At 46.8% G+C, this 144179-nt stretch overlaps 1 protein-coding gene across 1 annotated transcript; it reads right to left on the minus strand.

Annotated features, from left to right (window-relative positions):
* Positions 1-30628: 30628 nt before the first annotated feature.
* LOC122927107 (phospholipase A2 inhibitor and Ly6/PLAUR domain-containing protein-like) lies at positions 30629-120171 on the minus strand. The gene is made up of 6 exons (XM_044278690.1): positions 120022-120171; positions 106607-106763; positions 106140-106253; positions 83385-83531; positions 33872-34012; positions 30629-31049 (listed from the first exon to the last, which is right to left on the minus strand). Exons 2-6 carry the CDS (start codon positions 106656-106658, stop codon positions 30856-30858), a joined length of 648 nt encoding a protein of 215 aa, XP_044134625.1. The 5' UTR covers positions 106659-106763; positions 120022-120171; the 3' UTR covers positions 30629-30855.
* Between the last annotated feature and the right edge of the window lie 24008 nt (positions 120172-144179).

Consider the following 144179-nt stretch of genomic DNA (forward strand, 5'->3'; position numbering starts at 1 on the left):
ATATACTGCTATAGTAATATTTTTTAATAGTGTACATATTTTACAAAACTTAAGTTCAGAAGAGGCAAAAAAAAATTTGAGGAAAAAAAAGGGATTATAGCACTATATTAGCTAAATTACAATCTATATGTGTATTTTACGAAATTTCGTAATATTGCTCTAACTTCGTCTTTTAGAATATTCGTAATATTCTAAGAGACGAAGTTAGAGCAAATCACGAAATTTCGTAAAATACACATATTAGCCTAGCCATAGTCAATTAGCATAGGAACATTGCCTTATACTATCAAGATAAATAATCGCAATACGCGAAAAAAAATCGTATATTATTCGCGATAATTGGAATAATTACGAATATTCGATTTCAACGAATATAACACGAATATTCATTCGAATATTCGCGAAATATCGCGAAATAGAATATGGCACCTCCCGCTCATCACTAGCTAAGACACATCCGGCTGCACCAGAATGGGAGCAGACGCAAAACGCTCCTTAACCCCTTAAGGACTCAGCCCTATTTCACCTTAAGGACTTGGCCATTTTTTGCAAATCTGACCAGTGTCACTTTAAGTGCTGATAACTTTAAAACGCTTTGATTTATCCAGGCCGTTCTGAGATTGTTTTTTCGTCACATATTGTACTTCATGACACTGCAAAAATTGGGTCAAAAAAGTGAATTTTTTTGGATAAAAAAATACCATATTTACCAAAAATTTTTAAAAATTTGCAAATTTCAAAGTTTCAGTTTCTCTACTTCTGTAATACATAGCAATACCCCAAAAAATGTTGATGACTTTACATTCCCCATATGTCTACTTCATGTTTGCAGCATTTTGGGAATGATATTTTATTTTTTGGGGATGTTACAAGGCTTAGAAGTTTAGAAGCAAATCTTGAAATTTTTCAGAAATTTACAAAAACCCAATTTTTAGGGACCACTACAGGTCTGAAGTCACTTTGCGAGGCTTACATAATAGAAACTGCCCAAAAATGACCCCATTCTATAAACTACACCCCTCAAGGTATTCAAAACTGATTTTACAAACTTCGTTAACCCTTTAGGTGTTGCACAAGAGTTATTGGCAAATGGGGATGAAATTTGAGAATTTCATTTTTTTGCCTAATTTTCCATTTTAACCCATTTTTTCTACTAACAAAGCAAGGGTTAACAGCCAAACAAGACTGTATCTTTATTGCCCTGACTCTGCCGTTTACAGAAACACCCCATATGTGGCCGTAAACTACTGTACGGGCACACAGTAGGGCGTAGAAGGAAAGGTGCGCCGTATGGTTTTTGGAAGCCAGATTTTGCTGGACTTGTTTTTTGACACCATGTCCCATTTGAAGCCCCCCTGATGCACCCCTAGAGTAGAAACTCCATAAAAGTGACCCCATCTAAGAAACTACACCCCTCAAGGTATTCAAAACTGATTTTACAAACTTTGTTAACCCTTTAGGTGTTGCACAAGATTTAATGGAAAATAGAGATACAATTTCAAAATTTCACTTTTTTGGCAGATTTTCCATTTTAATATTTTTTTTCCAGTTACAAAGCAAGGGTTAACAGCCAAAAAAACCTCATTATTTATGGCCCTGATTCGGTAGTTTACAGAAACACCCCATATGTGGTCGTAAACCGCTGTACGGGCACATGGCAGGGCGCAGAAGGAAAGGAATGCCATACGGTTTTTGGAAGGCAGATTTTGCTGGACTGGTTTTTTGACACCATGTCCCATTTGAAGCCCCCCTGATGCACCCCTAGAGTAGAAACTCCATAAAAGTGACCCCATCTAAGAAACTACACCCCTCAAGGTATTCAAAACTGATTTTACTAACTTTGTTAACCCTTTAGGTGTTGCACAAGATTTTATGGAAAATAGAGATACAATTTCAAAATTTCGCTTTTTTGGCAGATTTTCCATTTTAATATATTTTTTCCAGTTACAAAGCAAGGGTTAACAGCCAAAAAAAACTCATTATTTATGGCCCTGATTCTGTAGTTTACAGAAACACCCCATATGTGGTCTTAAACCGCTGTACGGGCACACGACAGGGCGCAGAAGGAAAGGAATGCCATACGGTTTTTGGAAGGCAGATTTTGCTGGACTGGTTTTTTGACACCATGTCCCATTTGAAGCCCCCCTGATGCACCCCTAGAGTAGAAACTCCATAAAAGTGACCCCATTTTAGAAACTACGGGATAGGGTGGCAGTTTTGTTGGTACTAGTTTAGGGTACATATGATTTTTGGTTGCTCTATATTACACTTTTTTGTGCGGCAAGGTAACAAGAAATAGATTTTTTGGCACGTTTTTATTTTTTGTTATTTACAAAATTCATCTGACAGGTTAGATCATGTGGTAATTTTATAGAGCAGGTTGTCACGGACGTGGCGATACCTAATATGTATACAATTTTTTTTATTTATGTACGTTTTACACAATGATTTCATTTTTAAAACAAAAAAAATGTTTTAGTGTCTCCATAGTCTAAGAGCCATAGTTTTTTCAGTTTTTGGGCAATTATCTTAAGTAGGGTCTCATTTTTTGCGGGATGAGATGACTATTTTGGGGTGCATATGACTTTTTGATCGCTTGCTATTACACTTTTTGTGATGTAAGATGGCAAAAAATGGCTTTTTTTACACCGTTTTTATTTTTATTTTTTTACGGTGGTCATCTGAGGGGTTAGGTCATGTGATATTTTTATAGAGCTGGTCGATACGGACGCGTCGATACCTAATATGTATACTTTTTTTTATTTATTTAAGTTTTACACAATGATTTCATTTTTGAAACAAAAAAAATCATGTTTTAGTGTTTCCATAGTCTAAGAGCCATAGTTTTTTCAGTTTTTAGGCGATTATCTTGGGTAGGGTATGATTTTTGCGGGATGAGATGACGGTTTGATTGGTACTATTTTGGCGTACATGCAACTTTTTTGATCACTTTTATTACCTTTTTTGGGAAGTAAGGTGGGCAAAATTTCAATTTTCTCATAGTTTTTATTATTATTTTTTTATGGCGTTCACCGTGCGGGGAAAGTAAAATGACCGTTTTATAGATCAGGTCGTTATGGACGCGGCGATACCTAATATGTGTAGTATATTTTTTATTTTTTATTTTTATTCAGTGATAAATGTGTTTTTTTTTAATCTTAACTTTTTTCACTTTTTTTTAACATTTTATTTTACCCAGACCCACTTGGTTCTTGAAGATCCAGTGGGTCTGATGTCTGTATAATACAGTACAGTACAATATATATTGTACTGCACTGTATTTTACTTACCACTTTGTCTGAACAGATCTCTGCTTTCAGCACAGATCTGTTCAGCACCATGGACAGCAGGATGCCTGAGAGGCGTCCTGTTGCCATGGGAACCTTCCCCGTCTGCTCAGTAGTGTTCAGAACTTCGCAGACGGGGAAGGGTAAGGACGGGGCTTGGGGGGCTGCCTGGGAGCTCTCTCCCTCTCCCATCGGGGGGCTGCAAAGGCACAGCAGCCCCCGATGGGAGAGGGAGCTCCCTGAGCTGTTAACCTTTTCCATACAGCGGTCCGTACGGACCGCTGTATGGAAAGGGTTAAACAGCTGACATCGCATCACCAATGTCAGCCGTTTATACCAGGGTGCCAGCAATGTGCTGGCACCCTGGTATACCCACTAGAAGCCAACGATTATTCAAGGGGAGGCGGGCGGGGGATCGTGATCCCGCCTCCCGCACCGCCCGCCTCCCGCACCTCCCGCACCGCCTCCGACACCGCCCCTGCACCACCCGCCCACATAATATCATTCAGGGGTGCAGGGGGGGTTAATAAAACTTAATTTCTGGCATTTTAACGTTTGATCCCCGCGGATCAGAATCGGCTAAAAGCGCAGCAAACCGCAGGTCTGAATTGACCTGCGGTTTGCTGCGATCGCCGATACGGGGGGGTCACATGACCCCCCTCAGCGTTGTGACAGGATGCCGGCTGAATGATTTCAGCCGAAATCCCGTTCGGATTAACCCCCGGGGCGCCGCAATCCTATTTTAAACTCATGATGTACCGGTACGTCATGGGTCCTTAAGTCCTTAAGGGATTAATAGCCGAAAAGGCCTGCAATGCCTCATCCGACCAGACAGAGTCATCGGCGCCCTTCTTAGTCATATCAGTGAGAGGTTTTACTATGGTAGAATAGTTCAAAATAAATTTTCTATAATAATTTGTAAACCCCAAGAACCGCATCAAAGCTTTCTGATTCTCTGGTCGGTCCCATTCCAGAACCGCCCGGACCTTTTCGGGGTCCATACGAAAACCAGACGGTAATACGGTTCAATTTCCGGAAATTCAAACACGGTCTCAGCGATCCATCCTTTTTTTTTTAGGCTACTTTCACACTAGCGTTCGGCTGTCTACTTGTGAGCTCCGTTTGAAGGGGCTCACGAGCGGACCCGAACGCTTCCGTCCAGCCCTAATGCATTCTGAGTGGACGCGGATCCGCTCAGAATGCATCAGTCTGGCGGCGTTCAGCCTCCGCTCCGCTTAGCAGGCGGACACCTGAACGGTGTCCGCCTGGCCGTGCGGAGGCAAGCGGATCCGTCCAGACTTACAATGTAAGTCAATGGGGACGGATCCGTTTGAAGATGACACAATATGGCTCAATCTTCAAACGGATCCGTCCCCCATTGACTTTCAATGTGAAGTCTGGACGGATCCGTTCAGGCTAATTTTACACTTAGACATTTTTTTACAATATAATGCAAACGGATCCGTTCTGAATGGAGCCACCGTCTGCATTATATGAGTGGATCCATTCAGAACGGATCCGCTCTGAACGCTAGTGTGAAAGTAGCCTTACAAAGAACAAACCTACTGCCACCGGAGACTTAGATGGCCTAATATGACCTTTTGCCAAACTCTCTGCGATATATTTTCGCATGACCTCTCTTTCGGGTTGAGAGAGGTTGTAAAGCCGAGACTTTGGCAACTTAGCCCCAGGAATGAGATTAACTGGACAATCATAGTCACGATGAGGGGGCAATTCCTGAGCCCCACCCTCCGAAAAGACATCCAAAAAATCTGAGAGGTACTAAGGTAAAGCCGTAGTGGACACACCAGAGATAGATGTGCCCAGACAATTATCCAAACAAAACTCACTCCAACCAATGATCTGTCTCGCTTGCCAATCAATAATTGGGTTATGTTTAGTTAACCATGGTAACCCCAAAACTATAGGAGCTGGCAAATCCTTCATGACAAAACAAGACATAATCTCAACATGTGAATTACCCATCCTTAAATGAATACCATGAACAATGTGAGTAATACTCCTTTGAGAAAGAGGGGAAGAATCAATTGCAAAAGCCCAAATCTCTTTCTCTAAAGTGCAAGTACTTAGACCAAAATTTTGAAGAAAAAGGAAGTCAATTAGGTTTACCCCAGCACCACAGTCAAGGAATACTTCAACAAAATTTTCTCTTGACTCTAGCGCCACCCTAGCTGGAAGGAGAAAATGAGAATTGCAGGGAGCTTGCATACCTGCCTGCTCTACCACACCATTCACACCACCAAGAGTCAGGAAAGTTGTTTTTTTTCTTTTTCTCTTCCACCTGCGGTTTAACAAAAATTCCTCCATCGACCAGAGGGCCTGAGAACCGGGCGGCAGAGAAAAGGCCCAGGATTGCGCGTCCCCCTTAAGCAGAGAAATGACTATACCTATCCTCTGACTTTCATCACCAGAAGACGATGGACGCAGCTGAAAATATAATTTGCAAGACTCTCTAAAATGGATAAAATCATCCGTACCCCCTGCAAATCGATCAGGAAGAGCAACCTTAGGCTCCACATAAATTTGACCTCCTCCTGATGCCAGAGCATTCTGATACTGTGTGACTGAACCACGTAGCTCCGCAACCTCTAGGGATAGTCCCTGCATGCAGTTAACTAACGTATCAATTGACGCCATCACAAAAACCGCTGAGCAATGACAGTCTACGTATGGCGGGTTATAATGTCACACCGGACGGGATCTCAGACATACAGATAAACCAGCAAACCAGGCTCTAGGCGAGAAGCAGGGGAAGGGTCACCTCCTAGCAAATCCCTGACTTCTCTCCCTGCTCTGCTTAGCCCACATTCAAACCTTGATGGTAGGAATGAAGTGTTCTTGTGCCTTGGCTAAAACACCCTAGATTCCCTGAGATGGTGAAAAGGGGAATAGGAGCAGCCTGCTCGCACAGAACCTGGATGGGAGAGATGACACCAACACAACCAAGATAGCAAACAACAAAAACTGAAACAGCACGTATCTTTTCTGAGCTGGAACAGACAACCTTCCCTCCTTGCTTCCAAGGCCAGAATGATTTATATAACCCGCTCAGAGCACTGGCATAGAGTGCTATTTAAACTAATGAACCCACCCAGTGCAACTGATGGGAGGCGGATCCAGCACGGCTCCAAAATAGAACACTACACACAAGCTGCTATTCTGGCTGACCTCCGTACATAGTCAGAGCAGGACATGACATATAATCGCAGTTGCAAGCCAGTGTGTGTCAGGCCCACAGACTGTACTGTGGTCACTGGCCAGGCCACCACTCATACCGTTACAGGGTGTCACAATACCTTGCAGATAAAAAAAGTCAATTTATTTTTTCTCTGTAATAAATATAATCACAGTTGCAAACCAGTGTGTGTCAGGCCCACACAGACTGTACTGTGCCCACTGCCCACCACTCATATAAGGGTGGCACAGTACATTGCACGCATAGTACCACTTATTTTTGAAAAAAAGACAGGCAGATGCAGGCCACCCGGCAGGGGCCGTCGTGGTGCTGTGATTTCCACTGGCCCTGGAATAATGCCCAGTGTTCAGAGGCCACATACCCTGAACCCCAAACATTCTGAGGACATAGTTGACTGGCTTACACAGGACACCCAATCTTCAACAGCTTCCGCTAAGAACCTTGACGCACCATCCTCCTCCAGCTCAGCTTCAGTCACCTGCTCTCAAGTTACCACTCTCCCGCCCGCCGCCACCACCACCACTACCACCACAGCCTCTTCACTTGATCCGTCAGAGGAGTTATTTACACATCAGTTGGATGAAATTAGTGATGCAGAACCATTATTGCCAGAGGATGTAGATAACAGGGATATGTCTCAGTCAGGCAGCATTACACACATGGACGTACAATGTGATGATAATGATGATGATGTTGTACCCGCTGCTGCTTCCTTTGCTGAGGAGTCAGATACAAGTGAAGTGGTTGATGATGACGATGTGTCCGTGGATGCCACGTGGGTTCCTGCTCGAAGAGAAGAAGAAGAGGGGGAAAATTCAGAAGGGGAGACAGAGAGAAGGAGGAGACGAGTTGGAAGCAGGGGGAGGTCGTCGCAAGGAGCTAGTGGCACAGTCAGACAGCATTTATCGGCACCTGGGGTCAGCCAGACAGTACGCCAATCAACGCATGCTGTTGCCACCACCAGGATGAATTGCAAAGCTCAGCAGTGTGGCATTTTTTTGTGTGTCTGCCTCTGATAACAGCAATGCCATTTGCAACCTGTGCCAAAAGAAACTGAGTCGTGGGAAGTCCAACAACCACCTCGGTACAACTGCTTAGCGAAGGCACATGATCTCACATCACAAACGCCAATGGGATCAACACATGAGTACAAGCAGCACACAAACTCAAAGACACCATCCTCCTCCTGGTCCAGCATCTTCAGCCACGTCAACCACTGCTATCCTCCTTGCCCCCTCCCAACCACCCGCCACTCCGCCTCTCACCTTCAGCAGTTCCAACTCATCTGCCCAAAGTCAGGTGTCTGTCAAGGAAATGTTTGAGTGTAAGAAGCCAATGTCACAGAGTCACCCCCTTGCCCGGCGTCTGAAAGCTGGCTTGACGGAACTCTTAGCCCGCCAGCTTTTACCATACCAGCTGGTAGAGTCTGAGGCCTTCAAAAAATTTGTCACTATTGGGACACCACAGTGGAAGGTACCCGGGCAAATTTTTTTTTTAAGAAAAAAGGCAATCCCAAACCTCTACTCTGTTATTGAAAAGGAAGTCATGGCATCTCTGGCATACAGTGTTGGGGCAAGGGTCCATCTGACCACTGATACGTGGTCTGCAAAGGAACGGTCAGGGCAGGTATATCACATACACTGCGCATTGGGTCAACCTGCTGACGGCTGACAAGCATGGAATGCGTGGCTCTGCAGCGGAGTTGGTGACACCGCCACGACTTGCAGGCAGGCCTACTGTCACCTCCTCTACTCCTCCTACTCCATCCTCTTCGATAACCTCCTCGGCTGAGTCCTCTTCTGCAGCGGCGTCTGGCTGCATATCAACTGAATCCCCCCAGCTCCCCAGGGGCTATTCCACATCCCGGATATGACAGTGTCACGCTGTTTTGGGGTTGACTTGCCTGAAAGCAGAGAGCCACACCGGACCAGCACTCCTGTCCACCCTGAACGCACAGGTGGATCAGTAGCTGACACCACACCAACTGGAGATCGGCAAAGTGGTGTGTGACAATGGAAGCAATTTGTTGGCAGCATTGAATTTGGGCAAGTTGACGCATGTGCCGTGCATGGCACATGTGTTGGATCTCATCGTACAACGCTTTGTGTCTAAGTACCCAGCTTACAGGACGTCCTCAAGCAGGCCAGGAAGGTGTGTGGCCATTTAAGGCGTTCCTACATGGCCATGGCACAATTTTCCGTTTCAGCGGCAAAACAACATGCCAGTGAGGCGCTTGATTTGCAACAGCTCGACACGTTGGAATTCAACACTCCCATGTTCGACCGCCTGCTCCAACAAGAAAAAGCCGTCAACGAGTATTTGTATGACCGGGGTGCTAGGACAGCCTCTGCGGAGCTGGGAATTTTTTGGACACTCATGCGCAATGCCTGTAGGATCATGCGTCCTTTTGAGGAGGTGACAAACCTAGTCAGTCGCACCGATGGCACCATCAGCGACCTCATCCCATTTGTTTTCTTCCTGGAGCGTGCCCTGCGAAGAGTGCTGGATCAGGCTGTAGATGAGTGTGAAGAGGAAGAGTTGTGGTCACCATCACCACCAGAAACAGCCTTGTCATCATCGCTTGCCGGCCCTGCGACAACGCTGCAAGAGGAGTATAAGGAAGAGGAGTCAGAGGAGGAATGTGGCTTTGAGGAGGAGGAAGACCAACCACAGAAGGCATCCCAGGGTGCTCGTTGTTGTCACCTATCTGGGACCCGTGGTGTTGTACGTGGCTGGGGGGAAGAACAGACCGTCAATGAGTGAGGACGAGGAACGGGAAATGAGTAGCTCGGCATCCAACCTTGTGCAAATGGGGTCTTTCATGTTGTCATGTCTGTTGAGGGACCCTCGTATAGAAAGGATGATGGAGAATGACCTGTACTGGGTAGCCACGCTACTAGACCCCTGGTATAAGCAGAAAGTGGCGGAAATGTTACCAAATTACCGAAAGTCGGAAAGAATGCAGCAGTTCAAAACCAAACTAAAAAATATGCTTTACACAGCTTATAAGGGGGATGTCACAGCACAACGGGAATCTAACTGGGGAAGAGGTGAAACTAATCCTCCTCCTACCACGGCGGCAAGGACAGAACGCTTTACAGATGTGTTGTTGATGGAGGACATGCAGAGCTTTTTCAGTCCTACATATCGCCACAGCCCTTTGGGATCCAGTCTTAGAGAACGACTCAACTGACAGGTAGCAGACTACCTCGCCTTAACTGCAGATATCGACACTCTGAGGAGCGATGAACCCCTTGACTACTGGGTGTGCAGGCTTGACCTGTGGCCTGAGCTATCCCAGTTTATGATAGAACTTCTGGCCTGCCCCGCTTCAAGTGTCCTGTCAGAAAGGACCTTTAGTGCAGCAGGAGGCATTGTCAATGACAAGAGAAGTCACCTCGGTCAAAAAAGTGTTGATTACCTCACCTTCATTAAGATGAATGAGGCATGGATCCCGAAGGGACTGACAGTGGGGGATACGTTTGACTAACAATAGGCCTGATGACATGCCTTGGCCTCAAAATGGTCCCCACGCTGCTGTATGTCTGCATACCGGATAAGTATGTCTGCATACCGGATGAGTTTCGTGAATTTTCCGCCACCAACTAGGGTTCAAGCCGCAATGTTTTAGTCACCTTTCTGCCTGGAAAATATAAATTTTTCCGGCTGCTGCCACAACAGCGGCTGCAACAGTACCATTATTTTTCAGGCATGTACACTGTACATGCCTAATTTTTCTGTCCTCTGGTGCTGCACAGTGGATGCAAAAAAAAAATAAAGCACATACAAGTGTTCCCCTTCGTGATCGTTACCTTGTTGTGGTGAAGGGGCTTGCGTAGCACAATGAAGCGATCATCACCTCTATGAGTGTGTTGGCAATGTTTCCACACCCCAGATGATAAGGCCGTTGCTTCATTATGATCAGACCAAAAGCGATTGGCTGGATAATTTTTCATAGAAAAAAACACATTATTTTTTTTTTCTTAAATTGTATGGGTTTTTAATACATAAAATAAAAAAATCATAATAAAGTCTCTTAATAGTTTATTAGAAATAATGCAGACAATTAAAAAAATCACCATCAATTCCAATTCAAAGCAAGTACAGAACTCTGAACAAAATTATTCCAGGATGTCGTAATGGTTCGTTAATTTGACAATGGTTAATCAATTCGACACACGTCCCTGGATTAACAGGGATTAAACTGATAGGAATAGTACTAGTTAAGACACCACTCATATAGGGTCAGGGTGTCACAGCACATTGCTCCGTGCACGCGCAGTGCCCCAACTTGGGAGTAAGAGAACCGACCAAGCTGCTTTTTCCATCTCCCGGTTCCTAAAATCAATTCAGTTTGGTGTATCAGAGCCATTGGGTTATCCAGGAGGTGGGGCAGCTTTAAGGCGCCAAATACAGGTATTTAGATTGCTGATTTACTAACACAAGTGCACCTTACCACACCAGAAGATCTGCTATATAATTATCATAATATTTTTGCCCCAGAATATCAGATGGGCAATTACCCTTAGTGAAACCTGCAACAACTTATTCTTTATTCAACAACTACTAGAATTGAAGTTTGTGAATATCTGATTACTTATCCTTAGTCCCCTGATGAACCAGTTTTTACGAATACTGGGGAAACACGTCGGGACAAGCTGCTAAGAAAGGACAAACATCTTCAAACCTTACAGGCAGGGTAATAGTAGGCGACAGCGAGGGCTTAGCCACCAAGAGGTGGGGTCGCTTCTTTTGGGGCGGGTGCTCTGCCTGTAGGCAGGGGTACATTGAGGGACGCATTAGGGATTTGTTTCCCCCCCTCCTCTATCCCCGGCCCAGACTTCACCTCTCGTTCACCGTCTGGCCAGGTCCACAGTCATCTAACTGTAAGTTGCCGTAATTTTTTATATATCGGATTTTACTATCCTGGATACGTCCAAAGTAAGGCTTTGTCTATCTATTTGACTTAGCCTAAGATTATATCTAGATGGGGTTATATTTTAACCAATGATAGTAAAAGTTATGTTTTAGATGGAAAGTCATTTCTCTCTGTGATACACAGCGATTTTTGCCCATTCCTCCTTGCAAAACTGCTCCAGCTCCTTCCAATTGGATGGTTTGCGCTTGTGGACAGCAATCTTTAAGTCTGACCACAGATTTTCTATTGGCTTGAGATCTGGGTTTGGGGGCATTGTCCGGCTGGAATGAGAACCTCCATCCTAGCCTCAAGTCATGCACAGAGTGGGACAGGTTTTGCTCAAGAATATCCCTGTATTCAGCTCCATCCATCTTTCCCTCAACTCTGACCAGTTTCCCAGTCCCGGCTGCTGAAAAACATCCCCACAGCATGATGCTGACACCACCATGTGTCACTGTGGGGATAGTGTTCTTTGGGTGATGTGATGTGTTGGGTTTGTGCCAGACAAATGACGGACTGAACCATCACTGTGTCTGCAGTAGAAGCCTGAAAGCTTGCTTCCTTCCTACGGGCTATTGACCCAGGACTATGGAGACCCCCACTCTGACCTATTTGGGTTAGAGGGAACTATAAACCATGATTTTTTTGGTTGAGTTTATAGGCCACATCTTTCCTATTCCCCATTAAAGTTGCATGGTGTGAATCCATAAACGCAATAAGGGTTAACTCTGCTCTGAGACTCCCAATGAATGTGTTTGTTTATTTGTCCCTTTGTTCTATTGTGTTAGTGATGGGATTAACCACCTCCGGACCGCCTAACGCAGGATCGCGTTCCGGAGGCGGACGATTCATTCCTCCTGGACGCATCCGTGCGTCATCTCGCGAGACGCTAGAGGACTATTTCGTCACCAGCCTGCCAGCCAATGATCATTGCTGTCAGGCTGGCGATTTTCAAAAAAAACTATCACAAGCCAGTTAACACATTATATTTATAAATATAATGTGTTAAATGGCTTCTGTGCTTCTCTGCTGGTCCTTTTCGTCGGTTGGTCCCAGCAGAGGATCACAGATCACTGTAAGTACACACCAACACTACACTTAGCCCCAGATCACACCCCCCCCATCACCCCAGTTAACTCCTTGATCACCCCTTGATCGCCCCTGTCAATCACTAGTAAAAGGGAAAAAAGTGATCAGTGTAAACTGTCACTTTTTTCCCACTAGTATTGACTGTTAGGTTTCAGGATAGTTTAGGCCCCTTTGTTAGGTAGTTAGAGTCAGTTAGCGCCCAGCCCACCGCACTGCAGTCACTGATTCGCTGATAAGCGTATCGCTAATCAGCATTGGTACTTTTATATTATCTGTAAGTGATCAGAACTGATCACAGTCAGATCTATAATAGTATTAGTGTCACCTTAGCTAGCCCTCCACCCAAAACGAAGTGTTTGCCCGATCAGGCCTGATCGGTCGCCCACACGTGCGTTCACCCATGCCAGTCCCGCCGCAGTGACAAAAAATATATATTTTTTTGATCACTGCACAATCACTTTACAAACGCTGCGGCGATAAAAAAAAAATCAGTTTTGATATTTTTTATCAATCGCAGCGGCTTCTGGTACTTCTCTAACTTCCCATTTGTAAGACAGGCTTGCTTTTTTTCTTGGGTAGTCTCATGGAATGACCCCAAAATGTAGCTGACCAAATGGCAAATAAGGGGTATTCTTCTGAAGAGGCCTACAGGCTTCTGACCCAGTCGGATGAGGAATGGGAACCCTCATCTGATGAATCTAGCGGGTCAGAATATGAACCTGTAGAAAGCTGTGGCAGTCTGACCCAAAGTTCGGACGAGGAGGTTGAGGTCCCTGATACCACCAGGCATTCCCGGCCCCGTGTTGCTAGACCACAGGTTGTGCAGGATCCGCTTCAAGGGCAGCAGAGTGGGGCTGGCGAAGTCGGATTACATGGTGAGGCATACACCAGCAGCGCAGCCCATCCTGGACCTAGTACCAGCACTGCCGTACAACATGGTGAAGTGGCGAGCACCAGAAGGACAGTTGAAGCTGGTACAGTGGCACATGCAGTAGTTCCCCCGTCGCAGCCACCGCACAGACAGGCCCGTAGTCGTGGCAGAAAAAAAACGGTATGCCACACAATTTATAGCCGCCAACCTGAGAAGCTTTTATGCTCAGTCTTTCCAGTGGAAACCCGTCCAAGTTTCCGAAATTAAAACTTTTCTGGGCCTTCTCCTCAACATGGGCCTAACAAAAAAGCATGCATTGCGGTCATATTGGTCCACGAACCCAATTCATCACATGCCCATGTTCTCTGCTGCCATGTCCAGGACACGATTTGAGACCATCCTGCGTTTCTTGCACTTTAGTGACAACAGCACCTCTTGTCCCAGAGGTCACCCAGCTTTTGACCGTTTCCACAAAATTCGGCCCCTCATAGACCACTTTAACACCAAATTTGATATAGTGGTCAAATTTGGTGTTAAATTTGGTGTTAAACTACCCCACAAGTGACCCCATTTTGGAAAGAAGACACCCCAAGGTATTTCGTGATGGGCATAGTTAGTTCATGGAAGTTTTTATTATTTGTCACAAGTTAGTGGAATATGAGACTTTGTAAGAAAAAAAAAATCCTCATTTTCTGCTAACACCAATTTCAGATTTGTATACCCCTGAGCAAAACATCTGCATAGACAAGTCCCTTATACATTTTCCCGGGCGCCTTGGCTTCAATCAATACATCCCAAGCAAGCGCGCCCGGTATGGCGTCAAATTGTATAAGCTCTGTGCAAAAGATTCAGGGTAATCTGAAGAGGATGAGTGAGAGATATAAGCGTGTGGCGGATAAGAGACGTGTGCCTGGTCCGGACCTGAATGTGGGTGATCTGGTGTGGTTGTCTACAAAGAATATCAAACTGGAAGTTGGGTCTTAAGTTTATTGGGCCTTTCAAGATCTTGTCCGTCATTAATCCCGTTGCCTTCCGCCCTGATCTTCCTCAGACTTGGCAGATCCATGAGGTCCCTATTAAAACCTTATGTCCAACCCACTGTACCCTCCTCTTAGCCTTCTCCTCTGATTGTTCTTGATGGTAACCCTGATTTCCAGGTCTCTAGGATTGTGGATTCTCGCATTATCTGCGGTTCTCTCCAGTACCTCGTTCATTGGGAGGGTTATGGTCCTGAGGAGAGGATGTGGGTCCCAGTGGCGGACATTAAGGCCACTCGTCTTATCAGGGCTTTCAATAGGTCTCATCCTGAGAAGGTGGGCTCTGAGTGTCCGGAGTCCACCCGTAGAGGGAGGGGTACTGTCACCGCCACTTCTGTGAGAAGGTCTGTTAGATGTTTTTCTCTACCTGCATGAAGTTCTTTGTTTTGGTTTCACTTTGTCATCTCCTTTCCTTCTTCCAGCTGCCACCTATTTACACTAATTGTCTCCCTTTATATTCCCTCCCATGCTGCCCCACTTTGCGGTTTATACTTCTTCTTGGATTGTGTTCACTGCTGGATGCTGCTTCTGCTGATTCCTCAGATAAGTCTGTTTCCTTTATTTGTGTTTCCTTGCTGGCTTGATTCTAGGTGACCCTGACTACTTTCGTATTAAGTGCAGGAAGCCGGTGGTCATGTCACCTCACTATTTTAGGGTTTTCAGGTGTCACATAGTATGAGGTACGTGGACATGCAATCATCTACCATATAGACCTTTGCATGGGCATAGCTGTCAGGGAGAGCTCTAGGGGTTTTATAGGGCTCACCCATATGCTTCTTAGTTCGGGATCAAGCCAGTCGTATGTTTTTTATAAGTTCCAGCTTTCTGCAACACCATCCGTGACACCGGTAAATACATGTCAAATACATATAGGGTCCATTCATACATCTGTAAAATGGGTCCGCATCGTTCCACAATTTAGCGGGACGTTTACAGACCCATTAATTTTCAATTCCAGTCAGAAAAATTAGGCATTCACAGGAAAAAGAAGAAAGTGTTGGCCAGTACAGGCCCCAAAAATTAGCCAACAGGCATTTACCTGACAGCAAAGAACTTTTGTATTCTGTGGCTGGAGGTATATAAGGCATTCACCGGATACAAAAGTAAGTGTCGGCCATTACGGGCCCCAAAAATTATGCATTCAACGGACATAAAAGGCCTTTTATGCTACTGTATTTACCTAAGACAGGAACCATGAAATGTTATGAGTGGTGGCGGATATTTGTGGGCTGTCATGAGGAATTTGAATCAAACATGGTCTACTGGTCACGTGTTAAATTCCTACAAGATCCATCTCATTCATTTTTAGAAATGTGAGGTAGTCAACACTGTCGTTAGCTAGGCGAGTGCGCTTATCGGTCCCCCCTGCTGCGCTGAATGTCCTTTCAGACAGGACACTTGACGAGGGGCAAACCATCAGTTCTATTGCAAATAGTGCAAGCTCTAGCCAGAGGTCAAGCCTGCCCACCCAGTAGTCCAGGGGTTCATCACTTCTCAGAGCTTCCAAATCTGCCGGTAACCCGATGTAGTCGGACACCTGCCGTTCTAGGCGTTCCCTGAGGCTGGATCATGCAGGACTTTTTAGTCCGGCGGCTTTCGCCGTGCACCGACGTGCTGCGCCGGAGCTCGCCCCAGTCCCCATTATAGTCAATGGGGACGGAGCGGCGGTCCGGCGGCATGGCAAAATAGCGGCAGGACGGATCCGACATGGTGAACAGCCTGTCGGATCCGTCCGGCCGCAAGTGTGAAAGTACCCTTATGCAGTGAAAGTGGATACATTTCTGCAGTACCCAAATACACTATTTGAAATGTATATTCTTATATAACACTCTGCTTTAATGTCGTTTTAGGGGCCACTGGTCCATCCCGCCAGTTATAATACTTTTTTCTAATTGCGTTTGTCACTCTTTGTAGTTGTAGTGTCGCTGCAGAACCGATCACCAGTCACAATGCTGCACTATACAAATCCACTATAATGTGCTTTCTATGTTAGAAAGTATATTATAAGTATATTATACCCCCATATACTGCACACCAATCAATAGCACACCTATACCAGTCTTTATAAGGACTTTTGTGGCCCTATAAGATAGTGATTTGTGTCCCTGCTCCACACAGCAACCTCTCCCTACACTGACAAAAGACTGAATGTAAAATGGCGGCCAGATCAGGTTTATATATAAGGTAGGGGGTCTGTCCATGTGCTGAAACGTCTCAACTGGCTGTCCTGGACCACCTGATGGACGTGTCATGGGTCATCTCTAGTGGCCAGCTCCTCGCGCTCAAATGAGGTAAGTATGATTTTTTTAAAAATTTTACCGCCATTTCAGGGAAAATTGATTCACTACCACGAAGCACAAGGAAATTCGGCTATGCGGCAAATTGAATTTTCCCTGAAATTCGGATCGAAGTCCCCTTTGTGGACTTTGATTCGCTCAACGCTATCTCTGGTTCAACTATTATATTTTTGTACTAAAATGTCTATGAAACAAACGGTCTGATGCAATAATGCGTCCGCCAGCACAGGTATAACAGTGTTTGCGGTAAAATGTGTTTAAACTATAAGGGAGATTTATCATCTGCACCTATTATACGCCTCTTTTCACCAAGGTCTGTAGACAGTCAAAGTGGGACTATCTACAGAGGCAAAGTGAGACAAATTTACCAAAAGTCTCACGTCACTTGATAAAAAAGGCGCATCTATGGAAAAAGCACCGAAATAAAAATGACAAAAAAAATCACGTCACTTCTCTGACTAGACGAGGCAAAAATGGAATAATGGCAAAGACCTTCCTGTTCCCAAGATTTCTCTTCTCAGGAGACCCAGGGGATTGAAGCTGCAATTCTTATTTTGGTCAGCAGGTGGCAGGCCAATATAAGAAATGATCAATTCACCTCTCATAATGGATCTAAAAGACCCAAGAGAGTTCAGAATTTATTTTTTTGTTGGCTCAAATACGAGCTTCAAAACCATAAGAAAGTTAAAAAAACAGGTAAAAAATGTATAATTTTTTTTAAAATATAAAAGTTTAAATCACCCCCCTTTCCGTAGAATAAAACAATAAATACATAAATAACAAAAAATATAAACATAATGGGTATCACCGCACCCAAAAACGCTCGTACTATTAAAATATAAAATTATTTTTCCAATACGGCAAATGGCGTAACAGAAAAAAGGTCAAAATTGCTGATTCACCATTATTCATAGTTTCTCTAACCCAAAAAAAGTAATTACATGTGATCTAAAAGTCACACACTCCATAAAAATTACTGATCGTCCTACAAAAACACATCATCCCACGCAGCTCAGTAGATATTACTATAACAAAGTTATGGGAGTCAGAATATGGTGATGTAAAATATATATATATATATATATATATATATATATATATATATTCTTAACATTTTAATACATTTTTACACTATTTAGACATAAAAAATGTGGTATCAGGGGTGTTGCTAGGCTAAAACATTTGGAGCCAGGGCCCCTTATGTTTTGTCCCAGGCCCCGAATGCACTGCCTGCCAAACAGATACAACTGTATTGCCGTTGTTCTGCCAGATTCCTATAGCTGGCAGAATGCTACACTGCTGCACCAGTGAGTGACGCAGCCGCACCGGAATCAGCTGGAGGAGGGTGTGTGTGGATCTGCACAAGCGCAGATCCACTGGATTCGTAGAAATAATTGCACCGCCGCAGGAGAATAGCCTACTTAATCTGCATGTGCAACACCGTACACTGCGCGTGCGCACTCAGGGGTAGGTAGATTTTTAAGTGCAAAATGTTCCATCAGATCTCCCTACCCCTGAGTGCGCACGCGCGGACACATCATCTGGAACAGTTTAGCCTCACCACATAGCAGAGGTGCTGGCAGGATATTGGGGTGGTGGGGTCACCACATAGCAGAGCTGAGTGCGGCCCCTGAGTGTGAACGCGCGGTGTACGGTTTCGCACATGCAAATTAAGTAGGTGCTTCTCCCATGGTGGTGCAATTATTTTTACGAGTCCAGTGGATCCTCCAGCTGATTCCGGTGCGGCCGCATCACTTCCGGGTATAGCATTCTGCCGAGGTATAGGAATCTGGCAAAACACCCGCCTTAGGACGGCAATACAATTGAATATAATGCACTGCAAGATCTGAAGGACCTGTGACGACATCACAGGTCACGTGATCAGTGCAGCCGGCAGAGGTGGCCATCATGTGACCAGTGCAGGAGATGCCCACAGTGAAGAGGAGTAGTTCTGGGGAAGAAGCTGTGGTGAGGTCTGCTACATGAGGAGAGGTAAGTGAAGGGAGAGGCAGAGCAATGCTGGGGTTTTGGTTATTTAACTGGGACTGTATGTTAGGGCTGAAGGGAGGGATGTTATCATGGGACTAAATGTTCAGGAGTGATGTTATTTACATGGGGCTGTAAATTGATGGTGGCTGGGGGAGGGAGCGATTAACATGGGACTGTATGTTGGATAAGGCTGGGGAGGGGTGATGTTATTTACATGGGACTGGATATTGATGTTGGCTGGGGAGGAAGTGATGTTAATTACATGGGACTGTATATTGATGGCGGCTGTGGGAGGGAGTGATGTTTACATGGGACCGCATATTGATGGTGGCTGTGGGAGGGAATGATGTTATTTACATAGGACTGTATGTTGATGGCGGCTGTGGGAGGGAGTGATGTTATTTACATGGGACTGTATGTCAGAGGAGGCTGGAGAGGAGGTGGTGTTACTTACATGAGACTGAATGCTGAAGGGGGCTGTAGACAGAGAGGGATGGTATTTACATGGGACTGTACATTGGAGGGGGCTGTAGACAGAGAGGGATGTTATTTACATGGGACTGTATATTGGAGGGGGCTGGAGAGATGGTGTGATGTTATTTACATGGGACTGTATGTTGATGGTGGCTGGAGAGGGGGTAGTGTTATTTACATGGGACTCTATGGCGGAGGGAGGGAAAAAGTGTTATTTACATAGGACTGTATGGTGGAGGGGCTGAAGAATTATAATTTGTGAGGAAACTAAGAGGAGGAATATAACTACAGGGGGCACTTCAGGGGAGAGCATTATAACAGGAGGGGGCAATATAAATACTAAGGGCACTGCGGGGGCATTTTAAATCCAGGGGACATTAGGCATTCTTATTACTACTGGGGGCTCTGTAGCAGTGAGTTATAGATCTGCCTTATTTCTACTAAGAGCACTAAGGGGGGCCTTATTACTACTGAGGGGTCTGTAGAGAGCTTTATTACCACTGGGGAACAATAGGGGGGCCTTATTTCTAAGGGAATTATAAATAGTGGAGGGCTCTTCTACTAATGAGTGCACTCCTGGGGAGCATTATCACTGTTGGGGCACTGTAGGGAGCAGTATTACTAATGAGGGCACTCTAGAAGGTTGATACTATTGGTGGGACTATGAGGAGCACTATTACTATGGAGGGGGGCTATCTGTACAGTACTCATTTTTCTTCAGGATTAGGGATGAGCGAAGCCGAACTGTATAGTTCGGGTTTGTACCGAATTTTGGGGTGTCTGTGACACGGACCCAAACATGTTAGTAAAAGTCCGGGATCAGTGTTCGTCGCTTTCTTGGCACTTTTTTGAAAGGCTGCAAAGCAGCCAATCAACAAGCGTCATACTACTTGCCCCAAGAGGCCGTCACAGCCATGCCTACTCTTGGCATGGCTGTGATTGGCCAGAGCACCATGTGACCCAGCCTCTATTTAAGCTGGAGTCACGTAGCGCCGCACGTCACTCTGCTCTGATCAGTGTAGGGAGAGGTTGCAGCTGCGACGTTAGGGCGAGATTAGGCAGTGATTAACTGCTCCAAAAGACTTCATTCAGTGATCGATCTGCAGCTGTGGATCATTGAACTGCTGCTATTGAATTGCTCACTGTTTTTATGCTGCCGATTGCGTTTTTCATTCACTTTTTTCTGGGGTGATCGGCGGCCATTTTGTGTCTTGTGGTGCGCCAGCACAAGCTGCCACCAAGTACATTTAACCATCAATAGTGTGGTTATTTTTGGCCATATACTACATCAGGGTCAAGCTGTCACCAAGTGCATTTAACCCTGAATAGTGTGGTTATTTTTGGCCATATACTACATCAAGGGCAAGCTGTCACCAAGTGCATTTAACCATCAATAGTGTGGTTATTTTTTGGCTATATCCTACATCAGGGTCAAGCTGTCACCAAGTGCATTTAACCCTCAATAGTGTGGTTATTTTTTGGCTATATCCTACATCAGGGGCAAGCTGTCACCAAGTGCATTTAACCATCAATAGTGTGGTTATTTTTTGGCTATATCCTACATCAGGGTCAAGCTGTCACCAAGTGCATTTAACCATCAATAGTGTGGTTATTTTTTGGCTATATCCTACATCAGGGTGAAGCTGTCACCAAGTGCATTTAACCATCAATAGTGTGGTTATTTTTTGGCTATATCCTACATCAGGGGCTTGGCTGTGCTTCCTATTTTATTGAGGGGTGAAATACAATTGCCAAAATAGCAGTACCCTAAATCTGGTGTTTCAGCTGTGGCTAGCCAATTGTAATACTGTCTGCTGTCTGGCAAAGGATATATTTTTGTTCAGGGTTGAAATACAATTCCCAACTTAGCAATTTCCTAAATTAGTGGTTTCTGCTGTATCAGGGCTACTTTAAATCTATTCATTAAAAGGGTATATAAGATTCAAGGTGCAGATAGGGTCATTCTCAATAACTTCACACGCTACCGTGCATTTCCAAGTCTAATTCTGTCTGTAAACGTATACCTGTAACCCAGCGCCTAAATACTAGGCCTCAAATTTACATTCATCTAAATCTGTGGTTATTGCTGTGGCTGGTCAAGTTATTTAGTGTCGGTCAAAGCACAGTTTTTGTTCTGGGTTGAAATACAATTCCCAACTTAGCAATTTCCTAAATTAGTGGTTTCTGCTGTATGAGGCCTACTTTAAATCTATTCATTAAAAGGGTATATTAGATTCAAGGTGCGGATAGGGTCATCCACAATAACTTCACACTCTACCGTGCATTTCCAAGTCTAATTCTGTCCGTAAACGTATACCTGTCATCCAGCGCCTAGATACTAGGCCTCAAATTTATATTCAGCTAAATCTGTGGTTACTGCTGTGCCTGTATTAGTGTAATACGGTACCTAAATAGATAGCCAGATAGTGTTAGGTGTCTGTAAAAAAAGGCCAGAATTTTAATTCAATACATTGGGCCAAATAATATTTCTCTTATTGTGGGGAACGGTAACAATGAGGAAAAAATCTAGTAAGGGACGCGGACGCGGACATGGTCGTGGTGGTGTTAGTGGACCCTCTGGTGCTGGGAGAGGACGTGGCTGTTCTGCCACAGCCACACGTCCTAGTGTACCAACTACCTCAGGTCCCAGTAGCCACCATAATTTACAGCGATATTTGGTGGGGCCCAATGCCGTTCTAAGGATGGTAAGGCCTGAGCAGGTACAGGCATTAGTCAATTGGGTGGCCGACAGTGGATCCAGCACGTTCACATTATCTCCCGCCCAGTCTTCTGCAAAAAGCGCACAGATGGCGCCTGAAAACCAACCCCATCAGTCTGTCACATCACCCCCATGCATACCAGGGAAACTGTCTGAGCCTCAAGTTATGCAGCAGTCTCTTATGCTGTTTGAAGACTCCGCTGGCAGGGTTTCCCAAGGGCATCCACCTAGCTCTTCCCCAGTGGTGGAAGACATAGAATGCACTGACGCACAACCACTTATGTTTCCTGATGATGAGGACATGGGAATACCACCTCAGCACGTCTCTGATGATGACGAAACACAGGTGCCAACTGCTGCGTCTTCCTGCAGTGTGCAGACTGAACAGGAGGTCAGAGATCAAGACTGAGTGGAAGATGATGCAGGGGACGATGAGGTCCTAGATCCCACATGGAATGAAGGTCGTGCCACTGACTTTCACAGTTCGGAGGAAGAGGCAGTGGTGAGCCAACAGCGTAGCAAAAGAGGGAGCAGTGGACAAAAGCAGAACACCCGCCGCCAAGAGACTCTGCCTGCTACTGTCCGCCGCCATCTGGAACCGATCACCCCAAAGGCAGCTTCAAGGAGTTCCCTGGCATGGCACTTCTTCAAACAATGTGCTGACGACAAGACCCGAGTGGTTTGCACGCTGTGCCATCAGAGCCTGAAGCGAGGCATTAACGTTCTGAACCTTAGCACAACCTGCATGACCAGGCACCTGCATGCAAAGCATGAACTGCAGTGGAGTAAACACCTTAAAAACAAGGAAGTCACTCAGGCTCCCCCTGCTACCTCTTCTGCTGCTGCCGCCTCGGCCTCTTCTGCTGCTGCCGCCTCGGCCTCTTCTGCTGCTGCCGCCTCGGCCTCTTCCTCCGCCTCTGGAGGAACATTGGCACCTGCCGCCCAGCAAACAGGGGATGTACCACCAACACCACCACCTCCATCACCAAGCATCTCAACCATGTCACACGGCAGCGTTTAGCTCTCCATCTCACAAACATTTGAGAGAAAGCGTAAATTCCCACCTAGCCACCCTCGATCCCTGGCCCTGAATGCCAGCATTTCTAAACTACTGGCCTATGAAATGCTGTCATTTAGGCTGGTGGACACAGACAGCTTCAAACAGCTCATGTCGCTTGCTGTCCCACAGTATGTTGTTCCCAGCCGGCACTACTTCTCCAAGAGAGACGTGCCTTCCCTGCACAACCAAGTATCCGATAAAATCAAGCGTGCACTGCGCAACGCCATCTGTGGCAAGGTCCACCTAACCACAGATACGTGGATTAGTAAGCACGGCCAGGGATGCTATATCTCCCTAACTGCACACTGGGTAAATGTAGTGGTGGCTGGGCCCCAGGCGGAGAGCTGTTTGGCGCACGTCCTTCCGCCGCCAAGGATCGCAGGGCAACATTCTTTGCCTCCTGTTGCCACCTCCTCCTACTCAGCTCCCTCCTCCTCTTCTTCCACCTGCTCATCCAGTCAGCCACACACCTTCACCACCAACTTCAGCACAGACCGGGGTAAACGTCAGCAGGCCATTCTGAAACTCATATGTTTGGGGGACAGGCCCCACACCCCACAGGAGTTGTGGCAGGGTATAGAACAACAGACCGACGAGTGGTTGCTGCCGGTGAGCCTCAAGCTAGGCCTGGTGGTGTGCGATAATGGGCGAAATCTCATTGCAGCTCTGCGACTAGCCGGTTTGACGCACATCCCTTGCCTGGCGCATGTGCTGAATTTGGTGGTGCAGAAGTTCATTCACAACTACCCTGACATGTCAGAGCTGCTGCATAAAGTGCGGGCCGTCTGTTCGCGCTTCCGGCGTTCACATCCTGCCGCTGCTCGCCTGTCTGCGCTACAGTGTAACTTCGGCCTTCCCGCTCACTGCCTTATATGCGACGTGCCCACCAGGTGGAACTGTACCTTGCACATGCTGGACAGACTGTGCGAGCAGCAGCAGGCCATAGTGGAGTTTCAGCTGCAGCACGCACGGGTCAGTCGCACTGCGGAACAGCACCACTTCACCACCAATGACTGGGCCTCCATGCGAGACCTGTGTGCCCTGTTGCGCTGTTTCGAGTACTCCACCAACATGGCCAGTGGCGATGACGCCGTTATCAGCGTTACAATACCACTTCTATGTCTCCTTGAGAAAACACTTAGGGCAATGATGGAAGAGGAGGTGGCCCAGGAGGAGGAGGATAAGAAGGAAGAGGGGTCATTTTTAGCACTTTCAGGCCAGTCTCTTCGAAGTGACTCAGAGGGAGGTTTTTTGCAACAGCAGAGGACAGGTACAAATGTGGCCAGCCAGGGCCCACTACTGGAGGACGAAGAGGATGAGGATGAGGAGGAGGTGGAGGAGGATGAGGATGAAGCATGGTCACAGCGGGTTGCACCCAACGCAGCTCGGGCCCATCACTGGTGCGTGGCTGGGGGGAAATGCAGGACGATGACGATACGCCTCCCACAGAGGAGAGCTTGTCCTTACCTCTGGGCAGCCTGGCACACATGAGCGACTACATGCTGCAGTGCCTGCGCAACGACAGCAGAGTTGCCTACATTTTAACGTGTGCGTACTACTGGGTTGCCACCCTGCTGGATCCACGCTACAAAGACAATGTGCCCACCTTACTTCCTGCACTGGAGCGTGATAGGAAGATGCGCGAGTACAAGCGCACGTTGGTAGACGCGCTACTGAGAGCATTCCCAAATGTCACAGGGGAACAAGTGGAAGGCCAAGGCAGAGGAGGAGCAAGAGGTCGCCAAGGCAGCTGTGTCACGGCCAGCTCCTCTGAGGGCAGGGTTAGCATGGCAGAGATGTGGAAAAGTTTTGTGAACACGCCACAGCTAACTGCACCACCACCTGATACGCAACGTGTTAGCAGGAGGCAACATTTCACTAACATGGTGGAACAGTACGTGTGCACACCCCTCCACGTACTGACTGATGGTTCGGCCCCATTCAACTTCTGGGTCTCTAAATTGTCCACGTGGCCAGAGCTAGCCTTTTATGCCTTGGAGGTGCTGGCCTGCCCGGCGGCCAGCGTTTTGTCTGAACGTGTATTCAGCACGTCCGGGGGCGTCATTACAGACAAACGCAGCCGCCTGTCTACAGCCAATGTGGACAAGCTGATGTTCATACAAATGAACCAGGCATGGATCCCACAGGACCTGTCCATCCCTTGTGCAGATTAGACATTAACTACCTCCCCTTAACCATATATTATTGTACTCCAGGGCACTTCCTCATTCAATCCTATTTTTATTTTCATTTTACCATTATATTGCGGGGCAACAAAAAGTTGAATGAACCTCTCCTCTGCCTGGGTGCCGGGGCCTAAATATCTGACAATGGACTGTTCCAGTGTTGGGTGACGTGAAGCCTGATTTTCTGCTATGACATGAAGACTGATTCTCTGCTGACATGAAGCCAGATTCTCTGTTACGGGACCTCTCTCCTCTGCCTGGGTGTCTGGGCCTAAATATATGACAATGGACTGTTCCAGTGTTGGGTGACGTAAAGCATGATTCTCTGCTATGACATGCAGACTGATTCTCTGCTGACATGAAGCCAGATTCTCTGTTATGGGACCTCTCTCCTCTGCCTGGGCCTAAATATCTGACAATGGACTGTTCCAGTGTTGGGTAACATGAAGCCTGATTCTCTGCTATGACATGCAGACTGATTCTCTGCTGACATGAAGCCAGATTCTCTGTTACGGGACCTCTCTCCTCTGCCTGGGTGCCTGGGCCTAAATATCTGACAATGGACTGTTCCAGTGTTGGGTGACGTAAAGCATGATTCTCTGCTATGACATGAAGACTGATTCTCTGCTGACATGAAGCCAGATTCTCTGTTACGGGACCTCTCTCCTCTGCCTGGGTGCCGGGGCCTAAATATATGAGAATGGACTGTTACAGTGGTGGATGACGCGAAGCCTGATTCTCTGCTATGACATGCAGACTGATTCTCTGCTGACATGAAACCATATTCTCTGTTACGGGACCTCTCTCCTCTGCCTGGGTGCCTGGGCCTAAATATCTGACAATGGACTGTTCCAGTGTTGGGTGACGTAAAGCATGATTCTCTGCTATGACATGAAGACTGATTCTCTGCTGACATGAAGCCAGATTCTCTGTTACGGGACCTCTCTCCTCTGCCTGGGTGTCGGGGCCTAAATATATGACAATGGACTGTTACAGTGGTGTGTGACGTGAAGCCTGATTCTCTGCTATAACATGCAGACTGATTCTCTGCTGACATGAAGCCAATTTCTCTGTTGCGGGACCTCTCTCCTCTGCCTGGGTGCCTGGGCCTAAATATCTGAAAATGGACTGTTCCAGTGTTGGGTGACGTAAAGCATGATTCTCTGCTATGACATGAAGACTGATTTTCTGCTGACATGAAGCCAGATTCTCTGTTACGGGACCTCTCTCCTCTGCCTGGGTGCCGGGGCCTAAATATATGACAATGGACTGTTACAGTGGTGGGTGATGTGAAGCCTGATTCTCTGCTATGACATGCAGACTGATTCTCTGCTGACATGAAGCCAGATTCTCTGTTATGGGACCTCTCCCCTCTGCCTGGGTGCCTGGGCCTAAATATCTGACAATGGACTGTTCCAGTGTTGGGTGACGTGAAGCCTGATTCTCTGCTATGACATGAAGACTGATTCTCTGCTGACCTGAAGCCAGATTATCTGTTACGGGACCTCTCTCCTCTGCCTGGGTGCCGGGGCCTAAATATCTGACAATGGACTCTTACAGTGGTGGGTGACGTGAAGCCTGATTCTCTGCTATGACATGAAGACTGATTCTCTGCTGACATGAAGCCAGATTCTCTGTTAAGGGACCTCTCTCCTCTGCCTGGGTGCCGGGGCCTAAATATCTGACAATGGACTGTTACAGTGGTGGGTGACGTGAAGCCAGATTCTCTGCTATGGGACCTCTCTCCAATTGATATTGGTTAATTTTTATTTATTTTATTTTTATTTTTATTCATTTCCCTATCCACATTTGTTTGCAGGGGATTTACCTACATGTTGCTGCCTTTTGCAGCCCTCTAACTCTTTCCTGGACTGTTTTACAGCCTTTTTAGTGCCGAAAAGTTCGGGTCCCCATTGACTTCAATGGGGTTTGGGTTCGGGACGAAGTTCGGGTCGGGTTCGGATCCCGAACCCGAACATTTCCGGGAAGTTCGGCCGAACTTCTTGAACCCGAACATCCAGGTGTTCGCTCAACTCTATTCAGGATAGTATTTGGTGGTATTGGGGAGCACAGCGAGCAGCAGGAGCACACTGTGTCGACTACAGGTTTGGGGATGATGATAGAAATGTGAGGAAGCTAAGATGTCTGTGCGTCACACTCTGCAGAGACGAGGCGGCTGAAAGAAGTTGTCTGGACCGAAAAAAATTAACTTTAATTATGGCTTAAAAACTATATTTTTGCAATTTTTTTTTTATTTCTCTTTTCTCTGCTCGATGCAATTTTGATATGGGCTGTATTTTATTTTTTTATTTTGACTTCAGCCTGTGCCGATTGTCACTTCTAATCCTTTTATAAAGGAGCAGGTGCTCCTTTTTATATTTTCTTCTTCATTGGCTGATTTGTTTTGTGGCTTTCCAGTTTCCAGTTATAGAAATATTCTTATCAGGTGGTTCTATAACCACTCATAGGATATGTGACAATTTTTTCAAAAGTCTCAGCAAGGTGTGTAATGCGACAATTTTATGGCATGTCCTGGTTGGCGTTGATTTGTGTATTATTAAGCAACAATTTAGAAAGGCACATAATAAATTTGTAATAAATGTGGCAAAAACTATATGTCTTAACCCCTTAAGGACACAGCCATATTTCACCTTAAAGGGTTTCTACCACTTCAGTTTGACCAAATTAGCTTTCAGACACTAGCGATCTGCTAGTGTCTGATCTCCGTAACCATGCAATTCTTAGACCTTTGTGTGGAGCCATTTCATTTAAAAACTAACTTTTATTCCTATGCAAATGAGCCTCTAGGTGCTATGGGGGCGTCTTTTCAGCACCTAGAGGCTCGGTCTACTCACACTGTATGCCCGCCAATCTCTCTTGAATGCCTGCCTCCATCACAGCCATCGGACGAATTCACGCGCCTGCGCCGTTCACTTCTGTCATCGGCGCAGGCGCAGTGAGTGAATGATACGCCCCTGATGCCGGATTCCTCACTACGCCTGCGCCGACTACATCACAGTGAGGAAGCCGGCATCAGGAGAGCGGCCTTCACTCACTGCGCCTGTGCCGAAGACAGAAGTGAACGGCGCAGGCGCGTAAATTCGTCCGATGGCTGTGATGGAGGCAGGCATTCAAGAGAGATGGGCGGGCATACAGTGTGAGTAGACCGAGCCTCTAGGTGCTGAAAAGACGCCCCCATAGCACCTAGAGGCTCATTTGCATAGGAATAAAAGTTAGTTTTTAAATGAAATGGCTCCACACAAAGGTCTAAGAATTGCATGGTTACGGAGATCAGACACTAGCAGATCGCTAGTGTCTGAAAGCTAATTTGGTCAAACTGAAGTGGTAGAAACCCTTTAAAGAAGACCTTTCACTAGAATAAAACTTCTAAACTAACTATACAGACATGTAGAGCGGCGCCCAGGGATCTCCCTGCACTTACTGTTATCCCTGGGCGCCGCTCCGTTCTCCCAGTATTGCCTCCGGTATCTTCATAGTTAGGCTCCACTTAGTGTAACCTGCCGGCGTCTCATTCTCCCATGCTGTAGCGCTGGTATATAGTTGGTTTTAGAATTTTTAGTCTAGTGAAAGGTCCTCTTTAAGGACCAGGCCATTTTTTGCAAATCTGACCAGTGTCACTTTACAGTATGTGTGAATAACTTTAAAACGCTTTTACTTATCCAAGCCATTCTGCGATTTTTTATTTTTTTTGTCACATATTGTACTTCATGACACTGGTAAAATGGAGTAAAAATAAAACATTTACCAAAAATTTGCAAATTTCCAGGTTAGAATTTCTCGACTTCTATAATACATAGTGATACCTCCAAAAATATGGATTTGGCGGCGAGGGACTGGAACAAGGGGATAATAGTATAAGTTATCCATGTACAGGTGGTAACCCTTATCTAGCAGTGGGTGCATAAGGTCCCACACAAGTTTCCTGCTAACACCTAGAGTGGGGGGACATTCTGGGGGTTGAATACTGGATTCTCACACCTCGTATACACGGAATTTGTAAGTGTACCCTGAGGTACTCTCACAAAGTTTCTACAGCTTCATGCCATACCTCACCCACTTAGAGGGAACATACTGGTGGAAAATAAGTCTCCCCTTTAAATCAATGAGAGAATCATCAACCGCGACCTCCCTTTCAGGTACATAGGCCTCCAAAAATTTGGCCCCAAAGTGATCGATGACTGGCCTGATATTGTACAGGCGGTCATAGGCAGGATCACCTTGGGGGGACATGCTGCATTATCTGAATGATGCAGGCATTTCCAGATGGCCTTAAACTGGGAGCATGTCATGGCCGTTCTGTAAAGTGGGGTCTGGTAGAGGATGTCCCCACTGCAGTACAGCCTGACACAGTTTTTTTTTTTTACTAGAACCATGTGCAGCACGAGGCCCCAAAACATCCTCATATTGGCTGCACTGAACGGAGTCCAGCCACCGGCCCTTGCCAAAAAGGATCCCGGGTGTTAAGCTATGAACTGTTGGGCATACAAGTTTGTTTGCTCCACCATCAGATTCACAAAGTGGTCACTGAAAAAAAATATATAAAATAGTCATATTCAGTGAAGCCCACTGTGGGAATCTGAATTCCTGCTTGGCCAACAAAATCAGGAATCACAGGCTCAAAATCCTCTGGTGTACACCATGCAAGTTCACCGGTAGGGCACGCAGGTGGACTGATCTGGTGGGCCGGGAAACTAGTACGAGCCCCAGAGCTGCTCGTACTAGAGTGGGCCACAGGGTCCCTGGCATGGCGGTCCCCTTGCTCTGCCTGGCAGTGTCTCCGCCGCCTTGGGGGCTCATCATCATCGCTAGATGAAAAAAGAAAAGTGGGGTCATCCTTGTCCTCACTGGGGCTCTTGGAGTCAGAGGCAAGCAGGGCGTATGCCTCCTCGGCCGAGAACCTTCAGCGGGCCATAGGGGAGTGTGTGTGCGTGCGTAGAAAACTTTATTTAGTGTGCGTGTGTGTGAGGCGGCATGGGTGTTTGCAGACTTTGCCCTAAACCTAACAGAAAAATAAATAAATAAATGAAAAAAAGTGAAAAAAATAGGATTCAAACTCGCTGATCAGCCGTCCAAAGCTGATCAGCCATGGGGTGGGTGATGCGCTAACAGTGGCCAGACGCTAACCCAGAAACACAGCAAACCGCAGCTCTGAATTTACCTGTGGTTTGCTGTGATCACAGATGGGGGGGGGGTCACAGGACCCCCTCGGCATTGTCACAGAGTGCCTGCCGAATGATTTCAGTAGGCACTCTGCACTCTGTTCCGATCACCGTCCAGGTTAAAAACCATGCAGTTGGGTTGCTGTGCTGGCAATAAGCCTATGTAGAAACTTGTCTATATACAGAATAGATGCATGTTAAATATCAGGCACAAAAATAATGAATATGAAGAGACACAGCTTCCCTAGTATTGTGTAGATACATTACTCATTACATTTACTTAATTATTGCTGAGGAAATCTTGGTTTGTAACTTATTAGTTTATTCAAAAAGAGTATTGAAATATCAATGGATGCGGTTTGTAAAACAAAAGTAGAATTACAACAAAATGAAGCACAGTAGATGCAGAAGACAATTTTTAAATTACTTGTGCACATTGATATTTTCTAGCCAAGGTTTAAAATATTCTATACTGAACACAAAAATTATTGTCTCAATTGGCTTCATTCATCCAAATATCCTTAACCTCTGTTAGAAGAACAGTTTCAGCAGTAGAAGACACGCAATGGCCGGAGCCAGGACGATGTTATGGACACTAAGGCCACCGCTGGTGCAGATGAACTTAACATCGGTTGTCACTCCTCCAGCGATTGCGGACTGGCTGCCGATGTCGCAGATGGACTTTGATGCGCACCCTCGAATGGCTGCTGAAGCTGACGCTGATCCTGAAAAAGACACAATTTCATTTAAAACAACATTAAAGCTGGGTTCACCTCATGTTTTATGCCTGTGTTTGACGTATACGTTAGGAAAAAAAATTAATCCTGTAAAGTACTGGAAGAAAAAAAAAATATATATAATTTTTTAAACAATGGAACTCTATAGTGAACAGATGCCACTGCATTGCATTAATCTGAATCATCCATTTAACGTATACTTTTTTTGTATACGTAAGGCTACTTTCACACTAGCGGCACAGACCTCCGGCAGGCTGTTCCGTCGGGTGAACAGCCTGTAGGATCCGTCCTGCGGCTACTGACCGTGTGCCCCCGGACTGCCGCTCCGTCCCCTAGAACTCCGCCCTGCCCCCATTTTAGTCAATGGGGACGGAGCAGCAGTTCGGGGGCACATGTTCACTAGCGGCAGGACGGATCCGACAGGCTGTTCACCCGACGGAACAGCCTGCCGGAGGTCTGTGCCGCTAGTGTGAAAGTAGCCTTAAATGGGTGGCCAAAACGTGAAATAAAAGTGAAGCCAGCCTTAGCCACATATATGAAGATTTCTTAGCCTGAGCATTGTTTTTTTTTATTTTGTTTTCTCATTTTTCTATAAAACTATTTTCATAAATGAGGTTTATTTAGGATATTTTTTTATCAGTCTTCAAGCTTTTTTTTACCCACAGCAAAGACCTAGATAATTTGGTAGGAAAATCATTTTTTCCCTACTACCGTTAGCCCTCAATGCCAATAAGTAGCATGAAAGAGGCTCAAACAAATGTCTCCTTCCTTAGCTTTTCCTTAGGCCTCATGCACACGACCGTTTGTTTTTTTTGCGGTCCGCAAAAACGGATTCTGTAGTTCCGTGATCCGTGTCCATTTTTCCTTCCGTGGGTCTTTCTTGATTTTTGGAGGATCCACGGACATGAAGGAAAAAGTCATTTTGGTGTCCACCTGGCCGTGTGGAGCCAAACGGATCCGTCCTGACTTACAATGCAAGTCAATGGGGATGGATCCGTTTGACGTTGACACAATATGGTGCAATTGCAAATGGATCCGTCCCACATTGTGTAAAGTCAGGAGTCCCTATTATACAATCGGATCTGAGTTTTCTCCAATCCGATGGTATATTTTAACTTGAAGCGTCTCCATTACCATGGGAACGCCTCTATGTTAGAATATACCATCGGATTTGAGTTACATCGTGAAAACTCATATCTGACAGTATATTCTAACACAGAGGCGTTCCCGTGGTGATGGGGACACTTCAAGTTAGAATATACTACAAACTGTGTACATGACTGCCCCCTTCCCCCTGCTGCCAGGCAGCACCCGATCTCTTACAGGGGGCTGTGATCCGCTCAATTAACCCCTCAGGTTACGCACTTGAAGGGTTAATTGTGCGTATCATAGCCCCCTGCAAGAGATCAGGGGCTGCAAGGCAGCAGGGGGAAGACCCCCCTCCCTCCCCAGTTTTAATTTCATTGGTGGCCAGTGTGCGGCCTCCCCCTGGCCCCCCTCCCTCCCTCTATTGTATTAATTTAATTGGTGGCCACTGCGGCCCCCCCTCCCTCCCTTTATTGTATTAATTTCATTGGTGGCCAGTGTGCGGCCTCCCCCCCCCCCTTCCCGATCATTGGTGGCAGCGGAGAGTTCAGATCGGAGTCCCAGTTTAATCACTGGGGCTTCAATGGGTAACCATGGCAACCAGGACGCTACTGCAGTCCTGGTTGCCATGGTTACTTAGCAATATTAGAAGCATCATACTTACCTGCTGCGCTGTCTGTGACCGGCCGGGAGCTTATCCTACTGGTAAGTGACAGATCATTAAGCAATGCGCTGCACAGACCTGTCACTTACCAGTAGGAGGAGCTCCCGGCCGGTCACAGACAGCACAGCAGGTAAGTATGATGCTTCTAATATTGCTAAGTAACCATGGCAACCAGGACTGCAGTAGAATCCTGGTTGCCATGGTTACCAATCGGAGCACCAGCGGTTAAACTGGGACCCCGATCGGAACTCTCCGCTGCCACCAATGATCAGGGGGGGGGGGAGGCCACACACTGGCCACCAATGAAATTAATACAGTGGAGGGAGGGGGGCTGGGAGGGCGGCACACTGGCCACCAATTAAATTAATACAATAAAGGGAGGAAGGGGGGGCCGGGCCGCACTGGCCACCAATGAAATTAAAACTGGGGAGGGAGGGAAGTCTGCCCCCTGCTGCCTGGCAGCCCCTGATCTCTTACAGGGGGCTATGATACGCACAATTAACCCATCAGGTGTGGCACCTGAGGGGTTAATTGTGCGGATCACAGCCCCCTGTAAGAGATCGGGTGCTGCCAGGCAGCAGGGGGCAGTCATGTACACAGTTCGTAGTATATTCTAACTTGAAGCGTCCCCATCACTATGGGAACGCCTCTGTGTTAGAATATACTGTCGGATCTGAGTTTTCACGAAGTGAAAACTCAGCTCTGAAAAAGCTTTTATGCAGACGGATCCTCGGATCCGTCTGTATAAAAGTAGCCTACCGACACGGATCACTGACACGGATGACAATCTTGTGTGCATCGGTGTTTTTTCAGTGACCCATTGACTTGAATGGGTCCGTGAACCGTTGTCCGTTAAAAAAATAGGACAGGATACACGGATCACGGAGGCGGATGACAAACGGTGCATTTCCCGAGTTTCCAACGGACCCTTTGAAAGTCAATGGGTCCGCAGAAAATCACAGAAAATGGAACAACGGCCACGGGTGCACACAACGGCTGTGTGCATGAGGCCTAATCCCGAGACGTGTGATGCCAGATGAAAAAGAACCAATTTTTGTACCTGACACATAAGTTGTCATAAGAAGACACCTATTCTGATCCCCAGTGCATTGTACTGTATCATCGGTGTAACACCAGGTAGAGTCTTCGGAGATGCAGGATCGGCAGACCAGACCATTGGGGGTAGAACTTGTTGTTGGAACTAGAAGAAAACAGGTGAAAGAGAGAAAAATAAAGAACATTGGTTTCCTTAACATTTACATGCTAATGTTTTTCCATGTATGAACCACAGGTATTACTAGAAGAACCACATAGGAACCTCCATATTTCCCATCAGGACACAGGGAAAGTGGTCATTCGTCACATATATTAAGAAATTATTAAACAAGAGTGTAAGAGCAAGTTCCTGAACTCTGTGTAAACGCTGCATGTGGTTCAACCCATTATCCTGCAATGATCTCATGGAAGAGAAATACTGTACCTACCATGAACCAAAACAGATGTTCCTTATCATTTAAATTAATTAAAAAATCTTTCCTGACTTCAAACATGGCAATAAGAATAAACCTCTGGACTAACATCCCAACGTTAGTCATTTAGTACAAAATCTTTACAACTAAGGGGTGTACATAGGTATCAAGTGACACGTTCAAGCTCTTACCACCCCCTGCCACCTCCAAATCCTTCCTTAACCTTGAGTCAACCAAAATGCTAGTGCAGGGATCAGCAACCCCCGCACTCTAGGTGTTCTGAAACTACAACTTCCAAAGTGGTCTATTCACTTCTATGGGAGTTAGAACAGCCGAGCATGTTTGCATACTGGAAGTTGTAGTTTTACAGCAGCTGGCACGTGTGTTAATGCATACTCTCATCATCTCCTGCCTGGACATCTGCAACATCCTCCTCTGTGGCCTCCCAGCTAACGTTCTTGCACCCTTCTAATCAATCTCCAATTCTGCTGCCAATCCATCTCTCCCCTTGTTTCTCCTCCAACCTATAAGGCCATCCACAATCTGCCCCATCCTTACATCTCTGACCTACTCTCCCGATATATTTCCACACATAATCTTGGATCCTCAGATGGCCTCTTTCTTTGCTCTCCTCTTCTGTTCCTTGCACAATCATCTACAAGATTTCTTATATATCTCTTATACTCTGGAGCCCACTATCCCAGCAGATCAGACCCTCCCCTACCTTTCAAAAATGCAACTTGAGATCCCAACTTTTCTAAAAATTCTACAACTTACAATAACCACTAAACAGCCACCTGAGCAGCCTCTACCCTCAGACACTGTCTTTTTTCCATATTCCGTTGTAGATTTTAAGTCCTGACAGGCCGGGCTCTCTCCTCCTCTGTACCATTCTGTTGATACTGTAAGTTCACGCTTACTGTGCTTGTTTTGTTTTATATGTATGTATATTTACCTTTTTTTAGATTTAGATTTGTTTTAGATCGGCAGCGTCCTGGAATAAATGATGCTTAAAAATGAAAATGAATAAATAAATGACATCATAGGGCCACATAGCAAAACTGTTTTGGCCCTCCTTTGCCTAAAAGTCAAGCTTTTGTTCACTTCTATCTTAGCAAAAGTGGAACAGGGACTTAATTAATATGGTGCTCATCCTGAACACTGCATTTCTCAAATCTACACCAGACAAGTGGGACAATTATATACTTGCTTATTTCAGTACCTGATAAAACTGAAAGCCTGCAGCCACCACGAAGGGAGCTTGGTGTATAATTTTGTTTTTTTAAATTTTTACAGTTACAATGGAAGCTGTAAAATCTCTTTACACTCATTTACCCCAAGTGGTGACTGCAAGAAAATTATTAAATTCTACTGTGCCAATGGTTCTACAGAACCGTGCTAGCCTTTGTTTTTGCCACAGTTGTATTGCTGGTGTGTTGTCTTGATATGTGACTGTCAAGTTCAGTATAAAGGTTTTTTACAGTAATAACTAATTCACTTCATCCCCCAACATCACCCCTGCTTTACTCCAAAACACCAGTAATTGTCTGGCAGCTGTCTCTAACATCATGTCCTCTCTGTATCTAAAACTGAACCTCTCAAAAGGTTTTGTAGAATATTCGTCGAATATTCGCACATTCGAATATTCGTTATATTCTACGATTTTTTTTACTCGAAAAATCGGCAAGGTAATGATTGTGTAATATGCAAATTTCCGAAATTCAAATTTTTGTTATACTATTTTTTTAATGCGGATTTTTCAACTTACAACTATTAGACAAATAAGATTATAGTACTATATTAGCTAAATTGCTCTATATTCATTTTTTTTCGAATATTCGCTATATTGCTATAACTTTGTTTTTCCGAATATTCGTAATATTCTAAAACAAGAATATATATCAATACAGCGTGCTATAATCTTCTGTGTCTAATGGTTGTAATTTTTTTCTCAACTGAAGTTCAGATTGGAAAAAAATTACAACTATAAAAAAAAAGATTATAGCACTATATTAGCTAAATTGCTCTATATTCGATTTTTTTTCCGAATATTCACTATATTTTTTATTTTTTTTGATTTTCAACAACTTTTTTTGAGCAAATCAAAGTAGTACAAGAAATGAATAGTGGAGGAATGGCAAGTCTCCACAAAACATAGTACAGGTCAATCAGATACATCATATATATCATAGTGTTATCCATGAGGCCAAACGTTGCGAAAACAACAATTTAGAAAAATAAATGGAGGTCTTCACTTTTATTTTCAAAATGTAGCCATAGACCAAATCTGAGACTCAGAAACTCAAATCATATCAAAAGGTCAAATCTGAGGATTATATGCGAGAATCCAATTCGATGGTCGCATCCGGGGGTCCCATCCGAGATGGGTCTTGGGAGGAAGGATTACTCCTACTGTTGGATTGTAAATTAGGAGGTAATGGGAACATAAGAGGTGTATGAGTGTTGCAAATTTATAGAAGGCGATCGAGGACCCTGATAATGTAAACTCTACAGGTTGGATTGTCAGTAGCCTCTAAAGGAGAACCAATGACTCCAGATTTTCAGGAACTTATGATGGGACCTCAATTCCCATGAGGATAACTCCTCTAGGCGGTAAATCTGGTCAACTTTCAAAAACCATTGTTCCATAGTTGGAACCTCGATAGACAACCATAATACTGGGACCAACAATTTGGCCGCGTTTACTAGATGCTTAAAAAGTGTCAAGTTAGGTGGGGGGGGGCTCGAGGAAAGAGATTCAAGAGGGCAACCTCCGGTGTAGGAGTGATATTTGATTTACATATCTTATTACACGTTTGAAAGATGTTAATCCACCATTTTAACAAAATCAGGCAAGTCCACCATATGTGGAGAAAAGTACCTTTTTCTTTTAAGCATTTCCAACATACGTCAGATGCCGAAGCTGAGTATAAACATGTCTTGTCAGGGGTTTTGTACCATTTTGTTAATATTTTATAGTTGTTCTCTTGAATCTTCACACATCTCGAGGCCTTATGTGAGGAATTATATATAATAAGGGTTTCTTCCAGGGAGAAGCATTTATCTAGGTCTTTTTCCCATAATCTAATGAAGGCTGGCGTTAGGGTAGCAGGGGGAGTCCTTAGTTTATTATACCATTGTGAGATCAATTTGTGAGGGGTATGATCTTGAGAAATTGTGTGCTCAAACCATGTTATAGGGCGTAACAGGTTCTGTAATTGGGCATTTTGAGTCATGTATACCTGTAAAAAGTGAAGTCCATTAAAGCTAGAGAAAGGTACTTTCAGTGTTTTAACAGATAGCAATTGGCCATTGTCATAGAGATCTATCACTTTCATCTGAGATTGACAAATCTCTATGGGTAGGCTATTTTGTAAGGCCAGGGGAGCTAAGTGAAGTATGTCCTTGATCTTAAGGGTGGGGGATGGGAGAGGGGAGCATAGGGGCGAGGTTTGTTATGCATTCCAAGCGTGCAGGGTAGCTCTCATAACTGGAGTGATGTTTGGTTGGAGAGGTAATGGAGACATTCGTCCTAATAGTGCAGATCTAAAAGGTAGCCCAAGTAAGGACTCCTCCATCAAGACCCACGATTTCTGTTTAGGGGCGGTCATCCAGTCTACCACTCTCGTGAGTAGTACAGCTCTGCCATATAGTTCAGGATCTGGCAGTGAGATACCTCCTCTCTCCCTTGGATACAACAGGGCTTTATAGGACGTTCTAGCTTTTTTCTTACTCCAAATGAAGGATCTGAACATGGATCTAAGTTTGGTGTAGAACATAGAAGGGACCGGGATTGGTAAGGTCTGTTGGAGATAAGTAAGTTTGGGAATGATGAGAGATAGCAGAATATTTTTCCTCCCGAACCATGAGAGAGTAGGGACATCCAGGGAATTTAAGTCCTCAGCCAGTTTATTTTGGAGAGGAATATAGTTTAGGTGAAAGAGTTGGCTCGGGTCAGTGTTCAACTTAACTCCTAGGAAAGTTAGGAAAGGAGACGACCAATTAAAGGGAGAACTTGATGCAAGCTGAATCCTAAGTGACTTCTTAAGGCCAGTGGAGATTATAAGTGATTTATTATGATTCACTTTAAAATTGGAGAGCGACCCATAAGTTTCAAGATGACCATAAATCTTAGGAAGAGCTGACTTAGGATTGCTCACTATTAAAAGTAAGTCATCCGCAGAAGCGGCAATTTTATGTTGTTGATCACCAAGAGTAATTCACTGGATGTCCCCGTCTAATCTAATGGTCTGTAGAAGAGGTTCCAATGCTAGGACGAATAAGAGGGGGGATAGGGGGCACCCTTGATGAGTGCCGTTGCGTATCTGAAATGGATCAGACAAGGTGTCATTTACCCGGACTGATGCTGAAGCATAATGATACATGGCTTCAATTGCATGTATAAAGGGAGAAGGGAAATTACGGGATGTCAACGCTGAATACATAAAGGACCAGTTGACCCTATCGAAGGCCTTCTCAACATCAGTGCTGAGAAGGACCAGGGGGATATTTTTCCTCTTGACGAAATGGATAATATTGAGAATCCGGGCCGTATTGTCTTTTCCTTCTCTTTGTTTTACGAACCCTACTTGATCCCTGTGGATCAGCAAAGGAAGAAGTTTCGCTAATCTATTCGCGAGCATTTTTGCTAAAAGTTTTAAATCTATATTAAGGAGGGAAATGGGTCTATAATTGGGACATAGGGAATGGTCCTTACCTTCCTTGGGAATTAGAGTTATGTGAGCTCTGGTCATATCAGTTGATAGGGGTATTCCTTATAAAGTGTTATTATATAGCGGAAGAAGGTGTGGGATCAATATTTCATGAAAATACAAATAGTAGGGAATAGGGAGTCCATTCGAGTCCTGGGCATTTCCCTCTAGGGGAATTTTTAATGGCCCCCAGAAGTTCCTCTGAGGAGAAAGGGGAGGCTAAGTGTGTTCTGTCTTGTTCCGAGAGTGTTGGCATGGCTAATTTATCTAAGTACGCTTTAGTAAGCAATGTTAGTTCCGCGTCGCCCAAGAGGGGTTGGGGTGGTTTGAGGTTGTAAAGGGATTCGTAATAATCTCTAAATAGAGAGGCTATTTTATTAGATTCAAAAGTTAATGCTCCTTCTGGGGTCTTTAATTTATGTACGCTAATTGTTACGTTTTCTGCGTTTGAGCCTGGACATCATGTAGCGAGAGGCCTTGTTCCCGTGTGCAAATATTTTGTATTGGGAGTGTAGATAGAATTTGGCAGATGCTATATTTAAAAGGTTTTTGAGGGAAGCCCTACAGGATGAAAGTTCTTGTAGATGTGTTTCCAACAGAGACCTTTTATGAGCCCTTTCTAGGAAAGATATCTTTTCATGGAGGGAATCTATTTGTTTTTGCCTTTCTTTCTTCAGGTGAGCCCCTAGGCCGATACAATGGCCTCTTATGTATGCTTTATGGGCATCCCATATCGTTTGGTATGTAACCTCAGGGGTACAGTTAGTAGCAAAGTAGTCTCTTAACAGGCACGTTAATTTACATTTGGTATCTGGTGAACTAATGAGTTGTTTGTTAAACCTCCAATGGCACGTAGGTTTATGGTTGGGGGGGGATTCATATGAAGGTAGATTGGGGCATGGTCAGAAAGGATTATGGAACCTATATCCGTCTTGGAACATAGTTGCAGATGTTCCTTTTGAAACAAAAAGAGAGTCTAAGCATTGATAAGACCTGTGTAGTGAGGAGTAAAAGGTGTAGTCTCTAGAGTCAGGATACATAGTACGCCAAACATCAATCAGGTGGGCTTTAGCCATAGTGCGCAAAAGCGAGCGTAAGCCCTTCAGGGACTGGGCAGATTTTTGGGAAGAGGAATCAATGAGAGGATTTAGGACTAGATTTAAGTCTCCCCCTACCACCGTAACGCCACCTCTAAAAGATTCAAATTTTAGTATGGTTGATTTCAGCCAAGTAATTTGGTGCTTATTTGGGGCGTAGATATTCACAAAGGTGTAAAGGTGTTGACCTATTTTGCCCTTGATCATTATAAATCGGCCATCAGGGTCACACAATTGATCGTCTAGGATAAAAGGCACTTTTCCTTGAAAGCCTATGCTAACTCCTCTAGAGTTTGATGATGGGGAACCACAATTGTACCAATTGGGGTAGAATGAAAAGGATAGGTTAGGGAAATGCTGATTCTTAAAATGAGTTTCTTGTAGGAAAACTATGCTCGCTTTATCTCTTCTCAAGATCCCAAAAATCTGGCTACGCTTAGATGGTGAATTGCATCCCTTAACATTATAGGAGGCAATATTAATAGCCATCATAGGGACGAGGAGGAGAGACAAGATGCTGAAACATATAGGTGTGAAATTTTGTTACAGTAGTGAGTGGATCAGGGTACTTAACATCTGGTCGAAGTGTTAATGAAGATCTTAGTCTCGGTGAAGATTTGACGCGTCTCGGATGGACACACCAGTGAGTAAGTAATGACCTGGGAAAAAAAACAATAAAACGAACACAAATTGAACAAAGTAAAAACTAAAATTATCAAAACATATAGGTCTTGAAGGACCTGTTGAGAGGGGGAAAACGGAATTTGCCAATTATGGACCTGGCCCTGTCATAGAAGCCGCAGGGTCAAAACTAAATCTGTGTAATATGGATGATACATAGGAATGAGCAATTTGTGTTTCAGACTCCTCAAAGAAATTGACTAATCCTATGTTATTTAAAGAAAGGGAGGGAAGCCTACATATAAGTAGCGGGGGTATCCGGGGTGAAATGAAGATGGTGGGTGGGGTGGGATGAGGGTAGGATATGGGCAATAGGATTGAAAAGCAAACAAAGACATCCTTGTTTTACTAGAGAAATATCACTGACGTGGGAAAAAAGCCAGGGGTTACTGAATATATAAGCTAGATGCCGCTGAATACATAAGTCAAAAGTTTACTGCATATATAAGCCAGAGGCCGCTGAGTACATAAGTCAGAGGCCGCTGAGCACATAGGTCAAAGGTTGTTAATTATACAAGCCTGAGGCCGCTGAGTACATAGGCGTGCCCAGAGGCAGCAGATAGCATAGTGTGGCATAATGGTGTCGGATACACGGTGGATCATCGCAGAAAGGAAAAAGTGCTGAGGCAATGTGTATCTGGGAACCTTTTTAGGGGCTACAGAATATATATCAAAGCATACGATTCTGAAGAAATTTTGTGATAGAAAACCACAGTAATGGCTTGGGTTAAAAAACATATGGGATACCCCTCAAACCTTATTATCCATTAAAGATCCTCACTATTTTAAGTGATAACTATATGGCATCAGAACAACATACAAATCATACTATGCAGCACCCTATCAATTGTGTCAGTGGCAAGATAGACCTTAAAATACATATTTATGCTATGCAACATATATAACATAATAGTGTGTCTACAGGTGTACTATCACATAGTAATAAAAGACAATATCGTCTAATCTGGCGAATTCTTAAGGATATCACAGGGCACCCCAACTCCAGACACAGCAACGTCAGGACTAAGGGAAAAGATCGCGACACCTGCTGTCGCTGGGCACAACATATCAGCATACCACTGGGTGCGTTAAGAGTCCAGGTAAGCTACCCGACATTGTTAATGAAGATGCTTAGTTCATCCTGACTGTAACAGGGTTATCACCTATTATTACAAACATAAAGGGAGTGAGAAGGAGAGTGTAGAAGGGGGAAGGTTGAGATCGTTATACTCATCCAGTTGACACAGAATAAGGAGAAGCTGCCAAAATTTGCTTTAGAAGACGTCTGCAGCTATGCTTCTTGGGGTGAGAGGATGGTTCTTCTTCTTTTCTCTCTGCCTCAGGGCTTTAGAGGTGCTCTTCTGTTCAAAAGGTAAAATTTTTGGGAGTCCCGGCAGTGATGTTAGATCCTGGACCAAGTCCCAATCTTCAATTTCTAGGGGAGGAATGTCCAGAAGATCCATGTCCATGTAAGACTTGATGGTGATCCTCTTGCCTTGATAAGAAAAGGACAGTCCAAACGTAAATTGCCATCGATATAGGATTTTTTGATTTCTAAGCCAATCGGTGAGGGGCTTGAGGGACCTTCTTTTTTTGAAGGGTAATTGGAGCCAGATCCTGATATATACTGATCGGGGCCCCATTGTATTTAATTCCATTTGGTAAGCGCACCTTGCTTATTACATCTTCTTTATCTTGGAAGTGGAGAAAACGGCATATAATATCCCTAGGGGGTTCATTGCCCTTTGGTCTCGGCCGCAAGGCCCAGTGGGCTCTCTCTATTGCTATTGATGCAGAGCGATCAGGGCCTAGTACACTTTCACAGATCTCCTTGACTATATCTGAGGAGTCTTGGGGGGAGTCGGTTTCTGGGACCCCCCTAAACCGTAAGTTGTTTCTTCTCCCCCGGTTCTCCTGGTCCTCCAAGGCATTTAAAGTTTCATTTAGGCGCGATTGACACTTATGCAGGCTAATGGCTGTGGCTTCCTGAAAATCCAGGATCACGGCCTGATTGTTCTCAAGGGTTTCTACCCTGCCGCCCACATGTCTGACGTCTTGTCTTAATGAAGAGAGCTCACTCACGAGCGGCTCCATTGCCCGTTGTAATGCTGAGTCCAGATACTTCCTGGAGATCGGTAGGTGTTTGCTATGTCTGTAGTCTTCTACATCGCTGCCTTCTGCCTGGAGATCCGTCTCACTCTCTTCAGCTTCTTTACAAGGCTCCGGCGTCATCTTGGCTTCCCGCACTGCACAGATTGCGGCTGCCTTTTTGATGAACTTATCCATATCTCCGCAGTTCGTTGCTTGCTTGTGGGAGAGGGATGAATCCCCCACTTTTTGCTGACCGATTTTGCCCATGTTTTATTCCGAGCAGCTAACGTTAGCAGCTAAAAGGCCAGGTCTGAACAGCAGAGCTCAAGCGCACACGTCCATACCGGTCTGGCGCTAACTCCGCCCCCCCCCAATATTCGCTATATTGCTATAACCTTGTTTTTTCGAATATTTGTAATATTCTAAAACAAGAATATATAGCAATATAGCGAATATTCTAAAAAAGCAAATATAGAGCAATTTAGCTAATATAGTGCTATAATCTTTTTTTTATAGTTGGAATTTTTTTTCCAATCGGAACTTCAGATGAGAAAAAAATTACAACTATTAGACAAAGAAGATTATAGCACTATATTAGCTAAATTGCTCTATATTAGTTATTTTTTTTAATATTCGCTATATTACGAATATTATAGCAATATAGTGAATATTCGGAAAAAATAAATCGAATATAGAGCAATTTAGCTAATATAGTGCTATAATCTTCTTTGTCTAATAGTTGTAAGTTGAAAAATTTGCAATAAAAAATTAGTATTATGAAAATTCGCAAACACTACTCCTAAAGTCAAATATACTGCAGCCTTCTCATTGGCCCACAAGCTAGAAGCAGGGAGGGATCATGTGTACTGATTATTTTTTTTTTCGAATATTCAAAATTACGAATATATATCACTATATTCTAAATATTCACAAATTTTTTATAGTACCTATATTCGCGATAAAAATTCAAAATTCGAATATTCGTGATCAACACTAATATTCAATACCTTACACGCTCTTGCCATCTGCACCTCAAGAATATCACCAGAATCCGCCCTTTTATTATGGTGGAAACGGCAAAAACTCTTGTTGCCTTGATTCATTCTTGTCTTGACTACTGAAACGCATTACTAATCGGTCTCCCCCTCACTAAACTCTCCCCCCTTCAGTCTGTCCTAAATGCTGCAGCCAGGCTCATCTATCCATCCACCCACTACACTGATGCTACTAGTCTGTGCCAGTCACTTCACCACAGAACACAGTTCAAACTTCTCACCCTCACCCACAAAGCTCTCCTCAATGCTGCACCTCTATATGTCTCCTCCATCTACCACCCTACTCTTGCTCTCCGTTCTGTTAGCGGCCTAAAGTTAATAATCTCCATAATTCGTACCTCTCACTCCCATCTTCAAGAATTTTCTCAAGCTGCACCTACTCTGGAATACTCTGCCCCTGGAATATTAGGTCAATTCACAACTTCTCCACCTTCAAATGTGCCTTAAAAACACAACTTTTCAGGCAGGCTTATCAAGCTACCTAAAATGAAAATTCCCCGAATAAACCTCTCCCCCACCAACTCCTCTGGCCTGAACTTGATCCTCTAACAGTCCCAAACCCAAAACAGATCAGCCGGCACCACTCCTGTCAATAATGGCTTGAATCCTACTTATCACAATCAACTACCTTATGTGTCACCCCCAATTCATCATTGACTTAATAGGATGGAAGATCACTTCCGTCAGCTGCCAGACCTGCCACCAAGTACCCTCACTCCCCAAATAACACTCTGAAGCCAGTCCGTAACAGCCCGTTTATTAAACAAACAAATTATTTATCAACTTTATTTTAATGATCACAATAATAAGACATAAACAGTAATAAGACATAAACACATAAACAAAGTGGAATAAATTCCAACACATTGAGAATGGATCCTAGAAGGCAACCCAAGCAAGCTGCGTTATTCACTCCCATCGCTACTTGACTTTCCACCTTACCCTTGGCCGCAGTCACAGACCCAAAGGTACCAAATCCTCCAAAATTTCATCTCCATCCACCTCTGTAAGCATTTTAGCCCAAACAGGAGCCCCAGCCATCAGCTTACCAAACCTCATGAGATGCACGCTCCCACGTGTCATGGACCTTTTAAACATTGTATTGCCTTCCAGGACCCTCCATTAACCGGCCACAAACAAACACAGGAGACACCTCACCTGTGGACGTCCTGCCACACTCTCAGAGCTGTCTCAAGACCCTCCTGTAACCCTAAGGCCCACAAATCCATACCCACATCATTGAGATGCACACCATCAGCCTTCAATAATTGAGGCGATGCAGCCTCCAATTCCATATGGTGCACCACAAATTCGCCCTGACGACGGACAAAATGACCAACCTCCTTGATAAGCTTTGCCCGGGCCCTATTAAATTAGCTCCACTGACCTCGCAAACCGCCATGACCTTCTAGCAACCACCTCAGACCAAACGACCAACAAATCAGGAGAATCTCCCAGCAACCGCAACAGATCCAGTTTGATGTCACGGATCACATCCCTAGAACGACAAATCGTTCCCCCCAACATGCAAAACTAAATTGTCGGGGGGGCCTATCCAACAAGGCAAAAGCATGAAATTCCAGACAATACCCGACACCACAAAAGCCCCCTCACACCAAGACTTGCAACTCCTCCGGCCAAAAACCCAATTGCCTTCCATTCCTCTGCATGTCGGCTCTCAGCGCTCCCCAGTGAATGTATGAATGACCCAGAATCCACGCCAAACATGAAGAAGACCCTAAAAAACAAACACAATGAGACTTGGTCCAAACATGCAATCACAAACAAAACCCACCACTACAACATATGAGGGCGAATATATCCCAGGAAGCAATCCGATTCCCAACGACCAATTCCCGTAATAACTACATCACTTAGATTCCATCTTGCCTCCTCAGTCACCGCTCCGATCCTGAAGGAATGAGACGCAAACTCCATGGCCGGATATCCTGCAGCCGCCAGACACTGCCTGAAGATCGCCACAAAGCCGAACCATTCTGGTGCACCAAAAAAGAACCCACCACACCCAGCCGTAAAGCCAAAAATTCTTCCGCACACCGAACAGGGCACAGCATGGATCCAGCCAATGGGTGCAACAAAATACAAACCCCTCTACCGACTTGATCAGTTTTTGACCTACGCAACACACATCACATACCTTCCTCATTAAAACGAATATCATCCCACAACAATCCGCTGCCTCGCGCACTACTACTCGCCACCAGCTCAGAGACCCTAAAGGCCCCAAAGAAAGCCAACAAAATGCGGCCCGAAACAAACACACCTCATACCAAGAATTGCACACCACACCAACCTGCTCCCACAACTGTTGTAACACCGAAAAAGAAACCGGACGAGGAGTGTCCTTCCTAACATCTCTGCTCCGATAGCCCTTTAGAACCTGGCACACCAAAAAACTCTGAGACCCGTCGGCTAAACCACGCAAATGCAACCAAAAAGCCACAGTCGCCACCCTTTTAGAAGCCATGGAGAAAGACACTTCTGAACTATAAGATAGCCCCACAAAATAAACCAACAACACATGAAAGTCCTCCGCCACTTCACAACCCCCCACCTGATCCACTAACCGTTCCCAATGAGACCACACTGAAGAATAAGCTGACCACGTACTCCTACTCACGGACCGCTTAATCAGATCTGATGAGACCCCAAGGCCACACTCCAGAGCCACTGAGGACAGGGCAGACCCTTTGCGTCTGCGCTCGGGACCAAACTGCAAAAACGGTCCCACTGAAAACGAGAAAGGGAATCTGCGATGGAATTAACATCGGGAACATGCACCGCCACAAAACAAGCATTCAATCTTAACCTTCTGAGGACCAGTTACCGAAGCAAACGCACAACAGGAGGTGAATTAGCTGACTGACTATTAACCGCTTGCACCACAAGCGGTTAATTATCACAACAGAAACTTGTTCCGTAACAACTCCACCCATAATTCAGTTGCCAAAACAATCGGGAACAGCTCCAACAGCACTAGATTACCATGCAAGCCGGCCCCTCTCCACTCCTCAGGCCAAGGACCCGCACACCATTGCCCTTGACAAAAAGTGCCATACCCGCAAGAACCCGACGCATCTGTAAACAATTCCATATCTGCACTAGCAACTGGCGCCTCCATCCACCAAAAAACACTCCCAAACTTCTAAATCCGCCTGCACCTCCGCAGACAGCCTCAAAAAATGGAAAGGCACCTTAACACCAGCTGTAGCCATGGCCAATCATCTACAGAACACTCGACCCATGGGCAAAATTCTGCAAGCAAAATTCAATTTACCCAAAACCGACTGCACGCGACGTAACTGCACTTTCTTCGCCCTACGCAGAAAAGCAACCTCAGTGCGCAAATCTACCACCTTATCATCTGGTAACGTGCATTCCTTTGCCACACTATCATGACTATACCCAAAAACTTGACCGACGTGGAAGAAACCTCAGTTTTTTTCAATGCCACCCGTTCCATCGTGCGCAGCAAAACCAAACAAACCCGCTACCCAGCTGGACCAAGAAACAAAAAATCGTCCAGATAGTGTCACACCGAGTTACAATCTGCTTCTTGCTTCACAACCCATTCTAAAAGTGAGCTAAACGTTTCAAACAACGAACAAGAAATAGCACCCATAGGCCAGCCGAGTAAGGAAGAGGACGTCTCTACACACCGCTCTGCTGAGCATTCCACAATCTCAGACCATCCACATCTTTTCTGGGTCTGAACAGCTCCCTATCCACACTCTGGGAACTGTGGCCACCGCTACCTTCATTTTGAGACCTCTCCCGAGCCGCAGATCCGTCCCTGACCGGAGTTACAGTTGCGGCCTAGCGGCGTGCTGCATCCTGCGGACTAGATTTTTTCACTGTCCCGCAGATCGGAGGGCCCCAGCGATAGTTCCGGTGATTACTGCGGCTCAAACACAGAGACCATCGCCGAGACAGCATCCCCGCTGATGATCTGTGAGCGGCTCCGGAACAACACTTCGGCCGGCGTGTTCTAACGCCTAATACTACCGGCACTTAGCGGCGCCATTTTGCGGCCCAGAACAGAGAGAGCCTGGCAGCTGGGATTCGACCACAAGTACCGGACTCAAACCTAAGGTACCCCCTCTGCCCTCACTATTCCGATCCGCTGTTTAGCCTCTGTCACTCACCTCTGAGACCGGAGTGACGCCCGGGTCTTCAGCTGCATCACTAGCGTGGCACACAGCGATCAGGTCTTTGCAGGTCTCCACCTCTGATCCAGCGACGGTCAGTTTTATTCAAGCAGACTTCATTTGCTACCCCTGAGTCCACATTAAGCTCAGAAACCTGCTAAGAAGCTCTACCTGCCGACCAAATAATCTATTTAAAGGGACAGTATCCCCATTTCTGGATAACCACCAGACCTAGTGGATTACACTAAATCTCTCCACATCATGATATAATTCAGTCTGTTCCTGTTCTTTAATCCCTTTACCACCTATGTTCTCATTAAAGTAATGCTATTTTAACCCTGATGAAGTGGTGAGCATATTTTGCATTAAGGGCAAGATCTATCGCACCTATGGTAAAAGTGGGCAGGTACAGAGGGGCGGAACAGGACTCTCAGAAACAAGCAAAAACGCCATCTCTTTCCCAATCCGATTTGGACCGTTTCATGATGAAGAAAAACACTTCAAGACAAGGGATCCCTTCATCTGCCTCTAAAAATAATACACAGAAACAGCTAGCTCCTCTTCCTGATAGAGAAAATGAAGAAGAAGAATCCTTTGAGTCATCCTCTGAGTTACCTATTTCCAGATCCTTCATATCTCAAGCCTTAACTAAAGCTTTGAACCCCGTCTTAGAGGAATTATCCGAAATAAAACGGGAAATGAGACAAGTGGGTCAGAGAGTTGATGCCTTAGAGTCCTCCCAAACAGCGGTTGCAGAATACACAAACAAGAACTCTGCCGCCCTTTCAGCCTATCAGAGTCACATAAATTACCTCTATGATTACATTGAGGACCAAGACAATAGAGGGAGAATAAATAACATCCGCATCAGAGGCATCCCTGAGTCGGTTGCCAATGAGGCCATTCCCAATGCAGTCAAAGAAATCTGCAAAGCCCTATTGGGTGAAGAATATCTGGATCCTATTATAATTGAAAGGGCTCACCGCGCACTCCGCCCCAAACCAAAATCTGGCGACCCTCCTAGGGACATCATCTGCAAGTTACTGAACTTTGCACAAAAAGATCTTATTATGAAAAACGCCAGAGAAAGTGAAAACATCACATATTAAGGTGCCCCAATACTTCTCTTCCAAGACCTTGCCCCTGCCACTCTAAATAAGAGACGAGCCCTGAAGCCACTCACGGATCATCTCAGACACAGACGCATCGCCTTTAGATGGCTCTTCCCATTCGGAATGTTAATCACATGGAAAGAAAATAAATTTATTCTGAGATCACCAAGGGACCTCCCAGACATTCTGGAAGCACTGGAGATACAAGATGTAGACATCCCGGACTGGTCTGCTACTAATGATGTTTCCATCCCACAAGACATCTTGCCTCCTTCCGCATGGGAATTAGTCGGAAATGGCAAGACCACAAAGTCCAAGAAAAGGCATGGGAAATTAACCCCCAGACGCATCATTCCTGAAGAAGACTGAGTGGACAATCCGGGTTTCTCTGGGGTCTTGTCTCAGTTATCTTGGCCTCACTTTTATGGCCAAACGTGGCGACTGGATTGTCAGCCGCACAGACCCCTATTAGTAGTACCTTTACATGGTTGGTATAGTTAACACACCTGTCTTGGTTTCAGGTGCCGAATGGGTCTGGGCGGCTGGCGACCTTGCTTCGCTGCGTCCAGGTTTTCACAGTGATTTCTATATGTTCCTTTTTCGATCTAATGGGTTGATTAGGGTAATTACCATTATTTTAGTAGTTTCATAAGAACACTCACCTCTTCATCTCACCTATGTGTTTACTGTTTATGCCTCATATGCTGGCCCTGTACTGTTCTCAGGGCAGAGTACTTCTATTACGGATTAGAAGTACGGACCTAATTTGGTCCTACACTGGGAGACTGAAATCCCAAGATTCCTCTTACAGCAGAGGTTTGTTCATTTTGAGTCTGTTCTACGTTTTGACGTTTTTTCCTTTATTTCTTAGCTCCTTCCCACCCCCTCACAAAAGCACTTCTTTGGCACTATTATCACCACCAACCTCTCCACCGGGCATCAGAAATGGAGTTGAGCCAGGCATCCGTCGATACGTAAGTTTTCCCCTTGCTCACCTCAAATATCACCATGGCTGACATTCATATAGCATCATACAATGTTAAAGGGCTAAAAAACCCATGTAAGAGAGGTCAGATCCTACACTACTTACACAAAGAAAAATCCAAAGTCATATTACTACAAGAGACACATTTTAAAAACAATCGGATCCCAAATCTTTCTAGGTCATATTACAACCAATGGTTTCATAGTTCCTCCCCACACTCGAACAGACTTGGTACTAGTATAGGTTTTCATAAACAACTTGATTTTAACATGACCGACACGTTAACGGACCCGAATGACCGCTTTATCTTAGTAAAAGGTACCATTAACTCCCAATTATATACCTTTGCCAATTTGTATGCACCCAACGAGGCCCAGAAAATCTGGTTTGAGGAAACTTGGCAAAAATTTGAAGATTTCAGAGAAGACGTTGCTCTCAACCCTCTACTTGACACCTCATCAGGGAAGTCCTCCGTCCCTTTCAAAACCCTCAACTGTATAAAGAAACTTATACACAATAGCAATCTTATAGATGTGTGGAGAGCGAACAACCCCAAAGAAAAAGATTATACTTTTTTCTCGGCTCCTCATAACTCCTACCACAGGATAGATTATATCCTGGTGCCTTTATCAAAAATACACCTGTGTGCGCAAACGCATATTGGCAACATAGTCCACTCTGATCATGCCCCAATCTTCATTACCTGGAAATTAACTAACATTTGTCCCAAAACCTTTATTTGGAGGTTAAATGAGACTTTGTTAGATGACACACGAGTCAACGAAAAGATAAAGGAAAAGTTGTCAGAATACTTCACGGTGAATGCGTCAGATGAGTTATCCCCGCATATAATCTGGGAAGCACATAAAACCGTAATTAGGGGAGATTTTATCTCCACAGCCTCACACATTAACAAGTTAAGACGCGCTAAAACCGCTGAGCTCTATGACAAATTATCTGAGTTAGAAACTGCTCACAAACGGTCCCGCTCTGACCATCACCTAATAGAACTGGCAGCAACTAGAGATGAGCTAAAAGGACTTCTGAACAAACAATCGGCTAAACTATACATGGCTCTAAAACAAAAGTTTTTCACCCATGGTAATAAACCCACCAAATTTATGTTAGCCCTAATAAGACAACGCAAAAGGAAATCCAGGATCTCGACTATCCGAAATGATAAAAAGGAACTAGTGGAAGATGATTTGGAAATTGCAAACGCCTTTCACGAATTCTATTCGGCGCTTTATAACATAGATTTGTGGCCGCGGCCACGGTCAGTGAGGTGACAGGAGGGGGTCCTACCGGTGGCTGGTGTGTGCCTGGAGCCACGGGACGTGGGCCTGCCTAAAAGTGGGCCAACCCTAGGGAGAGTAGAGAAAGGGGTGGGAACAAGGGGGGGAAACACACGGAGGAGCGAACGCGGCAATGAGGGTTGTGAGCAGGGGGTTTAAGAAGGGGACCTGGCCCCTCCCACAATTACAGGCTGCATGCAGCCTTAACTATTTGTGGCCGCGGCCACGGTCAGTGAGGTGACAGGAGGGGGTCCTACCGGTGGCTTGTGTGTGCCTGGAGCCACGGGACGTGGGCCTGCCTAAAAGAGGGCCAAAAGACACAGGGTAGGGAAGGTGCTGTTTAATGCGTGAGAAACAGATTACAAAACCAAGGAACGGAATACCTGGCGGGTTTCAGTCAGCGGATCCGGAATGTACCGGGAAAAACAGGCAGATCTCCACCTACCCATGTGGCGAATGACGTGCGGAGGTGTCCCGTGCTTGGAGGCTGCGGAGGCCGCCCCGATGCGGAAGGAATTACCCGATATGGTTTTGGGGTCCACCCCTAACCAAGCGACCAGGGAACGGATGTATGAGACAAACTGTGGCGTGGATAGGGGTTTCCCTTGGCACGGGAGCAACGGAGCCTCTGGATTCGGAGAAGGCGTGGAATCAAGGAGACCTTGGAGTACCACCACTGGGCACCAGGCGTTTTCGGACTTGAAGAAGCGGATCTGTATGGGAGGACCGGTTTGCGACGTCTTGGTGGATGGAAGACTTAACACCAGATGGTCCTGATTCCAGGAAAGCTGTTTTCTCTTCAGGAAGGTCGACTTCTGGGAAGAGACTGAGAATTCTCCTGGGCGCAGGAATCCGTAGAAGCTCAGGTACATCGCGGCCTTGATGACCAGGCTAATGGAAGGGCCAAAAGGGTTGCCATCTAGGGATGCGGAAAGTTGCCTGAAAAGTTCGCCGGAGACCGGCCGACGGGAAGGACTTGAATCCTTGCTGCTTTTTTCAATACCCCTGAGAGTGGCCTTGACGGCTTGGGAAGCGAAAGCTGTGCGAACTTCGGGATTCTGTATAACCAAGAAATGTTGAGCCCCGGCCAGATACAAACGGATGGTGCTGGGTGCCAGCTTGAGATTGACATGGCAATGGGCCATGAAAGCCATGATGTATGACACGAAGGCTGTATCTTGCTGAGGATGATCTTTGGACAATTTTTGGAACAGGTTCCAACCTGTGTTATAATTCCGGGCCGTGTTGACCGAGAGGGACCGGTGCATGAGGTCCTTGGCGGTAGCCAGCAGGGACCTCAATCCAACATCAGGTCGTAGAAACCGGGAATCCGGGCCCCGGTCTGGTCTGCTTCGGGACACACCTGAAAGAAGGTTTGAAAGTTGAACCTGGACAAGGCATCGGCCGCCGTGTTGCTGGCACCTGGGATATGGGCACAAGTGAAATGGAAATTATTGACCATGGCCAGCCAGACTAGTTTGCGCAACAAGGACATGACCCTGGCAGATTTGGCTCGGCCTTTGGAAATGATATCCACCAGGTCCTGACTGTCGGTGATGAACATTACGCTGGCATTGGCCCAGAGGTGACCCCAGACAGATGCGGCTGCCACGATGGGGTAACATTCCAGAAACGGGGATGACCTGAGGGACTGCGGGTCAGCACTGACCTGAGGAGGCCATGGCCCAGCCAACCACCGGGATCCGCAGATGGCCGCGAAACCCTGGGATGCCGCGGCATCAGAGAACACCCTGGCGGATGACTGGGACCACGGGGACACAAACAGGCTGACCCCGTTCCAGGTGGAGAGAAAGCTGTCCCACATGCGCAAATCTGCCATGGCAGCTCTGTCCAGGTGGATGATGCTGCTGGGTTCAGAGGCCGTCGGAAGGAGTGAGAGCAGGCGGGAGATGAAGGCCCTGCCCTGGGGCATCACCCTCAAGGCAAAGTTCAGCCGGCCCAGGATGGACTGGAGCTCGACCTTGGTTACCTGGGACGAGGTGATGGCCCCTGCCACGACTTCCCGGATCTGGGACAGCTTTGCCTCTGGAAGCCTGGCCTCCATCCGGTCGGAGTCCAGGACAATGCCCAGGAAGGTGATGGATGTAACTGGCCCGAGGTTTTCCCCTGCGAGATGGGGATGCAAAGGCCGGAAAAAAGCTCCAGGAGGGAGCGCAGCCCGGCTGGCTGACATAGCGGAGGTTCTATAAGGAGGAAGTCGTCCAGGTAGTGGATGACCGCTGGGGTGCTGCCGTGGTGGAGCAGGATCCAATGTAAGGCCTGCGCCAACTGGTCAAATAACCACGGGCTGCTTTTGGAGCCAAAGGTCAACCGGTTGGCAAAGTAGAACCTGCCCTCCCACTGGATACCATAAAACTGCCATAGGTGTGGGGCGATGGGCAGCAGTTTAAAAGCGTCCGCTATGTCAGCTTTGGACAGCCAAGCGCCTTTCCCAGCGCCGAGGATGAGGGCGATGGCCTCGTCAATGGAGGCATATGACATGGTAAACTCCTCAGAAGGAATCAGCGAGTTGATGCTGGGGATGACAGAACCATGGGGGGCGGAGAGGTCGTAAATTAGATGTTTTTTATTTGAGTCCTTTTTGGACACAATGCCTATGGGGCTGATCCGCCAGCGAGAGAAGGGAACTTGGCTGAAAGGGCCCAGGAGGAACCCCTTCTCTACCTCAGAGTTCAGGAGTTCCTGAACAGCGGCAGGATCTGCTCTGGCCGACTGCAGATTGTCGCACTCCCAGTTGGAATGGGGGAGCGCCACCAACCCTGTGTCGAAGCCAAAGCAGGGGCCCGTGACCAGGAAATCCGCAAAACCCGGCACCGGATGCTCCCGTAACAGGAGGGCCAGGAGGTCGATGTTGCAGTCGGCCAGTCATAGATGCTTGGATGCCTTCTTGGGACCTGTGGACCTGGGATGAGCCCTGAAGCAGATGGAGCAGATGTGCAGGGCCCTGCACCCGCTGAACAGACATGACCCGAAATTGAAATTGTTGCACACTTGACTGTTGCCAAGGTACACGATGGCTCTGCCCAGTTTATCGGTGGAGGAGGGGCTGCGGGATACCCCGGAGGGGCCTGGGATGACCCTGTCTGGCTGGGCCGTAGCAGTTTGGGGACACCACTAGGTGGCATGGAATATCGACTGACACGTCGAACATGCGGGGGCCCGGAGACCGGCGAAGTGCCGGCAGAACGATTCCATGTCCAGGGTGGCCCAACTGACAGAAAACTGAAACTGGGTCAGCGCGGCGGCGGCCTTGGCTGAAAAGGAGCGATGATAGTCATAAAAAGCCGTGCCGCCGTACTTGTGCCCCAGATCAGTGACCCTGTATAGGTATGTGTCCAGCTCCTCCCGGCGAGCTGGGTAGGCGGAGCAGATCACATCCCTATACAGGCTGAAGGCCAAGACAAACTCAGGCACCGTGAGTTTGCGATTGAGGCGGCCATCTTTGGCCCAAAGGACCACCGAGATCTCCCCGCAGTCAAAGGTCTTATTATCAGCCGCATCGTGGGACGCGATCAGGATGGACGCAAGATTCACGTCCTTGCCCGCCAAGATGTCCTTCCTAATGTTGTCCGGCACGAAGTGTGCCGGAGCCACCACGGGAGCGGCAGGGGTTGTACCTGGAGCTGGTAGCTGATACAGAGGGGGATCGCTGAGAGGGACCACCGCCTGGGATGGAGCCGGTGCCCTGGCCTCCAAGTCCACCACCCTAGACCTGATGTCGGCCACGGACGAGACCAGTGAATCCATTGAGGCCTGCAATTGTACCAAGGACTGCTGGATGGACGGGGTCGGATCTTCTCTCTCAGGAGGACCGGATTCCGTCATCAACAGCCTGTACAGCTCCGCCTTTCTGGCTGAGGCTGGGTGCCTGACGCCCCTTCTGCTCAACTCTGCCACCAGCCTCGGTACGGTCCATCTTCGGAGGGACTCGGGCCCGCCTTGGCCAGAGACCGAAGTACCCGGGAGGGACAACGCGTCGTCCATATCTGAGACCTGAGACATGGTTCCGCCACTGGTCGAGACTTAAGCGAGACCTGGAATTAGAGACAACAATATGGCAGCTGGAACGGACATGGGGACCGTGTACCGTGGCTGCTGCGGACGTGGGTGAATGTATGGATGACGTACCTGAAAGCTGGGATTCGACACCCTTGCCTTACCGTCTAAGGATCAACGAGAACGACCCGGCTGGCCCTGAGGACTGGAAAAGTTAGTAGCGACTTGAGAAAATACCGGGTTGGCCTCGGAAAACAATGCAGATGCGGACGGACCCGCCACTGTGCTAGCTCAAGGATGGACACAGTGGGGTGAGGAAGAACACTGAACGAAGAACAGAGGAATATCGGGCGAGCCCGGAGACGGAGTTGAAGACTGCGGAGAGGAGGAGGCCTGAAGGTACCGGGGTGGGTGGTGAGGAGTGACCTGAAGGTTTCAGGATGGGAACGCAAGCAGGGTTGCCTGGGTGCCGCCAGGTACATGGAACTGGAAGATACCTGACGTGTTGGTTGCGACCGACACGGGGGCTGTGTGCAGTAGGCAGAAGCAACCAAGACGAGACCCTGGTGCTGTTGGCCACGGGGGACGGAGGAGACCCTTGGGCCCCGGGGTACCTGGCCAGAGAAGACCCCTGAACGTTTCAGGGTAGATGGACAGAGAAGACACCTGCACGCTGCAGGAACCTGGACAGAGAAGACACCTGAACGCCTCAGGCTAGGGTGGACAGAGAAGACACCTGAACGCTTCAGGCTAAGGTAGACGGAGAAGACACCTGAACGCTTCAGGGTACCTGGACAGAGAAGACGCCTGAACGCCTCAGGCTAAGATGGACAGAGAAGACGCCTGAACGCTTCAGGCTAAGGTGGACAGAGAAGACACCTGAACGCTTCAGGGTACCTGGACAGAGAAGACGCCTGAACGCCTCAGGCTAATATGGACAAAGAAGACACCTGACGTTTCAGGCTAAGGTGGACAGAGAAGACACCTGAACGCTTCAGGGTACCTGGACGGAGAAGACACCTGAACGTTACAGGCTAGGGTGGACAGAGAAGACACCTGAACGCTTCAGGGTATCTGGACAGAGAGACGCCTGGACGTCTCAGGCTTAGATGGACAGAGAAGACCCCTGAACGCTTCAGGGTACCTGGACAGGGAGGACACCTGAACGTACCAGGTTGAGTAGGAGATGCCGAACGGAGGAACTGCCGCATTAACTTACCAGAAAAACCCTCGAACTAACGAAATCCCGCGAGTGGTTGGTAGCATCCTTCTGCAACCTGTGATAAAGATAAATACCTTTTTTTTTTTTTTTTTTGTGAGACCGTAATACCCCCGCCCAATACCTAAACCTGATGTCAGATTGCTGCAACAAGACACGGCGGGGACCATGCACGCTACTGGCACCTAGAAAAGAAATAAAAATGTGAGGATGGGGGCGGCGATGACCGGGGGTCCCGTGAGGCCCGGCTGGAAGGTCGTGGGATGAAGGAATGGAGCGAGGCCGGCTGGGGCGTGGAAGGCCTGGGGGGCCATGGGCCGGACCCGGGAGGCGTGGCGGTGTGTGGGAGCCGCTTGCCTGGCAGGTACAGGAGGCATGGATGGGTGGACGCCAGCCAGGGACGGGCGGACTGGCGGAGCAGTGGCCCGTGGAGAAGTGCCGGCCTGCATCCCACGGATGGGGGAATGCGACCTCCAGGCACTGGCGATCCATGTTGGGATGTGCCCGCAGCGGCGGCTTTGCTTGCAAGCCGCCCCATGCATGGCACATGACCCTGTGCGCACATGCAACCTGCATAGGGATGCCTGGTGCAGTGCTGCGGCTCTGTACTGCCCAGGACACCATTGCCTGGAGGGCCGGCCGGACAGGGAGGACGGTGGGTGGCCCAGGAGGGACCCTGACCCCGATTGGTAATGTATTGGTCGGAGCGGGGGAGGCGTGGGCGGCTGGCGTGCCGCCCGGCTGTGTGAGGGAGCCATGGCAGCGGTCGGGGCTCCTCCTCCTCCGCTCCCCCCCCCCAGCTGCCAGCAGCCCGCGGGGATCGGGGCGGTGTGCGAGACTGCGGCGCCGACGAGACCCGAGACGGCGAGCCTGAGGAGGAGGGGGAGCGGGATGACCGGGGACACGCGGTGTGAGGCGGGCGGCACAACTTACCTGACGGCGATACCTACCGGAAGTGACGTGAGTCACCGAAACACACGGAGGAGCGAACGCGGCAATGAGGGTTGTGAGCAGGGGGTTTAAGAAGGGGACCTGGCCCCTCCCACAATTACAGGCTGCATGCAGCCTTAACTATAAATCGGATTCGGAAAATACCCGTACAGAGAAGGCAGCTCGAACTGCGGCCTTCTTAGACAACCTCTCACTTCCTTCTTTGTCCCCTACTCAGGCCTCTGAGCTATGCACCCCAATTACACCCTCTGAAATTTCAGCCACCCTAAAACAAATGGCGAAAGGTAAAGCTCCAGGTCCGGATGGCCTCCCCTTGTTATACTACACCTCTTTCAAGGACACGCTAATGCCAGACTTACTTAACTCTTTCAATGCTGCCCTCTCAGGTAAGGCGTTTTTACCGCAAGCTGTGAATGCCCATGTCACCCTAATCCCGAAGCCACAGAAAGACCCCAGTCTTTGCTCTAGCTATAGGCCCATCTCTTTGTTGAATCTGGATATAAAGATTTACGCAAGAGTTCTAGCCAACAGGATTAAACCGTTACTGCAAGATCTGGTGCATCCCGACCAAACTGGGTTTGTGCCTAACCGAGAAAGTAAAGATAGTACTTACAAAGTAATCAATACCATAGCCTTAGCGAAGAGAACAGGGACCCCCTTAGTGGTTTTGGGAACAGATGCAGAGAAAGCATTTGATCGGGTGGCATGGGCATTCATTAAAAACGCCTTGGCCAAATTTGGTTTTCCCGAACGCTTTATTACTGCCATTTTCTCAATGTATGGCTCACCCAGTGCAAATTTAAAAATAAATGACACTCTCTCTCACCCGTTCCAAATTAATAATGGGACCAGACAAGGATGCCCTCTCTCTCCAATCCTTTTTATTCTCACAATAGAACCGCTTTTACAGTTTATCAGACAATCAAAATAAATAAGGGGGTTGGTTTGTGGAGGCTTAGAGATCAAGCAAGCGGCCTATGCAGATGACCTTTTGCTACTAGTATCTAATCCCCTACAAGCATTTCCATCTATCATTAAAGTATTCACAGAATTTGGCTTCATTGCCAATTTTAAAATCAACCTCCCAAAGTCCGAGGCTATGAACATAAATCTCCCACCCAGTGTCTTAAAAAAGCTCAAAAATAGAGTTGAGCGGACACCTGGATGTTCGGGTTCGAGAAGTTCGGCCGAACTTCCCGAAAATGTTCGGGTTCGGGATCCGAACCCGATCCGAACTTTGTCCCGAACCCGAACCCCATTGAAGTCAAAGGGGACCCGAACTTTTCGGCACTAAAAAGGCTGTAAAACAGCCCAGGAAAGGGCTAGAGGGCTATAAAAGGCAGCAACATGTAGGTAAATCCCCTGCAAACAAATGTGGATAGGGAAATGAATTAAAATAAAAATTTACCAAAATCAATTGGAGAGAGGTCCCATAGCAGAGAATCTGGCTTCACGTCACCCACCACTGGAACAGTCCATTTTCATAAATTTAGGCCCAGCACCCAGACAGAGGAGAGAGGTCCCGTAACAGACAATCTGGCTTCATGTCAGCAGAGAATCAGTCTTCATATCATAGCAGAGAATCAGGCTTCACGTCACCCACCACTGCAACAGTCCATTTTCATAAATTTAGGCCCAGCACCCAGGCAGAGGAGAGAGGTCCCGTAACAGACAATCTGGCTTCATGTCAGCAGAGAATCAGTCTTCATATCATAGCAGAGAATCAGGCTTCACGTCAGCCACCACTGGAACAGTCCATTCTCAGATATTTAGGCCCCGGCACCCAGGCAGAGGAGAGAGGTCCCGTAACAGAGAATCTGGCTTCATGTCAGCAGAGAATCAGTCTTCATGTCATAGCAGAGAATCAGGCTTCACGTCACCCACCACTGTAACAGTCCTTTTTCATAAATTTAGGCCCAGCACCCAGGCAGAGGAGAGAGGTCCCGTAACAGATAATCTGGCTTCATGTCAGCAGAGAATCAGTCTTCATGTCATAGCAGAGAATCAGGCTTCATGTCACCCACCACTGTAACAGTCCATTTTCATAAATTTATGCCCAGCACCCAGGCAGAGGAGAGAGGTCCCGTAACAGACAATCTGGCTTCATGTCAGCAGAGAATCAGTCTTCATGTCATAGCAGAGAATCAGGCTTCACGTCACCCACCACTGCAACAGTCCATTTTCATAAATTTAGGCCCAGCACCCAGGCAGAGGAGAGAGGTCCCGTAACAGACAATCTGGCTTCATGTCAGCAGAGAATCAGTCTTCATATCATAGCAGAGAATCAGGCTTCACGTCAGCCACCAATGCAACAGTCCATTGTCAGATATTTAGGCCCAGCACCCAGGCAGAGGAGAGAGGTCCCGTAACAGAGAATCTGGCTTCATGTCAGCAGAGAATCAGTCTTCATGTCATAGCAGAGAATCAGGCTTCACGTCACCCACCACTGTAACAGTCCATTTTCATAAATTTAGGCCCAGCACCCAGGCAGAGGAGAGAGGTCCCGTAACAGACAATCTGGCTTCATGTCAGCAGAGAATCAGTCTTCATATCATAGCAGAGAATCAGGCTTCACGTCAGCCACCAATGCAACAGTCCATTGTCAGATATTTAGGCCCAGCACCCAGGCAGAGGAGAGAGGTCCCGTAACAGACAATCTGGCTTCATGTCAGCAGAGAATCAGACTTCATGTCATAGCAGAGAATCAGGCTTCATGTCACCCACCACTGTAACAGTCAATTTTCATAAATTTAGGCCCAGCACCCAGGCAGAGCAGAGAGGTCCCGTAACAGACAATCTGGCTTCATGTCAGCAGAGAATCAGTCTTCATATCATAGCAGAGAATCAGGCTTCACGTCAGCCACCAATGCAACAGTCCATTGTCAGATATTTAGGCCCAGCACCCAGGCAGAGGAGAGAGGTCCCGTAACAGACAATCTGGCTTCATGTCAACAGAGAATCAGTCTTCATATCATAGCAGAGAATCAGGCTTCACGTCACCCACCACTGCAACAGTCCATTTTCATAAATTTAGGCCCAGCACCCAGGCAGAGGAGAGAGGTCCCGTAACAGACAATCTGGCTTCATGTCAGCAGAGAATCAGTCTTCATATCATAGCAGAGAATCAGGCTTCACGTCAGCCACCAATGCAACAGTCCATTGTCAGATATTTAGGCCCAGCACCCAGGCAGAGGAGAGAGGTCCCGTAACAGAGAATCTGGCTTCATGTCAGCAGAGAATCAGTCTTCATGTCATAGCAGAGAATCAGGCTTCACGTCACCCACCACTGTAACAGTCCATTTTCATAAATTTAGGCCCAGCACCCAGGTAGAGGAGAGAGGTCCCGTAACAGACAATCTGGCTTCATGTCAGCAGAGAATCAGACTTCATGTCATAGCAGAGAATCAGGCTTCATGTCACCCACCACTGTAACAGTCCATTTTCATAAATTTAGGCCCAGCACCCAGGCAGAGCAGAGAGGTCCCGTAACAGACAATCTGGCTTCATGTCAGCAGAGAATCAGTCTTCATATCATAGCAGAGAATCAGGCTTCACGTCACCCACCACTGCAACAGTCTATTTTCATAAATTTAGGCCCAGCACCCAGGCAGAGGAGAGAGGTCCCGTAACAGACAATCTGGCTTCATGTCAGCAGAGAATCAGTCTTCATATCATAGCAGAGAATCAGGCTTCACGTCAGCCACCAAAGCAACAGTCCATTGTCAGATATTTAGGCCCAGCACCCAGGCAGAGGAGAGAGGTCCCGTAACAGACAATCTGGCTTCATGTCAGCAGAGAATCAGTCTTCATATCATAGCAGAGAATCAGGCTTCACGTCAGCCACCAAAGCAACAGTCCATTGTCAGATATTTAGGCCCAGCACCCAGGCAGAGGAGAGAGGTCCCGTGACAGACAATCTGGCTTCATGTCAGCAGAGAATCAGTCTTCATATCATAGCAGAGAATCAGGCTTCACGTCAGCCACCAATGCAACAGTCCATTGTCAGATATTTAGGCCCAGCACCCAGGCAGAGGAGAGAGGTCCCGTAACAGACAATCTGGCTTCATGTCAGCAGAGAATCAGTCTTCATGTCATAGCAGAGAATCAGGCTTCACGTCACCCACCACTGTAACAGTCCATTTTCATAAATTTAGGCCCAGCACCCAGGCAGAGGAGAGAGGTCCCGTAACAGACAATCTGGCTTCATGTCAGCAGAGAATCAGTCTTCATGTCATAGCAAAGAATCAGGCTTCACGTCACCCACCACTGTAACAGTCCATTTTCATAAATTTAGGCCCAGCACCCAGGCAGAGGAGAGAGGTCCCGTAACAGACAATCTGGCTTCATGTCAGCAGAGAATCAGTCTTCATATCATAGCAGAGAATCAGGCTTCACGTCACCCACCACTGCAACAGTCCATTTTCATAAATTTAGGCCCAGCACCCAGGCAGAGGAGAGAGGTCCCGTAACAGACAATCTGGCTTCATGTCAGCAGAGAATCAGTCTTCATGTCATAGCAAAGAATCAGGCTTCACGTCACCCACCACTGTAACAGTCCATTTTCATAAATTTAGGCCCAGCACCCAGGCAGAGGAGAGAGGTCCCGTAACAGACAATCTGGCTTCATGTCAGCAGAGAATCAGTCTTCATGTCATAGCAGAGAATCAGGCTTCACGTCACCCACCACTGTAACAGTCCATTTTCATAAATTTAGGCCCAGCACCCAGGTAGAGGAGAGAGGTCCCGTAACAGACAATCTGGCTTCATGTCAGCAGAGAATCAGACTTCATGTCATAGCAGAGAATCAGGCTTCATGTCACCCACCACTGTAACAGTCCATTTTCATAAATTTAGGCCCAGCACCCAGGCAGAGCAGAGAGGTCCCGTAACAGACAATCTGGCTTCATGTCAGCAGAGAATCAGTCTTCATATCATAGCAGAGAATCAGGCTTCACGTCACCCACCACTGCAACAGTCCATTTTCATAAATTTAGGCCCAGCACCCAGGCAGAGGAGAGAGGTCCCGTAACAGACAATCTGGCTTCATGTCAGCAGAGAATCAGTCTTCATATCATAGCAGAGAATCAGGCTTCACGTCAGCCACCACTGCAACAGTCCATTGTCAGATATTTAGGCCCAGCACCCAGGCAGAGGAGAGAGGTCCCGTGACAGACAATCTGGCTTCATGTCAGCAGAGAATCAGTCTTCATATCATAGCAGAGAATCAGGCTTCACGTCAGCCACCAATGCAACAGTCCATTGTCAAATATTTAGGCCCAGCACCCAGGCAGAGGAGAGAGGTCCCGTAACAGACAATCTGGCTTCATGTCAGCAGAGAATCAGTCTTCATATCATAGCAGAGAATCAGGCTTCACGTCAGCCACCAAAGCAACAGTCCATTGTCAGATATTTAGGCCCAGCACCCAGGCAGAGGAGAGAGGTCCCGTGACAGACAATCTGGCTTCATGTCAGCAGAGAATCAGTCTTCATATCATAGCAGAGAATCAGGCTTCACGTCAGCCACCAATGCAACAGTCCATTGTCAGATATTTAGGCCCTGCACCCAGGCAGAGGAGAGAGGTCCCGTAACAGACAATCTGGCTTCATGTCAGCAGAGAATCAGTCTTCATGTCATAGCAGAGAATCAGGCTTCACGTCACCCACCACTGTAACAGTCCATTTTCATAAATTTAGGCCCAGCACCCAGGCAGAGGAGAGAGGTCCCGTAACAGACAATCTGGCTTCATGTCAGCAGAGAATCAGTCTTCATGTCATAGCAAAGAATCAGGCTTCACGTCACCCACCACTGTAACAGTCCATTTTCATAAATTTAGGCCCAGCACCCAGGCAGAGGAGAGAGGTCCCGTAACAGACAATCTGGCTTCATGTCAGCAGAGAATCAGTCTTCATATCATAGCAGAGAATCAGGCTTCACGTCACCCACCACTGCAACAGTCCATTTTCATAAATTTAGGCCCAGCACCCAGGCAGAGGAGAGAGGTCCCGTAACAGACAATCTGGCTTCATGTCAGCAGAGAATCAGTCTTCATATCATAGCAGAGAATCAGGCTTCACGTCAGCCACCACTGGAACAGTCCATTCTCAGATATTTAGGCCCCGGCACCCAGGCAGAGGAGAGAGGTCCCGTAACAGAGAATCTGGCTTCATGTCAGCAGAGAATCAGTCTTCATGTCATAGCAAAGAATCAGGCTTCACGTCACCCACCACTGTAACAGTCCTTTTTCATAAATTTAGGCCCAGCACCCAGGCAGAGGAAAGAGGTCCCGTAACAGATAATCTGGCTTCATGTCAGCAGAGAATCAGTCTTCATGTCATAGCAGAGAATCAGGCTTCATGTCACCCACCACTGTAACAGTCCATTTTCATAAATTTATGCCCAGCACCCAGGCAGAGGAGAGAGGTCCCGTAACAGACAATCTGGCTTCATGTCAGCAGAGAATCAGTCTTCATGTCATAGCAGAGAATCAGGCTTCACGTCACCCACCACTGCAACAGTCCATTTTCATAAATTTAGGCCCAGCACCCAGGCAGAGGAGAGAGGTCCCGTAACAGACAATCTGGCTTCATGTCAGCAGAGAATCAGTCTTCATATCATAGCAGAGAATCAGGCTTCACGTCAGCCACCAATGCAACAGTCCATTGTCAGATATTTAGGCCCAGCACCCAGGCAGAGGAGAGAGGTCCCGTAACAGAGAATCTGGCTTCATGTCAGCAGAGAATCAGTCTTCATGTCATAGCAGAGAATCAGGCTTCACGTCACCCACCACTGTAACAGTCCATTTTCATAAATTTAGGCCCAGCACCCAGGCAGAGGAGAGAGGTCCCGTAACAGACAATCTGGCTTCATGTCAGCAGAGAATCAGTCTTCATATCATAGCAGAGAATCAGGCTTCACGTCAGCCACCAATGCAACAGTCCATTGTCAGATATTTAGGCCCAGCACCCAGGCAGAGGAGAGAGGTCCCGTAACAGACAATCTGGCTTCATGTCAGCAGAGAATCAGACTTCATGTCATAGCAGAGAATCAGGCTTCATGTCACCCACCACTGTAACAGTCCATTTTCATAAATTTAGGCCCAGCACCCAGGCAGAGCAGAGAGGTCCCGTAACAGACAATCTGGCTTCATGTCAACAGAGAATCAGTCTTCATATCATAGCAGAGAATCAGGCTTCACGTCACCCACCACTGCAACAGTCCATTTTCATAAATTTAGGCCCAGCACCCAGGCAAAGGAGAGAGGTCCCGTAACAGACAATCTGGCTTCATGTCAGCAGAGAATCAGTCTTCATATCATAGCAGAGAATCAGGCTTCACGTCAGCCACCAATGCAACAGTCCATTGTCAGATATTTAGGCCCAGCACCCAGGCAGAGGAGAGAGGTCCCGTAACAGAGAATCTGGCTTCATGTCCGCAGAGAATCAGTCTTCATGTCATAGCAGAGAATCAGGCTTCACGTCACCCACCACTGTAACAGTCCATTTTCATAAATTTAGGCCCAGCACCCAGGTAGAGGAGAGAGGTCCCGTAACAGACAATCTGGCTTCATGTCAGCAGAGAATCAGACTTCATGTCATAGCAGAGAATCAGGCTTCATGTCACCCACCACTGTAACAGTCCATTTTCATAAATTTAGGCCCAGCACCCAGGCAGAGCAGAGAGGTCCCGTAACAGACAATCTGGCTTCATGTCAGCAGAGAATCAGTCTTCATATCATAGCAGAGAATCAGGCTTCACGTCACCCACCACTGCAACAGTCCATTTTCATAAATTTAGGCCCAGCACCCAGGCAGAGGAGAGAGGTCCCGTAACAGACAATCTGGCTTCATGTCAGCAGAGAATCAGTCTTCATGTCATAGCAGAGAATCAGGCTTCACGTCACCCACCACTGCAACAGTCCATTTTCATAAATTTAGGCCCAGCACCCAGGCAGAGGAGAGAGGTCCCGTAACAGACAATCTGGCTTCATGTCAGCAGAGAATCAGTCTTCATATCATAGCAGAGAATCAGGCTTCACGTCACCCACCACTGCAACAGTCCATTTTCATAAATTTAGGCCCAGCACCCAGGCAGAGGAGAGAGGTCCCGTAACAGACAATCTGGCTTCATGTCAGCAGAGAATCAGTCTTCATATCATAGCAGAGAATCAGGCTTCACGTCAGCCACCACTGGAACAGTCCATTCTCAGATATTTAGGCCCCGGCACCCAGGCAGAGGAGAGAGGTCCCGTAACAGAGAATCTGGCTTCATGTCAGCAGAGAATCAGTCTTCATGCCATAGCAGAGAATCAGGCTTCACGTCACCCACCACTGTAACAGTCCTTTTTCATAAATTTAGGCCCAGCACCCAGGCAGAGGAGAGAGGTCCCGTAACAGATAATCTGGCTTCATGTCAGCAGAGAATCAGTCTTCATGTCATAGCAGAGAATCAGGCTTCATGTCACCCACCACTGTAACAGTCCATTTTCATAAATTTAGGCCCAGCACCCAGGCAGAGCAGAGAGGTCCCGTAACAGACAATCTGGCTTCATGTCAGCAGAGAATCAGTCTTCATATCATAGCAGAGAATCAGGCTTCACGTCACCCACCACTGCAACAGTCCATTTTCATAAATTTAGGCCCAGCACCCAGGCAGAGGAGAGAGGTCCCGTAACAGACAATCTGGCTTCATGTCAGCAGAGAATCAGTCTTCATGTCATAGCAGAGAATCAGGCTTCACGTCACCCACCACTGCAACAGTCCATTTTCATAAATTTAGGCCCAGCACCCAGGCAGAGGAGAGAGGTCCCGTAACAGACAATCTGGCTTCATGTCAGCAGAGAATCAGTCTTCATATCATAGCAGAGAATCAGGCTTCACGTCACCCACCACTGCAACAGTCCATTTTCATAAATTTAGGCCCAGCACCCAGGCAGAGGAGAGAGGTCCCGTAACAGACAATCTGGCTTCATGTCAGCAGAGAATCAGTCTTCATATCATAGCAGAGAATCAGGCTTCACGTCAGCCACCACTGGAACAGTCCATTCTCAGATATTTAGGCCCCGGCACCCAGGCAGAGGAGAGAGGTCCCGTAACAGAGAATCTGGCTTCATGTCAGCAGAGAATCAGTCTTCATGTCATAGCAGAGAATCAGGCTTCACGTCACCCACCACTGTAACAGTCCTTTTTCATAAATTTAGGCCCAGCACCCAGGCAGAGGAGAGAGGTCCCGTAACAGATAATCTGGCTTCATGTCAGCAGAGAATCAGTCTTCATGTCATAGCAGAGAATCAGGCTTCATGTCACCCACCACTGTAACAGTCCATTTTCATAAATTTAGGCCCAGCACCCAGGCAGAGCAGAGAGGTCCCGTAACAGACAATCTGGCTTCATGTCAACAGAGAATCAGTCTTCATATCATAGCAGAGAATCAGGCTTCACGTCACCCACCACTGCAACAGTCCATTTTCATAAATTTAGGCCCAGCACCCAGGCAGAGGAGAGAGGTCCCGTAACAGACAATCTGGCTTCATGTCAGCAGAGAATCAGTCTTCATATCATAGCAGAGAATCAGGCTTCACGTCAGCCACCAATGCAACAGTCCATTGTCAGATATTTAGGCCCAGCACCCAGGCAGAGGAGAGAGGTCCCGTAACAGAGAATCTGGCTTCATGTCCGCAGAGAATCAGTCTTCATGTCATAGCAGAGAATCAGGCTTCACGTCACCCACCACTGTAACAGTCCATTTTCATAAATTTAGGCCCAGCACCCAGGTAGAGGAGAGAGGTCCCGTAACAGACAATCTGGCTTCATGTCAGCAGAGAATCAGACTTCATGTCATAGCAGAGAATCAGGCTTCATGTCACCCACCACTGTAACAGTCCATTTTCATAAATTTAGGCCCAGCACCCAGGCAGAGCAGAGAGGTCCCGTAACAGACAATCTGGCTTCATGTCAGCAGAGAATCAGTCTTCATATCATAGCAGAGAATCAGGCTTCACGTCAGCCACCAATGCAACAGTCCATTGTCAAATATTTAGGCCCAGCACCCAGGCAGAGGAGAGAGGTCCCGTAACAGACAATCTGGCTTCATGTCAGCAGAGAATCAGTCTTCATATCATAGCAGAGAATCAGGCTTCACGTCAGCCACCAAAGCAACAGTCCATTGTCAGATATTTAGGCCCAGCACCCAGGCAGAGGAGAGAGGTCCCGTGACAGACAATCTGGCTTCATGTCAGCAGAGAATCAGTCTTCATATCATAGCAGAGAATCAGGCTTCACGTCAGCCACCAATGCAACAGTCCATTGTCAGATATTTAGGCCCAGCACCCAGGCAGAGGAGAGAGGTCCCGTAACAGACAATCTGGCTTCATGTCAGCAGAGAATCAGTCTTCATATCATAGCAGAGAATAAGGCTTCACGTCACCCACCACTGCAACAGTTCATTTTCATAAATTTAGGCCCAGCACCCAGGCAGAGGAGAGAGGTCCCGTAACAGAGGATCTGGCTTCATGTCAGCAGAGAATTAGTCTGCATGTCATAGCAGAGAATCAGGCTTCACGTCACCCAAAATTGGAACAGTCCATTGGCATATATTTAGGCCCCGGCTCCCAGACAGAGGAGAGGTTCATTCAACTTTGGGTAGCCTCGCAATATAATGGTAAAATGAAAATAAAAATAGGATTGAATGAGGAAGTGCCCTGGAGTACAATAATATATGGTTAAGGGAAGGTAGTTAATGTCTAATCTGGACAAGGGACGGACAGGTCCTGTGGGATCCATGCCTGGTTCATTTTTATGAACGTCAGCTTGTCCACATTGGCTGTAGACAGGCGGCTGCCTGTAATGACGCCCCCTGCCGTGCTGAATACACGTTCAGACAAAACGCTGGCCGCCGGGCAGGCCAGCACCTCCAAGGCATAAAAGGCTAGCTCTGGCCACGTGGACAATTTAGAGACCCAGAAGTTGAATGGGGCCGAACCATCAGTCAGTACGTGGAGGGGTGTGCACACATACTGTTCCACCATGTTAGTGAAATGTTGCCTTTTGCTAACACGTTGCGTATCAGGTGGGGGTGCAGTTAGCTGTGGCGTGTTGACAAAACTTTTCCACATCTCTGCCATGCTAACCCTGCCTTTAGAGGAGCTGGCCGTGACACAGCTGCCTTGGCGACCTCTTGCTCCTCCTCTGCCTTGGCCTTGGGCTTCCACTTGTTCCCCTGTGACATTTGGGAATGCTCTAAGTAGTGCGTCTACCAACGTGCGCTTGTACTCGCGCATCTTCCTATCACGCTCCAGTGCAGGAAGTAAGGTGGGCACATTGTCTTTGTAGCGTGGATCCAGCAGGGTGGCAACCCAGTAGTCCGCACACGTTAAAATGTGGGCAACTCTGCTGTCGTTGCGCAGGCACTGCAGCATGTAGTCGCTCATGTGTGCCAGGCCGCCCAGGGGTAAGGACAAGCAGTCCTCTATGGGCGGCGTATCGTCATCGTCCTGCCTTTCCCCCCAGCCACGCACCAGTGATGGGCCCGAGCTGCGTTGGGTGCCACCCCGCTGTGACCATGCTTCATCCTCATCCTCCTCCACCTCCTCCTCATCCTCGTCCTCCTCGTCCTCCAGTAGTGGGCCCTGGCTGGCCACATTTGTACCTGGCCTCTGCTGTTGCAAAAAACCTCCCTCTGAGTCACTTCGAAGAGACTGGCCTGAAAGTGCTAAAAATGACCCCTCTCTGACATGTCGGGGTAGTTGTGAATGAACTTCTGCACCACCAAATTCAGCACATGCGCCAGGCAAGGGATGTGCGTCAAACCGGCTAGTCCCAGAGCCCACCAGGCCGGGCTTGAGGTTCACCGGCAGCAACCACTCGTCGGTCTGTTGTTCTATACCCCGCCACAACTCCTGTGCGGTGTGGGGCCTGTCCCCCAAACATATGAGTTTCAGAATGGCCTGCTGACGTTTACCCCGGGCTGTGCTGAAGTTGGTGGTGAAGGTGTGTGGCTGACTGGATGAGCAGGTGGAAGAAGAGGAGGAGGAAGCCGAGAAGGAGGAGATGGCAACAGGAGGCAAAGAATGTTGCCCTGCGATCCTTGGCGGCAGAAGGACGTGCGCCAAACAGCTCTCCGCCTGGGGCCCAGCTGCCACTACATTTACCCAGTGTGCAGTTAGGGAGATATAGCGTCCCTGGCCGTGCTTACTGGTCCACGTATCAGTGGTTAGGTGGACCTTGCTACAGATGGCGTTGCGCAGTGCACACTTGATTTTATCGGATACTTGGTTGTGCAGGGAAGGCACGGCTCTCTTGGAGAAGTAGTGGCGGCTGGGAACAACATACTGTGGGACAGCAAGCGACATGAGCTGTTTGAAGCAGTCTGTGTCCACCAGCCTAAATGACAGCATTTCATAGGCCAGTAGTTTAGAAATGCTGGCATTCAAGGCCAGGGATCGAGGGTGGCTAGGTGGGACGCTGCCGTGTGACATGGTTGAGACGCTTGGTGACGGAGGTGGTGGTGGTACATCCCCTGTTTGCTGGGCGGCAGGTGCCAACGTTCCTCCAGAGGCGGAGGAAGAGGCCGAGGCGGCAGCAGCAGAAGAGGCCGAGGCGGCAGCAGCAGAAGAGGCCGAGGCGGCAGCAGCAGAAGAGGTAGCAGGGAGAGCCTGAGCGACTTCCTTGTTTTTAAGGTGTTTACTCCACTGCAGTTCATGCTTTGCATGCAGGTGCCTGGTCATGCAGGTTGTGCTAAGGTTCAGAACGTTAATGCCTCGCTTCAGGCTCTGATGGCACAGCGTGCAAACCACTCGGGTCTTTTCGTCAGCACATTGTTTGAAGAAGTGCCATGCCAGGGAAGTCCTTGAAGCTGCCTTTGGGGTGCTCGGTCCAAGATGGCGGCGGTCAGTAGCAGGCGGAGTCTCTTGGCGGCGGGTGTTCTGCTTTTGCCCACTGCTCCCTCTTTTGCTACGCTGTTGGCTCGGTCTCACTACTGCCTCTTCCTCCGAACTGTGAAAGTCAGTGGCACGACCTTCATTCCATGTGGGGTCTAGGACCTCATCGTCCCCTGCATCGTCTTCCACCCAGTCTTGATCCCTGACCTCCTGTTCAGTCTTCACACTGCAGAAAGACGCAGCAGTTGGCACCTGTGTTTCGTCATCATCAGAGACATGCTGAGGTGGTATTCCCATGTCCTCATCATCAGGAAACATAAGTAGTTGTGCGTCAGTGCAGTCTATGTCTTCCACCGCTGGGGAAGGGCTAGGTGGATGCCCTTGGGAAACCCTGCCAGCGGAGTCTTCAAACAGCATAAGAGACTGCTGCATAACTTGAGGCTGAGACAGTTTCCCTGGTATGCATGGGGGTGATGTGACAGACTGATGGGGTTGGTTTTCAGGCGCCATCTGTGCGCTTTCTGCAGAAGACTGGGTGGGAGATAATGTGAACGTGCTGGATCCACTGTCGGCCACCCAAGTGACTAATGCCTGTACCTGCTCAGGCCTTACCATCCTTAGAACGGCATTGGGCCCCACCATATATCGCTGTAAATTCTGGCGGCTACTGGGACCTGAGGTAGTTGGTACACTAGGACGTGTGGATGTGGCAGAATGGCCACGTCCTCTCCCAGCACCAGAGGGTCCACTAATACCACCACGACCACGTCCACGTCCGCGTCCCTTACTAGATGTTTTCCTCATTGCTATCGTTCACCACAACAACAAAAATATTATTTGGTACAATGTATTGTATTCATATTCAGCTGAATATAAATTTGAGGCCTAGTATTTAGGCGCTGGGTGACAGGTATAGATTTACTGACAGAATTAGACTTGGAAATGCACAGTAGCGTGTGTGTGAAGTTATTCTGAATGACCCTATGTGCACCTTGAATATTATATACCCTTTTAGGGATGTATTTAAAGTAGGCCTGATACAGCAGAAACAACTAAATTAGGAAATTGCTAAATTGGGAATTGTATTTCAACCCAGAACAAAAAATGTGCTTTGACGGACACTAAATAACTTGCCCAGCCAGAACAGTACAGCAGTAACGACAGATTTAGCGGGATATAAATTTGAGGCCTAGTATTTAGGCGCCGGGTGACAGGTATAGATTTACTGACGGAATTAGACTTGGAAATGCCAGTAGCGTGTGTGTGAAGTTATTCTGAATGACCCTATGTGCACCTTGAATATTATATACCCTTTTAGGGATAGATTTCAAATAGCTCTGATACAGCAGAAACCACTAAATTAGGAAATTGCTAAATTGGGAATTGTATTTCAACCCAGAACAAAAAATGTGCTTTGACGGACACTAAATAACTTGCCCAGCCAGAACAGTACAGCAGTAACGACAGATTTAGCGGGATATAAATTTGAGGCCTAGTATTTAGGCGCTGGGTGACAGTTATAGATTTACTGACGGAATTAGACTTGGAAATGCACAGTAGCGTGTGTGTGAAGTTATTCTGAATGACCCTATGTGCACCTTGAATATTATATACCCTTTTAGGGATGTATTTAAAGTAGGCCTGATACAGCAGAAACCACTAAATTAGGAAATTGCTAAATTGGGAATTGAATTTCAACCCAGAACAAAAAATGTGCTTTGACGGACACTAAATAACTTGCCCAGCCAGAACAGTACAGCAGTAACGACAGATTTAGCGGGATATAAATTTGAGGCCTAGTATTTAGGCGCTGGGTGACAGGTATAGATTTGCTGACAGAATTACACTTGGAAATGCACAGTAGCGTGTGTGTGAAGTTATTCTGAATGACCCTATGTGCACCTTGAATATTATATACCCTTTTAGGGATAGATTTCAAATAGCTCTGATACAGCAGAAACCACTAAATTAGGAAATTGCTAAATTGGGAATTGTATTTCAACCCAGAACAAAAAATGTGCTTTGACGGACACTAAATAACTTGCCCAGCCAGAACAGTACAGCAGTAACGACAGATTTAGCGGGATATAAATTTGAGGCCTAGTATTTAGGCGCCGGGTGACAGGTATAGATTTACTGACGGAATTAGACTTGGAAATGCACAGTAGCGTGTGTGTGAAGTTATTCTGAATGACCCTATGTGCACCTTGAATATTATATACCCTTTTAGGGATAGATTTCAAATAGCTCTGATACAGCAGAAACCACTAAATTAGGAAATTGCTAAATTGGGAATTGTATTTCAACCCAGAACAAAAAATGTGCTTTGACGGACACTAAATAACTTGCCCAGCCAGAACAGTACAGCAGTAACGACAGATTTAGCGGGATATAAATTTGAGGCCTAGTATTTAGGCGCCGGGTGACAGGTATAGATTTACTGACGGAATTAGACTTGGAAATGCACAGTAGCGTGTGTGTGAAGTTATTCTGAATGACCCTATGTGCACCTTGAATATTATATACCCTTTTAGGGATAGATTTCAAATAGCTCTGATATAGCAGAAACCACTAAATTAGGAAATTGCTAAATTGGGAATTGTATTTTAACCCAGAACAAAAAATGTGCTTTGACGGACACTAAATAACTTGCCCAGCCAGAACAGTACAGCAGTAACGACAGATTTAGCGGGATATAAATTTGAGGCCTAGTATTTAGGCGCCGGGTGACAGGTATAGATTTACTGACGGAATTAGACTTGGAAATGCCAGTAGCGTGTGTGTGAAGTTATTCTGAATGACCCTATGTGCACCTTGAATATTATATACCCTTTTAGGGATAGATTTCAAATAGCTCTGATACAGCAGAAACCACTAAATTAGGAAATTGCTAAATTGGGAATTGTATTTCAACCCAGAACAAAAAATGTGCTTTGACGGACACTAAATAACTTGCCCAGCCAGAACAGTACAGCAGTAACGACAGATTTAGCGGGATATAAATTTGAGGCCTAGTATTTAGGCGCTGGGTGACAGTTATAGATTTACTGACGGAATTAGACTTGGAAATGCACATTAGCGTGTGTGTGAAGTTATTCTGAATGACCCTATGTGCACCTTGAATATTATATACCCTTTTAGGGATAGATTTCAAATAGCTCTGATACAGCAGAAACCACTAAATTAGGAAATTGCTAAATTGGGAATTGTATTTCAACCCAGAACAAAAAATGTGCTTTGACGGACACTAAATAACTTGCCCAGGCAGAACAGTACAGCAGTAACGACAGATTTAGCGGGATATAAATTTGAGGCCTAGTATTTAGGCGCTGGGTGACAGGTATAGATTTACTGACAGAATTAGACTGGGATATGGCCAAAAAATAACCACACTATTGCTGGTTAAATGCACTTGGTGTGACAGCTTCACCCTGATGTAGGCTTTAGCCAAAAAACAACCACACCATTGAGGGTTAAATGCACTTGGTGACAGGCGCAGCTTGCCGCTGATGTAGTATATGGCCAAAAAATAAACTGACTATTGCTGGTTAAATGCACTTGGTGTGACAGCTTCACCCTGATGTAGGCTTTAGCCAAAAAACAACCACACCATTGAGGGTTAAATGCACTTGGTCGCAGCTTGTGCTGGTGCACCACAAGAAACAAAATGGCCGCCGATCACCCCAGAAAAAAGTGACTATCAAACGGTCTGGGCAGCCTAAAAACAGTGAGCAATTTAGTATTAGCAGCTCAATAACCCACAGCTGCAGATCGATCAATAATCAATTCCTTTGGAGGAGTTAATCTGCCTAATCTCACCCTACTGTCGCAGCCGCAACCTCTACCTACGCTAATCAGAGCAGAGTGACGGGCGGCGCTATGTGACTTCAGCTTAAATAGAGGCTGGGTCACATGGTGCTCTGGCCAATCACAGCCATGCCAATAGTAGGCATGGCTGTGATGGCCTCTTGGGGCAAGCAGTATGACGCTTGTTGATTGGCTGCTTTGCAGCCTTTCAAAAAGCGCCAAGAAAGCGTCACAAAAGCGCCCAGAAAGCGACGAACACCGAACCCGAACCCAGACTTTTACGAAAATGTCCGGGTTCGGGTCCGTGTCACGGACACCCCAAAATTCGGTACGAACCCGAACTATACAGTTCGAGTTCGCTCATCCCTACTCAAAACAAATTCCCCATTTGAATGGACACAATCCCACGTAAAATTTCTAGGCATAAACATCACATCTGACCTAGCTAAATTATATGAGGCTAACTTTCCGCCTCTGCTCAGAACAATTCCTGATACTTTAAATTCATGGTCTCCTTCCTTCATTTCCTGGCTAGGCAGGCGCAATATTTTTAATTCCCTTATAGTACCTAAAATCACCTATTTACTGCAAGTTCTACCGATTAAACTACCCAGTAGCTTTTTCAATTCTTTTAGAAAGATCTGTTCTTCCTACATTTGGGGAAACAAGAAACCTAGAATTTCTAACAAGATCTTACTGCTGCCCTTCGTTAAAGGAGGAATCGGTTTCCCTTCCATCACAAGATACCACAGAGCGGTCCACATCAATAGGATCATTGATCTATTGAGACAGCCTAAACACAAGCTCTGGGTCCCGTTAGAGGAGAAACTGATAGGTTCCCCGATCAGGCCTCTATTGATGTCTGAAACTAGTAGAGCCACGTCCCGGAGCACAGATAACCCACTCATTTCAACCACTCTGTCAATATGGAGCATCCCGGAAGTGAGAAGCAATTGTATGCCCTTCCCCTCCCCCCTCATGAGCATTAGGGATTGACTCAGTCTACACACAGAGTGGTTTAAAATCTTGCCTACACAAATACGAGACTCAACACTTCCTATTGAGGAACTCCTAGACAGTGAAGGTACCTTCCTAAGTGTTACAAATATAATAAAGAAGTTCCAATTACCCAATTTAAATCAGGTACAATACTCTTATCTGAAAAATTCTGTGAGCCCCACCATTAAGAAAATAAGAACAGATTCATCATTATCCTGGTTTGAAAAACTCGCTATCCTACAAAAATAATCTCCACTGTCTCTAAGAACTTGATACTACTAGAATCCCCCCCCTCCTTATATTTCCTAAAGGAATAGGAAAGGGATCTAAACGTAAAATTCTCAGCAGAGGATAACAGGGTATTGTTGAATGCACCCAGATTGTCTTCTAGATGTGTCACAATACAAGAGAATGCATACAAAGTACTCACCAGGTGGTACTTAACCCCTGTAAGATTGAGTCTGATGTATAGTAGCTCTTCTGACAGATGCTGGAGATGCTTGGTTGAGAAAGGCTCCTTTCTACACATTTGGTGGTCATGCCCATATATTCAGACGTATTGGGATAAAATCTTTAACTTGATTAGAGTCATACTGGGACTAAACAAAGACTCACTCCCGACTTGCCCCAAGACAGCCCTCCTGTCTCTACTAACACACCCTTTAGCTAACCCTAAAAAGGCACTTTTGAGTATCCTACTGGCAGCAGCCAGACTTCTAATTGCTCACAACTGGAAGTCTACTACTGCACCGTCAATATCCCAGTGGAAAAGTAAAGTAGAAGCTTTAGCCAGGTTGGAGGAGTTGTCGCATTGGGAAACACGCTCACATCATAAATACCTGAAAATCTGGTCCCCCTGGAGAGATAATATCGATTACATCACCACTCAACAGATTATAGAACTTGATACTCCCTCTCTTTAGTTCTCACCCATAGGGGTCCACTACACGTTTTCTCTATGCTTAGTGCATTACTTTATGTGAGATGCTTGACACCAACTTCTTACGCCGTATTGACGAGATGCCTGGTCACTCCAGCCAGCTCACAGATTACCTTTTTTACATTACATCCTGTAGGTTCAGTCTTCCGCCTTCACATTGGTGGTAAATGAATGCCCTCCCGCCATGCCCCCCCCCCCCCTTCCTACCTAACCGTTCAGTTTATTTTTATTTTCATTTTCATTCATAGTTTCCTCTTGCTTATATTCTTTCTTTTTGGTTTTACCTCACTTGATATTATTAACGTCAGAAGCTAGGTACTATCGCTTGGCTTCTTGCTTCAACCGGACAAGGGTTTTCTCTGTAATAAAGGGGGACGTTGGTCTTGCATGTCCCAGCTCAGAGAAGATCGTTTAACACAGCTTTTTGTCTGAAGACGTGATGCTATTAGACAACAGGTTGCAAAGGTTAAGTTTACCGATAATGAATGTTTCTCGCATTTTAGCATGCCTCATCTTCCTTAGTCGGTCAGACTGTATTGTAGTATACTAAATTGTACCTTTGTCCTATAGCTGTACACTTTTTTGTGCGGACTTGCTTGTATACTATTGAAGAATCTGCTTGATAGCACTACTGTTTGTATACCCTTATCTCTGTTATAAAATCAATAAAAAGATTTTAAAAAGAAATAGCACCCATAGGTAAACAGCAATCAACATAAAATTGCCCCTCCCATCTAAAACTGAGTAAATGAAAGCTATGCTGAAGAATGGGCAACAGACGAAAAGCAGCCTCAATGTACGTTTTCGCCAACAACGCCCCATACCCGAAACGTCGCACCCACCGCACAGCCTCGTCAAACGACGTATACGACACTGAACATAACTCGTCAATACCATCGCTAACAGAACTCCCCGCAGGAAATGACAGATTGTGAATAAGCCGAAACTTCTTCAGCTCCTTTTTTGGCACCAACCCCAACGGCGACACCCACAAACCCTGCAACGGACACTCAACAAATGGGCCCGCTATTCTCCCCGCTACCACTTCCTTGGCAATGTTCTCAAACTACCACCGGGTGAGACAACGCAGAAGACAAGTTGCGATCAGTGACCACAACCCCCTCTAAAACTGTCCCTAAAACCTGATAACAACAACTCCACCGCCTCCCGATTTGGATAAACCCTTAGAAAAATCTCCATCTCGACCTCCTTCACTGGAGTCACCCCTCTCCTGCACAGCCTCATATCCCTTGCCTTTTCCGTGCTTAAAATACTGCGACAAGCTGTGAGCCCCGCTGCAACCGGAGCATTCGTGCTTGAACCTGCAATCTGCCAAGTACTTACAGTACCCCTCATTAAACTGCCAACAGCATCCCTTTTTATTCCCACTATTCAATTCTGTCGCCGAGGAACCCCCGGCCACAACCCGAGAGGACTGGTTACCCCCTTTTGGAGCAGAGATTAGCCGCATCCATAGGCTGATGTCCTTATGGTCCCACCTAATACTAGGCCGGACTGCCTTCCTCTGACGAAACTGCTCGTCATACCTGAGCCAAGCCAACCTCCCATACATCCGATATGCCTCCCCCACCGCATTCATATAGCAAAAAAGCACCGAACATTGTTCGGGCACCTTCTCGCCTATCACACTTGCCAATATAGCGAAAGCCTGCAGCCAATTCAGAAAAGTGTGCAGTATAAGCCTATACTGCCGCTTCTCCTCCTCCTCCCTTTTGCTCTCATCCAACCTCACCCTATCCAACTAGAACTTCTCCAACGGAAGTAACGAAAATATTTCAACATACTCGTCCTTCCAAAACTTCTCGTCCTTCCAAAGGGATGAACGACGGGAACTAACCCGTCCTTCTCCCGCAGGCACCCGACGCGGTGCCGGATTTCTACCGCTACGCCGGCCAGCCATAGCCAGATCAGCCCCAGCCGGCCGCAGTGGAGGATACCAAAGTGGGCTCCGCAAACGTCGCCGCACACGGGGGGTCGCCTCGGGGCTCAAACGCACAGACGGCATGGACCGCCGAGCCCTAACCCTCCCCACTAACGCAGCCGGAGGCGCAGCGGGCGCCGCCATAGCTGCCTGCAAGCTCCTCTGAACCCACGCAGAACCATGCTGTTCTGCCGCGGCCCTGACTGCAACCAACAAATCTTTAAGGGAAGCCATAACTAACTGCAGCACTGCCAATAAAACCCTAACTCACCGATATACCCCGTACACTGGTGCAGATCCCACCCCTACCCTAAGAAATATACAGCACGCGAAAATAGCAAACCCGCCCTCTTTCCTAACATACAGACACCTAACCTGAAAACACATACTTAACCCTTTCCTGCCTACATACTTCCCCCTAAGTCAAGTTACACTACGCTAATTTCTGCGCCTTGCTCCGGTGCTCTACAGATTGTAAGCTCTTGTGAGCAGGGCCCTGACTCCTAGTGTTTCAGTTGTATATTAGCCAGTTAGTTTTGTTTTGTACATGAACCCTATCAAATTGTAAAGTGCTGCGGAATATGGCAGCACTATATAAATAAATATTATTTGTGGGAGGGGCGGAGGCTCTTCATATAAGAGCCACAGCCTCACTCACAGGGGCTTGTTCTCAGGTGCAGGCGTTCCGGTCGTGGATTTCGTTTGGACGTTGGACGTGTGCTTGTACTTCGTTTTGCGGCCGCCTCACGCTACAGCCCCGCAGCGAGTGGGTAAGTGTTTTTTCGTATCGAGCAGGAACAGCGGCGGTCCTACCGACAGGCGCACTTCTGGTCATGCGGCGGGTGCGGTCCAGCGTGGAGCGCACGCACTTCCGGTTCCCGGGGCCGGCGGATCAGGCGTCTCCATGGCACGAACAGCGCTGCGGCCGCGTGCGTTCCATCGTGGAGCTCATCAGTAGCGCATTCCTGGGGGAGCATTGGGATGGCACTATGCGGTGTGCGTTCAACATCGGCGCGCACGTGCCTCCCGATGCTGCCAGATTGTTGGGCCATCCCCCTTGCCGGTTGCCATTGCTGCGGCGGCTGCGTGCGTTCCGGTGTGGAGCGCACGCGCATGTTCTCCCAGTCCGGCGTCAAGGGGGGGGAGTGGTCTGGTTGGGCAGCGGTCTCGGGAGCCGCGTGCGTTTCACTGTGGGGCGCAGGCGGCTCCTCCTCCTGCCTGCAAATCCTGCCACCACAAATTCCTGCACCATCATCTTGAATAACACAATTAATTAAGGCATAACGGCCTGGGGAATTGCATTAGCCGGAAACAACTTGCGTTCCAGCTTGGAACGCACCAGCTCTGCAATACAACTTCCGGCCCTGCATACAGGCCGCCGAGTTGCTCCTGTGTGCGGCGCTACACCCAAAGTTGCTGGGCATGCGCACGGAACCGGGATGCGTTCCAGGCTGGCACGCATAGGCACAGGGACACACAGCAGCGCCCATCCTTCTGTTCATGCGCCTGGCATTTTCGCTTCCTGATGTCCTTTAACCTACTGTCAAAACATCCAACATAGCGTTCTTGTAGCAATGCTCAGGTCCAAGTTCGCCTACACTGGCATATGGGTTCAGCATGTTAGAAAATAATTTTTTTCCCATTTTCATGGTCCAAAAAAGAAAAGAAAAAAAACGTAAAAAAAAAACAAGATGGCCATCCTGTGCAGGATTCGCCCTGCTTCGTTCGCACTTTATTGCACCTGGTCACGCCCAGGCTTGTCTCGTCTTCCTGGTACGCCCAGGCCACTGTTGTCGTCGTGTCATAGCCACTTAGTTTTTGTCACCAGGGCACAGTCGGTGGTCTTGTCATGTCATAGTGTCTCCCCTGGTTCGCCCAGGGCACGGTACATCCCTGGTACGCCCAGGTCTTCATATTTTTCCTTCTCTGATACGTGGGTCTTGACGCACCTGTCCGCTGGCTTATCCGGGTTGTTTTTCTAAGGGGCCATTCTCCGGCCGCTCCCCTGGTCATTCTTTGCTGTTTTTCCCTGACTCAAAGGTTCATCATGTCAGTCTGCCGCATTCGCGGGCCGCTGCTACGCGCAGCCTCTATCTCATGGCAACGCGTCATCACTTCTGTCACCCACCTGGTACGCTCAGGGGGCCTTCTCCGGTCAAGAAACCGGTCAGATACGCTAAGATTGTTTACTTGACCTAGGGGTGCGCCCCATCCTGGCCAGTTCGTCTGGTTCTAACAGGTATGTGGTCATCTGTTATTCTGCACTCTCAAATTTCACCTGTTACTTTTATTTTCAGGGTTTTCCCTATTTCCTGTTCCTATCGGTCCTATACAGGTAAGTTCGCACTGACTCCGTCAGTGTACCCGTCGGGTCTATGTTCACGTTTTAATTGGTCTCTTCGTCTGTCTGGCTAGGTCAGGTTCTGCTAGTCTGTGTTACGGGTTCTCATTCCGGTACGTGTTTTCTCCATCTTGCACCTTTTCAATCCTGTTCCTTCATCACCTTCTCGTTTTTTTTCTTTTTTTCTTCCCTTTATCTGTCACACCTTTTTGTTTCAACAGCTCTACTATGTCTCGAGCTTCGGATATAGATGACAGCCTATCTGTCTCCGGGTCGGTCATGTCAGGCCAGGCGGGTCCATCATCCCTTAGGAGTTGGACCATACCGAAGTTGTTAGCAGAGCTGAACCGGACAGGCATCCCGCACTCGGCCACCGCCAGGAAGGCAGAGCTGTACAAACTGCTTATGACCAACTCCAGCGCTTCGGCGGTGCAGCCGGAGACGTCTTCGATCCAGTTATCACTGGTGCAGGTCTTGACGCACCTGTCCGCTGGCTTATCCGGGTTGTTTTTCTAAGGGGCCATTCTCCGGCCGCTCCCCTGGTCATTCTTTGCTGTTTTTCCCTGACTCAAAGGTTCATCATGTCAGTCTGCCGCATTCGCGGGCCGCTGCTACGCGCAGCCTCTATCTCATGGCAACGCGTCATCACTTCTGTCACCCACCTGGTACGCTCAGGGGGCCTTCTCCGGTCAAGAAACCGGTCAGATACGCTGAGAATGTTTACTTGACCGAGGGGTGCGCCCCATCCTGGCCAGTTCGTCTGGTTCTAACAGGTATGTGGTCATCTGTTATTCTGCACTCTCAAATTTCGCCTGTTACTTTTATTTTCAGGGTTTTCCCTATTTCCTGTTCCTATCGGTCCTATACAGGTAAGTTCGCACTGACTCCGTCAGTGTACCCGTCGGGTCTATGTTCACGTTTTAATTGGTCTCTTCGTCTGTCCGGCTAGGTCAGGTTCTGCTAGTCCGTGTTACGGGTTCTCATTCCGGTACGTGTTTTCTCCATCTTGCACCTTTTCAATCCTGTTCCTTCATCACCTTCTCGTTTTTTTTCTTTTTTTCTTCCCTTTATCTGTCACACCTTTTTGTTTCAACAGCTCTACTATGTCTCGAGCTTCGGATATAGATGACAGCCTATCTGTCTCCGGGTCGGTCATGTCAGGCCAGGCGGGTCCATCATCCCTTAGGAGTTGGACCATACCGAAGTTGTTAGCAGAGCTGAACCGGAGAGGCATCCCGCACTCGGCCACCGCCAGGAAGGCAGAGCTGTACAAACTGCTTATGACCAACTCCAGCGCTTCGGCGGTGCAGCCGGAGACGTCTTCGATCCAGTTATCACTGGTGCAGCTGCAGTCTACCCTAAACTCGTTGGTCGACTCGGTAGCTGATGTCCGGGCGAGGGTATCAGAGCTGGAATCCCGGCCACCCATGGCGCCCCCGTCACCCGTCCCGCTGATCGCACCGTCCACATCGGGCTGGCTGGCACCAGGTATGCCCAGGCCCATTCCCCAGGTGTCCCCCTCACACTTCATTCCTGACAACCTCAAGGCAGGGAAGGATGCTAATCCTCATTGCCGCTCAAGATGGGCCCGAGAACAGGGTTATCAATTGTGGGGATGTGTCTGTGGTCCTCAGGGCCAAGGACTAGCGGCTTAATCGCAAATTGACTATTCCCGAGTTCGTCTTGGCATTTAGCCTCTTCAGAGACATTATCTGCACCGCACAGCCGGAAAGGAGGGAAGAGCTGGACAGCTACTTGTACCTGGTCACTGACCTAGGTCACAAGTATGGTGGTTCAGCCTTCTACGACTACCATCGTTCCTTCTCAGCTAAGGCGGCTGCAGCTCTGGTGCAGTTCCAATATGTTACCAGCTGGTCCTTAATTGACACAGAGCTCTTCTGTCGTCACTTCGCTGGCCTCAGGGCACCCAACTGCTCAACGTGCCAGTCCATTTTCCACTCATCTGAATGGTGCCCAAATAGCGCTCACCCGTCTCAGGACAGGGCCCTCCCCGGAACCTCCGAGTCTCTGCCGTCCAACCCCTCCACTGACAAGCTGGGTAGACCCATTGTCTACTTGGGAAGAAGTGAGGTCTGCAATAATTTTAACTCAGGAGGCTGCTCCTATGCCAGCTGCAGATTCCTTCCACGTGTGCTCCCTGTGCTTCAGAGCCCATCCGCGGTCCGCCTGTCCCAAAAAAGCTGCTAAGGGATCCTGACTTGCCGACATCAATGTGGACCTCTTGGCGGCTCTCCTTCAGGATCACCATGATCAGGACTTCATGGCGTTTCTGTTGTCAGGCTTCCAGCAGGGGTTCCACACAGGGCTCATTACACTGCCACAGGTTCCCTGGGAAGGCAGGAATCTGCTGTCAGCCACCCTGGACCCTCCAGCAAATAGTGAGTTGCTCCAGTCCGAGGTGGAGAAAGGTTTCCTCATAGGCCCTTTCCCACTCATCCCCTTTGCATCATGGCGCATCAACCCCATCGGCCTAGTGTCCAAAAAAAACACTAATAAAAAAAGGTTGATTTATGACCTGTCCGCCCCTCAAGTTTCTACAATTCCCTGCCTCAATTTCCTGATTCCATCGGAGGAATTTGCTATGCGGTACTCCTCCGTAGACAACGCAATTCAAGCCATCCTGTTGCATGGCAGGGGCGCTTGGTTGGCATCAGTTGTGGCAGTTCTATGGCATCGAGTGGGCCAGCCAGTATTATTTTGCCAATCAGCCTTACCAACTAGTAATTCACAAAGTTATTACATTTTTTATACTTTAACGCAATATTGTCAAAGAGAAGCAGAAAGAGACGACTTACATGTGGGAGGACCAGGAGTGCAGTTGTCAGTGTTGCAGCATGAAGTGCTCATCCTCATATGTCCTTGTTGTAGGCGCACACTGCCCTTTAAGCCACATTGAGATGAAGGTGCGCATGTCCTGTCCAAAGATGTAGACTCCACTCCAGCTAAAAATAAACAAAGCAAACATTTTCTCTTACTGAAATAGGAAAGTATATATATAACCAGTAAATAGTATGTATAATCAATGTATCCTGCCCTTCCATATTCTCTGTGATCCAAACATATGGAGGAGCGCAGATTGTGTACACTGGTTAATTGTTATGCACAAATGTCTATTCTTACAACAGGTCACATTTAGAGTTGAGCGGACACCTGGATGTTCGGGTTCGGACGAACCTCGGGACCCGAACTTGACCCCGAACCCGAACCCCATTAAAGTCAATGGGGACCCGAACTTTTGAGCACTAAAATGACTGTAAAAATGTAATGGAAAGGGCTAGAGGGCTGCAAATGGCATCACAATGTGGTTAAGAGCATGGCAAGTGCTCTGCAAACAAATGTGGATATGGAAATGACTTTAACCCCTTAGTTACCACCCATATGTGTTTTTACGGCGGTCACTAAGGGGCCTTGCGCTGGAGCGCCGCCTTTTTACGGGGGCACTTCAGCCCAAGTTAGCGAGTAGCGCTGTAGCTCCGTGCCTCCAGCTCAGCAGTGATCAGAGACCGTGACAAGCGGTCTCTGATCACGTGATTGCCGTGATACACTTTATCACGGCGATCACAGAAAATACCGGCAGTGGAGCTGCCCGCACTAAACTTTCTCCCTCCTCTCATGTAAGAGAAGAGGGAGAAAGTCTCCAGTGCAGTGATCGGGTCCCCCAGTGCTTCTGGCCCTAAGCTGGGTCCCGATCCTCACCCCCCACCCCCCTTACCCTCAATAAAGATGGCGGCGGCGGCCCGGTGCATGCGCAGACTGAAAACCACTCACCGCTGCTCTCAGTAAGGTCTCTCTCCTCAGGAGAGGAGAGAGTAGTTCAAATTATGCCCCGACCCGGTCCACCAGCACCCCGATCGGGGCAATATGGCCCACAGATGTGTTAAATAAAGTTATTAGGGCGCCCCCCCCCCCATCACATCTAAATAAATAAAAAAATTGTAAGTGCAGTCAAAATAAAGTAAAGATGTGGAAATATATTTCTGATAAAAATATTGAATAGCATTTATGTATGTATGTGAAATATTGCAGTTGAAAATAGGAAAATGTGCCAATTTTTACACATGTACAATATGTGACAAGAAAACAATGTCAGAATTACTTTGATGTGCAAAACCGTTAAAGTTATTCTAAGCTAAAATGACACATGTCATATTTCCAAAATTTGGCTTGGTCATTAAGGCCCAAACAGGCTTGGTCACTAAGGGGTTAAAGAACATAAAATACATAAAAATAAAAAATAATAATCTTGATCTAGGAGGACAAGGTCCATATGGAGTAGGAGGTTGAGGAGGCGGTGGATGTGGCGGTGTAGGTGGAAGTGGTAGTGGAGGAGGAGGTAGCCTACACTGGTTTTTGGTTTAAAATTTTATTTTTAAATTAGGGTACACCCCAAAACATTGGGAAATATAACCTGTGATGACCCCCTGCAGTCGTGCTAAACACATGTTCAGACAATACACTGGCTGCAGGGAAGGCCAGCACTTCCAAGGCGTAAAGGGCAAGCTCAGGCCATGTGCCTAATTTGGAGACCCAGAAGTTGCAGGGGCTGACCCCTGTCAGTCAGTTCGTGTAGGCGTGTGCATACTTACTGACCCACCATGTCGCACATCCCCGTGATGTTCACGATTCAATTTGATATCTGCTCTATCCACTTTTGATGTTCATTTATGCGCCTACCATGGTGATCACGGGTGGCGGGGAATCAGGGTTCCAGGCCAGAGAGGGAGCGTGAGAAAGAGAGACCACATCCAAGGGAGGATTATTTTTTTCAAATTTTAAATTATAGAGCGGAAATATGGGACAAAGTATTAAAGTGTAAAAGTGGGACAACTTTTTAAAGTTTAAGCATTGAATGAAAGGATGTCGCGCATCAATGAATTAAGAATTTCTCACAATTTATTCCCTGTCAACTATGCAGAGCAGGTGTTTCTATCTGGCAAAACATGAAAAATGTCACCTGACAATGTAATTGACGATTTTTTTTTTTTATTTATGTTCCTGTCACCTATGTAAAGGTGCCCCAGTGACATCCACCATCCATTTGGATATCTTTTCTATCAACTTTTGATGTTCTTTTCTGAGCCTACCATGTTGATAATGGGTGGCAGGGAATCAGGGTTCCAGGCCGAAGAGGGAGCGTGAGAAAAAGAGACCAAATTTAAGGAAGTTAAATTTATTTTAAAAAATTGGGATCGAGCAGAAATGTGGGAAAAGCTATTGAGGCGCAAATTTGGGACAAATTACAGAAGCCCAAATGTTGGCCAAAAGAGTCAAGCGGAAATGTGGGAAAAGCTATTGAGGTGCAAATGTTGGCCAAAAGTGTATAGCGGAAATGTGGGACAAATTATTTAAGTTTATAATTAAGTTTAAGCATTGAATCAAAGGAGGTGGCGCACATCAATTAAAGAAGCATTTCAGAAATGTTATTCCCTGTCACCTATGCAGAGCAGGGGTTTATTCACGTCTAAAATTGTATAATGTCAACCCAAGAATGTAATAGAAAAATTACAGAAATGTATTAACCTGTCTATACCTCAAACTCTTACTCCATATGGAAGTCCACCTCTTAAATCATTTTCTTTTTTGTACGTATATTTTATTTATATCATTTCACTACTTTGTCATTTACATTTTTGGGTGAAATTCACAAATTTTTGTTTGTATAGCAAAAATGTAAATGACAAAGTAGTGAAATGATATAAAATAAAATACGTACAAAAAAAAAAAAAGTTTAAGAGGTGGATTTCCATATGGAGTAAGAGTTTGAGGAGCTGGTGGACTTAGCGGTGTAGGTGGAAGCAGCGGTGAAGGAGGACGAGGTAGCCAACACAGGTTTTTGGTTTTCATTTCATTTTTTTAAATTAGGGTACACTCTAAAAGAGTGTGAAATATCGAAAATACAACAATGAGCAATTGCACTGCAGTATAATAATGGCTGGTTAGTGCCAGTATACATGTTTAATCTGCACAAAGTACGGACAAGTCCTGAAGGATCCATGTCTGGCTCATTTTAATGAACGTGAGCTTGCCCACATTGGCTGTGGACAGGCGGCTGCGCTTGTCTATGATGACGCCCCTTGCCATGCTAAACACACGTTCAGATAATACTCTGGCTGCAGGGCAGGCCAGCACCTCCAAGGCATAAAGTGCAAGCTCAGGCCATGTCCCCAATTTGGAGGCGTGTAGCGTGTCAGTACGTGTAGGCGTATGCACACATACTGCTCCACCATGTTGGTGAAATTCTGCCTCCTGCTAAAACGTTCCATATCAGCTGGTTGTGCTGGTTGTTGTGGCGTGCTGACAAAGCTTTTCCACATTTTGAGCCCATGCTAACCCTGCCTTCTGAGGTGCTGGCGGTGCCCCAGCTGCATTGACGACCTCATCCTCGTCCTCTGCCTTCGCCTTGTGCTTCCACTGTGCCCCCGCTGTCAGGTGGGAATGCCACCAGCAGCGCGTCTACCAGCGTGCACTTGTACTCGTGTATCTTACTATCACGCTCCATTGACGGAATTAAGGACGGTAAGTTGTCCTTGTAATGGGGATCCAGCAGCGTGGCCACCCAGTAATTGGCACAAGTTAGAATGTGGGCAACTCGGCGGTCATTGCGGAGACACTGCAGCATGTAATCGCTCATGTGTGCCAGGCTGCCCAGAAGCAACGAAAAGCTGTCCTCTGTGAGAGGTGTAGCGTGTGTGTCCTCTGTCTTGCCCCAGCCACGCGCTTGTGATGGCCATGAGCTGGTCTGCTGTGAACATAGTTCCTCCTCCATCTCCTCCTTCTCATTTTCCACCTCGTCATCCTCCAGAACTGTGACCAGTCTGAACAATTGTGTATCTTAGATTTGTGGGTGCAGGAACCCACCCTCGGAGCCACTTGTGAATGACTGGCCGGAGACCCTATGAAATGATCCCTCTTCCTCCTTCTCCTCCTATGCAACATCCTCTTCCATCATCGTCAGGAGAGTTTTTTTAAGGAGGCATAGAAGTGGGATAGTAACGCTGAGAACTGCGTTATCGGCACTGGCCATGTTGGTGGAGTACTCGAAACAGTGCAACAAGGAACACAGGTCTCGCATGAGGCCCAGTCATTGGTGGTGAAGTGGTGCTGTACCGCTGAGTGACTCACCAGTGCATGCTGCAGCTGAAACTCCACTATCGCCTCCTGCTGCTCAAGAACTGTGCCCTGGCTGGACAATTGTGTACCTGGCGTTTGAGGGTGCAGGAACCCACCCTCGGAGCCACTTGGCAATGACTGGCCGGAAACTCTACGAAATGATCCCTCTTCCTACTCCTCCTCCTATGCCACATCCTCTTCCATCATCGCCAGGAGCGTTTTTTTTTTTGTTTTTTTTTTAAATTTTAAAGTTTTATTTTACTTTCGGTAAAACATACATTGAAACATTGAAACAGCACGCCAACAGAGGCGTAAAAGGGTACCATACACATCATCATAGAGGCACAATATTGTACACAACAGGGTTAGGATAAAATCCATACAGAAAAGTCAAGAGTTACTCCATAATCATGACTAGCATTCTATAGATTAGTGCATAAAAGACAGTATCGAGGCATGGCTGCATAGAGGGATTGTCAATGCAATTAGAGGGAGAGAAAAAGAGAAAGAGAACCCAAAGTAGTCTGTCACCACTTAGTGAGCTCAATACCGCCCTACATGTGGATAAGTCGTAGTCGGCTCGCAGTCGGGAGGGGATGTACATCTCTCTCTACTAGTAATTTACCAAGCAGAACTGGTCAAAATTTAAGTAAATAGACACATTCGCGTGGCTAATAGGACCGGGTCGTAAAGGAGGCCATATGATGGTTTGGGGTAGGCTAATGCTTAGGAAATCTGTACTCCGCCCAGGGGGCCCACTTTCTCAGGAATATTGGGTGAGACCGTGACTCCCAAGAGGCCATTTCCTCAAAGCGATAAATTTGGTCTACTTTAAGTCTCCATTGCTCCATCGAGGGTAAGGTAGCTTGTAGCCAATGCTTAGGAACCAAAAGACGGGCTGCCAATAAAAGTTGCTTGAAAAGGAACGTGGGAGGGGGCGAGTTGTCATCATTAAAAAGAGAGAGCAAAGCACCATAGGGGGATAAGGCAATATTTGAGGAGCAAATTAGATTACCGATCCGGAAGATTTCCGCCCACCATTTGTTGATGCCCGTGCACGTCCACCATATGTGTAAGAAAGTACCTTTCTCCTCTTGACATCTCCAGCACGCTGTAGACGTAGCTCTGGAGAAGTGCGAGGATTTGACCGGGGTGATATACCATTGTGAGAGGATTTTGTATCCATTCTCCTGTGCTCTAACACATCTAGAGGATTTGTGCGGAGTCTCGAATAATGTGGGCAAAATTTGAAGAGGAAGATTAACTCCTGTCTCTTGCTCCCAGGATCGAATGAAAGCTGGCTTAACAATTAGGGGGGGAGATCTTAGTTTGTTATATATAAGAGAAATAGGTTTTTTAGGAGGGTTAGGGCTAGTTATTAAAGCCTCAAACCATGTAAGGGGGCGAAGGAGTTCACCGTTTGTGTTATTCTTATTAACAAACGAGTTGATAAGTGGGATGAGGTTAAAATCACATGGTTGTGGGTTGAGAAGAGTATTAATGGTATCATTTGTTGGGGCCAGGCCCTGGGGTTCTAGAAGAAGGGATATTGGCATGGAGGAGGAGCTAACTAGTTTAGAGGAGGAGCTTCTAGGCCCGCTCGTGGATGAACCTAATATATCACTAATCGTGACCAGTGGGGACGGGAAGGGAATTGAGCAGTGGGAGAGATTCCACCATTTCCATGCATCCACTGTGGCCCTAACAATCGGGAAAGGTTGCAAGTTAATTTGAGGGGGTACTCTATGACCCAGACATAGAGCTCGAGCAGGTTGACCTATAATACTCCGTTCCATAGCCACCCAGGACTTGCTGTCGGAGTTTCTCAACCAGTCAATGGTTCGGGACATAAGAATAGCCTTCCCATATAGTTCCGGGTCTGGCAGACCTATGCCACCAGAAGAAGGCGACCTAGATAAAAATGAGTAGGACATTCTCGCTCTCCTACCATTCCATACGAACATTCTGAACTTTTGTTTCAGGGCCGAGTAATAAGACTTTGGGATGGGAATAGGGAGTACTTGTTGGAGGTAAGTGAGACGAGGGATAATAAGAGCAGAAAGGATATTTTTCCTTCCAAACCAGGAAAGGGTCGGCGCTGATTTAGTGAGTTTTTCCAAGGCTAAGAATAGAGCAGCCTTCAAGGGGACATAATTAAGTTTGAAAAGGTCTGAAATGTTAGGGCTAATTTTCACTCCTAGGTAAGTGATAGTTGGGGAGGACCAATTAAAGTGAGAATCCTTCATTAAGGAGAGTTTGAGTCGTGGCGAGACGCCCGTACAAATTACGGTGGATTTGTTTTCGTTAATCTTAAAGTTCGAAACTAGGCTGTAGTTCTTTAAATGTTCCTGGATTAGAGGGAGGGAAGTCTCAGGGTTTGATGTCATAATCATGACATCGTCTGCAAATGCAGCGATCTTGTGGGTCCTACCTCCTAGAGACAAACCTTTAACCTCAGTATCCATTCTGAGTCTAGATAAAAGGGGTTCCATGGCCAGGATGAATAACAGAGGGGATAGGGGGCAACCTTGTCGAGTTCCGTTTTGGATCCGAAAGGGAGATGATAGGTCACCATTGACCATCACACGGGCGGAAGCTTGGTCGTACATAGCAAATACAGCCTTGATATATGGATCAGGTAGGCCAAAGAAGGCTAGGACGTGTCGCAGATAATTCCAATTTATGGGGTCGAACGCTTTTTCGGCGTCGGTGCTAAGGAGTAAAAGGGGAGTAGAGGTATGTCTGGCATAGCAGAGAGCGTTGATGACTCTAGTTGTGTTGTCTCTACCTTCTCTATTACGCACAAAGCCCACCTGATCCATATGCACCAGCAGAGGGAGAAGGACAGCAAGGCGGTTGGCCAATAGTTTCGCGAGTATTTTAAGATCAATATTCAGGAGAGAGATTGGCCTATAGTTTGCACATTGCTTGGAGTCCTTCCCCTCCTTTGGAATCAAGGCTACATGGGCAGACGTCATATCCCTAGACAAGGGGACGCCCTGCAGGGACTGGTTGCAGACCGTGAGGAGATGTGGCAGAAGCTGTTTTTTAAATGTTTTATAGTAAAACACCGGTAGGCCATCTGGGCCCGGACTCTTCCCCTGGGGCATTTGGGCTAGGGCAAGGGAGATCTCGTCCATGGTAAATGGAGCTTCCAGCGATTGCTTTTGATCTACCGACAGCGCTGGGCATGTGGTAGACTTAAGATAAGCCTCTACTAATGTGGAGTGAGATGTTGGGGGAACGGTAGTGGGAAGGTTGTACAAGGCTTCATAGAAGTCCCTAAATTGTTTAGCTATCTTGAAAGAGTCAAATACCGGGTCACCCTTAGGGGAGGACAGTTGGTGAATATAATTGTCTGCTCTTCTAGATTTAATTCTATTCATCAGAAATTTTGTGGCCTTATCCCCGTGAGCAAAAAACTTATACTGGGAGTTGAGGTAGAATTTGGCTGAATTATTGTTTAACAGGGCTTTCAATTCGGCTCGTGCCTTAGAGAGCTCTTGGAGATGAGAGTCAGAGGGGGTAGCCTTGTGGGTGGATTCTAATTTGTTAACCTTAGAGAGAAGATTATTAATATTACTCTCCCTGGTTTTCTTTAGATGCGATCCTAAGCTAATAAGTTTGCCTCTGACGAAAGGTTTATGGGCATCCCAGACGGTTTGGGGCAAGATTTCTGGTAAAGAGTTCAATTTAAAGTATTCTTCTAGTAGTGACGCAATTTTCTTTATGGAGTCTGGGTTCCCTAGAATGAATTCATTTAATCTCCAATTAAAGTTCTTTGGCTTGCGAGTGGGAGAGGAGAGCTTCATAAAAATCGGGGCATGGTCGGATAGATGTATGGATCCTATTTTGGCCAGTGGGCATAATTGAAGGTGCTCTTTTGAAATAAAAAGGTAGTCAATTCGATGATAATTATTATGGACATGGGAATAGAAGGTATAGTCTAGGGTGTTAGGGTTGTGAGTGCGCCAGACGTCTATTAAGTGGAGATCCCAGAGAGTGTTTTTAATAAGCTTCAAGGAGCTTTTTGAATGGGAGGTTTTCCTTGCTGAAGAATCTATCTCGGGATTTAAAGCTATGTTGAGATCCCCACCCAGTATCACAATTCCTTCCTTGAAAGACTTAATAATAGGGGATATAGACGACAACCAACTAGCCTGTTTGGTATTAGGGGCGTATAGGTTTATAAAGGTATATTTCTGAATCCCAATAATCCCTTTAAGCATAATGTACCTGCCCTCAGGGTCTTGTATATGGTTAATGTATTTGAAAGGCACTTTTCTCTTGAATCCTATACTCACTCCCCCAGACGAAGCAGAACATCCCCCACAATGGAACCAGAGTGGATAGTGAGAGAATTCCAGATTGGGGTAGTGATTAAACCTGAAATGCGTCTCCTGGAGAAGTAGCACATCCGAGCCCTCTTTACGTAGGATAGTAAAAATCTGGCTTCTCTTGGAGGGTGAGTTAAAGCCCTTCACATTATAGGAAGCTACATGAATGTCAGCCATGGGTTAAATTTATTGTTTTCGGAAAGGCGCAAGGTGTGCCAGACCCCCAGGAGAGGACACTCACGATTTTAGATGAAACTCCCCCATCTGGAAAAGGAGCCGGGTCTGTCAGAACTGGAGTAACCCTCGGAAGATTCAGGTAGATGTGTGCCAGGTACCTAGAACTGAACAAAGGGAAAGGGAAAAAGGGAGAAACAAAACATAAAACCATAAACAAACCAGTTGCGTGGGGTGACCCACCAGTATAGAGCATGGGGGAAAGAATTGGTCAATGACCGGTTAAACAAACCGTACTGCACGTAAAATTGCAGCTTGAAAAAGATCTTATGTTACACTAAGCTATCATCGGGAGTTCAACAGATAGGGGGAGTTAGCCCTAAACTCTTAGGAAAGCAAAAGGGATAAGGGAGGAGGGAGAAGAGGGATTAAGGCATTAGGGATATGACACATAAGTTACAGAGGCAACACAATAGTAAGCTGAACTCATTCCTGGATCTACGAGCAGAAATTAAAACTAGCTACTCATAAAATAGTAAGAGTCCCCTGAAAGGAAAGAGCCACTTATCTGGATAGATCTCAGTGAGTCCAGCGAAAAAAAAAAAAAAAAAAGAAAAAAGACGTCGTGCCTCTGAATAGGAGACCTGTGTTGGGATGCAACTGGAGATCAGTCTTGAGACAGTCTCTTCGGTGTCAGCTGTCGGCTTCTCTTCCCCGCTTTGTGGTTCTTTGGAGTGTGTTGCAGGGCGAAGGCTTCCACCACCGGAACTTCAGGCATGGCACCCAGATCTTGGAATAAGTCCCAGTTCTCGATCTGCAGGGGCGGGATTTGTAGGTGGTCATAAACCGCCTCAAGATCGGCAAAAGTGGAGACATTCATGCGACGACCCCCCTGAAGAAAGGAAAGTCCAAAAGGAAAGTTCCATTTATAAAGGATCCTGTTCGCTCTTAGCCATTCTGTCAGCGGCTTGAGGCATCTGCGTTTCCTTAAGGTGGAGGGAGCCAAGTCCTGATAGATTGAGATCTGTGAGCCTTCAAACAGCAAATCTTGTCTGTTTCTAGCAGCATCCTGGACTGCGGATTTCACTTGGAAGTTCAGGAACTTACAAATAACATCTCTAGGGGGATCTTCTGCTTTGGGTTTAGGACGCAACGCCCTGTGTGCTCTTTCCAGCACTATCTCCAGAGCAAACTCAGGGCCCAAGAGTGAGGAGCATAGGGAGATGACTGCAGCTGGAACGTCGCCAGGGAGCACGGTTTCAGGGATCCCTCTAATACGCAAGTTGTTTCTGCGGCCTCTATTCTCTTGATCTTCAAGGGCGTTTTGCATCTGGTTCAGGTAAGACCCGCATCTCTGGAATGCATTTGAGGTGGCTCTCTGGTAGTCCAACATCTGGACCTGCTGACTCTCCAGGGTCTCAACCCTGTCCCCTATATGGCGCATATCCTGGCGCATGGCTGCGAACTCGCTCAGGAGGGGTTCAAGGGCTATACCCAGTGTATTCTTAAGGTACTGTCTGGTAATTGGGAGGGCTCCTCTACCTTGCGGCTCCTCGCCATCACTTTCCTCTTCCGATCTTACCCTCTGGGGTTGAGCGGACGCCAATTTGGAATCACGGGCCACATATGAAGCGGCTGCTTTCTTCAGGAACTTATCCATATCCCCACCTGCTACTTGACTTTTGTTAGAACTGGGGTGCTCCCCAGCTTTAGGGTTCCCGATCTTGACCATGTTTCAAGCGGTATGCTTAAGATAGCTAGTGCAGTAACGGTTTATAGTGCAGAGCTCAGGCACAGGCGAGCATCATATGCCGGCGTAAATTTTGTCTCCCACTATAATCTTCAATGAGCATTAATATTGCATTTTTTATCTAGGAAGTGGTGACAACCCTACATGGGGTCCGTATCTTTTATTTGCTTTAGGAGCTTGTCCCGATTATGGCTGGGCACGTTAACTACTCCAGTAATGGATTCTTTATTCAAAGCAGCTGTCCATATTAATAGGGAGAGTATAACTTTAATTACTTGGTTTAGCAGCTTTCCCTGGCTGCAGCAAGGCACAGTGTCTAGTGCCAGTATTGTAGGGGATTCAAAATTCCCGCTTCTCTCAGAGCCGGCGGTTCCGGCGGATTGATCTCTATAGTGATGCGGTCGCAAGTTCGGGGCCGCAGCGATGGCTGTCGCTGGAAACGAGGAGGCTGGCGCTGTATATCATTGGCACTTAGCAGGGGCCATTCAGGGCACTCACCGCTTCCACGCTCTCTCCAGGAGGGAAATCCTGGGTGATCTTTGCGGGCCCTCTGCTCTTTGGTCAGCCGCGGTGAACGGCCGGAACTACTTTCGCCGGTCCCTGGCTTCTTCTCACCGGCTTCCAGCTGCGCAGTCCTCTGTCCGCTCTCCGCTTGTCCGGAGGTGTCCGGATCTTATAGCTCTCAAAATAAGGCAGCCTTCACGTCCGCTAGGGTCCTCAGTTGAAACGGGCGGCAAGTGGCATATAAGCCGCGGGGCACGGCTTCAGTGTTCTGGGTGAGCACACTAATAAAGTCCGGTGCTCACTTAGTTCCTGTAGGCCTCAAATCTTCACCCTCACAGATATGGGCAAATAATGTATTTTCTTGATCCAGGCGATGACCTGGGATGGAATCTGGTGTCACAGGCGAATATAAGCCCAGATTTGCCAAGTTATCTCGGTTTTTGTCCACTTTTACTGCAGAGCTCCTGCAAGCAGCTTCTGCCCAGCTCTGCAGCAAGCTCCGCCCCCATATCGGGGTAATTTTTAAGACATCTCTGCACTACCAAATTCAGCACATGCGCCAGGCAAGGGATGTGCGTCAAACCAGCTAGTCCCAGAGCTGCTACGAGATTTCGCCCATTATCGCACACCACCAGGCCGGGCTTGAGGCTGACTGGCACAAACAACTCATCGGTCTGTTGTTCAAGGCCCGTCCACAGCTCCTGCGCGGTGTGGGTTTTTTCCCCCAAACAGATAAGTTTTAAAACTGCCTGCTGTCGTTTACCCCTGGCTGTGCTGAAGTTGGTGGTGAAGGTGTTACGCTAACTGGATGAGGAGATGGTAGAGGATGAGGAAGCAGAGTAGGAGGAGGAAGCAACAGGAGGCAAACTGAAGTGCCCTGCAATCCTCGGTGGTGGAAGGACATTCGCCAAACTGCTATCCGCCTCAGGCCCAGCCGCCACTGCATTTACCCAGTGTGCTGTTATGGAGATATAAGATCCCTGACCATGCTTACTGGTCCACGTATCTGTAGTCAGGTGCACCTTGCCACAGATGGTGTTGCGCAGTGCACACCTGATTTTGTCCCCTACTTGGTTGTGCAGGGAAGGGATGGCTTTCCTGGAAAAGTAGTGGCGGCTGGGCACGACGTACTGTGGGACAGCACCCGCCATAAGGCCTTTAAAACTATCCGTCTCCACCAGATGGAATGACAGCATTTCAAAGGCCAGTAAGTTTGAAATGCTGGCATTCAGGGCTAGTGATCACGGATAGGTAGGGGGGGGGGTAGTTCCTATTCCTCTCCAGCATTTGGGAGATGGAAAGCTGAACGATTCCGCGGGACATTGTGGAGATGCTTGGTGACCCAGGTGGTGGTGTTGCTAGAAGATCCGCTGTTTGCGGGGTGGCAGATGGCACTGTCACTCCAGAGGTGGATGAAGAGGCCGAGACTGCAGAAGAAGAGGAAGCAGGAGGAGCCAGAGACCTTTCTTGGTTTTTGAGGTGTCTACTCTACTGCAGCTCGTGCTTAGCACTTAAATTCCTGGTCATGCAGGTTGTGCTCAGGTTGAGAACGTTTATGCCTCGCTTCAGGCTCTGATTGCACAGTGTGCAAACCACTTGTGTCTTGTCATCAGCACATTGTCTGAAGAACTGCCACGCCAGGGAACTCCTTGGAGCTGGCTTTGGTGTGCTCGGTCCCTTGCTGCGGTGGGCAGTAGCATGCCTACTGTCTAGAGGATGGCCGCTCCACTTTTGCACCCTGTTCCCTCTTCTGCTGGTGGCTCTGTGCGACCACCGCCTCTTCCTCCGAACTACATAGGTCACTTGCATGACCTTGAGTCCATGTGGGGTCAAGGACCTCATCGTCTTCCACATCATCTTCCACCCAGTCTTCACCCCTGCCTTCCTTGTCGGTCTGCACATTTTCAAAAGCCCCAACAGTTGGCACCTGTGTTTCATAATCATCCGAGACGTGCTGTGATGGTCCTCCCATGTACTCATCTTGAAACATAAGTGATTGGGCATCGGTGCACTCAATCTCAATGTGTTTATTAACTGAATTTGACCGCAGTTTATAACCCTGGAATTTCACACATGCTGATGCTGCAAGGCCAGAAGAATAGTGGAATATGGCAAAACAAAAATGTTTTTAAAAATCAAGAAAATTATGGCTGTATTTCAAGCTTAAATTGCACACTGACTAATCCAGATGTTGTATATTGCCAAAAAAGTGTTTTTTTGGTAACAGAATATGAAAGCTGTATATATTAAACTTGAATTTAACACTTGCAGATCAGGAAAATAGTGTTTTCTTGGCAAAAAAACGTGTGTTTTTAAAAACCCAGAAAATGATGGCTGTATTTATAGCTTAAATTGCACACTGACTAAGGCCTCATGCACACGATTTTTTTCTAAGGTCCGCAAAAACGGGGTCCGTAGGTCCGTGATCCGTGTCCGTTTTTTCTTCCGTGGGTCTTCCTTGATTTTTGGAGGATCCACGGACATGAAGAAAAAATTGTTTTGGTGTCAGCCTGTCCATCCCAAACGGATCCGTCCTGACTTACAATGCAAGTCAATGGGGACGGATCCGTTTGACGTTGACACAATATGGTGCCATTGCAAATGGATCCGTCCCCCATTGACTTTCAGTGTAAAGTCAGGAGTCCCTATTATACCATCGGACCGTAGTTTTCTCCAATCCGATGGTATATTTTAACTTGAAGCGTCCCCATCACCATGGGAACGCCTCTCTGTTAGAATATACTGTCGGATCTAACAGAGAGGCGTTCCCATGGTGATGGGGACGCTTCAAGTTAGAATATACTAAGAACTGTGTACATGACTGCCCCCTGCTGCCTGGCAGCACCCGATCTCTTACAGGGGGCTATGATCAGCACAATTAACCCCTCAGGTGCCGCACCTGAAGGGGTTAATTGTATGTATCATAGCCCCCTGTAAGAGATCAGCGGCTGCCAGGCAGCAGGGGGCAGACCCCCCTCCCTCCCCAGTTTGAATATCATTGGTGGCCAGTGTGTGCCCCACCCTCTATTGTATTAATATCATTGGTGGCACAGTGTGCGGCCCCCCTCCCTCCCTCTATTGTATTAATATCATTGGTGGCACAGTGTGCGCCCCCCCCCCTCTATTGTATTACTACTGCAGAACACTACTGCAGTCCTGGTTGCCATGGTTACTTAGCAATATTAGAAGCATCATACTCACCTGCTGTGCTGTCTGTGACCGGCCAGGAGCTCCTCCTACTGATAAGTGACAGGTCTGTGTGGCGCATTGCTTAATGATCTGTCACTTACCAGTAGGAGGAGCTCCCGGCGCAGCAGGTAAGTATGATGTTTCTAATATTGCTAAGTAACTATGGCAACCAGGACTGCAGTAGCGCCCTGGTTGCCATGGTTACCGATCGGAGCCCCAGCGATTAAACTGGGACTCTGAACGGAACTCTCCGCTGCCACCAATGATCGGGGGGGGAGAGGGGAGGCCACACACTGTGCCACCAATGATATTAATACAATAGAGGGAGGGAGGGGGGCCGGGCGGGGCCGCACACTGTGCCACCAGTGATAGTACAATAGAGGGAGGGAGGGGGGCCGGGGGGGAGGGGCGCACTGGCCACCAATGATAATAATACAATAGAGGGAGGGGGCCGCACTGGCCACCAATGAAATGAAAACTGGGGAGGGAGGGGGGTCTGCCCCCTGCTGCCTGGCAGCCCCTGATCTCTTACAGGGGGCTATGATACGCACAATTAACCCCTTCAGGTGCGGCACCTGAGGGGTTAATTGTGCTGATCAGGGCCGCCATCAGGGGGGTACAGCCAATACCCCAGTAAGGGGCCCAGACCCTGGGGGGGCCCAGCCAGTTCAAAAAAAAAAAAAAATTTATTTCCCCCCCCCCCCCCTCCCATTTGTCAGTGACTTGAGTTGAACTTTATTGCATCGCTAGAGGGGGGCAATTGATTATTCCTTGCTAGTGATGTCCGGTTCATGAACGAATCATTCATTTGAATCGATTCAGTTCACTGAACCGGAGGAGTCGATTCACCTGACTGAGCCGATCCGAGTGAAACAGCTCAGTCTGACCCAGCAGACAATAGCAGAGACTTCGGCAGCAGGGAGGGGAGGGGCTCGGGAGGCGTGTAATCTGATCCTAGAGTGGAAGCTGCTGCTGCCAGCCCCTCCCCTCCCCACCCACCAACCAATCAGAGCTGAGGAAAGGCAAGCACTAGCAGCTCTGAGTCTGAGTCACTGACACAAGTACAGGGAGTCTGAGAATCGAATGAGTCACAGGTTAAAAGAATCTAAAGATCCGACTGCAAGCAGCGTTTTGGTGTCCACCTCCAGAGCGGAATGGAGGCGGAACGGAGCCAAACGGATGCATTCTGAACGGATCCTTATCCATTCTGAATGCATTGGGGCAAAACTGATCTGTTTGGGGCCGCTTGTGAGATCCCTGAAACAGATCCCACAGGCGGATCCAGAAACGGCAGTGTGAAAGTAGCCTATGCCGCATACTGAGCTGAGCTATTTCAAAGGCTCCAAATTATTTATTTTCATATTGATCCTTATGTTGTCTACTTGGCTCGGCAGCTCTATGTTGTGTGGTCTTTGCTCGGGGGTAAAATGCAAAGCTGTTTTCTGGATTATGCCACAGGGCCAGGATCCTCCATCACTTATTGTTATTAACCCCCCCCCCCCTTGCCAGCCCACCCAGCCCTATTTAGCTTTGTGTTCTGCTTTGAAAAAAAAATGTTTAGGCCATGAAGGGGTTAATTAAGTGTTGGAGGGGGTGGGGGGTGTTATTGTGCATATTGTGTTTGGGATCCATTTAACAAGTTTGACCAGTTGGGTTTGAGAGTGGTTGAGTGTCATCCACAGATCCCCCATAAAAGTGTCATCCACAGATCCCCCATAAAAGTGTCATCCACAGATCCCCATAACAGTGTGTCATCCACAGATTCCCCCCTAACAGTGTTCGTCATCCACAGATCCCCAATAACAGTGTGTCATCCACAGATCCCCCATAACAGTGTCATCCACAGATCCCCAATAAAAGTGTCATCCACAGATCCCCCACAAAAGTGTCATCCACAGATCCCCCATAAAAGTGTTCGTCATTCACAGATCCCCCATAAAAGTGTTCGCCATCCACAGATCCCCCATAACAGTGTTCGTCATCCACAGATTCCCCCCATAACAGTGTTCGTCATCCACAGATTCCCCCCATAACAGTGTGTCATCCACAGATTCCCCCATAACAGTAAGTCATCCACAGATTCCCCCCATAACAGTAAGTCATCCACAGATTCCCCCCATAACAGTAAGTCATCCACAGATTCCCCCCATAACAGTGTGTCATCCACAGATTCCCCCCATAACAGTGTGTCCTCCACCGATCCCCCCATAACAGTAAGTCATCCACAGATTCCCCCATAACACTGTAACAGTAAACCTTGTGCTTTTAAGGTGTTTTTTCTTAAATGTGCCAGGGGAAGATTGCTAGGGCAGATTAGAACAGGTAGTGTAGTTAGTGTTAGTGGAGGGTCCTGCTTAAAAGAGTCTACCTTGTCGTGGTAGCAGGCTTCATATTATTTGGTCAAAAATTAATTCCTTACTGAAATCGCTGATTATCACTTTTTACTGTCTTTGTAGTTGTAAAAAAATAAGGAAATTGGGGGTAGGTCCTTGGGGGTGGAGGGGAGGTGGAGTCAGGACGAATTCTGAAGGGTAGGGGGGGGGCAGGCCTTGAGCTGTGTAAGGGGCCCCAAAATTTCTGATGGCAGCCCTGGTGCTGATCACAGCCCCCTGTAAGAGATCGGGTGCTGCCAGGCAGCAGGGGGCAGTCATGTACACAGTTCTCTGTATATTCTAACTAGAAGTGTTCCCATCACTATGGGAATGCCTCTGTGTTAGAATATACTGTCGGATCTGAGTTTTCACGAAGCTTTCGGATCCGTCTGTATGAAAGTAACCTACGGCCACGGATCACGGACGCGGATGCCAATCTTGTGTGCATCCGTGTTCTTTCAAGGACCCATTGACTTGAATGGGTCCGTGAACCGTTGTCCGTCAAAAAAATAGGACAGGTCATATTTTTTTGACGGACAGAATACACAGATCACGGAGGCGGATGACAAACGGTGCATTTTCCAAGTTTTCAACGGACCTATTGAAAGTCAATGGGTCCGCAAAAAAATCACGGAAAACGGAACAACGGCCACGGATGCACACAACGGTCGTGTGCATGAGGCCTAAGCCTGCAAATGTACCAGATGCTGTAAATTGCCCAAAAAATTCTGATTTTTAATATTCCCAAAAGCTCAGATGCAGTGCTAGTTCACTGAGCTTACATAAAATGTCCGCCCCACACCTAACTGACTTATACATTTTTTTTTTTTTTTCCAGTCACTGGGCTCAGGGCAGGATAAAAAAAACACAATGTATGTAGATAGCGGAGTTCGATTCAGGTTTTGAGCAAAGATGCAGTCCTATTCTCTCCCTGAAATCACCCGCTGCATCCTCTCCCTACTCTTAGCACAGCAGAGTGACGTGCAGCGCTACGTGACTCCAGCTTACAGGGCTGCCATCAGAAATTTTGGGGCCCCTTACACAGCTCAAGGCCTGCCCCCCCCCTACCCTTCAGAATTCGTCCTGACTCCACCTCCCCTCCACCCCCAAGGACCTACCCCCAATTTCATTATTTTTTTACAACTACAAAGACAGTAAAAAGTGATAATCAGCGATTTCAGTAAGGAATTAATTTTTGACCAAATAATATGAAGCCTGCTACCACGACAAGGTAGACTCTTTTAAGCAGGACCCTCCACTAACACTAACTACACTACCTGTTCTAATCTGCCCTAGCAATCTTCCCCTGGCACATTTAAGAAAAAACACCTTAAAAGCACAAGGTTTACTGTTACAGTGTTATGGGGGGATCGGTGGAGGACACACTGTTATGGGGGGAATCTGTGGATGACTTACTGTTATGGGGGGAATCTGTGGATGACTTACTGTTATGGGGGGAATCTGTGGATGACTTACTGTTATGGGGGGAATCTGTGGATGACTTACTGTTATGGGGGGAATCTGTGGATGACTTACTGTTATGGGGGGAATCTGTGGATGACTTACTGTTATGGGGGGAATCTGTGGATGACTTACTGTTATGGGGGGAATCTGTGGATGACTTACTGTTATGGGGGGAATCTGTGGATGACTTACTGTTATGGGGGGAATCTGTGGATGACTTACTGTTATGGGGGAATCTGTGGATGACTTACTGTTATGGGGGGAATCTGTGGATGACTTACTGTTATGGGGGGAATCTGTGGATGACGAACACTGTTATGGGGGGAATCTGTGGATGACAAACACTGTTATGGGGGGAATCTGTGGATGACGAACACTGTTATGGGGGATCTGTGGATGACGAACACTTTTATGGGGGATCTGTGGATGACGAACACTTTTATGGGGGATCTGTGGATGACACTTTTATGGGGGATCTGTGGATGACACTTTTATGGGGGATCTGTGGATGACACTGTTATGGGGGATCTGTGGATGACGAACACTGTTATGGGGGGAATCTGTGGATGACACTGTTATGGGGATCTGTGGATGACACACTGTTATGGGGGATCTGTGGATGACACTTTTATGGGGGATCTGTGGATGACACTTTTATGGGGGATCTGTGGATGACACTCAACCACTCTCAAACCCAACTGGTCAAACTTGTTAAATGGATCCCAAACACAATATGCACAATAACACCCCCCACCCCCTCCAACACTTAATTAACCCCTTCATGGCCTAAACATTTTTTTTTTCAAAGCAGAACACAAAGCTAAATAGGGCTGGGTGGGCTGGCAAGGGAGGGGTTAATAACAATAAGTGATGGAGGATCCTGGCCCTGTGGGATAATCCAGAAAACAGCTTTGCATTTTACCCCCGAGCAAAGACCACACAACATAGAGCTGCCTGGCCAAGGAGACAACATAAGGATCAATATGAAAATAAATAATTTGGAGCCTTTGAAACAGCTCAGCTCAGTATGCGGCATAGGCTACTTTCACACTGCCGTTTCTGGGTCCGCCTGTGGGATCTGTTTCAGGGATCTCACAAGCGGCCCCAAACAGATCAGTTTTGCCCCAATGCATTCAGAATGGATAAGGATCCGTTCAGAATGCATCCGTTTGGCTCCGTTCCGCCTCCATTCCGCTCTGGAGGTGGACACCAAAACGCTGCTTGCAGTCGGATCTTTAGATTCTTTTAACCTGTGACTCATTCGATTCTCAGACTCCCTGTACTTGTGTCAGTGACTCAGACTCAGAGCTGCTAGTGCTTGCCTTTCCTCAGCTCTGATTGGTTGGTGGGTGGGGAGGGGAGGGGCTGGCAGCAGCAGCTTCCACTCTAGGATCAGATTACACGCCTCCCGAGCCCCTCCCCTCCCTGCTGCCGGCGGCTCTGCTATTGCGTGCTGGGTCAGACTGAGCTGTTTCACTCGGATCGGCTCAGTCAGGTGAATCGACTCCTCCGGTTCAGTGAACTGAATCGATTCAAATGAATGATTCGTTCATGAACCGGACATCACTAGCAAGGAATGATCAATTGCCCCCCTCTAGCGATGCAATAATGTTCAACTCAAGTCACTGACAAATGGGAGGGGGAAAAATTTATTTTTTATTTTTTTTGGAACTGGCTGGGCCCCCCCAGGGTCTGGGCCCCTTACTGGGGTATTGGCTGTACCCCCCTGATGGCGGCCCTGCCAGCTTATATAGAGCCTGGGTCACATGTGTAGTGTTCCACTAGGTAAATGTGGGCACTACACAAGGGTCAATTGGGCCACGTTGTTACCCACCTCCTGTGGGACAGGGTCATTGTATTTTATGTAATGTTTTTATGTGTATTTTCCTGTTATCTCCTGTGTACCAGGCCTGTTAGGGGTGTAGTTCCTCCTCTTAGGCAGTAGAGGGAGCTATGGAACCCCCTAGTTTATATAGACAGGTCCAGTCCAGGGAGAAGTAGTGTGTGGTTAGGAGCCGGTGTGACTTTAGCTAGGCAGCAGCTGAAGTGCAGCTTCTAACATGCAGCTAGACAGTCCATGGTACTAGCCTGCATCCAGGAGAAGAGTTTGCCTCCTGAGAAACCAAGTTCCTTTACAAGTTCAGCGCAGAGTCAAGTTTATTCCAGCCAAACAGAGAGCTGAAGGGCAGAAGGATATTTCTACAGTAAGGAGACATATACCAGAGGAAGTGTAATGGGGCAATGGGGCATACGGGCCTTGGAGAAAGCCAGACAGGAGCTGAGGAAAATACAGCCTGATCTGTAAGTGTTATTCCCTCTGTGTATCGTGCAAGGACTTTGCCTGCCGTTTATATAAAGCCTGCCTGTTACAATCTTTTTCATGTGGAACTAACTAAAGAACTGTAAATACTTGAACTGTTTCAGTAAAAGGAAGTTCTGGTTCACTGCAACTTGTGTTCCTCAATTATTCCTACAACAAATCGGTGTGCCACCGTTACCGGCACTGGCGTCACGAACTTAAAGGGATCTTGCCACCGGCATATTAAACCTGCAACACCCAGGGCACCTCACCTACCACCCGGCCTGGTCCCTATACATAGAGGGTGCCCCAGAGGATCCCTGTGCCAGCCTCTCCATCACTGCTGTACGCGTGCCCAGGGTATATATAAAAACTGAGTACCAAAAACACCCTTGGTTAGTAACTGTGACCTCACCATCGCTCACCCTGCAGGGCTGCGTACTGCACATGCTACACTGGTCAATCACAGCCATGCCATTAACAGGCAGGTTTGTGATGGCTTCTAAGGTCAGACAGTTAAACGCTTGTTGCTTGGCTGGTCTGCAGCCTTTTAAAAAGTGCCAAGAAAGCGCTGAACACCAAACCCAAACTTTTACTGAAATGTTTGGGTTCGGAGTCCAAAAATCCTAAAGTTCGGTACGAACTTGAACTTTACAGTTCGGGTTTGCTCAACCCTAGTCACATTCCTTCATAATTTATTTAAGAACAAGAGCTCATTTAACCCTTAGACATACAGAGTTGATGTCTTGCAGTCTTGAGCAGGCGCAGACGTTGCTCTACTTTCCCCTGTGTGAACTGGGGCTAGTGCTCAGTGAACTGTCCTTCAGCATTGCAAGAGTTAATCCTTTCCTTGTGCTCTCAGCCCAGCTGTTGATTGATCAACCTTCCTATTTAGCTGTGGATCCACCTCCTCACCTGAGATTTAACCCATAGGATACCAGCGCCATATATGTACAGCGCTGAAAACTAGGTCTGAAATCCAGTGTCGTACAGCTACCGCGCTCTGATCGGATGGGCATAGAAGACCTAACTCCTTACATGACCTAACTCCTTAGGTGAACACCGTAAAAAAAATAAAACAAAAACTGTGTCAAAAAAGCAATTTTTTTTCACCTTACATCACAAAAAATGTAAAGCAAAGCAGTCAAAAAGTCATACGCACCCCAATATCATACCAATCAAACCTCAAACCGTCACCTTATCCTGCAAAAAATTAGACCCTAAAAAAAAAAATTATGGCTCTCAGAATATGGAGACACTAAAATGTGATTTCTTTTTTTTCAAAATGCTGTTTTTGTATAAAAAAAACTTAAATAAATAAAAAAGTATACACATTAGGTATTGCCGCATCCATAAGAACCTGCTGTATAAAAATATCACATGAACTAAATGGTGTAAAAAAGCCATTTTTTGTCATCTTAAATCGCAACAAGTGTAATACCAAGCGATCAAAAAAGTCATATACACCCTAAAAGTACCAATCATACCGTCATCTCAAACCGAAAAAACTTAGCTCCTACATAAGACAGTTGCCCCCCAAAAAATAAAAAAAAACTATGGCTTTAAGAATATGGAGACATGGGGAGGAGTAAAGTGAAAAGAAGGCAGAGCAGCCTGGGCACCTACACACTGAACGCCGCCCCTGGGCACTTGCGAGTGCTCATTTGCATATTAATTAAACTTCGTTTTTCCTGCTGATGCAAGTCTAACCCTGGTTTCACACGCGTTTTTATGCGCGTTTTTTGTAATAGTAAACGCGCGTTTGACGCGCGTTTGGGTGATTGACAGCAGTGTTGTCCAAAGAGTCTATGGCCCAAACGCGCGTCAAACGCCCCAAAAAAAGCTCCTGTACTTGTTTGAGCGTCGGGCGTTTTACAGCGCGTTCAAACGCGCTGTAAAACGCGAAAATGTGAACCAGCCCCATAGGGAAGCATTGGTTTTCATGTGTTGCGCGTTTTACAGTGCGTAGGAACGCGCTGTAAAACGCTCAAGTGTGAACTTAGGGTAAAGAAAAGAACAAAGGTACAGTTACAATCCTGCATAGGTGTCCTACAGAGCCATGTAAGCACTGTGTATGGCCATATGGAGGTGACCGACTCCCTTTAAGTCACAGAGGATTGTCTACACCGGAGACACTTGTAGGACTGTGATACTTCTTAGGTTTTGATGGGTTTTCAGCCCATGGATCTAAACAGGAATATACCATAGGTTCCCATTCACAGACAGCAAACAGGGATATTAAAAATATTTAAAGTCTATTGGAAACTTTATACACAGATTAAGCTTGAGTTACGATAGAGTCTAACCCCTCCAAACCACTAGAAAAGATTGAACTTAATCAGACAACTCACCAATAGTGGTTTCTATGTATGCAGATCCGCACTGATGATCTGAAGGACAGGTTAAGCTGGGACCCGAGCATGTCGCTTCGCTAGAAAAGCAGTGTGTACATGAAAGAGCATAGCCTAAAGAAATGGGACACAGTCAGGACATTTATTACCTATTAGTTCTTTGCCAGCACATTTTTTTCTGATGCAACGGTCTGAGAATAATGTATAATAGCTTATGTAGCACTATGAACAGGATCAGAAGTAAAATCTTACCAGTCATTGGGGGGTTAACATTAAAATAAATGTTAGTTTATGGTAATATTTTTATTATTAGTTTTATTATTTCTTCTTATTATTAGTATTGCTATTTAATATTATTTTTAAGATTAAGACTATTATGAACAAATCCATAAAAATAAGTAAATAAATAATAAAGCAAATATAAAACAAAGGATGATTCAGGTCTTATAATGTTTCTGAAAACTTACTTGTCGCTGCAAGAGCCGAGAGGAGGCTGAGAATTCCGATCAGGGAGCTCATGGCTCAGTTCTTGAAGGCAGGATGTAATGTGAGATGACACTCTCGAGGATCGAGGTTCTTAATTTAATATTGTTAGGGTGGGACTTGAGAAAGGAAAGAAGAAACCTACCAAGAAACGAAACAAACTTTACCTCTTCTGTGATTTTGTAATTTTGTGAAACACCTTTGTTTGGTTTGTGAAAGAATTGTGTAAAAAAAATTCTGAATTTTAATGCTAAATGTTAACCCTGCACATACATAAGAGGTATCAGGCTCACATCTTCTATCATTCTATCCCCTTTCCCCCTAAATCAGTCGGGGAGAGATGAATGAATATCTTAAAATTTGGTTTGGGTCCGATTCATCCAAAATCACCTTTGTGATTAGATTCAGGTCCAAATAATTTCTAACTAAATCCCTCTCATCCCCAGAATCAAATCACTTCAAATTAGATTATGTTAGAATAAAGAGTTTTTGTTTCCCTTAATCCTTACATGGACGGCGCTGGGAAGTTCTCTAAACATGGAGCCCACTCGTGCGTGCAGTGGGCGCCATATCCAGCGGGCCTGTGACTAATGTCCATGACTGGCAGTAATGCAGATCACAGGCATTTAAAGGGAACCTGTCACCTGGATTTTGGGTATAGAGCTAAGGATATGGGTTGCTAGATGGCCGCTAGCACATCCGCAATATCAAGTCCCCATAGCTCTGTGTGCTTTTATTGTGTAAAAAAAATGATTTGATACATATGCAAAATCCAGGTGACAGGTTCCCTTTAAGCCTTTAAATGCTGTGATTAAGTGTGACCAAGGCATCTTAATAGCGGGAAAACCTAGAAGTAAGTGGACCAACAAGTAGCAAGTCTTATGGATTTGGAATATAAGGAGCTGTCACTGGAGGAGGAAGAGCGTGTCATTGGTAGAGGAGCAGGAGGATGATGACACCTGTCACAATGACCCGTCATCTCAATGGGGGGAGTGGAGCCAGAAAGAATCGGGTCCTTGGACTAACACTGCCCAGAATGGTAAGCTGTATGTATGCTTGCTTGCTTACATACTGACAGGCGTATCATTCACAAGAAGGAGTCTAATGATTACTGGATCGCCATGCTTTTAGACCCTCGCTATCAAAGCAACATGGGAGAATGTTTTCCTCTTGCTGAAAGGGAGGCCAAATTATGCTATTACCAATAAACACTGTGTATGCAGCTTGCCACAGCTTTCGGTGGTTCTGACTGGGGCCCCTTTCCACCCCCTGCAGAGTTACCCATCTCCCCCATCTCTGCTACCACAAGCAGCAGAAGCCACAGCAGCAGCAGCCAAATCAGTACCATCAACATGATGGAGCAATTCTTTCATGTTCAATGCCAGGCTGATGCAAATCAACAAATGGAGATGTACCACCTCAGCATCCAGGTCCAATCCTACCTGGACTCTGGTCTTTCTCCAGGGGATACTGTTTCCTGACCCCATGGACTTTTGGTTAGTTAGATTGGAGCAGTGGGCCAAACTGTGCCAGTGAGCTCTCTCTGTTCTCTCTTCCCCAGCCTCCAATGTTATCTCAAAGAGGATTTTCAGCACAACAGGAGACTTTGTGACACCCAAACAGACCAAGTTGTCCTCCGCCAGTGTACAAAACATCACTTTTGTCAAAATGAACAAGTTATGGATCAGTGAGGATTTTCACACTCCTCTGACTGGGGTCAATGTATAGATCTGCCCTTGCTGATTGTCACTGATCAGCGGATGTGAACCCACTGTGCCACTATCTAGTAATACTCTAGAGGGAAGTAACTAAGCAACTACCCGGATTTCACTAGAGCCTCAGATGGTGAGGATAGGCTTGACCGTCAGTAATTGCCAGGGGCTACTCCAGAGCATAAACCAGTCAGTGGCAGCTGGTCCAGGCAGACCAGGAGGTACCTGAGAAGGTACCGACAGTAGAAACGTGGTCAGACAGGCAGGGTTGTTACCAGGAGCAAAAAGACAGGAACCGGAGGAAGAGGCAGAGACATAGTCAACAAGCAATGGGCAGGTGGCACAGGAACAAGGTCAGACAATCCGGGTCGCAAGCAGGCAGGGATCAGACTAGAAACAAAGTCCAGGAACAAAGTATAAAGTCAGGAACACGAGTGGTCAGCAAGCTCTTTAGCACAAGATGAGGACCTAGACTCTGAGGCGTCTGGGTAAAGGGCTGAGCCACTTAATTCAGTAAAAAAGAGAGATACTTAATCACCAGTCCGCAAGAATTCTGCTGCAGGTCCGAGTAGTGTTGTGGGGTCGATCACACTTTCATGGAATGTACATATAGGGTTCGGACCGCGCGTATCGTAAATAGATGGTATAAAACAGTTTTTTTCTCCTTCTCCCTTTAGAAAGGTACCGAGGTCTGCAGATGTCCTATTTGTGGATATCCTGCAACTTGTAAAAGAATGCAATAGTGTAAATCCGTATGGCAATGCACAGATTGTACTTACACGGCACTCCACCAACAACAGGCGTATCAAAGGTATCCTCCGCAGCTTGTTTAGTTCTTTGTGGCGAAGGTCCATGTTCACACGCCAGCACACAGAGCCCAACCACGGACTTAATTACAGCACACACCACATGAGTCTGCTAGTGTTCCCAACTTCTTTTGATTTAGAAATTTAAACATGCACTTTAAAATCGCATTAGAAAAAAAATCCCAGCATCTTTTTTCCTTGCCCGACCCAGGTTTTGCTCCTTGAGTTTCTTCAGGGGCACACATCTTCTCTCCCTCCCCTTCTGTTCAGCTCCTCCTGCTCTATAATATGCAGCCTGCAGATTACTTCACAATTTCATGGTGACAGATTCCCTTTAAGGTATAATTTTTGGATGCCTGTGCAGCAGATGCTACTCTATCTTCTAACATTGATATGTGTGTGTATGTATAATCAGTGGTAGGAATCTGCAACCATTGAGCCACAGTTTTTTCTTCCATAACACTGTATGTTTAAACACTGATAAGAAATTATTTTTGGAATGTTTCTAACAGGAAAAACATAACACATGGGATGGCGCAGTCAAACACGCATTTACCCATAACTACAGTATATATATGTCAGTGTCACTGTGATATTTGCAATTGCTGTCATGGCATTCCAGAGCTTAAGGCCGAATGCACACGACAGTGTTTCATGGCCGTGATCGGTCCGTGGTAACACGGCCTGGATTCCTTCTGAGAGCAGGAGCGCACGGTGTCATTGGTTGCTATGACGCCGTGCGCTTGATGCCGCTGCTGCACTACAGTAATACACTCGTATAGATCATACCAGTGTATTACTGTAGTGCAGCGGCGGCATGAAGCGCACGGCGTCATAGCAACCAATGACGCCGTGCGCTCCTGCTCTCAGCAGGAATCCAGGCCGTGTTACCACGGACTGCTCACGGCCATGTGCATTCGGCCTAAGAGGAGAGAGTGGAGGAGAGAAAGAGAAAACATTCTTAAAAAACAAAATACATTTTTTATTTTATTTTTTCTTTCTAGGAGATTAGAGGGTGTTATATACCGATTTTCAGGGCAACTGAAACAACTTTGACTTGTGACTAATTGGATCCGAACTGAACCTTTTGAAAAATTGGCTGGTTTGCTTCTCGGCCTTCTGGCTATGATCAAGGCATGACCGTATGTAGTCAGAGGGTGCGAAGTTTGAGGTGATCTGTTTTTTTTTCAATAAAGGGGACAACTTTTTTTTTTTCTGTGGCTCAGGCTGACAGTTCTTAAAGATGGCTGGAATCCCTAACACCGTTCGTTTGGAAGTGGACCCAAAGGATATAAGGAAAAACACTTTGGAGTTTATGGTGGCAGAGCTCAGGGAAAAGAAGGCTGGAGCTGAGAGACATCACACCTACAGTGTCCAGAACTTCCATAAGCAAGGTGTGTATGTTATAACCTTCCTGAATGAGAATTTATGTTTGGGGGTTATATGAATGGTTCCGAAGCCATTCAGAAGATCCTGACTTGATGGGCGTAAAGGTAACTCTATTCTTTGGCCTTTAGGAAATTACAATTGTTGTGCATGTCTATAATCCATTTACTGAAGTTAAGTTGCTTACGGATTTTTTGTTGAAATATTGTGACTATATGGGGAAGGTAGGTAGTCCCTCAGCTGAATCGTCTTGGCATTTTTAATTACAAGTACCGATTCAAAGTTAAGTTGAAGGTGGATCTGCAGTCATCCATCAGCTATTTTTTCTGTGGCTGGAAATAGAGGTTTCCTGATGTATCCTGGACAGCTGACATATTGCCGGAACTGCTATTCCTTTGGACACACTCAGGAGAGATGTGAGAAAGGAGTGTGTTGCAGGAACAGTAAAAAGAAGGGACATACCGCTGGTGAATGTCCAGCCCCTAGGCCATGTGATATATGTGGGAAGACAGATCACATGTATAGGAATAGCCCAAGTGCTACAGCCCAAAGACGTGAGAACATGAGGCACAGAGGCAGCAACAGATAGTCCAGGATGAGCGGCGGAACAGAGAAGATTAAGAACTTTTGCTGCTATGGTGAGTGAGGGTGTGAGGAGAGAAAGAAGAGAGGGGACTGTGTTGCGCCATGCTACTGAACCTGATGGCTCACCCTGCTCTGAAGTACCTCCTGTAAGAACCTTGGAGGAAATTGTAGAGGATTTACCAAGTGCATCTGACCCAGCAAATATTGGAGAATTTCTATATGGTGAGGCGTCTGGGGGAGGGTGGACTGGAAAGAGTCAAATGGAGCGTGGTGGGAAATCTGATACGGAAGAAGAAGAGAACATTTCCGTTATACAGAAGGGTAAGATTGTCTAGAAGCGAAGGGACCAGAAACCAGCAACCCCTTTGAGAGCTTGGGAGAGGAGAGTATGGATTCTGGTGGAGGTGGCAAAACAGTATGACTCTGATCATAAGTTACCTGGGAAATATGGCTGAATTAAGAAATTTTATTTTTTGTTAGATAAGAGTATGGGTTTTAATATCCCCTCACAGAATGTGAGTATTTAAAAGTAAGGTCGGCGTGGCCAGCAGCCAAGATGGCTGGATGCATGTAAGAGGAGCTCCGTGGCTGGCACTACAGATCAGGATAAATCCTGGTTAACAACCTCCATTCTAGCGCAAATAGACCCCTGGCTGAGCCCTACAGCATATAGAAACCAGCGCATAGAGGACTTACCCTTCAGAAAGCACAGAGGGAGCTACGTCGGGAGCTAGGACATGTTTGCCATGAGGGAGGTCTAAGCGGTGGACTTGCTGTGCTCTCGGGGGCACTAGACCTGGTGAGAAGCAAGGGGAAGTGATCGGGAGGGGGTGGACAGGATCACTGCAGCGTAGGAAAAGAGTTCAGCCACACACAGCCTCCTTCAGTTTCCCGCCATCTTGGCGGCACCTCTGCAGCGCTGGGAGGAGGGGGAAAAAACAGATAGACGCAGGCTCCAGCTTCAGCAGCACCCCCCCATCTCACACAGTATAGCCACAACCTTATGTATAAAGTCAACAAAGAAGCAATCGCAGACTGCCTGACCTTATATACAGTCCACTGCTTTACCTGTAGGAGTACAAGACAACTCCAGGAAAATATCCCCTGTCTTTAACACCAGCTTTATTATATAAGAAAGCACATAGCACTTCCAAGAGCCCTCGAATCAGCTTCACCTATTGCATACCGGCTACTATCCTGATATAACAATGGGGCCACAAAAAGCACAGAGCACTGCTGAAATATTGCGAGAATTTGAGGGTGCCCGTTCACCACTACCACAGCGGAAAGTGCACACCAGGGCAAGCACAGCATCAGATTTATCAGCCCCTATAACTGCCTCTGAGGAGGATCATGAAGAGCTCACTCTTAAACAAGTATCAGCTCAAGTCCTGGAAGCCATTACTGCATGTAAGACATCTCTCTCAGGGAAATTAGATGAAGTCAAGATTGATCTGGGACTACTGCGCCAAGACCTGCAAAACCTGTGAGAAAGAGCTCAACACGCTGAAGAGCGTATATCACGTAAGGAAGATGCTACTGTTCCCAGATCTATATCTGATATTCCAGAGTGGAGCTCTGGAAGCAAAAAGCAGATGACCTAGAAAATAGACTCCATAGAAATAACATTCATCGGCTTGCCTGAAAGTGCAGAGGATCGCACACCGGATGAGTTTATAGAAAAATGGTGCCACGCTGGACAGGATACAAGATACACAGAATACAACAAAACAAATGTCTAGGCAGAAAGCTGGGGATAAAGGTCACCTCCTGACAAATCCCTGCCAGCTCTCCCTAGACTTCTATGCCCACATTCAGACCCTGAAGGTGGGAATGAACGTGTCCTCGTGCCTAAGCTGAAGATTCCCTAAAATCCCTAAGATGGTGAAAGGGGAAAGAGGCAGCCTGCTCCCTCAGGACCTGGAGAGGGCAGGCGTCTCTCTAACAGCCTAGACAGACAATCACAAGAAAACAAAACCAACTTATCTTGTACTGAGCAGGAACAGCAATCCTTCCCTCCTTCCTTCCTCTGAACAAGACAGAAGCTATAACCCGCACAGGACACTGGTAGTGGGCGTAATTTAAGCTCATACCAACGATCCCACCCAGCGCACCTAAAGGGAGGCGGATACAGCTCAACTCCAAAACAATAACAAAAGGCTACACATGTGCTGCTAACCTAGCAGACCTCCGCACATGACCTGAGCAGGGCATGACAGTACCCCCCCCCCTTCCTTCTACAGGTGACCTCCGGACACCCCAGACCAACTTTATCCAGGTGGGATCTGTGAAAAGCCCTCACCAGTCGGCTGGCACTAACATCCACAGCCGGAATCCACATCCTCTCCTCAGGGCCGTATCCCCTCCAGTGTATCAGGTACTGAAGAGAACCCCGAAGAACTCTTGAGTCGAGAACCCTAGAGATCTCGAACTCTAAATTTCCATCAACCAGAACAGGGGGAGGAGGCAATGGCGATGGTTCCACCGGTTTCACAAATTTCTTCAGCAAAGACCTGTGGAACACATCATGGATCCTCCAAGTCTGCTGAAGATCCAGACGAAACGCTACTGGATTGACCATCGCAGAAATTTTGTAAGGTCCAATAAATCTTGGACCCAGTTTCAGAGATGGTACTCTCAGTTTAATATTTTTAGTAGATAACCACACCAGATCACCCACACACAGGTCCGGACCAGTCATACGTCTCTTGTCAGCCATTCGCTTATATCTCTCACCCATCTTCTCTAAATTCACCTAGATCCTCCACCAGATAGAAGACAAGGCAGAAGAAGATCTCTCCTCCTTTGGCATCCCAGAAGATCTAGTCCCAGAAAAGGTACCAAACTGAGGATGAAAACCATATACATCCCAAAAAAAGTGCTGCACTGTGGCTGCAAAAACCAAACAAAAAAAAAGGCACATACATGTGTCAATTCCCCTTCATGATTGTTACCTTGTTGTGGTGAAGGGGCTTGCGTATCACAATAAAGCGACTACCTCTATGAGTGTGTTGGCAATGGCAATGTTGGCACACCCCAGATGATAAGGTTGTTGCTTCATTGTGAACAGACCAAAAGCGATCGGCTGGATAATTTAGCATAGAAAAAACATTAATTTTCTTTGTGATCATCTAAGGTGATCATTAAAGCCCACTAGGCCAACAATGGGTCCATACTGCAGAATCATTGTTTTCTGAGTCACTACAGAAAACTTTCTGCTTTCTGCTAGCAAAGAAGAAAAATAGAAGGAAATAAACTTCGACATCAAGTACGGGGATACGGACAAAGGCACACATACTGAAGCCGACATTTCAGGTACACTGTTTAAAACCAGCTAAGCGCCTGTATGTTGATACACCTTCATGTGCCAGTAACCATATATCTGCAATACCTGTACACCAACTTGCAATAATATATATGTCCCTTAGCGCAGTATCTGAATATATCACATTGCAATTAGTGTCTGAAGAGGTTGACGATGAGGATGAGACACAATTGTCAATAAGTGAGGTTGTTATTAAGTCAACAAGTTAGGAGGATGACTAGAGTGAGAAAGTGGAAGAGGAGGTGGTGGACGATGAAATCACTGACCCAACCCGGGAAGGAGGCAAGCAGATTGAGGACAGCAGTACCGAGGGGGAGGGATCCGCAGCACCACAACAGGCTGGAAGAGGCAGTGGGGTGGCAAAAAGGAGAAGATGGGCCACACCAAACAGGCCCGCAACTGTTCCGTGGAGCACCCCCTTGCGTCAATCTCCCTTGCCAAGGGGTAGGTGTTCCACAGTCTGGCGCTTTTTTGAGGAAAGTGCAGATGATAAAAGAATTGTCATTTGTAACCTGTGCCGGACCAAAATGAGAAGGGACCTGAACACTAGCAACCTCACCACCACCAGCATGATCCGCCACATGGCATGAAAGCACCCCAATAGTTGGGCCGAATGCCTGGGTCCACAATCGGTGTCTGCGGGTCACACCACTGCCTCCTCTTCCCTTGTGTTACGTGCTGGCCAATCCCCTGTCCAAGACGCAGGCCCGGATGCCAAGGATTGCGGGCCCTACTTCCTTTAGGATTTCCGCCACCACCTACATTAGTTGCTGCAACCCCCCTTTTCCCCCTCCTCCTCCACTTTTACCTCTGAATTCTCATCTTGCAGCACCAGTCAGTCATCAGTTAGTAGCTGAAAGCAGTGGGGAAGCGGCAACAGGCTGTGCTGACACTAATTTGCTTAGGTGACAAACAGCACACCACCGCAGAGCTGTGGCAGGGTATATGGGACCAGACTGAGCTGTGGCTCTCTCCACTCAACCTACAACCAGGCATGGTTGTGTCTGATAATGGCCGTAACTTGGTGGTGGCTTTGGAGCTCGGCATCGCCGCTCACCATCTGTGCTGATTCCTCAAAGTTGCATGAAACCTTACAGAGGTCAGACATCCATGCCCATTTGTCGCTTGTGAAGAGCGGAAGCTGACTGGAAAGGCGACAACCATGTTGCAGCTGGTATTCCACTACTGCTCTCTGCTGCTCACAAAACCTGGCCAACATGTGTAACGTGGAGTTCCAGCAGAGGGCAGTAGTGGAATACCAGCTGCAACATGTCTCCTTTCCAGTCAGCTTCCACTCTTCACAAGCGATGAATGGGCATGGATGTCTGACCTCTGTAAGGTTTTATGCAACTTTGAGGAATCAACACAGATGGTGAGCGGTGATGCCGCTATTATCAGCGTAACCATCCCACTGCTGTGTCTACTGAAACACTCACTGCTGACAATGAAGGCGGACGCATTGCATGTGGAAGAGGTGGAAATGGGGGAAGACAGTACACTGGGTGATAGCCAGACCACCCTCAGTTCATCTTCTCAGAGCGAATTGGAGGATGATGATGAGGAGAAGGAGCAGGAGATGATTGCCTAAACTACAGAGGGTAGTACCATAGCAGGTTTATTCAATCTATTCAGCGTGGATGGGCCGAAGAGGAGGAAGAGGATGAGGAGATTAAGAGTCATCCTCCTGATGAGGACAGCAAAGTCTTGTCTGTTGCGACTTTATGTTATGCTGCCTTTCTCGTGACCCTCACGTTATACGCATTTTGAGCAACACCTATTACTGGCTGTTCACCCTCTCGACCCCTGCTACAAAGAGAACTTCACATCTCTCATTCCTGTGGTGGAGAGGATGAGCTACCAAAGCTGGCGGCAGAGTACGTAGTTTCTTGGGCAACCAAGGAAGGGAGACAAGGGGAACACACAGCAGTTCCAACAGAGGCAGGGCAATATTCTCCAAGGCCTGGGACAGTTTCATGACACCCCGCCAGCACCCTCACCCTGATGCGCGGCCTAGTGTCACAAGGAGAGAAAAGTTTTGGAAGACAGTGAAGGAGTACGTAGCAGACCATGTCAGCGTCCTCAGTGATCCCTCAGTGCCTTACAACTACTGGGTGTCCAAGCTGGACACGTGGCACGAACTGGCACTCTACACCTTGGAGGTGCTGGCCTGCTTTGCCACCAGCGTTTTGTCAGAGTGAGTATTTAGTGCTGCTGGGGGCATAATAACTGATAAGCGCATCCGCCTTTCAAACTGAAAATGCTCACAGGTTGACTCTTATCAAAATGAACAAGGCCTGGATTGCCCCTGACTTCTCTACTCCACCAGAGGAAAGTGGCTGAACATAAAGGCACTTTAAATGTGGCTTTTTTTTATAAACAATTTTTATTGATTTTAAACAATAAAACATTTTCCAAAGCACAAGGTTACAGTAGGTTGAGTATCAGACATTTCCTGACACAGCAGGATAGAAATGAATCTCAATCAGATGTCAAAATATGCATGTACAGAGGGTAGAGAGAGAGTACATTATAAATATGATTATGTAGAGATCACAGAGGTCAAAGGGGGGGGGGACACATTTTTCTATGATTAAGGTAGGTACATGGGGGGGGGTCATGAGAGACCGGTTGGTTTAAGATACATTTCTGTAACTCTTCCAAGCGGTCCAAGTAGAGAGAAACTTATTTCTAGTCCCTAATTCCCAATTAGAGAGCTCCTCAAGGCGGTAGATTTGGTCTACTCTGTTTTTCCATTGTTCAATGGAGGGGGTTTCAGCAGAGCGCCACATTGTGGGGATTAGGAGCCGGGCTGCTGATAGCAGGTAGAATAACAAGGATGATTTTCGATTGCCAGTAGTTGTTATGTCAAAGGATAAAAGGGCAATTTCAGGGGTGCAAGGGGAGTTGGATTTGCATATATTATTGCTCATCTGGAAAATTTGTTTCCACCATGCAGATATTGGAGGGCATTTCAACCATGCATGCATGAAGGTTCTTTTTTCAGAGCCACATCTCCAGCATGTATCGGGAATGTCGGGGTACAGGAGAGCTATTTTATCAGGAGTTTTGTACCACCTAGACACCGTGAGAGTTAATGTGAAATATTGAGGAAGATACTGGTTTCTCTATCAGAAAATTGTCTGTTTAGGTATTTTTCCCATAGACCAACAAAGGCAGGTTGGGGGGGGGGGGGAGATTAAGTTTTTTTTATAGAGAAGGGAGATCAGTTTGGGGGAAAAGGGGAGTAACAAGCATTGGTTAGTAAGTTCTCAAGCCAGTTAGGGAAGTTCTTGCTGGACAGAGAACTAGCTCGCAAGAGTAATTCAGCTTTGAGGAATTTAAGAGTGAGGAAGGTGGTGGATGGGATATTTAAGGAGGAAGCGAGCTCCAGTTCAGGGAGAACACAACCATCCTTATTAAAGAGGTCAGTTACAAGGGTGGAGGATGTCATGGGTTTTGGAGGGGCTGATGATCTAATCTCCACAGGAGCTAGGGAGAGATCTTTAATTTGCAAGAGGGGGGAGAGAGGCAATAGGTCACTGTGGTTAGAGGTGAACCAATTCCACATTTTAATGGTAGAGCGTATCATGGAGTTAGTCACTGGACATGGGGCCGTTAGAGGCTTATCTGTCAATAACAGCGACCTGAGGGGGGAGTTAAAGTTAGCATTCTCTATTGAGAGCCAAAGTTTGTGGCAAGGGATGCGGATCCAATCAATTGCTCTACAAAGGTGGATGGATTTCATATATAGCTCGGGATCAGGTAGGCCAATACCTCCCAAGTGTTTAGGTTTGGTTAGGGTGGAAAGAGAGATTCTGGACTTTTACCCTTGCCACAGGAATTGGCGAATGAGACTATTTAGTTTTTTTTAATCATATTAGGCAACACTTGGAGGAGATAAGTAAGCCTAGGGATGACCAAAGACGTTACCATATTTTTTCTGCCAAACCAAGAAAGATGATGTCCCTCCAGTGAGTCCAATTGAGCGGCAATGGATTTTAGGAGGGGAGTGTAGTTCAAGTGAAATAAGTCAGGCAGATGAGAGTTTATTTTAATACCTAGGTATGTTAGGTGTTGTTCAGTCTAGTTGAATGGAGAGTTTGATTGAAGGGCCTTGCAAGAAGGGGGTAGGCCAGTGTGCAGGATTTTTAAAGTTAGATAAGGAGCTAAAATTGTTAATTAGTGAGAGTATCTTGGGCATGGATGTAAGTGGATTAGTGGTGAGAATTAGGAGGTCATCAGCAAAGGCAGCAAGCTTAAATTCTTGGGACCCAATTTTCAAACATTGTATGATGCTCTCCTGTCTTACTGCGTGCATGAGGGTTTCCATAACTAGGACAAAGATGAGGGGGGAGAGGGGGCAACCTTGGCGTGTTCCATTCTTAATCAGGAAACTGGAGGAAGCAAGGTTGTACACTCGGACCGAGGCGAAAAGCATTGTTGTACATTGCGAAAATGGCGTGTATATAAGGGGCAGGGAAGTTGAATTTGAGTAGCGTGAGTTTAATGTAAGACCAATCTATGCGGTAAAAAGCTTTTTCCGCGTCGGTGCCTAGTAGAACCAATGGCAACTTTTTATATGTGGTGTAATAAAGAGCATCTAGAATTTTGGTTGTATTATCTTTGCCCTACCATCCTTTTACAAAGCCCACCTGATCAGGGTGAATAAGGTTTGGTAGGAGGGATTGAATTCTTGTTGCAAGGGTCAATATTTAGGAGGGATATGGGGCGGTAGTTAGCACATAGGGTGGGATCTTTGCCCTCTTTGGGTATAATAGTAATCATTGCCTTTGTCATGTCTGTAAAGAGGGTGCAATTATGCAGGGCTAAATTACATACGCATAGCAGGTAGGGGAGTAATGTGGCCTGGAAGGTGGAGTAATAGATAGTTAAAAGCCTGTCAGCTCCTAGGCATTTACCGTTTGGAGAGTTTTTGAGAGCTAAAGTGAGTTCAGCAGTGGAGAATGGTTTGGACAGATCTTCGGATTGGGAAGGGGTTAAGAATGGGAGATTTAGGGTGTCTAAAAAGGATTTGGTAAGGAGATTTTTATCCGTTTTGGGCTGGATGACCATGGAAGGAGGTAAATTATAAAGGTCTTTATAGAAGAGGCGGAATTGTTCAGCAATGGCCTCAGGCGAAAAAAGTTGATGACCTTGGGGGAGTTAATTGAGGTTACGTATCTGGCGGGTTTTTTACGTTTAATGTGATTCATCATTAATTTTGAGGCCTTGTTACCATGGGCATAGAACTTATGTTGGGAGGAAAGGTAGTATTTGGCAGTTTTTTTGTTGAGTAGGCTTTTGAGTTCTGCTCTAAGTGTTGAGAGGTCAGATAGTTGTTGAGGAGCAAGGGATTGTTTATGCAACGCTTCCAAGACATGTATACGATCTAGTAGTGTCTAGTAGTAGTCATTTGCTGATGAAATGACCTTGTATAAATGCTTTATGGGCATCCCATAGCACTTGTGGGGAGATGTCAGGGGTATCATTAGTTTTAAAATATTGTTCTAGGAGGGAGGAGAAGTGGTTTTTATGGCCATCATCGCTCAATATGGACTCATTAAGTCTCCAAGTGGGGGACTTACCAGACTCAGGTAGGGAGCGTAAGGTGCAGAAAATCGGAGAATGGTCTGAGATGGTGATGTTTCCAATTTCAGGGTCAGTGCTTTGATGCAGGAAGTCTTTGGATATGAAGATATAGTCTATTCTACTATATGAGTGACCTGGAGCGGAAAAGAAAGTATAGTCAATAGTAGAAGGGTTTATACATCTCCATATATCAATCATACCCATTACGTGTAATTTAGCTTTGAGTTTTTTCAGAAGTTTAACTGATACTGGGGATTTTTTGGAGGACTTATCCAGTAGAGTATGTAAAGCAAGATTAAAGTCACCTGCTAAAATTAATGTACCTTCCTGGACAGATTCCACCAAAGAAAGAACAGATAGAAACCATGGGACCTGGTCAGAGTTAGGGGAGTAGACATTCACAAAGGTAAATATCTTATGGCCAATAAGACCTTTCAGGATGATATATCTTCCCTCTGGGTCTGACATATGGGTGGAATATTGGAAGTGGAAATTTTTTCGAAAGCCCATACTGACTCCGCTCGAGGCCGCACCATCTGAACCACAGTGAAGCCACACCGGAAATCTAGATTGGGAAAGGTCTGGCAATTTGCCTTGTTTATAATGTGTTTCTTGGAGAAAAATTACTGAGCAGCTCTTCTTCCATAGAAGAGAGAGGACTTTGGGATCTTTTAGAGGGAGATCTAAGTCTCTTTACATTGAAGGATGTAAGTTTGAAGTCAGTCATAAGGGGTTAAATGATAAGTAAGGGGGAGTCCGGGCGTAATACTGCTGGTCCCAGCTATAGAGGGGAATGTAGAAATGGTAGGCGGCCCTGAGGAGAATCAGACTCCTGTGTGTCACAATCATAGTCAATGACATAGTACCACAATACTCTGAGTGTGAATTAACAAAAAGAGAATGAAACAAAAAATAAACCAATAAACAAACCAGGGTCGCATTGAGGCAACCAACAATGAATACATTAGCAAGAAGCTCATAGGCCTCTAATAGAAGAGGGGGAAGAAGGGTATCAGGATAATTAGAGAGATTTGCTGTGTATTAGGAATTAGTATAAAAGTGAGACCAGAGAGGTATTAGAGGGGGAGAAAGAGAAAGGAAAATAGAAAGAAAGAAGAAAGAAAAAGTGGGTGGGGGATGGGGTTAGGTGGAGGTTGTAGGGTAGTGAAGTAAAGGTAGATAGAAGGAAAGCAATGAATGATTTAGAGAGATTAGGGGAGGGAAGAAAAAAGGAGTATATTTGGTCAGCAACAGATATTAATTATAGCATTTAAGCGGCATTTAGAGGTATTAAGAGGTGGACCAGGCGATCCTCTTGGGGGTCAAGAGGCTGTTTCTTCTCTTTGCCCGTTGATGCTTTGGCGTGTTGGCTCTCTCCCACGGAGTCATCCTTGGTAGATCTGGCAGAGATGTGATGTCTGAGACAGCATCCCAGTTAGCGATATCATGAGGAGGAATGTCCGTTGAGGAGAGGACTTCTTGAAGGTCTTCATAAGAGGAGATTCTGATGAATTTTCCATCGTAGTTGAAAGAAAGACAAAAAAAAGGGGAAAAGTCCATCTGTATGGAATCCGCTTGTTGCGTAGGAGATCCGTGAGGGGCTTAAGCATTTTCCTCTTCTGGAGAGTAATCAGTGATAGGTCCTGATATATCGATATAGGGTTATCTTTAAAGGAAATGCTGTTTGCCGACCTAGCAGCAATGAGGATTTTCTCTTTATCCACAAAGTTTAAGAAACAACAAATACTGTCTCTTGGCGGTTCGGTGCTTTTAGGTTTTGGGCCCTTTCAATTAAGAGGTCTGAGGTATCTTCGCTTCCCAAGAGAGAGTTGCGATTTGTTTAATAGAGGGCAGGATTTCATCGCTTGTCAGCGCTTCAGGTATACCTCTGAATCGAAGATTATTTCTTCGGCTGCGGTTCTCTTGATCCTCCATATTCACATATAGTGTGTTGATATGCGTCTGTCAGATGGAGAGGGATTGAGCCACCGCGGAGCTGTGTTCTAATGCAGCTGCTTTTGTAGTCTCCAGAGTTTCCACCCTGTGGCCCACGTGTTGGGTTTCCTGAGTCAGGACTGATATTTCTTGTTTCAGCGGGAGTAAAGCTGCAGCCAGAGCTTGTTTGATAAAGCGCCTGGACACCGTAGTGTAGCTCTCATTTCTAATGGTGCAGGTGGCAACCCTCAGCTTTGAGTGCAGATGCCCTGTCAGTCCACCTACCAGTTCCTCCCATTACATGTATAAGCCTGCAAAATAATCGAAGGCCAGGATACAGGACTATGAATTTATGAGGCTCTACTTACTAGAATAGGGTTCTGTATGGGGGCGCCACCTAAAGCGGATGTAGATACAGGGCTAGGGCTGCAGAATCTTTTACTCTGCGGTTAGTGAAGCCTGATCATGACCCTGGATTCTGTGGGGTTGTAAAATGAATCGAGAAATGAGAAAAGGTTTATAGGAAATGAATCATGGTGAGTTTTGTTTTTCAAGAAGTGAAATCATCTGTTAAATAAACTTTGCCTTCAAGCAACAGTGTACAGTACAAATAGAGGAACACAAGGTGTGTGACGTGGTAAAGAGGAACATCTGTCCATTAAAAACCTCAGACTGTCTGTCCACAGGGATGATCAGTATTTCAGCATTTCTTAAGAGCAGCCTCCTTGTAGCTGGGCCTCTGCTCTCTCTGATATTGAAAACACATTGCCCTTAGGATTATTTTCTGAACCTGTTTGATATTTGTTTGCTTTTCCAGGATATGGACATGTTGTTCTCTTTCTTTCCCTTCTAGGATAGACTCCTGGAAAAAGACAATAATGTGAACAATTAACCTAGAATTTATTATATGGTGCCGGTGCTAGAACCAGCTCTGTACCTCACATGGTTCCAGAGATCTACCATTCATTGCTACAGTTGATCTGCTAGATTTATTTATAGTAGGTAGTTGATGGATGGAGCTGAGCATGCGCGACCACTTGTTACTGAGGTGAATGGAGAAATAAGGAAAAGAATGAACAGCAGATGGCACTATATAGATACATTTTATTATTATTATTATTATTATTATTATTTACTAGCTGAAGGACCCAGCTTCGATCAGGTATTTATCATCTATTTCATTTAATGTTTGTGTGTGCCATAAAAAAATATCGACAGTTTCCCCCTATACCAGTGACATCTATAGAACCCCGCCGCCTTAACAGTGACCTCCACAGCCCCCCACCCCTTAACAATGACCCCCCCACAGTGCCCCGTCTCCTTAAAATGGGACCTCCACAGCAGCTCACCCCCTTCACTTTGATCTTCACAGCAGCCTGCCCCTTTAAAAATGATTTTCACAGCACACCACCCCCTTGACAATGACTTAACAGTGGCCTTTACAGCAATCTGCCCCTTAACTCTTACCTCCATAGCGGACCATCCCCTTAACTGTGAGCTCCACAGCAGCATGCCCTTAGGGTGGCCAGAGGTCCAGTTTTAGGCCGCACAGTCCGGCTTTCAGACTTCCCTTCCTCCGTCTGGCGCAGGGCCTGGACGGACACAGGGATGTCCTTTTGAACAGCTCACTCTAAGACATCAGCACTGTGCTGTCAGAGTGTAAGCTGCAGGGAGAAAGTCACCGTCTCTCCCACTTCTGCAGCTAACAGAAGTTGATTTCACCTCCACTGAGGAAGGGGAGGTACCCCGAAACGCGTATGGTCTGGTCGGAGTAGCAAGCAACATACTTATATGGACTCAACCTCATACGGTTTACCATAAGCCCAACAATATTCATCCATTGGTGATCCAGGAGCAAAGAGCTTTTGCTGTACACAGACTTCACCTGGAGACGTGGAATTCAACATCGGATCCCTTTTAGCGTACGATCCGCCGGTCACGTGGACACATTCATATCACGTGAGTTACCGCCAGGTCACATGGGACGCCGTAGTGAGTCAACGGGGAAAGAAGATACCCGGTATCCGGCGGTAATGTATAATGCTTATCACACTACCATTGCCTGATGATTATATATGGCTGAGACACTCAAAATATGGACATATCTTTTACAATAGGTGATAAGTGGTACGCTCCTACTATCTAGTGGACATCATCTTACCATCTACCATTGATCCATTCTTATATGGGACACTTGTTTACAGCGTCCCCTGACCAGGTGGTACGTTTTATAATCAGCCATCCATTCCTACAACAGCGCTCTCTAACGGCTGTACAAGCTTTAACATTGGCGCACTATGTGCAATATTGCTATATAGCTACATCTATTTTATGTTTATGTACAATTTATTTTATTGATGATATTAAATGTTAACTTTAGACTATTCCATTGTCCAGGGCTCCCTGATATCTGAGTGCCCCTCTACTACTACTTTTTTCTTCTAGAAGTTGATTTTTACCTTTAGTTTTTCAATCCCTGTCTGCTGAGGAGTGGGAGTGGGCATGGCCTAACCAGATCGAGGGCGTGTCCTTTTAAACAGCCCACTCTAAGACAGCAGCACTGTTCTCTCTGAGTGTGAGCTGCAGGGAGAAACTCACCGTCCTTCCCACCTCTGTAGATGACAGAAGTTAAGTTTTAACTTCATTTTTTCAATCCCTGTTGGCTGAGGAGTGGAAGGGGGCATGGTCTAACCGGATCGGGGGCGTAGCTTAACGGGACACAGAAGTTGATTTTTAACTTCATGTTTTTTAATCCCTGTCGGCTGAGGAGTGGGAGGCGTGTAGCCTGACCGGATCAGAGCCATGGCTTAGCGGGACCTAGGGGTGGTTTTTAAGTCCGTCTTTTGAGGGCGGCCTGAATTGACACCCTACCTGCCCCCTGAACTGTGACCTCCACAGTGTGGTGTCCCACTAGGTAAATGTGGGCACTACACAAGGGTCAATTGGGCCACGTTATTCTCCATCTCCTGTGGAACATGGTCAGTGTATTTTATATGATGTTGTATGTGATTTTCCCTGTTATCTGTGTATTAGGCCTGTTAGGGTGTAGTTCCTCCTCCTAGACAGTAGAGGGAGCTTGGGGACCCTTAGTATTTATAGTCAGGCCCAGCTCAGGGAGGGAGAGTCTAGAGTCTGTGTAGAGTCAGAAGTGAGTGTGGACTTTAGCTGGGCATCAACTGAAGTGGAACTTCTTACATACAGCTAGATATCCCAAGCTTTTAGTTTGCCACCAGGGGAAAAGTTGCCTCCTGAGAAAAGCTAAGTTCCTACAAAGTACAGTGCAGAGCCAAATTGATTCCAGCCACACCGAGAGCTGATGGGCAGAAGGATCTATTTAAAGCAAGGGGACATATACCTGGGGAAGTTTTCCCTAACGAAGGATAAAGCCAGCAATAGAGCATACGGGCCTTGGGATAAAGACAGACAGGAGTCTGAGGAAAGTGCAACCTGATCTGTAAGTGTTTAACCCTCTGAGTATCTTGCAAGAACATTGTGCCTGCCAATTGATGTAAAGCCTGCATGTTACTACCTCTTACATATGGAACTTTGACGAAAGACTGTATATAGTTAAATGTTTCAGTAAACAGAAGTTTTGGTTCACCACAACATCGTGTTCCTCAATTATTCCTACCATAAATTGGTGTGCCACCATTACTGGCACTGGCGTCACGAATTTAAAAGGATCTTGCCACAGGCACATTAAATAAATCCTGCAACATCCAGGGCACCTCACCTACCATCAGGCCTGGTCCCTATACACAGAGAGTGCCCCAGAGGACCCCTGTGCCGGCCTCTCCATCACTGCTGTACGTCTGCCCAGGGTATACAAAAGACGGTAAGTACTATAACCACCTTTGGTTAGTAACTACCCCTGTGACCTCACCATTCGCCTCACCCTGCAGGGCGGTGTACTGCAACAGCACTCTGCTCCCTTAAGAAAAATGGCTGGGTTGTTATGGAAACCTGGTGTAAAACTGAGTGTATGTTAAGGACCTGCGAGCTTCTGTTGGCTGATAAGGGACATGTGACCGTGTGTATGGCAGTTGGGATATGAAGTTGGGATCTGAAGAGAGAGACCTGCAGGCTTCTATTGGCTAATTTAGGTCAAGTGATGTGCCATATTTGCAATTTTTGGGAATATCTCAGGAACGGTATGTGCTAGAGAGCTAAGACCCGGTCTAAAATCTTCCCGGACACCTGATGTAACTCTGTGCCAAATTTTGTGATTGTAAATGAGACCATGCTGATTCCTTTAGCGGACATACATACACACATACACTGAGCTTTATATATTAGATTTTAAAGCGCCATTAAATCCATGGCGCTGTACATCCAACTAGGGTTACCCAGAAATAAAAATCACAGTAAATAAGAAACTAATAACAGACTGGTACAGAGGGGTAGAGGACCCTGCCCGCTAGAGCTTACAATCTATAAGGGCAGAAGAGACACAGTAGGTGAGGGTATAGGCTGCTATTGTGGCTGTGTGGTGGCAGCAGGCTCATTGCAGACGATAGGATTTCCTGAAAAGGTGGATTTTCAGGTTACTCTTGAAGCTTTGGATGTTGGGGGAGAGCCTGATGTGTTGGAGTAGTGAGTCCCAGAGTAGGGGAGAGGCACATGAGAAATCTTGTAGTTGATTGTGTGAGGAACAGATGAGAGGAGAATTGAGGAGGAGGTCCTGTGAGGATCTAAGATTGCGTGTGGGGATGTATTGAGAAAGCATGTCAGAGAGGTAAGGAGGGGCCTTTATGTAGTTGTAAGTATTTTAAACTAAATTCGCTTGGCAATGGGGAGCCAGTGAAGGGATTGGCAGAGGGGGGAGGCAGAGGAGAAACAAGGGAAGAGGCGAGCAGAGTTGAGAATAGATTGGAGGGGAGCGAGAGTGCTTGACGGGAGGCCACACAAGACTATGTTACAGTAGTCCAAGCGGGAGATGACGAGAGCATGCACTAGTATTTTAGTTGACTCAGGGGTGAGGAAGACGCAAATACGAGAGATGTTCTTAAGTTGGAAACGACGGTGGAGGTGAGGGTTTGGATGTGTGGCTTAAAGGACAGGGTAGAATCCAATGTTACCCCCAGGCAGTGGACCTGCGAGACTGGAGAAAGTGTTGTGCTATTAACTGTGACAGACAGGTCAGGTAGGAGGGCTGAGTGACATGGGGGAAAGACAATAAATTCAGTTTTCTCCATGTTGAGTTTTAGGAAGTGGGAAGAGAAGGATGAAGAATTGCTGACACGCTAGGATTCTGGATAGGAGGGAAGCAACACCTGGGCCAGAAAGGTAGATTTGGGTGTTGTCAGCATAGAGGTGGCATTGGAAGCCATGGGACTGTATGAGTTGTCCCAGGCCGAATGTATAAGTGGAGAAAAGCAGGGGACCCAGGACAGAGCCTTGAGGGAAACCAACAGAAAGGGGGGCGTGATGAGGAGGTAGTGTATGAATGGGAAGCCCTAAAGGTTCTGTTGGTGAGGTACGAGGAGATCCAGGAGAGAGCTAGGTCATTGAAGTCAAGGGAAGAGAGGATTTGTAGGAGGAGAGAGTGGTTAACAGTGTCGAAGGCAGGGGAAAGGTAAAAAAGGAGGAACACAGAGTAGTGATGTTTAGCTTTGGCAGCTAGCAGATCGTTGACAACTTTGGTTAGGGTAGTATCAGCGCAGTGATTTGGTCTGAAGCCGGATTGCATCTGATCAAAAAGTGAGTGGGATGAAAGCTGAGCGGACAATTTGAGATGGACATGTTGTTTTAGGAGTTTGGATTCAAATAGGAGAAGTAAAATGGGACGATAGCTGGATAAAAAGGATGTGGCCAGGGAAAGTTTAATGAGTATGGGTGTAACAATTGCATGTTTAAAAGAGGAAGGGAAGATGCTAGTGGTTAGTGATAGGTTGAAGAGGTGGGTCAGAGCAGGGATGACTATAGTGGTGAGGTAAGGGATGGGATTGGGTCAAGGGCACAAGTGGTGAGGTGTGACTTGGAGACTAAGTTGGAAAGCTTTTCTTCTGTTATGGTGTTAAACTGGGTTATGTGGAATGAGCTTTAGGTGGCTGTGTAAGGGTGTAGTGGGGGGTGTTTATATGGACACTGTCACCTGGATTTTACTTACTGAGCTAATAACATCACCACATCAGTCTCCACAATTTACAATGTACTAGTATTACTGCACTGTGTCTTTTATTTGGTCTATAAAATCGGTTTTATTAATATGCAAAGTACCTAAATAAGGAGCCCAAGGGGACATCCCTCCGGCAGTTAGAGCCCAGCTGCGCCCATTACTTAGGGGCCCAGCACCGCCCCACTGCTAATTTATTCACTGCTCATCGGCGACGTAATGTTTGTGCAGCACTTGTAATCCTGCGCATGCTCCCTGGATACACATGTCAGCGCCCACACGGTGTCCTGGCATCGGCCTCACAGAACTCATTGCACATGCGCCAACTGCACAAGCGAGTGCTCCACAAACATTACGTCGGCGATGAGCAGTGATTAAATTAGCAGTGGGGCGGTGCTGGGCTCCTAAGTAATTGGCGCAGCTGGGCTCCAACTGCCGGAGGGACGTCCCCTTGGGCTCCTTATTGAGGTACTTTGCACATTAATGAAACCGATTTATAGACCAAATAAAAGACACAGGGCAGTATCAATTTTATCTCTGAAATATGGGGCAAAGTCTTCAGCTGAGATAAGGGGAGTGGGAGTTGGCACGGGGGATGTAGTAGAGAGTTGAAGGTATTAAACCGTTGTTTGGGGTTACGGGAGAAAGATGATATGACAGTAGAAAAGTAGTCCTGTTTAGAAGAGGCAAGTGCAGACTTGAATGTGAGAACAGCTTCTTTGTACGACATAAAGTCCTCCTTGGAGTGGGTTTTCTTCCAGTGCCGTTCTGCTACTCTGGAAGCTTGTCTCAGTTTTTTTGTCTGATTAGTGTTCCAGGGTGTAAGCATGCAGTGGGTGACATCATAGATGGTAGGTATGTGTCACTGAGGCTGCTACACTCAGTGATGTAAATCCCGGAGGTAAGTAGTGACCAGTGATGGTAGATCACTGAGTTGGTGGTAGCTGGAATTTGGGTCCGGGATTTAGGAGTGACTGAAGAGCTTGGGTGGGAAGGTCACTCCCATACTCCATCTCGGGTGTTACCGCCACACACACAGGTGTGATGGTGATTTTAAAAAGGACACTCTGCCAGAGAGCAGTGTGTGTGGATGGTGGTCTGAGAGGAAGACTACTGAACCCAAACCTCTTGGCAGTGAGGATTTGCTGGGAGAAAAACTGCAGCTGGTGAGAAGCCTGTATCACTGTGTGTTGTTATTTCATTTGGACTGTTCTGTTATTTGAAGAAAGCAAGCCTGTACTGTGCTGTGTGCCTAATAAACCCTGAAAAGAGACTGTTTGAGTGGTCCCGTCTCACATATGGTGGAGGATGCGGGCAATTGGTTGCTAGGAGCAACAACATGAAAACCTGTCAGTGGTGAATGTCGTGGGTTAAGGCAGCAGCAGGTTTGCAACAAGAATCTGTTGAAATGGAGGAGCTCCTCAAGCAGATGGTGCAGAGCAATCTGCAGCAGCGGCAGGCACTGGAGCAGCAGCAAAGAGCCCATGCAGAGGCTTTACAGGCTCAACGGCAGGCTAATGCACAGCAACACGAGACTAACCGTCTATTGACTGAGCAAATTGCGGCCCTCAGAGACGCTGTGACAGCACCACAAGTGGTGCATATGGCTGGGCAAGCTTCAGGTGGTGTGCGGAAAACTGTGCAGTCTGTTTTACAGAGAATGACAAATGAGGACGACGTGGAGGCTTATTTAACTGTCTTTGAACGTATTGCAGACAGAGAGAAACTGCCTGTAGATCAGTGGGCTGAGGTGCTGGCTCCATATTTGACTGGGGAGCCGCAGAAAGCATACTATGACCTGACCTTACAGGATTCGAGAGACTACCGCAAGTTAAAAGCGGAAATACTGGCTCGCATGGGAGTCAGTCCTGCACTCCAGGCCCAGCGGGTACAACAGTGGATCTTTTGCCAGGACAAACCACCGAGGTCACAGATGTTTGATCTGTTCCACTTGGTACGGAAGTGGTTGCAACCAGAGTCATCGTCCCCAGAGCAGATGGTGGAAAAAGTGGTAATGGATCGTTACCTGCACTCTCTTCCCGCGCCAGTACAACGCTGGGTTGCCCAGGGAGATCCCCAGAATGCTGACCAGCTGATAAACCTGGTTGAGAGGTACACTGCAGCGGAGAACCTCCTTGCAGGAGCTGAGAAAATAAAAATAATTCCCGGCAACCCCAAGGTTTATGCGGAACCCAGTAGGAGGGGGTTTAAACCCAGGGGAGAGCGGGGACAAGTGCCCGTGGAAACGAAAAAAGAATCACCAGAAACTGGTTCTAGACCTCCACCCCGCCGTTTTGTTTGTTGGAGGTGTCATAACCTGGGGCACATTGCAGCTCACTGTCCCATGACAAATGAACGTATGGATTGTGACATGGCACGACGGTGCTCCCTGTTTGCCCATCCCGCCTGCAGTGCCATCCAGTACCAGGCAACCGGGCCTCATATGTGCCAGGTGACTGTCAATGCTAGCCCTGTGATTGCACTACTAGACTCAGGAAGCCTGGTTACACTTGTTAGAGAAAATCTTGTTCCCATATTGCCGGCACCTGGACAGGGCATGGGGGTGATGTGTGTGCATGGGGATGTTAAGAACTATCCAGTTGCTCAGGTCACCATAGCCACTGAATGTGGGACTGTATTGCATACGGTGGGCATGGTGAAGAACTTATTGCATGCCATGATAATAGGGCGGGATCTTCCGTTGTTTTGGGAACTGTGGGGTAAAATGTCACCCAAACAAGTAAAATTTGCACCTGCTTATGATGTGTCTCATGTTGAGGAAATCACAAACCAGGCTATGCCTAGTGAACCAGCTGAGGTAGTTCAGGGATTTCCGCTATCTGTCTTGGTGGGAGACGAGAGTGAGGCCGTAGAATCCGAGCAGACCGTACCCGTTCTGGATATCCCGCAAGGGAATTTTGGGACGGCCCAGGCGCAAGACCCCACTCTAAAAGGGGCTTTAGCAAATGTGACTGTTCTAAATGGTGTTCCCCAAGAGCCGGGTGCTGACCACAGGTATCCGTATTTTGAAATGCACAATGACCTTTTATATCGGGTTACCAAAGCTCACGATGAGGTGATAGAACAGTTAGTGGTTCCCGGGCCCTATAGAAAAATGGTCCTAGAAATGGCTCATACTCATGTGTTAGGGGGTCACCTAGGTACAGATAAAACCCGCGAACGAATATTTCAGAGGTTCTATTGGCCGGGGTGTTATAAAGAAATAGACGAATACTGCAAATCCTGCCCTACATGCCAATTAAAGGCCCCGCGGTCTCATTTTAAAAGTCCGTTGGTGCCACTTCCTATTATTGAGATACCATTTGAAAGGATCGCCATGGACTTAGTGGGACCGTTAGACAAATCAGCTAGGGGACACCAGTATGTTCTAGTAGTGCTGGATTATGCTACCCGGTATCCAGAGGCCGTGCCGTTACGAAACTCCTCCGCTAAAACTATTGCTCGGGAGTTGTTTCATATATGCACGAGAGTGGGACTCCCCAAAGAAATCTTGACTGACCAAGGGACCCCATTTATGTCCAGGGTCATGCTCGAGCTGTGTAAACTACTGAAAATTAAACAGTTAAAAACTTCAGTGTACCATCCCCAAACTGATGGCCTCGTAGAAAGGTTCAATAAAACCTTGAAAGCCATGTTGAAAAAGGCCATTGAGAAAGATGGCAAGGATTGGGATTGTTTGTTGCCATATCTGTTGTTTTCAATCCGGGAAGTTCCTCAAGCTTCTACAGGGTTCTCACCTTTTGAGTTGCTTTATGGTAGACACCCTCGGGGTTTGCTTGATGTAGCTAAGGAGACATGGGAGACTGAAGTTACTCCATACAGGAGTGTCATTGATCATGTGGTACAAATGCAAGAGAGAATTGCCAAGGTGATGCCCATAGTGAAGGAACATCTCCAAAGGGCCCAAGAAGCTCAGAGAAGTGTGTACAACCGTTCTGCCAGAATTAGAGAGTTCAAGTCAGGGGATCGGGTATTAATTCTCGTACCTACGGTTGAGAGCAAGTTATTGGCTAGATGGCAGGGACCTTTTGAGGTGATAGAAAAAGTTGGGGAAGTAAATTATAGAGTCCATCAGCCAGGGAAAAGGAAACCAGTGCAGGTCTATCATGTAAACTTAATGAAACCTTGGAGAGAACGGGAGTCCTTGTCAGCTACGCTCTTATCTCCCACTGTTTCCGGTCCTGAGTTTGGAAAGGTGACAATTGCTAGTTCCTTATCACGTCCCCAAAGACAGGAAACTAAAGAGTTGTTGCAACGTAATACGGACATATTCTCTAGCTTACCAGGTTGCATTAATGTGGTGGAACATGATGTCATCACTGAACCCCACATAAGGGTTAAAGTAAAACCGTATCGCATCCCAGAAGCCCGTAGACAAGCAGTCTCAGAGGAGGTTCAGAGAATGTTACAATTAGGGGTAATTGAAAGGTCCAAAAGTGAATGGTCTAGCCCAATTGTGTTGGTCCCAAAACCAAATGGAAGCTGGCGCTTTTGTAATGACTTTCGGAAACTTAATGAAGTTTCCAAGATGGATGCTTACCCTATGCCTAGGGTGGATGAACTAGTTGAAAGGTTGGGTCCCGCCAGGTATATAACCACGTTAGACCTCACCAAAGGGTATTGGCAAATACCATTAGCAAAAGAGGCCCGAGAGAAAACAGCCTTTTCTACGTCAGAGGGATGTTTCCACTATGTGAGGATGCCATTTGGGTTGAAAGGGGCCCCTGCTACATTTCAAAGGGCAATGGATGACATTTTGCTTCCCCACAGGGAATATGCAGCAGCCTACTTAGATGACATTGTTATCTACAGCCTGGATTGGAAAAGCCATTTAAGTAAAGTCCAGGCCGTTCTAGACTCACTCAGAGAAGCAGGGTTTACAGCCAACCCAGAGAAGTGTGCAATAGGTATGGAGCAGGCCAAATACTTGGGTTATGTTGTGGGAAGAGGCATGATTAAACCCCAGGCCAACAAGGTAGAAGCCATACAGAGTTGGCCCCGGCCTCTTACAAAAAAACAAGTGCAGGCCTTCTTAGGGATAGTCGGGTATTACCGGCGATTTGTCCCCAATTTTGCCAGTATTGCTGCTCCTTTGTCTGACCTCACGAAAGGGAAAAAGTCAGTTATGGTTCAGTGGTCCCCGGAGGCAGAAAAGGCGTTTGTAGAACTAAAGTCTGTTCTTTGTAGGCAACCAGTGCTAATAGCGCCAGATTTCTCCAAGGAATTTATAGTACAGACAGATGCATCAGAGGTGGGACTAGGGGCTGTTATGTCCCAGGAGGTTAACAGAGAAGAGCATCCTGTCATGTATCTAAGTAGGAAACTGAACCCCTGTGAGAGGAATTACTCGATTGTGGAACGGGAATGTCTGGCAATAAAATGGGCCCTAGAGTCCCTAAGGTATTACCTGCTAGGCAGAAAGTTCAGACTCGTCTCAGACCATGCCCCACTGAAGTGGATGAGTCAAAACAAGGGAAATAATGCTAGGGTAACAAGGTGGTTCCTGGCATTACAGGATTTTGACTATGTGGTGGAACACAGGCCAGGCAAATTGCACATCAATGCAGATGCCCTGTCAAGAGTCCATTGTTTGGTTATGGAAGGTGCCAAGCCCCCCGGCTTTAGGCAGAGGGGGGGGGATATGTAAGCATGCAGTGGGTGACATCATAGATGGTAGGTATGTGTCACTGAGGCTGCTACACTCAGTGATGTAAATCCCGGAGGTAAGTAGTGACCAGTGATGGTAGATCACTGAGTTGGTGGTAGCTGGAATTTGGGTCCGGGATTTAGGAGTGACTGAAGAGCTTGGGTGGGAAGGTCACTCCCATACTCCATCTCGGGTGTTACCGCCACACACACAGGTGTGATGGTGATTTTAAAAAGGACACTCTGCCAGAGAGCAGTGTGTGTGGATGGTGGTCTGAGAGGAAGACTACTGAACCCAAACCTCTTGGCAGTGAGGATTTGCTGGGAGAAAAACTGCAGCTGGTGAGAAGCCTGTATCACTGTGTGTTGTTATTTCATTTGGACTGTTCTGTTATTTGAAGAAAGCAAGCCTGTACTGTGCTGTGTGCCTAATAAACCCTGAAAAGAGACTGTTTGAGTGGTCCCGTCTCACAAGGGTTATTAACTGATTTGCCGGGTTCTGGTGTGTGTGAGAGGGGCGACTGAGTCAAGGGCTGAAATAATTGTGGTGTTGTACAAAGTAGCGGCTGTGTCAGTGTCATGAAGGGAAGATATGGTGGATAGTGGCGAGAGAGAATCTGAGAGTGTGTGTGAATGGAGAGGTGTTGGAGATTTCTGCAAGGGTGTGGTAGTTTATGGACTGGATGAGCAGTTGAGGAGAGAGTGGATGAAAATAAAAGAAGATTGTGATCTGAGAGGGGGAGAGGAGAGTTTTAGAAATTAGATAGGGAGCAGAGGTAGGTAAAGACAAGGTCTAGTGTGTGTCCGTCTGTCACGGACGGTGTACAGGAAACAAGGCAAAACAACATGCATAAATGACTCGCTGGATCCAGAAGCTAAGGAACAAAAGGGGGACCCCTGTAGAAGACCTGGGACTTTCCCTGGCTCCTCAGCCTATGCATAGATCCGAATGGTGGAGGTATGCATATCCACGTACCTTGACTATATAACCCCTGAGCACCCTGCAATAGTGAGGGGACACGACCACCGGCTCCCTACACCAGACACGGAGGGAGTCAGGGTCACCTGGGATTCAGCAAAGAGAAAATAACAGATAACAGTATAACACTTAACTTTGTAGAGGAGAGGAGAACCAGATGGGCATGCACACATACTCCAGGAAGAAATATAAGCCGCCCAGAAAAGCCTTCTAGGGAAGAATTTAAAGGGAAGCAATTAGTCCAACACATAACAGCTGAGAGAGGCTAATGAGAGGAGGAGCTGAATACCACAACACAGAAACTCAAGGAGGAGGTTCTGAAAGGCCTCTGTCAGAGCTTCTCAGCTGTCTGGTTGTGACAGTACCCCTCCCTCTACGAGTGGACTCCGGACACTCAGAACCCACCTTCTCAGGATGGGACCTATGGAAAGCCCTGATGAGACGAGAGGCTTTAATGTCCGTCACTGAGACCCACATCCTCTTCTCAGGACCATACCCCTCCCAGTGAACAAGGTACTGAAGAAAACCGCGGACAAGACGAGAATCCACAATCCTAGAGACCTGAAATTCAAGATTCCCATCAACCATAATCGGAGGAGGAGGCAAAGGCGAGGGTACAATGGGTTGAACATAAGGTTTCAATAAGGACTTATGAAAAACATTATGGATCTTCCAAGTCTGAGGAAGATCAAGACGGTATGCAACAGGATTGATGACAGACAGGATTTTGTAAGGCCCAATAAACCTAGGACCCAACTTCCAGGAGGGAACCTTCAATTTGATATTCTTGGTAGACAACCACACCAGATCACCAACATTCAGGTCCGGACCAGGCACACGTCTCTTATCAGCCACACGCTTATATCTCTCACTCATGCTCTTTAGATTATCTTGAATCTTTTGCCAAATAGATGACAAAGACGAAGAGAATCTGTCCTCATCAGGTAAACCAGAAGACCCCTCTCCCGAGAAAGTCCCAAACTGTGGATGAAACCCATATGCACCAAAAAATGGTGACTTATCAGAGGACTCCTGACGACGGTTATTTAAAGCAAACTCAGCAAGGGACAAAAAAGAACACCAATCCTCTTGATTCTCTGCCACAAAACAACGCAGATATGTCTCCAGATTCTGATTGACGCGCTCTGTCTGGCCATTCGACTGCGGGTGGAAAGCAGAAGAGAATGACAACCGAACCCCCAAGCGAGAACAGAAAGCCTTTCAGAATCTGGAAACAAACTGCGTGTCCCTATCAGAGACTATGTCTGAAGGAATACCGTGCAATTTGACAATGTGATCAACAAATGCCTGCACCAGCGTCTTAGCATTGGGCAAACCAGGAAAAGGGATGAAATGCACCATTTTGCTAAAACGGTCCACCACCACCAGAATCACAGTCTTCCCCGAGGAACGAGGCAGGTCCGTGATAAAGTCCATGGACAGATGTGTCCAAGGACGGGAAGGAATGGGTAAGGGAAGGAGAGGACCTGATGGCCGTGAATGAGGGACTTTGGCACGAGCGCAAGTCTCGCAGGCTGCCACAAAACCCTCAACCGACTTACGAAGCGCAGGCCACCAGAATCTCTGAGCGATGAGATCCAGTGTGGCTCTTACCCCCGGGTGCCCAGCAAGGACCGTATCGTGGTGTTCTTTAAAAATCTTGTGTCTTAAAGCGAGAGGCACAAACAAGCTCCCAGGAGGACAAAGATCAGGAGCCTCTGACTGGGCTGCCTGCACCTCTGCCTCCAATTCAGGAAAAAGAGCAGAGACCACCACACCTTCAGCCAAAATGGGACCCGGGTCTTCAAAATTCCCGCCTCCCGGAAAACAACGTGACAGGGCATCCGCCTTCACATTCTTAACTCCAGGGCGGAACGTGACAACAAAATTAAACCTAGAAAAGAACAACGACCATCTGGCCTGTCTCGGGTTCAGACGCTTGGCTGACTCCAAGTAGGCCAGATTTTTATGGTCAGTAAATACGGTAATAGGGTGTCTGGCTCCCTCTAGCCAATGGCGCCATTCCTCAAAAGCCAACTTGATGGCCAACAATTCCCTATCTCCCACATCGTAATTTCTCTCTGCGGAGGAGAGTTTTCTTGAGAAAAAGGCACACGGTCGCCAATTGGCAGGAGAGGAACCCTGAGACAAGACCGCCCCCACACCCACCTCAGAAGCATCAACCTCAACTATGAAGGGTAACGAAACATCAGGTTGCACCAAGATGGGAGCGGAAGCAAAACTCTCCTTGATATCAGAAAAAGCCTTACGCGCCTCTACTGACCAAGAAGAAAAATCTACCCCCTTTCTGGTCATATCAGTGAGTGGTTTAACAATAGAAGAATAATTCAAAATGAACTTCCTGTAATAATTGGCAAAGCCCAAAAAACGCATCAGCGCCTTTTGATTCTCAGGAAGCTCCCACTCAAGCACAGCGCGGACCTTCTCGGGGTCCATGCGAAAACCAGAAGCGGAGAGAAGAAACCCCAGAAATTGAATTTCTGGAACCGCAAACACACATTTTTCCAGTTTCGCATATAATTTATTCTCCCGCAGGATGAGCAAGACCTGACGTAAATGTTCCTTATGAGTTTTGAAATCGGGAGAAAAAATCAAAATGTCATCCAAATACACCAATACAAATTTTCCCATCAAATGATAAAAAATGCTGTTCACGAAATGCTGGAAAACGGCTGGGGCATTCATCAAACCAAAAGGCATAACCAAGTTTTCAAAATGGCCCTCAGGGGTATTGAAGGCCGTCTTCCATTCGTCCCCTTCTCTGACCCTGACCAGGTTGTATGCCCCTCTTAAATCTAATTTGGAAAAGACTTTAGCCCCAACAACCTGGTTAAATAGGTCCGGGATCAGAGGAAGCGGATAAGGGTCACGAATTGTGATATTGTTCAGCTCCCTGAAATCCAGACAAGGTCTTAAAGAACCATCTTTTTTCTTAACAAAGAAAAAACCAGCGGCAACAGGTGACTTCGAGGGTCGTATGTGTCCCTTTCTCAGACTCTCAGAGATATAAGCACGCATAGCGATCCTCTCAGGTTGGGAAAGATTGTATAAACGAGATTTAGGCAGCTTGGCGTCTGGGATGAGATTAATAGGGCAATCGTACTCCCTGTGCGGGGGCAAATCCTGAACTCCACTCTCAGAGAAGACATCCGAAAATTCAGAGAGAAAAGATGGTATAGTCTTAGTAGCAACCTCAGAAACAGATGTCATGAGGCAATTCTCTCTGCAAAAGTCACTCCAACCATTTATTTGCTTCGCTTGCCAATCAATGGTGGGGTTATGCTTAGTGAGCCAGGGCAGCCCCAACACCAGAGGGGTGGGCAAACCGCTAAGGACGAAACATGACACATCCTCAACATGAGCATCACTCACAATTAAACGTATATTGTGAACTATGCCCTTTAATGATTTCTGAGAAAGTGGAGCGGAATCGATAGCAAAAACAGGAATATCCTTTCTCAAAGCGCACACCTGGAAACCATGAGTTATCGCAAAGTGATTATCAATGAGATTGACCGCTGCTCCACTATCCACAAAAATCTCACAAAAAATGTTCTTGCTCTCTAGCGCCACCCTAGCCGGCAGGACAAAACGGGAACTACAAGCAAACGGAAAATCTTCAATCTCCGCCTCAATCCTGCCAATAGTAACAGACGGAACATTTTTCAAAGATTTTTTCCTCTTTGTTTCTTTATTATACCCAGAGAACTGCCTGAATCTCCTAGAGGGACAAATATTTGCCAAATGATTAATACCTCCACAACAAAAACAAACCCTCCCATGCGGGCTGAATCTTCTATTGTCAGAAGCAATCAACCCCAGCTGCATGGGCTCCTGCTCAGAAGGGGCTGACAGCGACTGAGACCCCTGCGCAGAGAATGGGACCGCTGCACAGTCCTGGGACCGAGTATGACAGGAAGGAGAGATCTCTCCTCTCTCTCTAAGACTGTCAATACGAACGGCCTGAGACATAGCAGAGTCCAAAGAAATAGGCCTTTCATGAAAGGCAAATGCATCTTTCAATCCCTCTGAAAGACCATGGCAAAATTGACTTCGGAGTGCAGCATCATTCCAACCAGTATCAGCTGCCCATCTCCGAAATTCTGAGCAGTATATTTCTGCGGATTGTTTACCCTGGCATAAGAGACGTAGTCTAGACTCAGCCAAAGCAATACGATCCGGATCATCATATATCTGACCCAGGGCTAAAAAGAATTCATCCACTGAACGGAGGGGCCGTGCCCCCTCCGGCAGCGAAAAGGCCCAGGACTGAGCGTTATCCCTGAGCAGCGATATAATGATCCCCACCCTCCGTTCCTCATCACCAGAAGAATGGGGAAGAAGGCGAAAATGGAGTTTGCAAGCCTCTCTAAAACGCACAAAATTCTCACTACCCCCGGAGAACGTATCCGGGAGCGAGATCTTAGGCTCAGAACAAACTCCATGAACGCAAGCTGAACCGGTCACTTGAAGCTGAGAAAAAGTCCTGCGGAGATCAGCTACCTCCAATGAAAGACCCTGAAGGCGTTCAGCCAAAAGTGAAACCGGATCCATGCTTGAGACGGTTATGGCGGCTTATAATGTCACGGACGGTGTACAGGAAACAAGGCAAAACAACATGCATAAATGACTCGCTGGATCCAGAAGCTAAGGAACAAAAGGGGGACCCCTGTAGAAGACCTGGGACTTTCCCTGGCTGCTCAGCCTATGCATAGATCCGAATGGTGGAGGTATGCATATCCACGTACCTTGACTATATAACCCCTGAGCACCCTGCAATAGTGAGGGGACACGACCACCGGCTCCCTACACCAGATGGGCATGCACACATACTCCAGGAAGAAATATAAGCCGCCCAGAAAAGCCTTCTGGGGAAGAATTTTAAGGGAAGCAATTAGTCCAACACATAACAGCTGAGAGAGGCTAATGAGAGGAGGAGCTGAATACCACAACACAGAAACTCAAGGAGGAGGTTCTGAAAGGCCTCTGTCAGAGCTTCTCAGCTGTCTGGTTGTGACACCGTCTCTGTGGGTGGCTGTGGAGTCCAAAGGAGGCAGTAAGAGATTGAAAGGCATTTGAGTTTTGTGTGTCAATAGGGATGTTGAAATCCCCCATAATGATGGATGGGATGTCAGCAGTGAGGTATTGAAATGGTTGAGAAAGGTAGAAGCAGGGCCTGGTGGACGGTAGATGATGGCTTTCCTCCACCCCAGCAACAATGTTGTCTGAGCAGTACGCCACTTTTACAGACTGACAATAATACGCACAAAACCAAAGATAAAATCGATTTTAGAGGAAAAATTGTTAGAAAACATTCTTTCCTGTATATTTACTTGTATATAAAGTGCAAGTGCTGCCAAAAATTATAAGGAAGAGGCACTCCGATACAGCCTGTATATCACATAATGGAGGGCCTCATTCACATTGTGGTACAATTGTTCAGCTAGTAGGACTCCTACACTCATAAAGCCTATGCACTAAGTGAAAGGGCTGCCAAAAATTACAAGGAACCGGCACTCCAATACACCCTTTATTATACGTAAAGGAGGGCATCATACACACCCTCGAAAAATTACAAGGAACCGGCACTCCAAAACACCTTTACAATACAGTGTAAAGCCCCTCCCTGTACACATAACACAAGTCATTACCACAGTGCTGCTCTGCAAACTGACAGCTCCGGACACAAGCAACACTCTTCTACTGGAGCTGTAGGACCTGCGATGATGTCACATGCAGGAGGCGGAGCTCAGCAGAGAAGAGGGGGTGAAGGACCTGTGATGATTCACCATCATGTGACCAGAACAGGAGGAGGAGCTAAGCAGTGCAATAAAGTAATGAAGAAGACCAGTGATGCATGGGGAGAAGTGAAGGATTTAAAGTAAGTGCCAGGGAAGTGCTGGGAGTTGTAGTCCTATCCTCTTATACCTCCAGTTATATAATATCAGAGTACATTACAACATGAGGTATGAGGAGAGGACTAAAACTCCCAGCATGTCCAGCTTGTTATGTACTATCAGAGTACATTACAAGAGGAGTTATAGCAGGAGAGGACTACAACTCTCAGCATGTCCAAGCCATTATTATGTAATATCAGGGTAGATTACAACACTCTGGATATGCTGGGAGTTGTAGTTCTTTCCTCTTATAATGTACTCTGATATTACATAATAACGGCTTGGACATGCTGGGAGTTGTAATCCCATACTCATATACGTCCCCCTGTAATATGCTATGATATTAAATAATAATGGCTTAGACATGCTGGGAGTTATAGTCCTCTCATGTTATACCTCCTGCGGTAATGTGCTCTGCATTAAGGCCAGCCAATGGATCGGGGAGGGTAGTCACCCTCCTAGGGCGCCACTTCGTAACCAATAAAGGGAGGTAAAGATAACGTTGTGGTCTGCATTGCAGACACCGGCGGGAAAACGGGAGCGAGGTGAGTTTTTTATTTTTTACTAACTGTCCGCACTGCTGGGGGCACCAGGAAAGGGGGGAAGGAGATCATTATATATACCTGGCACTAGTGGTGAGGAATGGAGGAGCAATATATACTGACACTACGGGGGAGCATTATACAGAACTAGTGGGAGACACTACAGGGGGACATTAGAGCCACTGGGAGCATTAGGCCTCTTTCACACAAGCGTGACGGATTAGGTCCAGATGCGTTGAGGGTGCGTTCAGTGAAACTCTCACCATTTTGCAAGTCAGTTTTGTCTGTGATTGCGTTTAGTTGTTCATTTTTTTCCACACTGGTGCAATGCGTTTTGATGCATTTTTCACGCGCGTGATAATAAACGGAAGGTTTACGAACAACATCTCCTAGCAACCATCAGTGAAAAAGGCATCGCATCTGCACTTACTTCCGGATGCAATGCGTTTTTCACTGAAGCCCCATTCACTTCTATGGGGCCAGGGATGCGTGAAAAATGATGCGTATAAAAAATGCTCATGTACACAGACCCATTGAAATGAATGGGTCAGGATTCGGTGGGGGTGCTATGTGTTCACGTCACACATTGCACCAGCGCGGAAAACTCGCTCGTGTGAAAAAGGCCTTATGGTTATATTATTACTACTAGGGTACTGTAGGGACACCCGGCACCCCTGCCGATCAGCTGTTTGAGGAGACGGCGTGCGCTGTGTGACGTGTCGTCTCCCTTCTCTCTTCCTGCTCATCGCTATATGTCTTCGGGACAGCAGCAGTATACAGCACTCGCCGTCTGCTCAAACAGCTGATCGGCGGGGGTGTCAGGTGTCGGACTGTGTTTTTAGAACATTATGACAGGATTTGGGGACTCACTTTTAATTTTGCCCAGAGCCACATTTTGTCTAAAACCGGCCCTGCTGCTGAGCTGACCCTCTAGAACATTAGGAGCGAGGGCCGCCTAATAAGCATGTTGATATGATGGAGGAGGAGGACGAGAAAAGAAGATTGAACCATATACCCTTTTTTGTGGTGGAAGGGGTGCATGGGAACACAGTGCCTTTATGTTCAACCGCTTTCCTCTGGTGGAGTAGAGAAGTCAAGGGAAATCCAGGACTTGTTCATTTTGATGAGAGTCAACCTGTCAGTATTTTCAGTTGACAGGCGGATACGCTTATCAGTTATTATGCCCCCAGCAGCACTAAATACCCGCTCTGACAAAACGCTGGAGGCAGGGCAGGTCAGCATCTCCAAGGCGTAGAGCGCCAGTTCGCGCCGCGTGTCCAGCTTGGACACCCAAAAGTTGTAAGGGACTTCACACCTAACCTTGGTTAAAGAAAGACAAAAAAATAATAATAAAGAGAGTGTGTATATACAGTATGTACCAAAATTAAACCATGGATCGTATACAACACTTGTACCCAACGCATTTCATCATGCCAACAGGCACAAGCTCATCAGGGGACGGTATCACAATGGAAGTATATTCATATAATAGGAGTAAAGAAAGAAAAAATCTGAAACCCAAAGTAAAGAAAAATAAATACTGTGCAAATCTGAACAAACCAGATAAATGTCATGATATATTACATATACAGTATATACAGGGAGTGCAGAATTATTAGGCAAATGAGTATTTTGACCACATCATCCTCTTTATGCATGTTGTCTTACTCCAAGCTGTATAGGCTCGAAAGCCTACTACCAATTAAGCATATTAGGTGATGTGCATCTCTGTAATGAGAAGGGGTGTGGTCTAATGACATCAACACCCTATTTCAGGTGTGCATAATTATTAGGCAACTTCCTTTCCTTTGGCAAAATGGGTCAAAAGAAGGACTTGACAGGCTCTGAAAAGTCAAAAAATAGTGAGATATCTTGCAGAGGGATGCAGCACTCTTAAAATTGCAAAGCTTCTGAAGCGTGATCATCGAACAATCAAGCGTTTTATTCAAAATAGTCAACAGGGTCGCAAGAAGCGTGTGGAAAAACCAAGGCACAAAATAACTGCCCATGAACTGAGAAAAGTAAAGCGTGCAGCTGCCAAGATGCCACTTGCCACCAGTTTGGCCATATTTCAGAGCTGCAACATCACTGGAGTGCCCAAAAGCACAAGGTGTGCAATACTCAGAGACATGGCCACGGTAAGAAAGGCTGAAAGACGACCACCACTGAACAAGACACACAAGCTGAAACGTCAAGACTGGGCCAAGAAATATCTCAAGACTGATTTTTCTAAGGTTTTATGGACTGATGAAATGAGAGTGAGTCTTGATGGGCCAGATGGCTGGATTGGTAAAGGGCAGAGAGCTCCAGTCCGACTCAGACGCCAGCAAGGTCGAGGTGGAGTACTGGTTTGGGCTGGTATCATCAAAGATGAGCTTGTGGGGCCTTTTCGGGTTGAGGATGGAGTCAAGCTCAACTCCCAGTCCTACTGCCAGTTTCTGGAAGACACCTTCTTCAAGCAGTGGTACAGGAATAAGTCTGCATTCTTCAAGAAAAACATGATTTTCATGCAGGATAATGCTCCATCACACGCGTCCAAGTACTCCACAGCGTGGCTGGCAAGAAAGGGTATAAAAGAAGAAAATCTAATGACATGGCCTCCTTGTTCACCTGATCTGAACCCCATTGAGAACCTGTGGTCCATCATCAAATGTGAGATTTACAAGGAGGGAAAACAGTACACCTCTCTGAACAGTGTCTGGGAGGCTGTGGTTGCTGCTGCACGCAATGTTGATGGTGAACAGATCAAAACACTGACAGAATCCATGGATGGCTTTTGAGTGTCCTTGCAAAGAAAGGTGGCTATATCGGTCACTGATTTGTTTTTGTTTTGTTTTTGAATGTCAGAAATGTATATTTGTGAATGTTGAGATGTTATATTGGTTTCACTGGTAAAAATTAATAATTGAAATGGGTATATATTTGTTTTTTGTTAAGTTGCCTAATAATTATGCACAGTAATAGTCACCTGCACACACAGATATCCCCCTAAAATAGC

The sequence above is a fragment of the Bufo gargarizans genome, chromosome 2 (assembly GCF_014858855.1).
Source record: "Bufo gargarizans isolate SCDJY-AF-19 chromosome 2, ASM1485885v1, whole genome shotgun sequence".
NCBI classification, from domain to species: domain Eukaryota; kingdom Metazoa; phylum Chordata; class Amphibia; order Anura; family Bufonidae; genus Bufo; species Bufo gargarizans.

Bases quoted from the DNA above. Each gene is read 5' to 3' on its own strand.
- LOC122927107 (XM_044278690.1), bottom strand. From the start codon at position 106,658: ATGAGCTCCCTGATCGGAATTCTCAGCCTCCTCTCGGCTCTTGCAGCG. The intron at 34,013-83,384 runs GTAAGTCGTCTC...GTTTTCTTCTAG, and splicing joins CACTCCTGGTCCTCCCACAT to TTCCAACAACAAGTTCTACC. The intron at 31,050-33,871 runs GTACAAAAATTG...TGTCTTTTTCAG, and splicing joins TATGACAACTTATGTGTCAG to GATCAGCGTCAGCTTCAGCA.